At 41.9% G+C, this 144,179-nt stretch overlaps 3 protein-coding genes across 6 annotated transcripts; all 3 read right to left on the bottom strand.

Moving 5' to 3' along the window:
* Positions 1–51,745: 51,745 nt before the first annotated feature.
* On the bottom strand, positions 51,746–62,522 carry LOC147614150 (uncharacterized). Its single transcript, XM_086780482.1, has 3 exons — positions 62,495–62,522; positions 51,972–52,246; positions 51,746–51,880 (listed from the first exon to the last, which is right to left on the bottom strand). Exons 1-3 carry the CDS (start codon positions 62,520–62,522, stop codon positions 51,821–51,823), a joined length of 363 nt encoding a protein of 120 aa, XP_086636608.1. The 3' UTR covers positions 51,746–51,820.
* A 2,953-nt stretch (positions 62,523–65,475) lies between these two features.
* Positions 65,476–138,271, bottom strand: LOC147614148 (peptide chain release factor 1, mitochondrial-like). Of its 4 annotated transcripts, none has more exons than XM_086780685.1 (11): positions 138,047–138,267; positions 137,858–137,961; positions 82,863–82,961; positions 82,586–82,769; positions 82,278–82,326; positions 82,081–82,162; positions 80,386–80,460; positions 80,124–80,201; positions 66,270–66,428; positions 66,074–66,169; positions 65,476–65,966 (listed from the first exon to the last, which is right to left on the bottom strand). In XM_086780685.1, exons 1-11 carry the CDS (start codon positions 138,165–138,167, stop codon positions 65,772–65,774), a joined length of 1,242 nt encoding a protein of 413 aa, XP_086636811.1. In that variant the 5' UTR covers positions 138,168–138,267; the 3' UTR covers positions 65,476–65,771. The 4 variants fall into 4 exon arrangements, with proteins under 4 accessions (XP_086636811.1, XP_086636812.1, XP_086636813.1 ...); XM_086780686.1 differs by having other exon boundaries at positions 82,081–82,159; positions 138,047–138,264; XM_086780687.1 differs by lacking the exons at positions 80,124–80,201; positions 80,386–80,460 and having other exon boundaries at positions 138,047–138,271.
* Positions 120,482–122,109, bottom strand: LOC147614149 (uncharacterized). Its single transcript, XM_086780410.1, has one exon. The coding sequence runs from the start codon at positions 122,058–122,060 to the stop codon at positions 121,137–121,139; it is 924 nt and encodes a 307-aa protein (XP_086636536.1). The 5' UTR covers positions 122,061–122,109; the 3' UTR covers positions 120,482–121,136.
* Positions 138,272–144,179: the final 5,908 nt, after the last annotated feature.

Here is a 144,179-nt window from a genome sequence, read left to right as displayed (position 1 = left end):
CATGCATACTAAAAATGTGGAAAAGCAACGCGTTTCTAAAGATGGCACGTTTCTAAAGATGGCACGTTTACAGCTATATACAGACGTTTTTGCTTATTCTACCCGCGCTGGCTTGTAGACTAGATGGCTTCCAATTCTTTTGACTGATTATACGACCATATTCTGATTCTTATCAGAGAGTTATGGTGGTTGGCCAAAATAATTTACTGATTTTGTCAGGGTCTCTACACAGCGAAAACTGTAAGAAGGCAGCAAGTAGCATCAAGGTAATCCAGAGCTTGAGATGTATATATCCATTCATTCTTATCTAATCTCTTAGAAGAGAAGGTTAAATTTCTATGGTCTGTAGGAGGAAGAGACCAAAACTCCATAGCTTTTCTTTTAAAGAAAGAATAGTATGCCTTAGCCCTACAAGAGCAGGCTATTTTGCCATAGACCTTCGAAAGAGAGAAAATTCACAGTACGAGTAAGAGGAGATAAATCTTCGGGAGGATGATCGGATGATTTAAGATATTAGAAGACTCTTTTCTCATATGTCAAGTTATAAAGCTCTTGTTAATGAGCAAAGGCAACGATAAACGACAAATTTCTATAAGGCATATACATATTTTGTTTTTCAATTATATATCATTCTTAGGGGTTGAGGTATGACCCCGGCTTCTCTATTAATTGTTAATAGTGATCTATTTGATTGATTTACTAGTTAAAGTTTGTACTCTTTTAAACAACAGCATATGCCTTAATAAAGAATGTCTTATCACAATCTCAAGTTGAAATGCTAAAATCTTTTTGAAAAGGATTGTTTTCTCTTAAGAAGATAACATGGATTCTAGTCCTATGGTTTAGTTGAGTAAATGGATTGTTATCTTGGTTAAATTAAGGTACATGTACAACTCTCCTTGCCTTGACTCTTCTCCGTTCTTGTGCTTGTATAGCTGGACGGTGGAGATGTTAGTAAGGCCAGGAGTTGGCCCATTGTATCCCTCATACCATTGGGAGAATGAGGTTCGCCGATTGAGGTGAGTGATTATGATCCTACCTAGTTTTGAGAGCCCAGGCTAGTGCGGTGAATTAGCCCACCCTAGTTCATAGACATCCCTCTGAGGGGCAGGAGGATCGAGCGACGGAGCCTGAGAGCGCGAATACTTTAGACATTGAGGTCAAATATGATAAGATACTTCTCTCTCCACCAGAAGTTAAAGAATAATATGCAAGATTTTACCACCATAAGTGCTTTAGTATGGGAGGGATGCCAATAGCTCCTACCCAAGGGGGAAACATGAATGTCAGTTCATCTCACCCTAGAGATGTTGTTGCTATTCTAAAAGCCCTGAAACCTCTAACTTTTAGTGGGGAAGAGAAGGAACGCAATAAGGATGTAGTCAACACTTTTTTACAAAAGTGGAAAGATTTGCATCAATTGCACCAAACTTTAGAGAAGATACGCGCGCTTGAAGCGAGCTTAACTCTAGGAGGTAAAGCATATGTGGTGGATGAGCTTGGAGCCCACAACTCAGCCTACTACATGGGATGAATTTGAAAGTGCGTTCATGAAAATATTTCTTCCTAAGAATGAGATGGATTAAATTGGGAAGCGTGGGACAATTATGAGATGAGAAATCTCACGTTGACTTAGTACATCTCCAATTATAAAGAAAACAATCTTAAGCTCAAAGGAATGGACGACTTTCAAAAGATTCATGGATTTATTCAAGGACTAGACTCCTGTTAATCCCATTTTGGATTAAACATTGTGCTCCTCCATTTGAGGACTTTAATAAGTGTCATGCAAAGGCACTATAAAAGTTGTAACATTATGAGATTTTGGCCACCCAAGGCCTTACTTAGTAAGTTTTGGCCACCCAAGTGTGAATAAGCGCGAGTTGTATATGTCATTTTCTCATAATATATGGACACAATCCCCCTTATGCTATGAGAGCTCTTGCCTTGTCTTATATGTGGGTGAGAGAGAGTGTGTGAGAGTCTACTCTAGTGCATGTTCCTTTTCTATGCATGTATGTGTAGAAGAGTGAGAGAGAGATTGCCTTGTGTGGTGGTGCGAGCGACTCTTTGGTGACAACGTAAAGGTGGAGCTTGGAGGATTGGAGATTTTGAAAGCGAGCTTGGAGACCTTAAGGGACATTAGTTTGGAGCATTGGTAAGTCCGACGACGGTTATTATCTATTGCTTCATCTAATGGTGAATGTTAGAGTTCTTTGGTTGGAGATGTGATAGCTCATAACATTTTTGGCGCCGCTACCGAGGAAACACCCTTGTTTCTTCCGTCCTCCTTGAGTTTCAGCTCCCTAGAGGAAAGAATAAATGGATAAGGTTTGAGTGGAAGTGAAGATTTGTAAGAAATTATTTGTTTTTGGTGTGTGGGTGAGTACTTGGGTGACCCTAGAAGAAAGCTACACCGTTTTTTCTTTTAATTTTGATATCTATATCACCAAACTTGCTAGCATGAACTAGCAGGTGTGATACTCTATTTTTTGTTTTCTCTAAAAATCCACAAAAATCACAAAAATAAGGAGCCATTAGTTGTGCTTTGAAATTACACTACACTCCTTACTAATTAGCACAACAATTTTAGAGGATCTGGATAGGTGATTTACACCCAATCTTCACTCTGTCAATGCAGGATCTTAACATGTGAAAGTGCAAGAAAACAATTAATGGCATGAACCATTCCCTGCTATCTCATGGCGTGCATGAACCTCTTCCGCAATCAAGGCTGCTAATTGCGGGATCACCTTGCTAAAAATAGGGTACCTTACCTTGACACCTCTAACACAATGGATCCTACGGAATCTTATCCTGTGATTTAGTAGACAATAGTTGACAATGTGAACTGTCTACCTTTTCACGACGTGAACCATTTACTACTTCATGATGTGAGATATCCATCGTTTCACGACATGAACCATTGCGTACTACTTTATGACAAAAACTGACTTCTATGGTTTCAGAGCGTGAACTGTCAATGACAGATCTAATTCAAAAACCAAGGATTGTCATATTAAAGTTAGGAAAGTGCCTCTATTACGTGTTAGGCGATGGAGATGGCGACCTTCTCTCGAATAGACATGATGAGATGAAAGAACGTGAGAGACTTTCTATTAATGAAAGAATTACATATATAGGCATGAAAGCCTTGCTTTTCCTAAAATTAGAAAACCCTAACTTGAGTCCCACACTACAACTAAACTAGGGCTCATTCACATGCATGTATAGATTGCACAATACCCAACAATCCCCCCCCAAGCTAAACATGCACAACTTTTGATAGTGAACATGACAAGACCACCTGATACAATGAGTAAGAGTCCCCCCTGACAACAACATAGGGTAGTGTACTCTTCTCTACAAACAATCAGGATGGATAGACAAGTGGGTATAGACAACAAGGTTGGGCCACAATTTTTAGACAAGGCCCACCAAACAACTAGTCTTTCCCACAATAAAAGCTTAACCACGAAACTTGACAAACATATTTATGGGAGCATTGGATTGTGTTGTTGAAGAACATTGCTCAGAAAGTCCAAAGGCGATGCCTGCAAATCAGCTGCCTCTCCGTTGTTCTCTGGGAGTAAAACCTTACCTGGTGTTGCTAAGAAACCTGTTTTCTCCTTCTTCCTTCTCTTCTTGGAAGAAGCCACGTCTTCTTCCACTTTGGCAGATGAAGGAGCAACAAAAACCGTGGCCTCAGAATCCATGTGAGCATCCATGTCCTCTATGATTAACTTCTCCTTCTTCCTCTTCTTGTCATGGCGCTTCTGATCATCACAAGAGGGGCCAGCCACCACTGGTTCCTGAACTACCATGTCGGATCCATCGTCGAGTAAAGAATGCTTCCTCTTCTTCCTGTGCTTTTTGGAAATCTTCTCCGCCTCCATCACTGTCGATCCAATTTCCATAGCCATGTTTTGCCCCCCATTGTCTGCAGGCTCTGGTTTTCGTCACACTGTGGTCGTTGTGCTACACAAAGCCAGGAGAAGCCTGTTGAGAAGCAGAAAAATGTTTACGCTGTCTTTCTTTTCCCCTTACATCGAAGCTTTCTGCTTTCCTGGACATTTACTTCTCTAAGGCTTGGGCTACATTGGCCACATAGCCTTTGGCGAACGAGTCGGAGCAGGCATCCTTGGACAGAAAGTGCTGCAGCAGCGCCGACGCTTCAGACAAGGTGCAGGACGACAAAGACGTGACGGCTCTCACCCGCACAGGTAGCATGGCTAATGACAACCCTCTGCTCTGATACCACTGTTAGGCGATGGAGATGGCCACCTTCTCTCGAATAGACATGATGAGATGAAAGAACGTGAGAGACTTTCTATTAATAAAAGAATTACATATATAGGCATGAAAGCCTTGCTTTTCCTAAAATTAGGAAACCCTAACTTGAGGCCCACACTACTAGGGCTCATTTACATGCATGTATAGATTGCACAATACCCAACAACCAACCAACTCTGATCAGGACAACACGGACTTAAAATTTGAAGTTACTTTTAAACACGTGAAACTGAAGAAAATAGTTCACAATGTGAACCATTTATGGATTCACGACATGAACCATTCCATGCTATCTCACGGCGTGAATTTCTATTTGCAGTCTCATGGCCTAAAAGTTTAGATCGACCCTATGAAAATTCATTTGGAGTAGTGATTTAGCATATCAAATCATATTCTCATGCACTTGAGGTCTAGTAAACTTATTGGAGATGACCTTACTCCTGACGATAGTGCATCAAACCACCTAGGATCTTCCTATCAAAAGAGTGTTGGTTCATGCCACTTTGCGAGCACTCAATAAAGTGTTTCGACTTAGAGAAATCTAACCACCATTGATACAAGTAGTGAAGAGTCGATGGAAGAAGGGCTACAATTCTCTTGGATTAGAGAGAAAGAAGAACCATCTTCCCCTACAAGATCCAATGATATATTTGACATAGCCAAGGGATTTTTGGTCTCCAAATTAGCAACGATGATGAAGCGTAATCTGTGGGTGTACGGGCCCATGAACCAGTGCCGGGACAAGCTCCAAGATTGGAAGTACCAACCCAACCTTCGATTTCTAGGCTATATCTAACACTGTGAGGATCAGTGGAACTTCCAGGGTGAGAAGACAAAAGGAAAGTGCGGCCAGGACCGGTCAAGTCTTCTTCCCAACCTCAGAAGAAGTAGAATTAGACTTGAAGAGGGCTGAAGTAGAGCAACAATTGCGAATGTTGAGCTTAAGGAAACAAGAGCTCAACACTCCAAGAATAAGGGCTGAACAAAAGGAAATGGAAAACATAAATCCATTTCAATCACGTGGTAAGGAACCAGAAATGTTTAGGAATGCCAGTGATGGTATGGAAATGGGTATGGTTGAGGGAGTAATCCCAAATCTAGAACCTATTAATGAAGAGCCAAGAGAAGAGGAAGGATATGATACCCAAAGTGAAGGGGATAATTTACCCAGGGAAACTATTGAAGTTGAGAACCGCCTGTACACAAAGGAAGACATAGAGCAAATGATCAATCATTCCACGTTCTTATAGAACATGGAGATGTTAATTCAACAAAGACGGGCGAAGGCTGCTAATAATGAGCCAAGCCATGATGAGTTGGTGAGACCTACCTATAGACTCGAAATGCCTAGAAGAGGCAATGTAGGAAGAGGACAAGGTCTAGGTAGGGGGAGTAGCTCCTCGAAGACTAATGGCGGATCTGAATGCAGATCTTAATGTAGCCATAAGGGTAGATTTACTTAATATGGCTATGGAAATGGAGCGAGAAATGGTTAAGGAAATAGGCACTGCTCTAGAATCCAAACCATCCCAAATGAAGCCACACATCATTTCCAAGACTATACAAAAAGTTATCAGGGGAGATGGGGACCTGATCCAACATGTTGAGATCTTTGAATCCACATGCAAAACATATGGGCTAGTGAGTGACATGACCATGATTCATGTTCTTTCACTGACCTCACACTAATGCTACAATTCCAATTCATCATGACAGGTACCAAGAATTGGCTATCCTGGATGGAGCAAAGGGAGTCAACATCATTACCAAACGATGTTGGGAGAATCGAGAAAAACCAAATTTGGAAAGAGCAGATCTAATTGTCAAAATGGTAAACGAAACATCTTCAAGACCCATGGGGCAATTGAAGAATGTACGACTTAAACTCTTTACAATTATCTACCATCATACATTCGTTGTAATGGACTTTCTATGCCAATCGGACTCATACGACATCATCTTGGGAAGACCCTTCATGAGGGAATCCAAATTGGTGCATAATTAGGCATTAGACCATGTGTATGTTTGAAGGGACTCGCAAATCCTAAAACTAGATCTGCGAATGTGAAAAGTGCATCCAATGGAAGGGCAATTATTTGGCAATGATTCGGTCACCACTGAGTGGACCTCGTCCTTACAAGTCTGCCAACCAATGGTAGAAAGTACAAGAACAATTATCATTTTTGAGAAAAAATGTACAAAGTCTAGCATTATTTTGTAAAAACGTAATTTTTTTGAAAGATTAACTTATAGGTTTCAAATTACAAGTTGTATTAGGAACCGCCACATGATGTACTAGTGATATTGAAAAACCTTAGGTGATGCATTCACGGTTATGGTAAGAGCATTCATGGTGGTGATGCACTAGTGATATTGGAAAAACTTAGGTGATGAATTCACGGTTATGGTAAGGGCATTCATGGTGATGGTAAGTGAAGAAGAAAGGGAATGATTGCAATGTGAACTATAGCAATTGTAGATGTAGCAAAAGTTAGTAGTAGAAGACTCAGCTAATGATGAGTAGTGAACTAGACTGGGAATGGTTGCAATGTGCACTGACATCTCCCTTTTTTATGCAATTTACAAACGTCTCAAAATGACTTTGATGCAAAACATCGAGTTGTGTGGAAAATTTGATGTTTTGCATCAACTTTGATGCAAAACATCGAGTTGTGTGGAAAAGTTGATGTTTTGCATCAACTCGATATTGCATAACATCGAGTTGTGTAAAAAAATTGATGTTTTGCATCAACTCGATGCAAAATATCAAGTTTTAGCCTAAAAGTTGATGTTTTGCATCAAGTTGATGCAAAACATCAACTTTTCCACACAACTTGATGTTTTGCATTGAGTTGATGATGCAAAACATTAAGTTTTATAAAAAAGTTGATATTTTACATCCATTTTATGCAAAACATCAACTTTTCCATAAAACTTGATGTTTTGCATAGAATTAAAGAAAAAATATACCTTGGATAAGGTGATATAGGTAAAACATAGGTTTACGACTAAGGACATGAAAAACACATATGGTCGTAACCTTTGACTACAAATTTGAGAGGAGGTCATTAAAAAAAATGCTTGTCTATGTAATCATGTAACCTTTGTATCATAAATGATATCACTTCATAGTAGATGCTAAAAAATCCTGATAACAGAAGAGCTAGATGAGATAATCCATGATGACATGTAATCCATTGGTTTTAATCCAAATGTACAAGGCTCCATAGATTTGGAATACCACTAGTCAATTGATTCGCCAATCCTGATTTTTGTTCTACAATTCAATTTTAAAGTTGAAGAACTATAAGCAAATACACGTGGTGCGGCCATCTATGTCAAGGAGGGGGGTGCATATGAGCCTAGACTCTGCCGCCTATGTGCAGTAGTATGCTCTCTAGCATAGGGGACCTTGAATCTACCGTCATTTGTGAAAGCTCTAAGCTCTTCTCTACCACCATTCTAGAAGCCCTAAGCTCCTCCTTTTTCTCTTTGTATACAAACACAATGTCGCGAGTGAAGATTGCATCTCTCAGCATCCTTTACATGTCCTCTAAATAATTATAACCAGAGTTCATTCTACACTATCCTTAGACATACCATCTTTCAACATCCTTCACATGCACTATAAATAATTATAACTAGAGCTCATTCCTACACTACTCTTAGATATACCATCACCTATGTTCATGATAATGGCTATCTAGATCAAACATCAACATATGCATACTATAAATCTTTGCCACCACCACATATGTACATGATATAGGCTACAATTTCTTCCCGCCACCCTTATCCATATTGCATAACAAAAATTTCCTTCATGAAAACAAATGCGTATGTGGGTCCAAATTTACACCCATAGGCTATATGATGTCTGCCTCTAAGATTGTCCTATTGAAAAAATATCTCTTTTAACATGCTTAGGTTTACTCTCAGAGCCTCCATAGTTACCATCTTCTATATATATATATAAATACAATTCTACCTTTTCACACCTATAAGTTGACCTCTTTAAACTCTTAGCATTGGTTGTATATCATGCCCACTATCTGCTTATAAATAATAGAGCAAATAATTATATCATACAAACTATCAAGGTAAGTATATACTAAGGCTTTACTATTTGGGTCTAGAAATAGACTAAGTATGTTTGTAGATTTTTTCATAAATTATGGAGCTTATATTGTTATGTATTCTAATATCTTTTGAGTGCTTATCATAAAATCACTACTACATGATAGCCTAATACCGGCGCTTATACCGACATCATTAAACGGGGTCTAAAAAAGCTTCGTCATCCGTATAAACGCCGGTATCTGTGCCCGAACGATGACGTCGGTATAAGCGTCGGGGATTAATACCGGCGCCTATACCGGTGTCTATACCGACATTACATCGGCGCCTATACCGGCGAGCATACCAGCGTCTATACCGGCACATATACCGGCAACTATACCAGCGCCTGTACCGGTACATATATACCTTCGCTCTCATCTGTTGATAGCACACCCATAGGTTCACCTTCCACTCCCTGGGGTGCACATGACCATGACAACAACAAGATATACACAATTAGGGATGGGACACCAATAATGAATAGTGCAGGGAAGGCAATGAAGACACGAATTCGATAACTGTGCACTATACAGTTTCACAACTCTGTCATGACTAAATGGGATCAGTAAGATAAGAAGAAGAAAAATTACATAAATACAAAGATAAAGCAAGAGTTTCAGCCATCTGACCCTATGAATGTCGTCTCTAATGAGTGGATACAGTATACAGCTTGCATTTTGATGGGGTATCGTAGGTCAGAGGCGAGGGATGCATTTAGAGAGGGGAAAGAGAAACCTGTTTGGCTAGATGACAGGGAGTGGGAAGCCATTGCTCAGGAGCTCATAGAGACACCAGAGAGGTTTCAACAACAAAGAGAGGCGGCAAGGGCAAGACTCCAAACAATAGGGGCTTCTTATCTTGGGAGTGGTGGTTACGAAACCATGCGCCATGAATTCGTAAGTATCTGTAGCAATTTTGTTTATCTAAATGTATGTATGTGGGCTAAATGTTGATTTCTAAAAGTTGTAATTGTTAATCGTTTGTGTAGGAGTTGGCCATGAATCGCTCACCAAGTAGGCGAGAAGAGAAGTACGCTCACAAACATGGCCTTGTGGCCTTATTTGAGATGCCTGAAGAAGAAGGAGAGACCGTCAATTGGGAGGCATTACCATAATGTAAGACGACCTTCAAACTATTGGTATATGATCAAAAGATTCTTGAGTATTAATGTTTAATTTAATTTCTTGTTTATCTGAAAAATAAAAAAATGAGCACGGTTGTCTTTTGTGCTCTATTTTAGACAGAATGGTGCTGTCTGTTTACTGCTGTTGAGTCCTGTTCATTGCAGGCAGCCAGGCAACAGCCAGGTAACACCATTTTGTCTAAAAACATTTTCTGCTGTAATGTCGGTATGGTGTCACAGCATCTGTGGCACTACCACCACAACAACCTCCCCCTGAAGACCTACTATGTGAGCGACATCTATGTGAAGAGGTGGTAGATCGAGCTGTAAGAGGAGTGGAAGGCTGTGTGGTATGAGGTGTGGGAGCTGCTGTCGTACCTATACAGGTGTGGGAACTGGCATCGTGAAGCCAGATGGTGAGGCAGATTTCCCTGCTCTAGAACCCCAATAACTCTGAGCCATGGCTCTCTGCTATGGAGTAATGGACGAGAGAAAACCATATAACTGCTGGGGACTCATGCCCTGCGGTGTAGGGTTAAATGAGAAATCAGGACTGTAGTCGAGCGGCGGTGAGTCATCACCCATGGCCTGTTGGACAAAAAACCATATGACAAACTTGTGCGAAATGAAAATTACATGGTAAACAATGAAAGAACTATATGACAAACATTAACAATGATAAACAACAATGGTAAAACCATATCAATTTGCACCTGTACTAGTGATTATGATGGTAAACATTAACAATGATAAACAATGAAAGGACCATATGACAAACATTAACTTTCCTAAACAACAATGGTAAACCATATCACTTTGCACCTTCAATGTCATAAAATCATTACAAATATGTCATAACTATTTGCATAATCATTAAGATACATCATTTTAAAAATCATTATCTATTCTATCATCCTCATTAAGATTAGTAGCTCCAAAGAGATCTATGTCTATGTACATTTCAGCATCCTCATCATTAAAAGTCCCTTGATGAAGGATGTCCTGATCATCTATGTCTTCTTCCTCAACATGTTTTCTAGCTTCATTGGTTTGCACCTCTTCATTTGGATCTTGCTCTAGTTGCTCCTCTTCATTTGCTTGCTCCTCTTCATTGTTGATATCGGCTTGTTCTTGCTGCTCCCCACCACCCTGTGAATCCACATCACCCTGTTGTAGCTCAAATTCTTCAAAAATTTGCTTACTGCGGGGGGCGACTTGAACCACAAATAGCCAGCGTGGATCTTTTGGATCCGCTTTAAAGACAACCTGCTCACAATGCTTTGGGCGCACAAAAGTATCTTGCTGATCGGTCCATACCTTTGTGGAGTCCACTTGGATGAGGCCACTCTTGTCTCTACGTACAGTTGCATGTGGCCCATTTGTGATTATCTTGAACCACTTCATATCAAAGATAAACAACTCAAAACTTCTGAAGCCAACCTTTAACATGTCTTGAATGGTTCCAAAGTAATCAAGCATTCCAGTAATTGTGTTATCATCACTTGCACTTGCATGACTTTCTTGAACAAACTGTGCTGTGACACAATAATCAAAGGTTGCTCTTCTTTGGTCTATTTGTTCTACTCGAAAATGACGTCCATGTGACCAAAACGCCCCATATTTGTGATACTACAAATAGCACATAAAGATTGTTGATGGACAAACAAAAACTGAGACATGTAGAGAAAAAAAGAGAGACATGTAGAACTTAAACACTTACATGCTAATCGCATCCTTTTGTAAGCTCCTCCTCCTCCTCCTCTGTCATAGTTAAACCAACACGTTTGGCTTCTAAAATTGTAGCTTCTAGCCATCTACCTATGGGAAAGTCCGGAAGAGCTTGCATACCTTTTGGATATGGGAGATTTCTTGTAGTGCGATTCCTTTTGAAACTTAAACATTCTTGTACTCGCTGTCGCTTGAGAGCTTCATATGTCTCAATCCACTTCTCCATTACATGAGAGTTCAAGATGCAAAATTTGTTGATTTTTTCCCTCAAATTGTTATCCATCTTTCTGTTAATGCCTTGGCCTTGAGGTTCCTCACTAATGACTCACCTGTTAGACTCTTGAGACCATAGTCAAGGTATCTCTAGATCTGAAGAACTTAAATATTCAGTGATGTAAACAAGGGACTCTTGTATCAGCCACCCTTCTGACATACTACCCTCCGAGCGAGCCATTTGGCGAACAAATCCCTTTAATGTCTTCATAAACCTCTCCAAAAAGAACATCCATCTTGAATGGACTGTTCCAGCAACTGCAACATCATCTACGACATGAACTAGCAGATGCATCTGGATTGTTAATAAACTTGTAGGAAAAAACTTCTCTACCATGCAGACTGCCTCTATGGAGTTTAAACGCACTGTGTCCAAAGTGTCTCTCTTTATCTCTTTTGAAGAAATCCAACGCACCAATGTGCTAATCTTATAGATAGTAGCTCTAATGTCTTCAATGAGGCAATCTTTTATTGCTATGGGTAGCACAAATTGTAGAAACTTGTGCCAATCATGACTCTTGAGGCCACTAAGATCATCATCCTTTGTAAATGCACTTTTCAAGCAATGCATACAACCTGTAGGAGTCCGAAACTCTGAAATTGTCCTCTTCACTTGTTGTTCCTCCATCGTACTAAAAACCCATGGGGCTCTTGGAAGTAGCACCTTTCCATTGGGTCTAGTGCGAGCCCACAACTCTTGCATGCAACCTATCTCTTCCAAGTCGTCCCTTTGGCCTTTAGTCTCTTTTTTTCCTGTCATGGTCTTCCACAGAATGTCAGCTACATTCTTGAAAATATGCATCGGGTCAAGCAAATGGTTTATAAGGAGATCACCCCAATAGGGGAGTTGGTGAAAGATAGAGAGCCTCTTCATCCCAGGACATGCCAAGTTGCTACATTCCTCCCATTTGATCTTCCAATCGCTTGCCTTCAGTGCACTTGGAGGAGGTCTTCCTAGATTACCATCCCGCAATTCATGATTTTCTGGAAGATACCTAACATGTCCTTGGTACATTCTTTCGTAATGCTTTTGAGTATCTTGAATCAAGTGGAGGACCACATACAGGACATGCATTGTAACCCGATATAGACAAACTTGAGCATTCTCCATAGCCAAGCCAATCATGCATTGTAACCCGATATAGACAAACTTGAGCATTCTCCATAGCCAAGCCAATCATGCATTGTCCACATGAGAATACCTTGCACAGTTGCAAGTCTTTGGCCACTCTGCTGCTTTGACATGTCCTTCACTTCAATTCCGTTCCACAAGGTGCGTAACTCATCAATAAGTGGTGCCAAATATACATCCATGTTCTTTACCTTGTACTTTCCTGGAACTATTAATGAGAGCAACAAATGACCTTTCTTTATTGCTAACCATGGCGAAAGATTATAATTCACAAGGCAAACAAGCCATGTGCTCCATGAAGAGCTCCAGCTTAAACCAAAAGGGTTTACACCATCCATTGCTAGGCAAAGACGGAGGTTACGAGGATCTTCCCTAAAAGCCCGCCATTTCTCTTCAATGTGTCTCCATGCGGGTGAATCAGCAGGCACACGCATCACTTCATCTGTGGATCGAGTTGTGGCATGCCATGTCATCAAGCTTGCTATAGATTTGCACCTGAACATGCTTTTTATTCTTGGGATGATTGGAAAGTGCCTAAAAACCTTTACTGGGATAGCTTCCCCCTAAACATCTTCTCTGTATCTGTTAGAGCCACAATGGGGACATTCTTGCAAATGCTCATATTCATGGCGGAAGAGGCAACAATCATTGCGACAAGCATGAATATTATTGTAATCCATGCCTATGGATTTCAATAACTTCTTGGCATCTGCACGAGATGGAGGCATCTCGTTGCCGGGGGGCAATATCTGGTCTTTCAAAAGCTTGTAAGTATGGCAATATGTGATCGTTACTATTAAGATTTAGTCAAATACAAGCTGAAAATTTATCATTTCAACATTAGGTGTAATCTCCAAAAAATCCTTACTTGAAGAGTTCAGTGACACTTGTATTAGACCATCCAAAAATTGACTGTAAATTTAGCATCGTAAGAGATGCACGCAATACAGATATCTTGGCACCATTGTATAGTGGAAGGCGTGCAAGTTTACGCATGGCCTCTTCCTCTAGTTCATAATTTGACCGTTGAGAATGTCGTGGTTGATGATCTTCATGTTCATGCTCCTCGAAGAGAGCTTCTTGTTGCTCGATGAAGGCATCCAACATTTCCTCCATTGAACCTTCTTCCATTTCCTGACTTTCTTCCATTCCCTCGGGTGCTGTTAATTGAGCTCCATCTGTCACTCCTGTTGGCTATATATATAGAGACATTCTATATATATGTTGGCTATATATAGAATGTCTCTATATATATAGCCAACAACTCCCTCCTTCGATATTCTCATCCTTTGTTGAGGACGAGAATTCATAGGCGCAATGTTATCAAGATGCGGCTGCACACTTGCTTGGTTGTATGATTGAAACCGTAAATTTTACAAGCGCTCCATTGGAAATATGCCAGCGTCATGAATATGCTGGTTGCAAATCCTTCGTTTTCGAAAGATTTGGTACTTACATTGTATGCATGGACACGCTATTCTCTCTTCAAGATTGAGAGGCTCCATCTAGCAGGATAACATGTATATGTAGCTCACTAAATGCAAATCATTATGCATTACACAAAGCATTATGTAAACCATAAAACACGGCTTCTTTTTTCCAGCCGTGAGAGAGATTTTAAAAATAACATTTAAAGCGTCAAACGGGCTTCTTTTCCCCAACCGTTGAGGGAGATTTTAAAAATATTAAAAAAAGCGTCAAACGGACTTCTTTTCCCCAGCCGTTGAGGGAGATTTTAAAAATAACTTATACATTAGCTTATGGATATGTGCTTTAGGCAATTACATTAGAGTATATACATATAGACATAGCGTTCACATGCATGTCTTAGACATTAGATTTCAAGTCGAAAAAGAGACCGAAACGCCTTGGGTAAGCACCAGGAAGAAAATCTCTCTCTCTCTCTCTCTCCCTCTCTCTCTCTCTTTCAAAGTGTGTATGTGTGTATAAAGACAAATAAGCACATACATTAATTTCGTATGCACTCACATCTATGCTAATATTAGCATAGATGTGCATAAAACAACAAGCTTGCATACTCAATTTCAATTAAAAATTACAAATTGAGAACAAATTAAAAACAACATGCTTGCATACTCAATTTCTATTAAAAATTACAAATTGAGAACAAAAAGAGAAGTAATATTAATAAAATAACATAATTGGTAATATGCTTACCTCTCAAATGTGGATTGGATAGTGCGTGTTCAAAGCAGATCTGCAAGGTAGGACACACGTGGAAGAAACAAACCTACACACACATTGCATACATTAGTAATAGATTCACATACACAAGCTCTCTCACTCTCTACATCTCTCACAACACACATACAAATCTTCTCTCCATACAAAATTAAGAAGGTAATTAGAAGAAGGATGGAGAGAGGGGAATGAGATATACACACACATCACACATTTAACCTAATCTTCGTTTACCTTAATCTCTCCACACACACACACACACACACATAAGAAGATGAGGAAAGAAAGAGAGGCAAAACGCCATAAGAAGATGAGGAGATGGGGAGAGGCAAACCGTCCAAGGAGAGAGAGAGAAAGGGAGATCTACACACACCTTTCACTAAGTCTCTCCACACACACACACACACACACACACACACCAACAACAAGAGTGGGTTGAATGTAAAAAGACGAAAGCTTGAAGAAGATGGACGGATGCATATCTTCTCTGGATGCAGTTCGACGCCGCGCAAAATTGAGAACAATAGGTTCTCGGCTGTAAAAAACTTACGAACGTCGGTATATTCGTCGGTATACGTGTCAATATATGAACTTTTGAAAATTACCCGTCCAACTTTTTGCCTCCAAGTTTACAACGGGCATACCAACGTTCGACATTTGCGTTGGTATTCTAACGTCGGTATGCCCTAAACCTCTAGTAGAGTGAATGTGCATATTTATGTATAGTGGTAGAATTTGTCCCAAAAAGTCCATTAAAAAAAAGTATCTTATATTCATGAAATTTATAAAATAAATTTTTATTTAAAAAGATTGATATTTCTTTAAGTTATGTAGACTCCTATGTAATTTTGTAAGTCAATTTTATTTTTATGTCACAAACAGCAGTCTTGAAAAAAATAGCAAAATTCATGTATTTTTTAAATTTATACATGGAATTCTAGATGTGTTTTCAAAAAACTATGTTTACACATTTTGGAAGGGAATCTTTTCAGGTAACCCTTGTCAATTACCTATTTTGCTCGCAATAGTGTTTAATGATGAGTTAGTGAACGAGACTTGGAATGGTTGCAATGTGAATTAGAATGGTTGCAATGTGAATTAGAGAAATTATAGATGGTTGCAATGTTAATTAGAGCAAAAATAGTAGATGTAGCAAATGTTAGCAATATGAATTAGAGAAATTATAGATGGTTGCAATGTTAATTAGAGCAAAAATAGTAGATGTAGAAAATGTTAGCAATAGGATAAGAATGAAATAATGAGCTAATGGTAAGTCGTTGGATTTGTCAACTTATAGGTCCAATGGTGAGTAAACAGCTTACAAACTCATAGGTCCACTGGTGATTAAAAACCTTGTAAATTTTGTAGATGAATGGTGAATTAAATACTTGCAAATGTGAGTCACAGATGTTTAGCTCATGTTTTTGTTACGTGAGATAGGTACCCGAGCTATCATTGATTATAGTGGCTAGAATAACATCTATATGTTATTTATAGATGTAGTATTTCACTATATTTTTAATTTTCATATATTTGAATTTAATGATGCTTACATTTATATACTCATAGGTCCACTGGTGATTAAAAACCTTGTAAATTTTGTAGATGAATGGTGAATTAAATACTTGCAAATGTGAGTCACAGATGTTTAGCTCATGTTTTTGTTACGTGAGATAGGTACCCGAGCTATCATTGATTATAGTGGCTAGAATAACATCTATATGTTATTTATAGATGTAGTATTTCACTATATTTTTAATTTTCATATATTTGAATTTAATGATGCTTACATTTATATACTCATAGGTCCACTGGTGATTAAAAACCTTGTAAATTTTGTAGATGAATGGTGAATTAAATACTTGCAAATGTGAGTCACAGATGTTTAGCTCATGTTTTTGTTACGTGAGATAGGTACCCGAGCTATCATTGATTATAGTGGCTAGAATAACATCTATATGTTATTTATAGATGTAGTATTTCACTATATTTTTAATTTTCATATATTTGAATTTAATGATGCTTATATTTATATACTTTTTTGAATTCACAATAATGAGTAATACATCTAGATTACATGTGCCAAATTATGATAAGAATCATAACATCTAGATCTTGAGTCCCTTAGGCTGCACTCTTACCAATATTTTGATTGGCAACCTTATCAAATAAATAATAAAGATAGTAATGACTTTAGAAAAGCCCTCAAACATTAAACTTAAAAACTTGTAATTATATGAAAACACAGGGAGTAAAGAAGGTGGTTTTATTGCCAGCTCACTAGACATGAGAGTCTCTCTAGGGGGATGTTATCACCTTGAATCATCGCGAGCAGCGCTGGCCATCTCCATCGCAACCCTACCGCCACAGCAGAGCAGGTCATCGAGGAGCTCTGCCCCACAAAACACAACCTAAGCACCACATGATAACGTACCTTCGTTGGTGTGGTGATCGCAGTGCTGCAGAAGGCGGGAGGCCATCAGCATCGTCGCCTGCTGCAACTGTCTGCCATATGGCTCTCGGCCCTCAACATTGTCCTGTGTCTCATCAGTGGCTACCTCTTCATCTCCGCTATACTGTGATGTATTGGCTTGAGGACTGTTGTGTTGGCGCACGCGCCCGAGAATGAATGAGAGACAGAGAGGAAGACTATTATGTGTGTGTGGGAGGCCATCAGCATCGTCGCCTGTTGCAACTGTCTGCTATATGGCTCTCGGCCCTCAACATTGTCCTGCGTCTCAGTGGCTACCTCTTCATCTCCGTTATACCGTGATGTATTGGCTTGAGGACTGTTGTGCCTCTGCTGTACCGTGATGTATTGGCTTGAGGATTGTTGTGTTGGCGCACGCGCCCGAGAATGAATGAGAGACAGAGAGGGAGAGTATTATGTGTGTGTAAGAGAGAGAGAGAGAGATTATGTGTGTGTGTACGCTAGCAAGGATAGAGAGATGAGCTAAACTTAGAGATATCTAAGGAGGGGGATATAGAGAGATTATGTGTACAAGCATGCACATGTGTGCATATGTTTTTTATGTATGTATGCATATGTGTGTGCCTTTGGGGTAGGATAAGGTTTTTTGGGTGTACACTGTAGCTCTAAACATCGATGGTGGTGGCCTTGAGGATCCTAACATGTTTTGGTGGCCTTGAGGATCCTAACATGTTTTGACTTTCATACGAAGGTAAGGACTAGGTGGCCTTGAGGTTCGTAACACGTTCGATTTTCATACAAGGTTATTCATAGTATCATTTCTTTAAGGTAGCTAAAGGAGGTTCAAGTGCCTCTTCATAAAATATGTCCATATATTAAAAATTATCATTTTAATTTAAGAAAACATGTACAAAGTCTAGCACTATTACATTTTTACAAAAAATAAGTTTTTTTTAGTATCAAAAAGAGATACATCAAAGGTTATATTTTAAGCTAAGCTTGGGCAGCTTCTGCATAAAGTGCTACTGCATTTCTACACCTCCAAAGTTTAGAGATGGAGTGAGATACATCAAAGGTTATATTTTAAGCTAAGCTTGGGCAGCTTAGAGTGCCAGACTTTATATATTGCTGGGTTCATCCAACCTTTGAGCCAATTAGGGATTGTCCCCAATTTAATGTGGTCAGACACACCACATGCCCTGAGAAGGTTGGTGACTTTCTACGAAGTGGGTTGCACTGCACTGCGTTCCCACAATGCTTTATTCTACTAAGTGGTCTACTAAGTGGTGGGTTGCACTGCCCTGCATTCCCACAATGCATGGTAGGCAAAGTATTAGCAAGCCTCACCCAGACCCCTGCTAGGTAATCAAGATAGCTCCTAATAAAACAGGATTTAACTTATAGGCTTTAAACCATAAGTGATATGAGGTCTAGTGATATTAGAGTTTTTGATGTGATAAAGTGAAGAATGGTTCCAATAGCAATAATAGAAGATAGGTCAAGTGATGCACTAGTGAGAATCGCTAGGATATTGGGAAAATTTTAGGTGATGCATTAATGGTGATGGTAAGTGCTTTCTAATTTAACGGTGATGGTAAGTGAGACTAATGATGAGAGTAGTGTGAAGGAGACTAGGAATAGTTGCAATGTGAACTAGAGAAAATTATAGATGGTTGCAATGTGAATTGATGGGAAGTAATACATCTATAGATTACATGATTAATTAATTAAGATAGTAATTTCTTTTACTAGACAACCTTATCGAATAATTATAATTAAGATAGTAATTACTTTACATGCATTACATGATTTTAGAAAACATTTTACATGATTTTAGAAAACATTTAACAAGATTTTTATCAAGTACTTGCTGTACATGCATTACATGTTTTTAGAAAACATTTAACATGATAACATGACTTTAGAAACATCTTTCACTCATGATTTTAGAAAACATTACACTCCTCCTCTAATTATATATAAACACCAAACTAACTTTAAAAACTTGTAATTATATATGAACACGGCCTTTCCTCGTGAAAGAGAGTAAAGAAGGTTTTATTGCGAGCTCACTAGACGTCGATCATACAAAAGTCTCGTCTCTGTAGGGCAACATCTCCCTTCAATCAACCATCGCTCCATCGCGATGCCCCCAACCTACCACAACAGCAGGTCATCGAGGAGCTCTGCGCCACCAAACAGAACATAAGCACATTCAAAGGGTCTCAATTATGGGGACTTCTTTTCAAAAGACCAGACATGCAACTTACCACCTTCGTTGGTGCGGCCGCCGCAATCACGAGGGCGGAGATCGCACTGCTGCAGAAGGCGGGAGGCCATCTGGCTCGTCGGCTCCTGCCGTCTGCCATATCGCTCTCGGCCCTCAACATCGTCCTGCGTCTCAGTGGCTACGTCCTCTTCATCTGCGCTGTATCGCGGCCTCCCGTAAGCCTCCCTGAGTGCACAGCAGCGCTCGTCCCGCGGAATGCGCTGCAGGCTCTGGCAACAGCGATGGCTGGGCCTCGTCCCCCACTGGCCGCGCTCCTGTTGCATGAAGTAGTCGCAATCCCTCAGCTGCTCACGCCAATCCCCTCGCCCACCACACTCCTCTCCACCGCAGCCCCTTCCACCACAGCCCCTTGAGCTGGCGTTGGCGCAGGTGGCCACCAGCAGAACAACAGCCCCACATTCATGATAGCGAGCTTGCAAGCCATAATTGTGTCCGGTCCGACGATCGAAATCTATACGATAGCTAGGTCAATCAGATACCGCTCTCACCACAGCCCTGAATAATCCTGGAGGTCTCCCCTAGCTTATATAGCAAAGGCGTGAGCTGCCTCGCCGCAGCCGCAGGACAACCCCTTGTTGTAGTATACACCTTCTATATATGCACGCACGCGCATGGACAACCCCTTGTTGTAGTATACACCTTCTATATATGACCGTAAGTTTTGGTGGCATACATGTGTCTTATGCATGCCAGCCTTCAGTCCTTAGTTCACACGCAAACAAGAAGAAGAAGAAGAAAAATCCATATGATTTATGAGAGCCATCACTCGTCATGAGGCAACAACGCCGCATCTGTCTGAACGCCTCCTCGAGCCCTACACCTCAAAACTCAAAACAAATGTGCATAGATGTGCACCATGGTGCCCTTTCTTGTTGCAGACTTGTGCACCATCATACATACACAAGAGACTAAGAGAATTTCCCCCTCTCCACATGTGTGTTTTTCTCCAAAAATCCATCAGCTTATACCCATCCCATGCACAAGTCCATGGCGTGCCTAGCTAAGCCTACCAGTTGATCTCTCGAGCATCCCTTGACACATCAACTAAACACATAGATTGGTTGCTTGCAGTTCACTCCTAACCATAGCTAATTCTACGGAGCACCCTTGAGTCATGAGGCTAGTCCAAAACCATGACCATGGTCCTACACCAAAGCAACTATGATGTCTCATACACACTGTGATAAATCCCATGGAATTACTTTTTCATTTCTTTCTAGGAATCTTGACCGATGGATAAAAAAATATCTCTGAAGCTACTAAGTTCCCCATGACACGTGAAAGGTGGGTACTCTTCACTTGGTTAGTGTCTTGCTAGAGAGTGTTATGTATTTGGGCTTTCCAAGACCATAGTAGATAGATTTAGCAAACAAGCATATTTTGTTCCATGTAAGAAAACATTGACTGCTCCACTTGTTTTTTAAAATTGCTTTCACTCATCATGGTTTTCCTAGACTCTTTGTTTATGATACAGACTCCTCCTTTTGTAATATTTTTTAGATAGCTTTATTCTACAATAGTAGAATAAATACTCCCTTTTTTGTGATCGTTTTTAGATAGCTTTATTTAACTATGGTATCAAAGAAAGATCAAGTTTTGAGTGCTTTTGTTCGTGCACATGAACTTTTCAATAGTAGATCTCTTTGTGTGATAGCCCTATAGTAGTATCCGGTGGGCCAATAGCATTTTGATAGTAGTATCCGATGGGCCAATAGCATCCGGTGGGCCAATAGCATTTTGATTAAGTGTCATGAGATCTCTTTGTGATAGTAGTATCCGGTGGGCCAATAGCATTTTGATTAAGTGTCATGTGGTTTTAACTCCTTTTCAAAGCCAATGGTGTGGTCGAATTGCCATTTAGCAATGGTTCATAGTTTTCTCTTCAAGCCTTGATGATTCAAAAAACACAGGGATTAATATGTAAATAGATAAACACGTTTTTATTTTAAGCAACAACTCTTGACTTCAATTTGAGAATTTCAGAGAGTTCAATACTGAAAAATTTTGTGAGAAGCTTGTTTTGCAAGGCTTCTATGTGTTCTTGTTGCCGATTGTGCATTGTGGCAGTATGGCTCAAGATTAGGATAAATATATTTTTAGGTATTGTTTGAAGAGGACAAAATTGATATGGCACAAACTACGCCCTCTGGAGTTTTATGGTGAAACGGAATGGGCTCCCACTTGAGACCCAATCCCAATGCAGTTTCCTAAGTGATGGCATTCACTCCGAATCCTCCATCTAGAACTACATCATTGATGAGTACATTGTTCAGTTGAATTGTGACTTTGGCCACTTTATCATCTCTTGATGCTGGAGTTTCTTCGACGTGCATATTGCTACATTCCAAGGTTTCTTTCTCTATTGAGTGCTTCAGTTCCTTACTCGATCCTTTAATGCCTGCCATTAGGATTTGGACTTGAATCTTGGACATAAGTCGAGCACTTGTCTCAACCGGAGCTGTCTATCCAGCAGCATTGACATTACATTAGTTTGTATAACCAATCAGCATTCTTTTGGATTTCTTCCACGCATTCCTTATTGAGGTGCTCTTCATGCTTGCTTCCACTTGTTTCCAGCAGATCTACAATGATTTTGCGTGATCCATCCTCCTTTTGTTCACCTTGCCTTCTCTCTATTTCAGTAGTTTGAATCCTCACCTTTTCTTGTTGTTCCCAGTCCATAGCTGCCTTCTTATGGGCTTGAGGTAAGTCTTGATTATGTAGCAAAGTTATTACTACACCAGATTTATTAGCTTTAGCCCTTGTGACTCCCAAGATGTCATGCACCTCCCTCTGTATGTCATCTACCTTTATCGTGTTGGCGCTTGACAGGTTTTCATTGAGCTGCGAACCAGCACGATAGGGGTGAAGCAAGGATGCCCGCTATCGCCCACCCTCTTTGGACTGTACATTGATGCGGTCTCTAATTATGTAGACAGATTTGGGGCCCAGGGGCATGCCTAGCAGGGGTGTTGATACCCATCTTGTTATATGCTGATGATATTGTTCTAATCTCAGACTCTCCAGGAGGACTACAGAGACACCTGGATGCATTACAGGCTTTCTGTGCGGATAGAGATCTGACAGTGAACCATGGGAAAACCAAGGTTATGGTGTTTAACACCACACAGGCATGGGTGATGAGATCAGAGCCTCAGTTCACTTTCCGAGGGGAGTCGGTAGAGTACTTCAGGTCATATGTCTACTTGGGAGTTACTTTCACAGGACTGCGTTTCTCCTTGAAGGAGGTAGCAGCAGCAGCTAGATTAGCTCGAGGGCATGCAACCTTGGAGGCACTTGAGAGGCAGTGTGCACACATACAGTTTCAGGAGCCATGCACCGAATTGTGGCTATTTGATACGCTTGTCACACTGACCCTCCTGTATGGAGCTCCAATTTGGGGGCGCAGTATACATCACAAATCTCAGAGAGGGACAGATGAGGGATGGAGGCAAATGGAGAGACCAGTGATTATGATGATTGCCTGCATGATTTGGAGCAAATCATCAGTACCAAATGAGACTGTTCGGGTGTGCCCCACCAGTAGTAACCGAGGCCCTATTCCAGGCGGTTACCTTTTTACAGCGGCTATGGGAGCTCCCTCAGCAGGCAGAGGTACTCCCGTTTGGCATTAACCTCATCCATACAGTTGGCAAAGGATGGAGATACTCATTGTTGGTACGCTCAGATGAGATCATGGTTTGACCTACATGGTTTGCGGATAGAGGCACTACCACCCTTTTAGTACAGTCTGGATTGTCCATTTTTAGATCTCACCCGCTCAGAGCAAAACTGCATGATCAGGATGATGGATATCATCAGAGTGGACACAGAGAGGACATGGACTAGCCCCCTTGAGCCCTTGGGCACAAAAATGACTCATTACAACAGCCATTTTCTACACTTCTCACCAGATTATTTTATCACCCGCTCGGCGTACATGGATGTACACCTATCACATGGGATACGTTGTGCCATTGGACAGATCCGAACCTCATCACACCAGCTACGGATTGAGACAGGGCGATATGTGCATCAGATCGTGGATGACCGCATTTGTCAGCTATGTTACCAGGAGGTAGAGATAGAGGAACACTACATTTGCCGATGTACAGTCTATTATGAGATCCGAGGGAGATATCACTGCCTCTTCCGAGAGGGTTTTGGGCCGTTACGCAGGGTCATGGAGTTTGAGGATCAGAGATGCCTTGGATTGTTTCTACTTGAGCTCAGGAGAGACATAGAGAGACCCTCTTGGCAGACAGGAGGCTGAGCCATGATGTACCTAGACAGAGGACCCTGACAGATTTCTTCGACACCAGCACTAGCAACCCGTGATACCTCCTCCATTGGGCCATCAGAGCACCGACCACGCTCCCAGGGAGTCACCACCACTGATAGAGCAATTATCTTATGTCGTGCTTGTCGGCCACGCCCACCACGATCCCGACCACGGCATCCTCACCATCGCCAGATCATCAGAGCCATTATTGCTGGGCATCGAAGGCGCCTACCTCGCTTCTACGACCTCTCCATTCTAGACAGCCCCATGGCAGAGATACTTGATCTAAGGAGAGGGCAATACTTCAACTCATCAGCATACATGGATCTACCTGATATACATTTTCCAGTATTTTCTACTCAGTATCATCTCGGAGTCTTTCAGTTCTGTTCTTATAACTGTAGGACAATCAGTTTATTGTACTTTTTAGACTCTTTAGTCTTGTTCTCTTTGATGAGACACCAACTTCAAATGTACTCTCAGTTTTGGTCTCATAGGCCATTATGGCCTCTTAGAGACGTTAATATATCATTTCATTTCTTGATTCTTCTTGATGTTATTTTTGCATGTTTATAACATGGCATTCTTCTTCCTTTTCATGTGGATTCACATTCTCCTATTTAATGAGAAGATAATGAAGTTGCACTTTTTGTCCATACGAGCCTTAATCGGTGTTGACTTATTTCCCATTCCTCTAAACACTTTCCTCCAAAAATTATCCATGAATTTGACATCCCAATTATGCACAATATATATTTGTGTAGGAATCCCATGAAGCTTGAACACCATAGATGCCAAATAAGTGACCCTGTTGGGACAAAGAGGGATACTTTTGTGAGCTTATCAACAACCACACATAGATGGTACTTCATCCCTTCCTTGTGAGAGAAAGGCCATTAATGAAATCCATTGTAATGTGCATCCATTTGCCATTAAAAATGGGTAATTGGGCTAAAGAAAACCATTGGGTTTATGCATGGAATCCTTATTCAATTAACATTCAAAACATTTTTTGACATAGTCACTCACATATCTCCACATACATTTCCAATGAAAGCTCCTTGAAATAGCATGAAAGGTATTGAACAAGCCCAAATGACCCGCCATGGGTGTAGAATGCAATTCTTCCATCACTTTTTGCCTATAGAGGTAGGTACCAAATATACTTTTTCTTTGAAGAATATGAGACAATTGTGCAACCAAAATTATGGGTAATTGTCATGAATCCCTTGAAGTTTCCTCATTCAACAAGTACTCCTCTTGAATATTGTCAATCCATGTAGCCAGAATTATGGGTAATTGTCGTGAGACCATTGTGCAACCAAGATTATGGGTAATTGTCATGAATCCCTTGAAGTTTCCTCATTCAACAAAGTAGTCCTCTTGAATATTATCAATCCATGTAGCCATATATGGTAGTGACATGTGCATTTAGGACCAGTAGAAGTACCTTTTCCCTCTTTAGGAGGGCTTTTACCCTATTCTAGCATACACCCATCTTGGAGTATACTTTTCTACAACATACATTTATCATCAATCTATCATCTTATTATGTCTTCCATTGAACTTTTAGTTCCACATTGTTTGTGTATTCCTATAACACTATTTTCAACATTTGTTATCAAAGAAAGCTTTCCTTACCCCTATGCTTCTTGTCTACCTTCCACCTCGAGTCACTTGTCTTTGTGAATCGGACCAAGAAGCCCCTTTGGGAGAAGAGAGCATGTCTTCTTGAATCGGATCAAGAAGCCCTTTTGGGAGAAGAAAGAGCACCCTAAAGTGCTTAGTGCTTTTTGTACTCCACTTTTTGGGTCAGATTTCTACGGGCATGTTTTAGGGGCCATTCATGCAGTTTTCAATTTTGGCAGACATCTCCAAGGACCAAATTTATAGTGTTCTTCATTAGATTCTAGAGTAGATTCATTAAATCTTCTGTGGACATGTGTGCGGACAAATTTAGAAGCATCATCAATCTTTAATAGTACTAGATCTTATCTACAAGCTACACCTATCAACAACATCAAACTCTATATCTTATGAGTAACATTCTTACTCACTTTACTCTGCATTTATTTCATACACATTGCACATCTCTAAGGGAATAAGCCAAAGAAGAAGGGAAAATGCAATTATTGCAAGAAACTTGGTCATTACATTAATGAGTGCAAGAAACGGATAGAGAAGGAGAAGAAGAAAGAATTAGTTATGGCAATTGTTTGTCGATGTATCAACATCTAATATAGAAAACAACGAATCTATAAACTATGTGCATAATTATTGGGATTTCATTATGTAATGCAGTTTGATCCTTTGCATGAGGATGTTTGCATGACAGTTATAGATGTACATGTCTAGTATTTTGATACTGGTGCTAGTAAGCACATTACTTATCATCATAATTTGTCCTCACACCACTTGAGTCTTCTCCATAGGAAAACATTGTTACATGTGTAAAAAAATCCTCATATCATGTAGGAGGAGTTGGTAAAATTGTTCTCGCTGCTGTAAATGGTGGAAGAATTACGCTCTTAGATGTATTATATGTACTAGGGATCAAGAAAAGCATGTCATCTATCTCTACCATTACTAAGGTTGGCTTACTGATTTGTTTTATGGATAGATATATATTTCATGATCAAAATGATGGTGCTACAATTATTTCTTCTGGTACTGTGTTACTATATTTATAGGCTACATGCATATGAGAGACAAAAACATGATGTATGTACAATTTCTGCCACAAAGGTAATGGGTGATACAACGTTGTGGCATGCACGCTTTAATCAGTGAACTTTGGCAGTTTGCTATGTTTGCATAAGCATGCTATGGTGTATGAGATGCCACATCTTAACGACCCTATCAATCATGTTTGTAAAGACTATATTTATACAAAGAATGCAATGAGTGTATCCTTTCTCAAAGATGGTTTAGTTAGAGCTATGCAAAAATTATAGCTTATACATAGTGATGTATGCGGTCTTATGAGGACACCATCTATTGGGGGCTACCTTTATTTTGTCACCTTTATTGATGATTATTCCAGATAGACTTGGGTATATCCATTGAAGTAAAAATAAGAGGTTTTCATGTGCTTTAAGCACTTTGTTGCTATCATGGAAAAAATTGTATCATGTAAGATTGGTACCCTATATATATTGATCGAGGGGGGGGGCATATACGTCTAAGGAGTTTCATGTATATATGGCTGAATGTGGAATAAAACACCAATGTGCAGTGCCCTATACATAGCAAAATGGTGTGACTGAATGCAAAAATAGGTCTCTCATGGAGATGGCACATTGTATGGTTAAAAGTCGAGAATTACCTTATGGTTTTTGGCTAGAAGCAATCATGTGCACAACATATGTATTAAACAGGTGTGCTAGAAAGGCATTGCAAACAATTACACCTTTTGAAGTTTGGAATGGTAGGAAGCCCTCCGTGGCTCACCTACAAATATTTGGCACATATATGTGCAAATAATAAAATGTATATTTGCAAGACATATTCGACACTCTCCTTCCCCATTGTTTAATGGAGGAAAAATTGATGTAGAGCATTTGGGTGCTCAAAGTAATGCTAAAAATAAGCCCACATAAATTAAAAATCAATATGTATATCTTAGCCCACACAAATTAGTCTATTGAGGAGAAAAATGTGGATAATGCAATTGATCAGGAAAGAAGGAAAATTGAGGAGTCAAAACGTATGCCAAAAAGCTGGTGAAAACACGACATGATAGCAAATTGGCCACTCCTTTACCTAGAAGAACATGTGTATGATCTCATCATACATCCTATTTTGACACAGGTCATGCTCTTTTTTCCATTTTATGTAATGAAGAAGAACCTATCACCTTTGATCGACTAAATGAATCACAACAATGGGGATGAGTGCTATGCAATCTGAGTATGTTGAGATACTAAAACAGATGATACTTGGGATTTGACAAACTTGCCTCATGGTAAGCTCATTGGCACAAAATGGGTTTATAAGCTCAAATGTAGAGATGGCGATAGTAGCGAGAGCTATAAAGGAAGCCTGTTTTAAGGGTTATGCACAAGAGAAAGGCATTGACTATGGTGAGATCTATACGCCCACACGTCATATGACTACCATGTAGAGTATCATTGCATTAGCAATAGAACATAAAGGTTGGAATGCATGTCAATTGCATATCGAAACTACCTTTTTGAATGGAGATTTGCATGAGTAGTCTATGTATCTTAGTCTTCTAGTTTTGTTCAAAAAGGTCATGAATCAAAGGTATGCAAATTGAAGAAAGCTTTGTATGGTCTTAACAAGCTCATAGGGCATGGTACGAGAAGATACATGCATACTTGGTTGTACAAGGTTCTTGCAATAGTCCCAGTAATAACACCCTCTATATTAAGAGCACTAAAGATAAAATGTTAGTCATCATGCTACACGGTGATGACATGCTAGTCACAGGCCCTGATGACATTCATATTATAGCTTTTATAGCTCATTTATAGAAGTATTTTGAAATGTTAGATCTTGGACCATTGCATTATTATTTGGGCATTAAATTTCAGCAGCATAATGATGGCATTGTTATGTTGCAGATAAAATACATATGCATAAAGGCATTGTTAAATAGGTTCAATCTTGATGGACTCTAAACCTATTGTTGTTGTACCTATGGAGCCTAGTTTATGACTTAATCTTGAAGATGCAGGTTTTTTGATGTTGGCTTTATCACTCAAGAAGCCATTGGATGCCTTATCTTCTTCTGTAACTCTAAACTTGACATCATTTAGTAAGTGGTCTCGATATTATGCAAATGCTTTATTTATGATTTGGGTACCATCTTGACTAAGATTCAGAGTGCAATGGTAGTTACAAGGAACCCACTTTTTCATGCTTGCATACAAAGCACTATGTCAAGGAGAGATACTCTGGAGGGGAAATCAACTTGGCTTACATAGGATAACATGGAGGATTTGTTCACAAAGGCTCTACCCCACAAGAGAAGTTTGAAGTTTTTTGTAAAGCTTTAAACTTACTTCTCTTTGGGGACTAGTCTGGGTTAGCACATCTCTGTATGTCTATTTCCACCTCACCCATCGTTTACATTGTCACTCCCAGAGGGATTTGTAGCCATATATGGTAGTGATGTGTGAACATACTTAGGACTAGATGGGGTACTTTTTTCCTCTTTAGAAGGGTTTTTTCCCCGGTGCTAGTATACACCCATCTTGTAATATACCTATCATCTTTGTACAGCACTTGTTGTGCCTAGCGGCTCAGTGGTGGCAGAAGGCGAAGGCAACCCACTCCACACATCGTGAGCACCACCTCATTATCACACGTGTGGAGGTGGCAAACTGTAACCACCAGAGAGTCATTTGCCAAAAACAAGAAGTCTCAGCGTGTAAAAGGGCGATTGATCACTACAGAGAGACACAATGGACATACGGTGATAGACACTTAGATAGAATGAATGTATGAAGGGTACAATTATTGTTCGCTCTCAATTGTCAACTGATAGTTGACAGTCTGTGTTATGAAGCTTGTTATAGAGTTAGTACTCAGGAAATGGTAGTGTGTGTTGGGAAATTGCTCTGTATTAGTCTACAATACTTCTGGAATGTAACCAAGAGAAATCTTGCCATTTCAACATGTTTCTGTGTTACTCTCTGCACTATGTGGATTAAGCCTGCAGTGTCTCTGTTTTACTGAATATGTTGTGTTTATGTGGGAGAGTGAGTGAGATATTTAGTGGAGAGATGCGAAGTGAGAAAATGAGAGAGTGAGAGTGAAGGTTTGCTTAGTAGAGTGGTCTTCTGTGTGTCCCCATGCTAAAATTTGACTCCTTACAGTTGCTTGGTATATCTGTCTGTTGAAAAACCCAGTTAAGTGTTTCATGGTCCTCTGGATTCACCTGCCATTACAGTAGAATGATATATGGTAGAAGTTTATTAAAAAATATACATGTATATTCAACAAATACTAACACCAAAATAAGAAAATCCATACCTCAAATGATCCCAACCACCATACATGTTTTTCTGATTGAACGCTAAAGTACTTTGAACTAGTTTTTGTGATTGATGGATCAAGTGCCCGATTCATCAAGGTAATAGTCACTCTTTCTATCTTCTTTCCCTTTACAATTTCACATTCATCAAGCTTAACAACAAACTTTAAAACTCCTTTACATTCCTCAAGTGCGATGTTATAAATCTCCACCATTCTTCTCTGTAATTGTTGCAGCTCCACAAAAATATTATTCAAAGGATCATATACAGTCCTTCCTTTGGCCCCTTCATATACATTTTTGATATGTAAATATTGTCCAATGAAGTCATCTATTTCCTGATTTAGAAGACCTCTTTGGTGCCCCACTGCTGCTGCTGGGGTGGGTAACAATACACGTTTTATCCGATGAACTTTGAGAGTAGAAGAAACGATGTTAAAGATTGAAGCATATCCTTTTCTACTCACCCCACTCATATCTAGGGCTTCTTGAATTTTTTTGACATCAACTCTACTTTCTGATATAAACTTTTCAACAGCATCACGTTTCACCCTTTTGAACTTTTTTTCATCTATCAAGCTCTGCACGACAACTTTAGAGACTAAACCTTTCATTTGCTTCACTGGAACAAGATTGGAATTTTCATTTACTTCACCAAGCCTTAAAATTTCCCTACAACAAGAAAGAAACACATCTACAATTATACAATGAGACAATTATAACTCACCTTTAAAAGCTCATTGATTTACATTGAAATTTTTTGGAGCTTCTTCATTCGTTTCAACAATTTGGATGCTCATTAATGGAAGTTAACAATGAGATATCGTCATTGTTAACAATGAGATATCGTCAACAAACTTGTGACTTCTTATTTCTTGCAAGACCATCTGCTTCATGGTCTTTTACTACATTGTGTACTAGCTTCCACAATTGATACTTTACTTTGGAAACATACCGTGACTGTCTTATAAGTCTTCTTTTACGCTGAGGTTTTGATAGAAGCCTTCTGGATTTGACCCCACCGATAGATGGCTTGACAGGAACTTCTTTGCCATTTGTTGATTTCCTAAAATCCTTTGTTATATGAACATCTCCTCCATGAATACCAATGTCAGACAAGACTCTCTCTAATGCTTGAATAATCTGCTTCTTTTGTTTCTCACAGAATGAAGCTTCCAAGAAAATCCAATATATAGAAACACCATTTTTTGATAATCCGACATAAGGCATGCAATGTGCATATGTGAACATTCCACAAAGGGATATCCAACACAACTTTGAACTTAAAATCCTGCTTGTCTCTATTAGGTGCTCTCTTCCACCACTTCAGGTCTAAGACATATGCTGGTTCGTTTTGCAGGAGACAAGCATGGAGTCTTTGAGTTCCCCCCTTTGCTTATGTTGTACATGCATTTGAGGGTTTTAAGGTCACTTGTCATATGCCACTCGACTTGAAAATCAACTTTTGTGCCTTTTGTCTTGTGTCTTTTATCTTCTTGATCCATGCCTCCTACTCCATGCTCATGTGTACATGTGTACTCCATGCCTATGTGTGTAGAAGCATGTGATTTCCCCGATGTTAGCAAGGCTATGCTAACACTTGGCCATCATGACGGGACAAGAAGCTTCGATCTTCTCCTTGTTCACATTCCCTTGATTAGAAGTCCATGGGGAAAAGAGAGATTAATGATTTCTTTTCCATCTCTTGATTTTTATTCAACCTCCATGAGTCCTATAGGGAAGAGGATTGTGTGATGCTCATTTTGTGTCTGTATCGTAATTTCGACAAGATGCAATTAATGCATAGATTCTTTGGGGAAAGGTTTTAGCTATCAGTAGGGTTTTCACCTTCTCTGAGTTTTACATATAAACTCAAGCTCCTATGATTTTCCTTTCTTCTTGACCTTGTAAAGCTTGCTTTTGATTTATTATATCGTTTTTTTTTCCCTACGCCACTTGAATCATCTCTCCTTTGCCATAGCTCCGTCAGTCTCCAGTTAGCATTTTCGATTCAGTTTTAGCATGGTGGGGAATGATAGCTCTGTTTGCAGGGAATGATGGCTGTATTGTAGAGACCAAACGGTTTGCGCCATCAATGGCGTGCAAGGAAGGTGCTGCCTTTCATGGAGGCCAACTAGGGGACGACATTTTCCTTATGGACAAATGGGATGGACTAATTCATCATTGACACGGAATGTGTGTGCTTCTTATATGAGGTATTTCACTTGCCATGATACAACATTTTGGCAAACGCAGACCTCGATGGATAGGGTCCAGGCTAGTGCGACCTAGCCTCGACCGCGCACTGTGGAGGCTGCTGCTATTGCCATTGACCTCCACCACCACCCAAAGCCAACCTGAAGGCAGCTGCTGGCTGAGCCAAATCTGTCGCTCCATCAACTCGATAGTCGCTAACTGCTTGCAATCTTCACATAATATAGAGCTTTACTTGATTTTTTTAGAAAATTATAAACTATTTGTATATTTTCTTTGAATATTTTAAGGTCTTTAAAACATTATAATATATGCCACTTTTGCACCCACAATAACTACCACTTAAAATACTCAATCTTATAGATCAAAAGAGTGATAGATAGAGAGACATTAGTAGAATGTGGTGGTTAGTCAAAATTGAATAGCCAATGGTTGGATTTTTACTCATCTCTTTTTCAAAATTCTTCCGGGCTAGCAGAAGGCTTGTTAATATTAATAATCTAATTAGTGAAATTACATTTTTGATGTAAATAATCTAAAACGTATAGGGACTAGTGTACTTGTAAGGGTGCATCTATGAAAAAAAAATGAATCACTCTAAGTATGAAAAGATCATTTTTGAATCATTTCATCATATGTTTTATTAATTTTGATTAATTAGACTAATTTATATTAATTTAAGTTATATTGGGTTAACCTGAGCGCATGCATATTTTCTATTAGTTGCTTGATCTCATTTGAAGTACCTTGCCCCCCCAATTTTTTTCTCCAAGCATTGTCCCAGTCCAACATAAACTGGACAAAACTAGACACCCTGATCTTGAAATAACCCCAAAGTTGAAACAAAGTTGTTTATTTAGGTGTCACCTAAATAAATAATTTAGGTGACATATCCATGAGTCAAAGTTGACACAATGAAATTTGTTCTTTTATAAGTCTTCTCTTTAAGGAATCATGTGTTAGGCACACTCTTATTTTGTAATTGGTTTATACAATTTGTTTCAAATCCAAGTCTCATTTACACATTTATTTCAAATCCAAGTCTCATTTACACAATTTCTTAGATCCTAACTTCTTTATATCCATTCTTTTGAATTATCATATGTAAATTTTTTGAGTTTGACTTATGTAGTTATCATAGTGATTTGATCATGACTATATTTTCTCTTCATGGATGCAAAAGGGTACCCTCGCACAGGTTGGTGCATATGCATGTACATCCCTTTCCACTTCACCACCACTTTTCCTTCCTAAGCGACATGCATGCATGCATGCGTGCACGCACACACACACACATTTATTGGCACATACGCGATTAGTATCAATGCATGTTGCTTGTACATAAAGACATTAGTACATCTTTATGGATGTGCAAAATGTACGAGATTAATAATTATTTGTAAGATGAAAGGTAGGAGTTTATTTCCTTGTTATATAGTAGAGGGGTGGAATGGGATGGATGACCTTAACTACCACATGGCACTCGATGAGGGGGATTGAATTGCTAATCTTAAGGAGATTGAAATGAATGTATAGACACACTCCTTTTTCAAGAAGAGTACTAACAAAAAAAAGGATTGTAGCATTGGTTTGTCCATTGAAACTTAAGTGCTCAAAAATATTATTTAAAAATCTTAAAGTGAAAGGAAAGGAAAAAAAATATTCCAACCAATCATCCAAAGGAGACACTTGGTATGCTTCCACATAGGTTATAACTAAAGAGTACGAAATTGTGATTTCTTATGTGGTCATTTAATGGTGGGAACTTTTTGGTAGGCTGTCAAATGTTGCATGTGGCTATATTGGAAGTGCAAGAACATGCATTATCCCATCCCCTTACCCAAGGGTTTGAAAATCTTCAGTCCCTTTATTATTGATCTGTGCGTGTGTGGAGAGAGAGAGAGAGAGAGAGTGAGAGAGAGAGAGTGAGTGAGAGTCAGTGAGTGAGTGATTGGGTAAAGGAGGACACTAGCATTGTTTTACAAGCTAAATGAGACCAATTGGAGCCATGTAGATGTAATTGAAAGTGTTCTTTGCAAACAAGCTACCAAAGATAAAGAGCTCTTAATTTCCTTGATGTAAATTGTTGTGGTCCAAAGTGTAGGTGAAATTGAGCCTCTTTGCAAACAAGCTACCAAGAGCACATAAAGAGCTCTTAGTTTCCTTGTTTCCTTGATGTGAATTGTTGTGGGACCCCAATTGATCCCCTTTTCTCCTTTTTGCCAAGCTGCCTAGAGTGGTGCTTGCATTGACTTGGCCACTAAAGGTGTCCTTGTGACCATACTCTCTCTCTCTCTCTCTCTCTCTCTCTCTCTCTCTCTCTTCCCCTTCAATCACACTACGCATGCCCATGGACCTTAGCATTAGAGTAACACAAGATCCTCCTTATTTCTTTGACATGGATTGTAGCTTGTGTGGGAACCCTTCTTTTTCTCAGTAATCCAGCTTTCATCTTCATGTGGACGTAGGTGAAACCTTGTAATAGTTCTTTACTCTTTGGTCGAGCCTCTCACTTTCCTTTTGTCTCGTGGAGGCACGAGGGTGCTGTCCATGTGAATGACCACTGCGAGCCTGTTACCTGTGTGATGCTAGGAATGTGAATTCAATGTGGAATCTGAAGCTCCGATTAATCTAACCATGCGCAATTAAGCAACGGCCCTTTCTTTATTTGCATTGGGCTCTTTAAAGGCTTGTGAGAATGGATTGGACTACTTAAAGGCCTAGTTAAGAGAAAGGATTTGGAGTAATTAAGGGTAGAGTTGCCAAATTTGCACTGGGCTCTCTTGAAGGCTAACAAAGAGACATTTGCTAATTAGAGCTGAGTGCTAGATGGTTATGCTCCAGTGTTCCCAAAAAACCATATTTGATTTGCACCAAAAAAGACCTCTAACTTTACACTTGAAAAAAAAACGATTTTCAAGATTTTAAAATTACAAATTTTAATATTCTCAAGAAAAAACCTTTAACTTCTAAGATACAACAACACAAAACCTCCACATCGAAAATTAAACTTAAAAAGACTTTATATTAAGAAATTAAAAATTACACAATGATGTAAGAAAAAATCATAGTATCCATCTTGATAGTTGATAAAGCATTAAAACATTACATAGTCAATTTCATACAATCATAGAAGTGATTATAGACAACCATAGAAGTGATTTAGCAATCACTTCAATAAAAACAAATACATAACATTTTTGAAGTACTTTGAATCAATAAAATATCCCAAGACACATGTGAATAAACATATCTTGAGGTCTTTGCTCTAGCTCTCCATAAACCAATAGCATCTCTGTTCCTCAACTTACTTTTGATAATGTTCTGCACACTAAAATCTCTTTCGCACACTACAATATTACTACATTGCAACATTACAATTTGAGCTAGAGATAACAATGTAGGATACTTTTGACGCCACACATCATTTCTCCCAGTCAAGCACCAAGTGTCCTTGAGTGACTTTCCTTTCCAATCTGATGCACCTTGAATTTTGAACACATGAAACTCTTTTCTTAAGCATCTCTCATCTAACATTGCATTAATATGTGTGCCATCTTCCAACGTGACAGCATTAATATGTGTACCATCTTCCAACGTGACAGCATATCCATAATGTAGAACCAAGGCATCCAACTCAACAGCACCATAGTTTTTCAACTCTTTGGATGATGGAAATCCAAGAGCAGTAAGAATACTGAAATTTTTCATTATCAGTAAGCAACCCATTTATGCTGGTGTGAAGAGGCATGCACTCTAATAGCACTTAACTATATATTCACTCATCCACATGTGCCAAATTCACTTCTACATTTTCTCATTTTTTGGCATATAGTGCAAAATATACAACCACATGCAGCATCAAAATGCGCCCAATCAAAAGGTATATTCCATGCATCATTCCACATACTACAAGCATTTTGAATTCTCTCTACTTCATACTCTTGGGTGTTACTAGAGACACCTTTAGAATCGTGCAAACTCGAATCTCTCTGCCTACTTCATACTCTTGTATGTTACTAGAGACACCTTTAGAATCGTGCAAACTCGAATCTCTTTGCCTACTTCATACTCTTGGGTGTTACTAGAGACACCTTTAGAATCGTGCAAACTCGAATCTCTCTGCTTTCTAGCCTGCTTTTTGGATACATCAACAGAACGTGTGAAGCCAAGCAACGCTAATAAAGTTGATTGCTTATATAAAAAAACATTTCAATTTATAAAATGATTTATTAACTGACTATTTGTTGACATTTATAAAAAATTTCTTTAATATGTCAAAATCACTCTTTTTACACTTAAAAGTAACTAACTTTTTTAATATTTTAACTTTATTAAGATAAATCCCAAAAAAATAAACTTTTTAAATATTTTCACTTTATTTAAGATAAATCATAAAAACTAATTTTTGGATCAATGTTAATATTTGATCAAAAAAGGTATGATCAATAATACTATAATATAAAATGAGCAAATAGCTTAAAATCTAGAAAAATAATTTACATAATATATAGTTTAAACAAATAACTTACAAAGAAAAGAAAAAAAAGAACTTATGAAAAAACACACCAAAGAAACTAAGCATGGTTAGATTAATATACTAGCAATTAATATTGTTTGCATGAAGCTTGTACATTATTAAAAACTAACGAAAACTGATTCACAAACACAATAACAAAACTAAACAACTAGAATTTCAAGGTTAAGAAACTAATTCATGAACATAAAAACCCAAATAAATCAGCATAGCTATATGGCACATAATAAAATTCTTTATTTAAAATTAATTTGGAGATATTTACGGACTAACCTACCAGAAAAAGACTTCTGGATTTATGGCCTTGCAAAGAATTGGGAATTACATCCTTGCAAATTGGTGGCTGTCTACTAATTATGATCTTGCACATTTATCACCTTGCAAAGAATTGGAAATTACGGCCTTACAAATTGGTGTCTATCTACTAGTTATGATCTTGCACATTTATCACCTTGCAAATTGGTGTCTATCTACTAGTTATGATCTTGCACATTTATCACCTTGCACATTGGAGGCTCAAATCTATAAAATAAACAACACTGAGACATCAAGTTATATTTTCTCTCTTTTTCTCTCAGAATGCATGCATGCAAGCTTCAAATGAAGGGCTACTCATGGCCATGGAAGCCTTTTGTCATCCGACTTTAGAGCCTCCCTTGCAAGGGAAAAAAACACTCAGAAAGCCAGCAACTCACTATCACCATGCATGTAGCTTCGAAGCACTTCCCGACAAGCACCAGAAAAGGAACCCTAACAAAAATCGAGCATACGTGAGTGCATGGCATCAATATAAGTGCTTGTCAGCAAAAGGATTGATAAAACCTAACAAAAATATTAATACCCTTATACCAGTGTATAACCAATCATATTCTCTCCGATTAAAACACTTAAATTGCTTACAGAAACCCCATATTTGACAAGCACCAGAAAAGGAACCCTAACAAAAATCGAGCATACGTGAGTGCATGGCATCAATATAAGTGCATGGCAGCAAAAGAATTGATAAAACCTAACAAAAATATTAATACCCTTATACCAGTGTATAACCAATCATATTCTCTCCGATTAAAACACTTAAATTGCTTACAAAAACCCCATATTTATCATAACAGAATTCAAAATGTTTTGAGATATCCTCTCTCTCTCTCGGGCATGCCTGCATGTAGAGGTGGCCATGTAGGGCTGCTTACACATGCATGCACCTTCAAAGCACTTCTCTATAGGCACCAGAAAAGAAACCCTAACAAAAACCGAGCATACATGAGTGCATGGCATCACGTATAAGTGCATGGAAGAAAAAGGACAGATAGCTAGCAACTCTCTCACGCACGCACCTTCAAAGCACTTCTCTATAGGCACCAGAAAAGGAACCCTAACAAAAACCGAGCATACGTGAGTGCATGGCATCACGTATAAGTGCATGGAAGAAAAAGGATTGATAACACCTAAAAGACGTTAATACCCTTTAGCATCGTATAACTAGCCATATTCTCTCTGATTAAAACACTTAAAATTGCTTACAGAAAACAATAGCAAACGATTGAATGCAACAATGGCAAACGATTGAGAGTAACAATAGCTAAGCAGGGGATTGCATTGATATTGGGCTCCCTCATGAGAGGAAGGAGTCGATTCAGCCTTGGCCCTTCAACAACGTTCACATAGCCTAGAAACCCTATTCACGGAAACCCAAAGCCCAGAAACCCTAGAACGTTCACAACAGGACCTCAAGGGAATAAAGTTATAAACGTACAAGTCTGGACTCTTGGAGTGAGACTCGCATGGCCGCACACTTGGAGGGATAATCCAAGTGTGATTTTTTATAGTAAAATCACCAAATCTTCACCTATCTACTCTACCCACTTGTCCATATCCGATTGGACAACTTCTACCACCTTTAAGGACCTCATTTTCACCTTAGAAAACCTTCCAATTAAAATATGATACCATTTAAAACCTTCTAATTTTTTTTATTAATAACTACAACCTTAAAGTTATCTAGTATTAAGTAGATTCACTTCAGGTCAACTTATGCAATTTTTTAAAAATTGCAAATTTTACAATTACAAGTGAACCCCAAATGTTTGCAGTTTCATTGTCACTGTTTGTGGGTTTTCCATGAACAGTGTTATGCTCCCCTCCGAATTTGCAAAATTCGGAGGGAGCATATCCCCAAAAAGCAAATTATAAATTAATGCTAACTTAATTTGAGAGTGCCCTAGACATTAGCCCCAAGAAATTTGTTGTTTGCAAAACCACACAAAGAATAGAAAAATAGAAAAAATCATTGACAAACAGTAACCTTATGAAGGACTCACAAAATGGAGAAAACAATTCATAGGCCCAATACCTTGAAATGGACTAGATCCTCCAATGGAAGTGGACAAGGGTATAACAGTGCGTAACCCAAGAGTAGAACCACCCATGGGAGTACCCCCCATAGGTGTAGGGTTAATTGTGGAAGGAATCGAGGGTGGAGCAAAAATGTTCCACACATTCTCTCTCCCATACCAATGCGATAGACTAGGCCAACTATGAGAGTCACTCCATATCCCCTCCGCCAGATCATCAACGATGGACACACTGAACGATGGGCCATTGGGTTTATTGAGTCTGTATCGTCCCCCCACGTCTACATTATAAAAATGAGGATATCATGCTTATAGAATAAGGAGGACTTAAAAAGCAAATCTATTATGTGTATACCTTATGCATGCATAGAGCTCTATGTATAAGCTCTATGCATAAGGCTCTAGTCATAAGACATGCATAGAGATTATGGCTTATAGCTTATGCATAGAGCTTATGACATGCACAAGGCATATGCATAGATCTTATGACATGCATAAGCCTTATGCAGCATAGAGCTTATGACATGCATAAGGCTTATGCCTAAATCTCTATGCATAGAGCTTATGACATGCGTAAGGTTTATGCCTAAATCTCTATGCATAAGGCGCTATGCATAAGGAATAAGCTCTATGCATAAGCCTTATGCATAGAGATTATGGATTACGGCTTATGCATAGAGCTTATATCATGCATAAGGCTTATGCCTAAAGCCCTATGCATAAGGCTTATGCATAAGTTCTATGCATAAGCCATAAGCTCTATGCACAAGCCATAAGCTTGTAATCCAAATAAAGCATAAGAGTTTGTAAAAATTGAAACCTCGGCACCCAAGGGTGCAAACTAAATAAATGAGAAGAATAAGAACATTGAATTTTATCTTAAGAGATGAAATGAGCTTAGGATACTCGAGTCTCTCTATGTAGATAGGATGTAGACCTTTTTCATCGCTCTAACACAAGAATGCTTAAATCTTAAATAGCACAAGAACGCTCTAAGCCTAAATAACACAAATATGCGTAAAGCTCTATGCAACATAAGCTCATTTTTCTTGTAGTCCGATAATTTCTAAAACTCTTATACTTCTCATGTGATATTAGAACTTTATTAAGTCCTTCTAGAATACTGCTTAGACAAACAGGGTGAATACTTTCCCTTTTGGATGGTAGCTTCTAAGGACTTTCCACATGCTCCCCACTATGAAAGCCAAAGACAACTTCTCTTTTACAAGAGAAGGATAGTGAAAAGATCAAGGGCTTCCCCTCCATTATAGCCACCTACTCACCGGATAACCACTCCTAACCTGACTTAACCAACATTCTAAATGTTCTACAATAATTCTCCATAATAAATGGCCTACAATAACTCCCCATATCTATTATCACTTCACCCAAACTATAAAATTTATTTTTGCACTGAGAATGATCTCATGCTACTTAAACATAATGTATAGTATATCTTTTACATAAATGTTAAGCATAAGAACTAAACCTAACTTTATGTTAAAACTTTTTATAAATTTTTTTTCATTTATCAGATATTGATTTTCTAAAATACTCTAAAACCCAAAAAAAAATATGAATTATTTTTTTGAAATTCATTAACGATTACATTAAAAGAAGAGCTTACCTTGACCTACAAAACATCACATGAAAAAAAGTGATTAGCAACACATTTATAAGAAAAAAATCGCATGCTTTATTCACATGCTTTAAGCTTTATGCACATGCTTAAAGCTTAATGCAAGAAGCATGCCTAGCGCTTAATGCAAGAAGCATTCATAGAGCTTAATTCAAGAAGCATGCATGCATTAATCTCTATGCATAGAGCTTAATGTATTAAGATCTATGCATGCATTAAGCTTAATGCATAGAGCTTAATGCATTAAGCTAGATGCATAGAGCTTAATGCAAGAAGCATGCATGCATTAAGCTCTATTAATAAGCTAAGCCATATGCACTATGCTAAACCCTAACCTTGACGGCCAAGGGTGTAATAAACATGAGCTTGCATTAACAATTATACGAATAAAAGAGCTTACCTCGACAATTTCAAGATGGAGGAGGAAACAACAATGTAAGACCTACAAAACATATTATGAAAAAAAGTGATCAGTAACACATTTATGAGAAAAAACACACATTCTTTAAGCTTTATGCATGTGCTTAAAGCATTATGCACATGCTTAAAGCTTAATTCAAGAAGCATGCATTAAGCTCTATGCATAGAGCTTAATGCATGTATTAAGATTAGTGCATAGAGCTTAATGCAAGAAGCATGCACAAATCTTAATGCAAGAAGCATACATGCATTAAGCTCTATGCATAGAGCTTAATTCAAGAAGCATGCATAAAGCTTAATGCACATGCTTAAAGCTTAATGCAAGAAGCATGCACGCATTAAGCTCTATGCATAGAGCTTAATTCAAGAAGCATACATAAAGCTTAATGCACATGCTTAAAGCTTAATGTAAGAAGCATGCATAAAGCTTAATGTGCATGCATAAAGCTTAATGCATAAGCTGTGTGTTTAGAGCTTAATGCACTAAGCTAAACCTAAACCTAGAATCCAAGGGTACAATAATGAAAGAGCTTGATATAAGAAATAGAGAGCTTACCTCTATATTGTCAAGCTAAAGAAGACTATTAGTGCAAGACTTACACAATAAAATGGCAAAATAGTGATTAGTTACACATTTAATTAACTCTATCTACCAAAAATAAGAGACATACAAAAGACCAATACTACACATGAAGTATGCTCACAAAAAGGAGAAGGAGAAGAAGCTAAAGGAAGGTTAGTACTCTAAACTTTAACCCTAATCTCATTATTTTTTTCTTTTAATCATTAAGTTAAGCATAATAGAAGAAAACCTTGATTAGGTCACACCAACACTTGTAGAGTGATGAATAGGAAGAGGAAGAGGAAGAGGAAGAGGAATAATCAGAGGAAGAAGAAGGAAGAACAAATGCATTAGGGTTAAGTAGTAGAAGAGAAGAATGCCTTCAATAGCTCACACCATAGCCATGTAGTATCAATGAATAAGGAGAAAGAGTAAGAGTAAGATGAAGAGGAAGGGGAAGGGGAAGGGGAAGAAGAATATAAAGAGTACAAATGAATGTGATAGAGCTGGATTGATGGAGAGGATGGAGTCAGTGCAGTCCCTTAAACAAAGGAGTGGAGGGAATTTTTTAGGGGAGAAAGATAGGCGTCGATGTCACATTTGGATTAAGGTCTACATCATGGTCCACATGGCCCATTGCTATTGTGAATTACAATATTCCTCCATGGATGTCCATCAAGAAGTGTCATGTGATGCTTACACTACTTGTGCCCAGGAAGCACAAGGTAAAGAATATGGATATATACCTTGATCCCTTGATTGATGAGATCAAGCAATTAAGGAGAGGCATAAGGATGCATGATGTTTCTCGTCCAATTTCATGTCGTCGTAATGCAATGGTTAAGGGTATCTTAATATGGAATCTGTATAATTTTTTGAGCTATACATAGTGCTCAGGTACGTCGTACTCATAAATTGATTCTTATCTTAGTATGAACAAATGATTCATTTATAACTCTAGTGTCTTTTAATGTCCCTATTAACTTTCAATTCTTACATGCCATTTTGGTAGGTCTCACAACTGTAGGATATAATGCATGTCCAATTTGTGGTCCATCACTTGTATCCAGACAAGCACATGCACTAAAGAAAGTGGTGTATGATGAACATCATAGATATCTTCCTCCAAACCACCCTAATTATGCTCTATCAGAGGTTTCTCTAATAGTGATGAGAGGTGCATAGTGGGAAGCCATGTGGCATTTGCCTCCTCTAATGCTACTAGTGGAGCAAAGGTGGAGAGATGGAGAGTGGGACGAGAGATGGAGGGTGACTCCCATCACAACACCCGTGGGCATGAAAAGGTACTCAATCTTTTGTCATCTACCATATTGGACAGAGTTAAGAATAAATCATCTTTTGGATCCAATGCACATTTTTAAGAATGTGGCATCAATTATTTGGGACCATCTAATTGGTAAAAAAGACACCCATGCAATAAGGGATGACCTAACGGATGCATGGAAAATGCATGGCCGAGGGTAGTCAATGACAAGGTGGTTTTTACTAAAGGCACCATGAAGGTTGATAAGGCAAGAGGAAAATAATCTCAAGAATCAAATTTCATCTTTTTGTACACAAACCGGTATACTACACTCATTAAAGGGTGAATTTACAATAACAAAGAAGAAGAGTGAGCATCAATTGTATGGTCTCAAATCACATGATTGGCACAAGATGATGCAGGTACATACATAACTATATCTATTTTTTGGGCACTCTTTGGTTTATGTTGTGTGGACTCTATATTGATCTTTTATTATTTTCAAAATTTGATTTCACTAGTTCATACTTCCAATATCAATTGGTGGATCTAGAGAAGGAATGCCATCTATAAATTAGGTGGACTAGCAAGGTGAGTTCCAATTAAAACTATAGATTTATGCTTTCGGTATAACATATATGCTTTCGGTATAACATATAGCTTTAAAATTATCTATTTTTCTTTAATTTATCATTTCTTCCTTTGTTGAATAGGTGGATAGTGTCAAAGGAGATTCATCTAGATTCCATTGAGAAGGCTCAAGTTGAGTCAATTGAGGTGGTGTGTATGATTGAAGAAAGCTTTCCAAGGTTGTGTGTATGATTGAAGAAAGCTTTCCAAGAAGCATACTCACAACTCAATTGCACCTTCTAGTACATTTGGTGGATGAGGTGGCTATATGTGGCATTGTTCATAGTTAGTGTGGGATGATCTTTCTTGAACTCTTCATGAAAACCTTGAAGGGATTTGTGAGGCAAAGGGCAAGGCCAGAAGTAACCATGGCAGAGGGATGGTTGGTGCAAGAATCCCTCATATACATCTCAGAATATTTGAAACAAATTGATTCATCTATGCCTAGATTCATGCATAACGATGAGGATAAACAAATGGTGTCACATGTGCCACATGGAAACAGACACATTCAAAAGATAGATGAGTCCATGCACAAAAAGTTCATTACATTTTGTCTTCTTAACACTTCTGTGATGGAAAAGTGGATTGAGAAATATAGAGATACAATAAAGAAAAGGATAGAGGAGAGGAGCATTTAAGATATCAACACAAAGGCACATGGCATACCCACCAACCTAAAGGCTCTTCCAAAGGATTGCAATATTTAATGGCTTGGAGATACCCTAGAGCAAGCTGAAAGGATAGGAGAGGAGATTACAAGAGAACAATGGGAGTATGCAAGGGGATGGGACTACCATGTAAGTAAAGATGTTTTAATATTTAACTAACATATATTGTATTTAACTAATATATATAATTTTGAATAATAAATTTCTTACATATAACCTATATTTAAGATTTTTTATTGGGTTTCAGTATAAAACGCATAATGCAATGTGGTCAGAAGGTTGACATTTTTGCACTCAACGTGTGGACTCCAAGAGAATCACATGTGATTGTGGTGTAATGGCAAGTTTTGACCAAGATGGTCGAGCTAGTAGAAGAGATAGTAACATTATAGTAGAGAAACTTGAATATATGTGGAACAATTCAAGACATCTTGGAGATTGGATCTAGAGCTTTCAAAGTGTTTATCTTTGATGTTAAGTGGTTCAAAGTGGTATATAGAGGTACTCAAGCAATCGTTCAAGAAGCATCCAAGCGGATTTTTTGCAATTGACTCAACTAATTATGGCAAGATTCAAGAGACACATACGTTGTGCTATAACATTGTGAACAATTTTGATTAATCTATAGATAAAAGGAAGGCATTGTATATATTTTCTTGTAAATATTTTTTTATTCTTTTTTTTAGGTTGTGTTTTATCTGGACCAAAGAGATTCTAATTGGTGGTATGTAATACAAGTCACTCCTCGATCTAAACGTATATTTCAAGATCAAGATGTTGAAGAAGAAATGTATGGTGGATAATCAATGGAAGATGCAACTAACAATCAATATGACCACCATGAGGACCATGATGATAATACCTTTACATCTTCTTCAAGGACTTTGTATTGATATAGGAGCCATCGAAATCATGGATTTAGAAATAGACGAATTTGCATGCATTGATTATTGCAAGATGGATTTGATGATGGTACTAATTAAATATATATCATCATAACATAGGGGCATACTGATTGGTTTATCGATTTGGTGATTTATGTTGTTCTATTTCAAAAATATTTGGATGTTTGTCAAGCTTTTTGGATTTTAACATTTCAATATTTCAACATTTTGTTTTTTTTTCAAGCGTCGTTGAGCGGTGTTTATATCGGCGCTTATAGAGACATTTTTACAACATCGCTTAGTGACACTTATAGCTAGTGCCACTTAGCAATGCTAATAATGGCGCTCATAGTGGAATTTATCTAGCACCAGTCATCATCGGTGTAATAACGGCGCTTATAGTGGCATAACGTAAAATGCCACTAATGATCTCTTCTCTTGTAGTGTTGCTTCTCATATTTTCTAATCTTCCCTTTCACGTTTTGGTTTGTGACAGTGTGTGTGTGTGTGTGTGTGTGTGTGTGTGTGTGTGTGTGTGTGTGAACTAAGAGGGTCAAAATCCATGGGATCACACATGTACATACATATATACATACCCATGCATGATCACACAAATCCAAACAAACATACACATACATATGCATAGACATCCATACACACACAAACATATACATATACATGTATATGGTTTAACTTTGAATTTCTTAGTAATTCTATATGAGTAATTTTTTGTATGTATCTATAAGATTATATGTATGTGTGTATATATGTTTTTACATACATATATACATTTATGTATGTATATATGTATCTATAAGAGTGTATGTGTGTACATACATACATACATACATACATGTGCGTACATACATACATACATGTGTGTCCGTGCATGCAAGACAAGAAGAAACACATGTTTACCAGACATACGTACAGATATATATGTATATATCTAAATATGCATACATACCAATATGTTTACTAGACATACACACACATATATATATGTAAATATGTAAATATGCATACATACCAATGAGACTTGGATGTAATTGTGTGTGTGTGTGTGTGTGTGTGTGTGTGACAAAGAGAGGTAAGAGAGATAAAAAATGGTTACAACATTCATTCATATACTTATATCTATGTGGTGTGCCAATGTGTGTATCTTTGTGTGTGTGTGCAAATAAGTGTGTGTGTGTGTATAGGTATAGGTATGCTATGTTTGCACTTATGTATATCTAGAGATAGATCTAGTGATAGATAGATGTTGTATGTAGATAATTCTATATGAGTATTTTTTTGTATGTATCTATAAGATTATATGTATGTGTGTATGTATGTTTTTACATACATACGTACATTTATGTATGTATGTATGTATCTATAAGAGTGTATGTATGTATGTATGTGGTACATACATACATAATGCATGTGCTTTGGAGAGAAATTGTGATACGTACTTATTAGAGATATGGAACTTTCATTCTTGATGGATGTTTTGGAGTAAATGTGGTTAATAACGTTGCACATCACGTGATTGAACAATACATATAGCAAGGCACAAGGTCAATACCCAGCAAAGTTGGTAGTTTCGAATATCATTCTCTCTTCAACTTGAGGTTAGTTTTATTGTTGCCCTTTCTCTCTCTATCAATATGGCTCGTTAAGAGTATATATTGTTTCCTCTTTGCAACTATGAGGTATCTACATGTATATAGTATTGGTATATAGTTGGGTTATTAGGGTTATGTTATATGTTGACTAAGATTTAAAGAGATTTCTGGAGAGTCTTAAGATGTTCATTTTTAATTTCGAAAAATGCAGATCTAGAATGATTTCAATGGAGCTTCCAATTCTGATGTAGCTTTGTCTACCTCGCCTGAGCTGATTAATGTTCGAGCTGTGAAACACCTTGCTCGATCAAGGTCTCCATCTGGACAGCCAAGCTCTAAACATCTACAAACTATTGTGGACATGTGATCTCGAGCGCACTGAGAAAAATGAGGTTGCTCTTGCAAGGAGTACTTAAATGCCCTTTTGGGATGAGATCTGTGGAAGTGGCACCCAAAGGGAAGATATTCTAAGAGATGAGTTGACACATCATCTTCATGGTGTTCTTGATAGTAGTGGTCGCATAGAGACCAACCAACTGTTAAATTTGCAGCAATGTGATGAGCTATGGTGGATCAAATGCTAGAATCATCATCATTAAACAAAGAGATTATATGATAATTAAAATGTGATTAGTGAGTAGTTAACTGATAGCTTAATGTTGGCATGGATAATCAAAAACCAGCAAATTCTCATTAGGCCAATGCCTCAATTTATAGAGTTTACATCTAATCCCGCTGATTTCTCCTTGATTCACTCCACCTCTTTTGCTTGATTCTCTCCACCTCTTCCCAGAATATCTCGACACCTCCTAAATCTCCTCATGCTACCCTTTATTCTCTCCCAGTAGATACATCTCACCTTTTCACAGGTTCTCTCACATTTACAGATTCTCTTTTACAGCCTCTTGCTAAGGGCTTGTTCCCGCACACACCCTATTCACTTGTATATTTCAACACCTCCCCTCAAGTGAATACTCTTAGCACACGTGGACCCTATACTAAGTTTCAACACCTCCCCTCAAGTGAATACTCTTAGCACACCTGAACCCTATACCAAGTTTCCCTCTTACTTGATAGTCCACAACTAGTGCCTCAAGTCCCTAAACTCATAGTCCTTTTGACACACTCTCTCTCTCTATGTGTCCAAGGCTAGTACAAGTGCATGTGACCTTGACTAAACTGCTCACACATACATCTACCACATGGCCTACATCATCGGTGGCTCAGAGGTGGTTTTACTCTATTGGGGCAGGTTACATTGGGTTGTGGGGTTTCTCTCTCTCTCTCTCTCTCTCTCTCTCTCTCTCTCTCTCTCTCTCTCTCTCTCTCTGAAAAGATGATCTCACTCCACTTCCTTAGGAGCCTCCATGAAGTTTGCTAATGTCGTTCCTTCTCCACTGGGTTTGCTATAGCAATCTCTTGCCATGTGTCCTAGTTTTCCACAGTTGTGGAAAGGCAAGTGAAGGTACTTCCTCCTACTCTACCTCTTCCTCATCCTCGTCCTCGAGAGAATCCTCCTCGGGTGAAGAATGCTTTTTCTTCTCCTGTTGTTGAGTCCAGCCATTTCTTCTCTTTTCCTCTGGTCTCTTGCTCTAGTAGAGCTCCTTCTATCTCGTGTAGCTTCAATTCAGGTACATTCTTTAATGTTGCTACAATGTTTTCATATTCACCTTTGTCCACACTCTTCTCAGAAGCACAGCTAGTGCCTCATCAGCTTCTACCTTTTTGCCAATAGCTGCCAGTTGTTGCTTAATACTTTTATATCTGATCAAGTATGTGATTAAAGGTTCACTTTCCTTCATATCCAATTTGTAGAATTGCATTAACAGATTTATCTTTGAATTTTTAGCTTGTGTGCCAATAATTTATTGAGTTCATCCCATGCATCTTTTGCCCACTGTATCCCTGTGATGTGATGAATGATTTCATCATTTAAACTGAGTGTGATAAGTCCCAATGCTTTTTCATTCCTGCTCTTCCACTCATTTTTCCCTCTCACCTCTGGGCATTCATCTCTTCCCTCAACTAGCCCCCACAGATTTTTCCTCATGAGCAGATACATGGTTTTTGTCTACCATGTGTAAAACTGCTCCCCCCCATTAAATTTGGCTCTCTTGTGCCGTACTCATGATGATGATGTGAAGGGGGTCTTACCTCTCGATCCAATTTCAAGATTCAAGGGCAGTGTCTATCCTTTTACAACTCAATCTAGTGTTTAGGTGATGATTACAACAGATTTATCAGCATAAAATCACCAGAAATTACACTAAACCAAGGGTAACAAATCTGTACGGAATGGTTGGAGTGTCAAAACATCTCCGAATTGTAATTTGAAGTTATAGGGATCTGTATCAGATACTAATGGTTAATTTGAACCCTCAATTGCACCAAAAAATAATGATTACTACTTATTAATCACTGATTAGCAAATTAATCTTCTCTTTTGTGTGCAAAAAACAGAGTATGCGGGGAGTCCAGATCTGAGGCCTTAGAGTTAAAATGAGCTTATATCCTTTCAAGGCCATCAATAGCAATTAGTCTAATAAAGGATTAAGCCAAGAAACACAAGATTTGACCAAACATTGAATGCTTAATCTCTGTTTTACCAAGTCACCTATAGATTTGATGAAGAGCTTGGATCTCACTGTAGACTTGATCAAATCAAAATTTGTCTTCACCACCTTATAGAGCACCCTTGAAAACCCCTAGGGGGCCAAGAGGAATTAGAGCTATTGCATCTGTGGAAGACAAGATCTCCAATTTCTTCAAAAAAAGAGGCACTGGAGAAATCGCTAATTTTTGCAGCTTCCCTTGGCTTTTTCGTGATTTGTCTTGACTGGCTTATGTGTGGGGAGTGTAGCTATGTTTGGCTAAAAGTGTTTGCCCTAATGTTTCTCTTGGAGGGAGATCAATCCCCTCCACTGGCTAGGGGTGCAGAGACTACTTGAAAAAGAGGTTTAAAAAATCTAATTATCTACTAATCCTAACTAGCCAAGTGATTAGTAAGATAATGGGCTCATAAACTTGATGGATTCTAGGCTAGGTTCTGATACCATGTTAAATTTTCAGTAATGTGATGAGCTATGCTAGATCAAACGCTAGAATCAACATCATTAACAAAGAGATTAGATGATAATTAAGACATGATAGTGAGCAATTAATTGATAGCTTAATGTAGACATGGATAATCAAAAACCAGCAAATTCTCATTAGGCCAATGCCTCAATTTATAGAGTTTATATCCAAGCATCTAATCCCACTGATTTCTCCTTGACTCACTCCATCTCTTTTACTTAATTCTCTCCAACTCTTCCTCTCCCAGAATATCTCCACACCTCATAAATCTCCTCATGCTAATTATTCTTTCCCAGTAGATACTTCTCACCTTTTCATAGGTTCTCTCACATTTACAAATTCTCTTTTATAGCCTCTTGCTAAGGGCTTAATCCCGCACACACCCTATTCACTTGTATATTTCAACACCATGCCAACTAGACATGATTTCCTTTATGAAAAATTTGCATGTTGAAATTGTGGAATGTCTAAGCAGATGTACTAGGGACTATAAAGAATAAGCCGATTCTTTAAAAGAGTATGTACGTACATTCCGTTAATCGACCCAATTCTATTATGAAAAAGATGAGCTGTATGTTGGAGGCCAGGGTAGTTGCTAATAGATTTTGTGAGAGTAATGATGTTTTTGTTCAAGTAAAAAATTGTATTGCAACTAATTTCTAGCTTTAGCTTCTCCGTGTGGTGATATTTATGAATTCTCTATTTCGCCAAAGTCTTTATACCTCTTTTTCTATTTTATTCTCTCGCTCTTTAGATTTTCTGTCTCTCACCATGTTTCTCTCTCTCTCTCTCTCTCTCTCTCTCTCTCTCTCTCTCTCTCTCTCTCTCTTTGGAGAAATGCCTTTATTAGCAAAGAAAGGTGAGAGACAAAGAGAGGTTATCACTTATTAGTGTCATGCATAGAATTAGTGATGCAAATGGATTGTATTTGTTAGACACACTTTCACTACAAGGGATCGGGCTCATACCCGCGCTCCTAGCCGCTAAAAATGACTTGTGAAAAAAAGTAGCGGGCCCGTGTACCAGCGCGTGTATCATCGCGGCCACAGACATGCGTGTAAAAGCGCGTGTATAGGACCTCCCAGACGCACTTATACACGGGTGTATAGCCGCGTTCTGTTCACAGACGCATTGATACATGCGGCTATACACGCATTTCTTTAATTTAGACACGCTTATACACGGATGTATAGCCGCGTTCTGTTCAGTTCAGATGTACTCAGACACATTGATACATGCGTCTATACACGCATTTCTTTAATTTAGATGCGCTTATACACACATAATTGTCAGTTTTGACGCGTTAATACACAGGTATTTTACAGATTATAGGTGCTCAAAGTGGAGGGTGTAGTCCTACCTGAGTTGAGACTCAAAATTGGATAGTGTGTATGTTACGGGATTTTTAGCAGTTCTGACGCGTTTATACACGCGAACAGAAAGCAAAAAAAAAAAATCCAGAGAGTGCTATTTGGTGCCTGAATATTGTTCCAGCATTCCAGCACCCAATAACACTCTCTGGATTTTTTTTGTGCATTAGACCATCCACGAAGAACATATGCACGAGGGAGATTAAGACAAGAACGACATGAATGCATACATTGTCAATACACGATTCAAGACAGACATGAATGTAATACTATCGATTCACGATTCAATATTACTATCAAAATTGCATACATGTATACAAGGGAGTCCATATCTCGAAGTAGCCCATGGCTTCAGTTTACAAAAAAATATATAGAACCACATCCTCAATATGGAATGTGATATTATAAGTCTGAGTAATACTCAGACCCAGATGATGACTCGGTGCTCCCTCCATGCTCAGATGAGCTCACATCGGTCGGAATGTCCGATGAGTAGTGCTGACGTCCACCCTCTGCAGTGGCGGCGGGTGGATCATCAGCAGCTTGTGCCTGTTCAAGTAATATATAGTATATAAGTATATATATATGTAATTCAATAAACCAAAATCATTCGTTTAGAATTTTCAAGTACCTGTCGACCGTATGGTCTCATGGCCATCTCAAACTGCGCGTCCGTAATACGTCCCTCGGCTCTGAAGATGGCCCACGTGTCACGTCTGCTATGCCGGCGAGCATACGCAGTATCGTGGGTTGTGGGCTTCCTCCCCATAACCCGTTCGCTGTATCATAATCAACACAATTTGTAAGATTAAAACAATCATAGAATCAATGAATTAAGTAAACAATCAAATAAAAAGGCAAGATACTTACGAACTCTGCCTCCCATGACTCGACGCCGCCAGATCCGAAATGCGAAGATCCAATGGTCTCCATCTGGATCCGTCGTGCCTCCACATGCTGCCTGCTCTTCACGCCACCCTCTGCTCGTTTCTTTGCCTCCTTCCACTCGCGTTTGTGCGCAGTGGCAGGTTTCTCGGCAGGATAGCCACCCGCAGCTACATTTAGCCGGTCATCGTACGCGAGTTTTTTAAGGTGAGATCTTTTATTACTTAAGATCTCCCTTATTCGCGTCCTTCCCCATACATCTGAGAATGTAGCATGTGGGGGATTGGGGTACCGACTATGTACAGCCTCTATCACCTCCCCAACTAATCGGCTATTTTGATCTTTAAATTTAATAAAACAATTTCTATATGAGTTTGATACTACCCCACGCATGTACTCCATTACCTCCCTCCCCCTCGCATCCATCACTATCCCGCCCCTATCCGTCACATCATAGCAGACCACTCTCTCCACCTCTCTCATCTCCTCCTCTTCTGAACTGTCTCCTCTAACTCTTCTCCCTCTATCTCCTCTCTCACCGCGTGCCCTACTACCCCCCCCACCTCCCCCACCAAAGCACCCACCGCATCCTCCACTCCCACTCTTCCTACTGCTGCGGGTGGAGTCACGACTGGGGGATTGTCTACGTGACGGTGGCTGTGAGCCCTGACGTGACGGTGGCTCTGAGAGAGCACGTGATGGTGGCTGTGAGGGTGTGCGTGAGTGTGTCTGGGACGAGGTATGTCTCCTCGGTGGACGTGGAAGAGGAGAAGCTGCATGCCGTCTCATCGGACTCGGAGGAATAGACGGCACTGGAGTGCCCTGGATACTCGCGGTAGGGGTATAGACACCAGGCAGGGAAGGAGGGGGATGGGCATACATATACTCTATAAGCTCAACTGGACCAGGATGGCGCCCAAAATGATTCAGCATCTCCATCAGCCAATTGCTATACGCAAATGGATCGGATGAAGAACCTGGAATATCCATAAAGAACCTGCAACAAAAATCTTCATGTACATCATGGGCTGTCTCTTGACTCACACAAATATCATCATTCAAGTCAGTTGTGTTGCCTACAAATCATGAATTCTAAAACGCAGTCTCATGTATACACTCGTGCAGAAATGCGTGTATACACCCGTCCGAAAACGCGTGTATACACCCATCCAGAAACACGTGTATATCCGCGTGAATAGACTCTGCAGACAAGTACACGCGCTTTTACACGCGTTTCTACACGCGACCTGCGAAAAAAAAATTTCAAAAGGACCGACCTCCGACAAAGACACAGTGTCCTTATAAAAGGACCATTGTCGCCCCTGTCAGAATCATTCACCCAATCGTGTGCACAGAAGCAAAAGGACGGAGACAAACCCAAAAAGCAAAGAGCAAATAGCATAAACAAATCTGAGGAAAGAGACAAGGCACAGGACAAACTGACTCACCTCTGAAAAAGTGAGTCTTCTTTCTTGCTCGGTTTCCTCCCGTGTGTGCTCCTTCTCTGCTCCCTCCTTGCACTTAGGTTTCGTTTCTGTTGGAAGAGGCGAAAACGAAAGCAGTGTTGATATGTTAGTTCAAAATCTATATTTGGGGAAGGCGGGCTATTTTTAGTTTAAATAGACCGTCACGTTTATAAACGCGTGTATATTCGCGTGTATGATATTTTAGCGACGTTTATACACGCGTTTTGCAGGAATTTCCCGCGTTAATACATGCGATTTTTAGGAAATAGCCGCGTTAATACACGCAATTTTTAGGAAATAGCCGCGTCAATACACGCGATTTTTATACTTTCATTAAAAACATATTATGATTTTGTGTTTTCTGGTTTGTACATAGGATGTCATCAACCTCTTCAAGCAGTTCTGGGGAAGATGAGACAATGCGTCATCGTAATCGCGATGTGTGGTTGGGACAACGGATCAAATGTATGTGTAATCGATGTCAAGGATACATTGTACGAGCACGTCGAATTACCTTGAATCACATCTCCATGTATGGAGAATGGAATCAAACAGGTTTAGAGATGAGTAGATGTAAATTGATGGTATTCAAATGACTCATGGTATCCAAATTAAATTAATAGAGTTGTAATATATAAACTCTAATTGAAGCAGGATGTAGTACCACACCCTAACATGGTACCCTACGCGCGACGAGAGCACGCAAAGCGTCAACGAGATGATGCTGGAGCTTCGGGATCTATTGTCAGAGATGAGTGGGAAAGGGATGACAATAGCCCTGCACCCCACGAAGTTGTGGAAGAGGAGGTGCTTGATGATATGGTGCGGAATCTTTTTAAGGATGATCCCAAAGGTATGGACGACGATGATATGGAACAAGAGCATCTTTACAAGGCTTCATCGACACCGGTGTTTGAAGGGTGCACATTCTCTGTTTTACGTGCTTCACTTGAACTACTCAATATACAAACAGTTTATGGATGGAGCAATGCAAGTCTTGACGCATTATTGAAGTAAGCATTCTAACTTACAAATTTGAATTAGTGGTTTAAGGTTTAGGATTTAAGACTAATTATAATTGATGATATTGGATGCAGGCTATTATCAAACATGCTTCCAAAGGAAAATAGACTACCCACCTCAAGAGACATAGCGAGGCGCTATGTGACATCTCTTGGAGGACTGGATTATGATCGCATACATGCATGCGTCAATGATTGCATTCTCTTTCGTGGGACGCATAAGGAGGCTCTACATTGTCCCACTTGTGGTGAAGCAAGGTATAGAACAGATATGAAGAGTTTTGATGTACCTCTTAAAGTCTTACGACACTTTCCTATAATTCCTCGCATCAAACACATGTTCAAGTGCAAATCATAGCAGAGCTCATGTCATGGCATTCCTCACATCGATCGGATGATGGCATGTGGAGAATTCCCACAGACACTCCTGCTTGGAAGCATATTAAAGATGAGTGGCCCAGCTTTAAAACAGAGCCCAGAAACTTGAGACTTGTCCTAGGTATGGATGGAGTGAATCCATTTGGTTTCAAAAGCACCGCATACAGCGTGTGGCCAGTTGTGTTGGTGAATTACAACCTTCCACCATCAATGGCGATCAAGAAGGGACATCTTATGTTATCCCTTCTAATTCCAAGGAAACATAAAGTCAAGCATATGGATGTTTATCTTGAACCATTGATTGATGAGTTGGAGGAACTATGGAGAGGTGTTGCAGTGGTGGACATTAGTAGGCCTCCGTCCTCTCGACACTTCGACTTAAAAGCAGTGTTGATGTGGACAATGCATGACTTTCCAGGATACAGCGATTGTTCTGGTAAGAATTCTAATTACCTCCCTACTCTATTACTATTGGCTATATATATTAATTATACATATTGACTTTATTATTCTAACTTTTATTTATATTTTAACAGGTTGAAAACATCGGGTAAACATGCATGTCCTGTTTGTGGCCCTTCGTTAGTACATAAGTATGCTGACGGTTTGTGTAAGACTATATTCGATAATCATCATCGATTTCTCCCCTCAGATCATCCTAAATATGTTGCTAGTAAGAGTAACATTCCTCCACAAACACTTCGTGCAAAAGATTGGAAGCGTATTTGGGAGTCTACAACTATTCTTCCTCCAGATGGCATGAACAGGTATAGTAATGTTTTTTCAATCTTGTTTTGTGTAGTCTCTAATTGGATTAAAGGTCACATAGAGCAATCCCTTGTGTAGGTACTCCATTTTTTTTTGGCTGCCATATTGGACCCATCTTAAGATCAACCATCTTCAAGAATGTGAGATCTGGTATTTGGGAACATATTATTGGTAAACGAGACAATGTTAGCGTACGTGAGGACTTGCGAGTCGCAGGACGTATGCGTCAAGCTTGGCCACGAGAGGTGGGTGGGCACGTTCGTCTTCCGCCTGCACCATGGATTATATCAAAGAAAGAGGAGAAGCAGGTAAAGCAGGCCATCACCACTTTGCGTACTCCCACTGGATGCATGAGATCATTGAAGGGAGCCTTTACAACCACTAAGAAAAGAGGCGTTGAGCAACTATATGGGTTGAAGTCCCACGATTGGCACAAGATGCTTCAAGTAAGTGTTTTCCAAGTCTTGTACGTATGTTGAAGTTAAATTTTGTAATACCATAAACCATACATACATGTGCTCTTATGTGCGTAGTTCATACTACCTACTAGCATCGACCATTGTGCAAATAAGAGTTTGAAAAAATGTATTTATAAGATGGGCGAGCTTGTGAGGTATGTAAAACCCATGTCAGATCACCCTTCATTATACCTTGCAAAATGAACGTGCATGAGGTATAACGTACTATTTATTTATTTTTCAGATATGTTAGTTCCAAAGCAATTGATCCAGCCACGTTGGATGATGCGCGTGTTATGGCAGTGGAGGTGGTTTGTTTGGTAGAGAAGATTTTTCCGCAAACCATTCTCACAAGTCACCTACATCTCATTGTGCATTTAGTGGACGAAATCGCTTTATGTGGTACTGTGCATGCACGTTGGATGTTCTTCCTAGAGCGCTTCATGAAGACCTTAAAAGACTTTGTGAGGCAAAGTGCAAGGCCTGAAGGAAGCATGGCCGAGGGTTGGTTGATACAAGAGTCTCTTGTATATATTTCAAAATTTCTTGGTCAGGTGGACAGCTCTTTGCCACAACTATGGAGCAATGAAGAGGACTTGAGGATGACCTCTATTGTGCCTCAAGGAAAAGGACAGAGTAAAGTAATTGATAGAACATTGATTGATGATCTCAATTTCACTTGTATCCTTAATAGTGATGTGATGAGCAGATGGGTTACAAGATATGAGGATGCAAAGACAAAAAGGCAAGCAGAAAGAGCTCTCTGTCGGAGGCAACATGGCTCTCAGAAGGCGTACCCTAAGCATCTAGCAACACTTCCGAATGATATCCATGTTGATTGGTTGCATGAGGAAATGGAGAGAGCAGAGAGCGACGAGGGGCTGCATATCACGGCGGAAGAATGGGAGTATGCACGAGGATGCATGTCAAAGGTACATAGAACTAATGTTTTGCATTAGTTGTAAGTGATTTGCTTTTAATATTTATTCACATTGCTTACACAAATATTGCTTCTATTTTGGTCCAGTGCACTATGTTCAATGCTATATGGTGTGAAGGCAAGCATTTTCGAACACAAAGAATTGATGAAAAGAGAAATACACAAGATTGCGGTGTCATTAGTAGCTTTGAGGGAGCTAATGGAAAAATGGATGATTATTGTTGCATAATCCAAGACATATTTAGGCTTGACTTTCGTCACTTCTTTGTGTATGTTTTGGATGTCAAATGGCAAATGAACGTGGTGAAAAAAGGGCCTGATGCAACGATAAAACGCCATGCAAGTGGATATGTAACTATTGACTCTACAAAGTTCTGGCAAACAAAGAAAGATAGGCTCGTATTGCCACAACAATGTGAGCAGGTATGCATTTTTTTACTAATGTGTTTCATGTACATATATATCTAAGCTCGCGTACCCCTTGACTTTTGATATGCTAATTAATTACTATACTATGTGTATTTGAGTAGGTTATCTATCTACCAATGGTGCATGACATTAAATGGTGGTACGTCATCCCTATTGCACCACGTTCCAAAGTGATGTATAATACATTCACTGATATGGAGCATATGGAGGATGTAACAAGCCGCAATGAAGATGATGTCGAACATGCCATTGAAGATGTTGTGATCGATAATCAAGAAATAAGAGATGATCATGATAATGAGGATGAGCATGCCATTTCTCATGATCATGAGAATGACCCTACCATTGAGGATGATGGTGATGTTGATGAGGATGATCAGGACATCGATACCATTATCAATGAAGTACAGAATATCGATAGTGGAATAAATTTAATCGTAGCCTTACAAATTGATCAAATGGATATTGATGTTGATCGTTTGGCAAGGATGGATCTTATTGAAGATGAGATCGAACCCTAACCAATCCGTCATTGTACGTTCTAAATTGATGACATTTCTATCATCTCATATGCATGATTTATTTTTGAATATATTTCATTGTTGTAAATGCATGTAGTGGGATTGTGTAATGATGTATACTGTAATGTACTATGAGATGGTTTAAAGAAAATAGTTTTTAATTTTGTAAAGGAATTCAGTTTTTCTTCAGTTTTTCTCTGCCATGCGTGTATTAATCCGTGTATAGTGGCGTGTATTAATCCGTGTATAATAGCGTGTATTAATCCATGAATATTACCGTATATAGATGCGTGTATTACTGCGTGTATATAAACGCGTTTATACACGCGTTGATAAATGCAAATATACACGCGAACTTAAATGCTAAAATACACGCGCCCGATTCTATTCAAATACAAGCGCGACCATACACGCGCTCGTAATTTATCGCGTGTATGAAACGCGTGTATGGCAGCATTGTCTTGTAGTGTTTTCTATTGTAAATTTCTCTAATAGCTATATCATGTTTGCTACTGTGCAGAGTCTATCCTTAAGAGTAGGGTCACATGTTTGATATACACGTCCAAGATCATATGTGAGGATAATGGCACTTGAAGTAGAACAAATGTAATAAGATAAAATTTTGTTATTCGTTTGAAGTTAAGAATATTTGTAAAAAGCAAATTAGTATTTACTTTTTTCTTTTTCGAGGGAGGTTGAAGATGGCCAGGAGAAATATATACCTAAGTTTAAACCAAGTTTGTCGACTTTGAATTTTGGATGCAACATACGAATCTCATCGTAATTGTTTGCGAACAAGGGCTTCCATTTGAAAATAAATTGATGCTACATTAAAGGAGTACTTTAATGTAAATGACATTTGGAAGAGTTGAAGATGAGGAGGAGCGTAGAGAATTCTGTGGATTCGGGTAAAAGAGCAACTCCTACTGCTACGGTCCTTCAAGAACCTATCAATGAACATCTGAATAGGCACATAGAGATATGGCAAGAGGCCCTATTTCTTCTAATTTAAATGAGATACCTATAGATGAGATTAGTCATATTAATAATTTCATCCTATTTCTTATGCTATTATTGATGTGAAAGGTATCAAATCCGAATGTCATTCTATAAGGTGTGTGCTTTCATTTTCTCAGAATGTTAAGCACCCAGCAACCATGGTGTTATGTTTTGGAGATTGTACTCTTCACTCGAGGAAACCTTTCTTATAAGTGCCATTTTTGTGACATGCACTAATTTGGAAATGTGAGGCATCAAGAAAGATTTGACAATATGTGGGCAAACACTGTTATGCAAGTGGGAACATCTCTTTGCTGCCTTTGGAAAAACCTCCTCCTACATTGGTTGATCTATTACTTGAAAATGATAATGCAAGTAAGGAATAGAAAGAATATATGGTCTTATAACAATTTCTTAGCATTCATTTCAGTGGATTCTCACTTGGATAATCAGTTCACTAGGGGGGAGATGCATTTAATTTTTGAATCCTTGGTACTCTCTATTATCGTATTGGTTATGTAATACCTTATGAAACATGAGATGAAGCTCCTCAATTTGCCCAATTATATGTGTATGATACGGAGCATGAATTGGAGAATAGACTTTATGGGATGTCTTCTTTAAATCATAACGTGCTTGAAAGGTTACAAAAAATGATGTATGAAGACAATCCGTATGCTTGTGCATTTCGTAAAATAAGAGAAATGTTATAGTCTAGTCCACATGCAAATTTGGGAATGGTCTACACACTAAAGCTCAATCAACCATAAGGAAATAGTTAGTTCCTACGGGTAGTGAGGTAGCTGCTATCATGCAGGGTCAAGGGGATGATTTTCATGTAGGTCATAGAAATATTCAAATAATGTCTCACAAAGGTACTATAAAAAGAATATCTAACTTGCATCGTTTTCATATATGCCTCTACTATATGTTCTTTTGTTTCCTCAAGGAAATGATGGTTGGCATGTTGGAATTCTACTCCATGGTAGAAATAGATAAGGTTCAAACGAGGAGACAATGATTGTAATGCGATGGCAATACTATGCATATAGATAACAAATAAGGGAAGATACAAATGTCTGCCTTCTACACGATGGTCGACTTTTGCAACAATATGTTGTGGATGCATATAGCAACATGGAAGATTAGTATGGATACGTAATAACCAGAAACCATTGTGTGCTAAAGTATACCAAGGCTTACAGATATTGTTAATATAGGCGATGGGGTCAATAGAGTCTCTGGGGCATTACTGGGGACGTTGGATAGTTCTACCATCTACATATACTGGTGGGGGGCCCGATATATGCATCAATTGTATTAGGATTTAATGGCAATTGTTAGGAAGATGGATAAACTTGACCTCTTTATTACCTTTACTTGCAATCTTTGGTTGGTATAAAATAAGTAATGCTTTATTTCCAAGTCAAGCAACCCAAGATCAACCTAACTTGATGGCATGGGTCTTCTATGAGAAGTGTAAGAATATAATGCACTTATTGGTATTAAAAAAAAGTATTATTTGGAAGGGTAGTGGCATTTGTTTTTGTTATTGAATTTCAAAAAAGACGCTTGCCACATGAACATATATTATTGATATCGGAAAGTGGATGTAAGTCTATTGAGATTACTCACTATGATAAGTTGGTACTTTTCAACTAGGTCCTTGGCATCTTCTAACTTCCTTATTTCTTCATCATTAGCATTAGGATATTCACCAACCCCCTTTGGGGTTTCTGGTTGTTCTCCTTGTTTTCCCAGGTCTAACCCTTCCAGATTGATCCCTTGACCCCCCTCTTCCTTTGATTTTGTGGATCTTGTATCAATTGTATCTTCTTTGGATGTGTCTTGGATTGTAACCCGCATAATTTCTTCACTCTTCTCCTACGACCAAATTTGGAAATAGTAGCATCCGCCCAGTTCCTTCCTTTGTCACCTAACTGAGTTCTTCTCTTCTCTCTCTTTCGCACTTTCTCTTCTCACTTGTTTTGTGCCAACCCTAAGCCTACGCGTTCCTCTTTGCCCTCTAGTATGGTGCTAGATTGTGATAGGAGGAGTGCTCTCTCTCTCTCTCTCTCTCTCTCTCTCTCTCTCTCTCTCTCTCTCTCTCTCTCTCTCTCTCTCTCTCTCTCTCTCTCTCTCTCTGCTTGTAAGAAGGGCGCGAAAAACCAGTTGGCCTGGGTAGACATATGGCACAAGAGATCAAGGTGACGTGGGCGATCAAATAGTTCTGTGAGCGTGGGGAAGGAGGTGGCTTGGGAGGCGTAGTGCCGTGAGCATGGGCAGCATCGTAGGAGGGCAAAGGGAGACATGACGTGATGATCCTGTGTTCAGGCGCGAGGCCATTCGACGTGGGCGAAGAAGGTGGCAAGCGTCGATTACTTGGACGACTTTAAAAGAAAAAGAACATATTTAGAAGAAGGGAAAAAGGAGATAGCCTAGCTGTAACATGTTGAAGTCCCATACATGAGGTGCTAGGTTCAAAACCTACTGGCTGTTGATGGCTGTATGAAAAAACACACATGCACATAAGCACAAAGATTTTTTTTTTTAAGAAGAAGGAAAAAAGGGGGTTAGGAAAACAAAAAAGGAGAGTGGGGTTAGATGAAAAAAGGGAGATACAAAAGATGGAAAAAAGGGAAGAAAAAAGGAGAAGGGGAGGGTTGTGTGTCCATGGTGTATCTCGTGATTGTGCATATACAAGTTTGTGCATGTGAAGGCAAGCGTGTTGTGATTGTGCACGTTGTGCAGGCATACACACGTGCTTGAAAGTGTGTTTAAGTGATTGTGCACATGTATATGGGTGGATGTGCTTTGTGTGGGTGTGTGGGTGTGTGCACATGCTTGCAAATGTGTGTGTAGAGAGTCTATGCATAGGCATGCAAATGTGTGGATCCCTTGTCTACCTTCTCAGGGAAAGACACATTAACTAGTGATGGTGTAGCAATGATTATGAGGAGCTATGATAACTATGCCATAAGCTATATGTTTAGAAAATAGCTTCTTTTTATAGTTGTATCATTTTTTTAATGGACTGAAGATGGAAATAATAAACATTGTCTTGGGCTTTTGGTTACACCATTGCCTCTCAAAAGAGAAGTAATAGTTAGAATCAACCCTTGCTGTGAGACCCCTACCCCTCTATCTATGGCAACAAAGTCACACTAAGGATAGAGTGACTCGACCCTTATTGTGATACCCCTACCCATCTATCTATGGCAGCAAAGTCACACTAAGGATAGAGTGACTCACTCAGGACCTCATGTCCTAATGCTTGACTATTCCATCAGCTCCTCTCAGTTTGACCAAACAATCCTTATGCAAGAAAGGTAAATGATTTCACCAGTGTATTCCCTTTATAATTCTCACATGTAGGTCACCTCAACAAGCGGCTCCTCCAAGTTCAAAAAGATGTCTTAACTCCTCAATTATGAAGGCAATATGCGTCTATGATTTGCCAACTATAATATTTGTCCCTCGGTTTTTCTTATTTCAATAACAGAATTTTGTTTTGATTTGGGAAGTACCCACTTCTTGAGTCCACTCAATTGCCATTGCCCACTTTCCTGTACTTAATTCTTTTTCCACTTTGACAAAATCCTTACGCTCAACCTAGCCCCGTCTAATCCCATGGGTCTAGTCCTTAGACATATTGAGTCGGTATAAACTCATGCACCGATATAATTAAAAATTGACTCTTTACTCACACACCCCACTTAAAAACAAGCGCTCATACACACTCTTTTATCAAAACAATCCTTTTAAAAGAAAACATAATCACATTGTTCTTTTCAAATTATGTATATATCATATGCCCATGTCACACATCACATAACAAATATCCAAGTAACACATCAGTGTCACCTCATTATCATAAAACTCCCAAACATGAATGTAATCCTTAGACTAGGATGGAGATGTAAACACACCCTTATTTATAGGCTCTTTGCACACGAAAAATACAAACTCCCTCTTAATTTTGAGGTTTTTTTCACACCCAAGCATTGAAACACACTAAGGTTTGAACCACACAAAAAAAGACAAAACCCCAAAAAAAATATCATAGGTTTTGTGAAGTAAGAGGTCACTTGTAGGCAACTGATTTGCTCTGAGATATTGTTGTTATGGAGGCAAGGGTGGTGTCACATGCTATTGTTATGGGCTATTTGATGTGGTGTATGTGCGTGTTTTGCACCATTTCAAAGTGAGTTGGAATGTAACTTTTGAGGTAATCTCAACACCCAATATTCAAAGTTGCACAAAAGCTTTGCTAATTTTATTTTTACACATTCTACATTATGTTACATTCTTTTATCACAACAATTAAGTCCATTAAACTGTGGTGCAAGGATGTAAAGGCATGCTACCTTTAAAGCCTACATCATATTAAAACTTCAGAGGAAGATTGATCAAACCATATATAAAAATATTGAAAGCACACTCCACCTCATGATATTGATAGGTAAGGTACACATCAATAATCGTGTGTTCGCCTGGTAACTACCCACTCATACACTCTTTGCATGTTTCTTAGGACTCCCTTCATTAGGATTCCACAAGCCCAAAACAAAGGTGATATTACTATTTGACAAATTAACATTATGGCTTGCACTTCCCATAAAGCTTTTTAGTAAAAATCATGGCTTATCATAAAGCTTTTGACCAATCAAATAGTTAGGACTATAATCACTTTTATCAGTTTATGACAACATCTAGTCCAATATAGCTTGAAATGAGAGGCATAAAGCTTAAAAATCATGGCTTAGCATAAAGCTTTTGACCAAATCAAATAGTTAGGACTATAATCACTTTTATCAGTTTATGACAGCATCTAGTCCAACATAGCTTGAAATGAGAGGCATAAAGCTTAAAAATCATGGCTTAGCATAACGCTTTTGACCAAATCAAATAGTTAGGACTATAATCACTTTTATCAGTTTATAACAGCATCTGGTCCAATATAGCTTGAAATGAGAGGCATAAAGAGTTAAGGTGTTCATGCCACTTCAAATGGTTGTCTAAGGACATTGTGTACTAGACCATAAGAATAATGAAATCATGCACAAGAATTTCCCAATAAAAACTGAATTTGGCATCCCTAAAAGCCAACCTCACATGCCATCACCTTCGATATTACAAAATGCCAATTATTACAAGCTACTCCCACAATAATGTAATTTGTCAACTTGGTGGCATACATTAAACAACTTCCAGATTTAGAACCGCCAAGCCCATTCTATTGTGTTTGGCTAGCATCAAAGCTTACTGCTAATGAGATGAACCCCATTTTGGATGTCCATTTATCAATAGTCAAACTAGAGTACCCACTCTCTACATTACAGAAAGATGGTGTCCATTTGCACCAACATTGAGCTTACCATCTATGAACAACTTTATAATTTAGGTTCACAGAAGAAGAATCAACTGGACAATTGTGCAAGTTTAGATTATTGTGTAACTTCTCTACTGTGTGTTTGCACTATCAAGCACAATAGTTTGTATTTAGAACATCAAGGCGTATTTGACCTATCAAGCACAACCAAATAGTATTTAGATCATCAAGACATAATTTTAATCTAGAAGTCCAGAGTTGTCAAAATGAATCATACATATCTTGAAATAAACCTAGCAATAGTTTGCATAATGACCTTATATGTGGATTTTACTCATCATTCTTGTTAATTTTTAAAATCCAATCCTTCAGAGGAATCATTTTAATGAAAACAATCAACACAAAGTTGTATCTTCATTCAAAGGCAAGCCTCTTAAAGTGACAAAACCCATTTTTAGCTTTATTTGTATTTCAAGGACTGTATATTTAGTAATTAGTTGATATTCTACAAAAAAATAGCCATGGTAAATACATGATATTTGGATGCCTTGCAAGTGATGACCACCCACACAAAGCACATAAATCTGAATGCGTTCTCTTTTTTTAATTGCAATTCTTTGCCTAAGCTAAGGTGCCAGAGTTTAAAACTTGGACCTACCAATAAGTAGGCCGAGATGCAACCATTCAAGCTTGAGCCTGGCTTGCATTCTAACAATAGTTATGATTATATATGTTGTTTACCATTTCTTGTGTACCCCATAAGACTATTCAACATATGTAGGCTGAAAATTCCGTTGTGGTGACCTATCCTACCATCTACGACCATTACCACGGCCACGTGATGCAAAGACATGTCTGAGTAAGAAGACTAAGTGAGGTGGAGACTCTATGACATTGCGTCATAACCAAAACAGTATTTCCCTCTACTTACGGACACAAGGGACACTGTAACCAACATGCCACTTCTGATGGAAAGAGACTCAACAGTTGCTATGTAAACCCCAGGCCACACTTTACTTCCATTAGCACATGCATAGAGAATTGCAAAAGCTGCCAAAATAAAAAAAAGTTGCCTTTTAACACCTTTAGAAAGTCTCTCAAGTTCCATGCATACTCCTTATTGCACCTTTATCAACTGATAAGAGATAGGTGGACATGTGACCAATAGCTCAGCCATGCCATGTAAACATGAGATCTTACTTAAAAAATATGAGTCTATAGTGTGTAAGCATTCTCAAAGCCCAAAATACAATAGCGAGCAAAAAATGCTTCTCAGTAATGGGGGCCTGGATGAAAATGGTGGGTGAAAATCTACTTGAAAAGCAACCTCAAGGAACTCAAAAAACCAGGGGACCACCTCCTGAGGTTGAGCTTCCTCCATCCACTACCAATATCACCAACAAAACAAGCTGGGTTGTACATATTATACAGCACCACCTCTTTTGGTTGGTATCTCTAATTTTTGTGGCAAATCAACTTTCCATGGACAATGATGCAAGTGCATTCACCTCCTCCTTTGTTAACAAAGCATCTATGAAAATATCAAGTCCTTCTCCTTCCATGAACCGCTCAATTGAATGGGTTGTGATGCCGGCACGATGGTCCGTCACTCGACCTTGAGGAAAATTATAGGTCCGAATCCGCTCTGACCTGTCTCCACTGCCAATCTAGGCCATTGGCATACAACAAAACAAAAATAAGGGGGAGGAAGAACTCCACAAGACCATGGGAAGCTGAGGGACATACATGGGCTCACAACCAAGCAATATGTTACCTGAAGCTGTCGCAATTCAGAGCGACTTGCACTTAATCTTTTCCTCTCTGATTCATAAAGCCGGGCACGTAAGACACTCATAGCCCTTGCCTTATTCTGAAACCACCTTGATCTCCTTAGCCAGCCACCGCAAAGCATAGAAGCATACAACAATTCAAAGGGGAAGAAAAGACTGCAACAAACCCTTCATTATTACCTGATGTTGAGAGCGCTCATCTTGAATCGTGACAACTATTCCACTAGGAATGTGAGTTATTCGCACCGCGCTGCTGGTAGTATTTACATGCTGCCCTCCTGCTCCTCCTGCCCTATAAGTATCGATACGCAGGTCTTCATTGCGTATTTGCACATCTACCTGCAGCCCCTTGCTTGAAGTTGTTACTACTTTGAAACGAAGCAAAAAATACACTTTTCAGCTCAAAGGTCACAATTTCAAATCTCCGCTCTGAGTTTTCTTTCCTTATTTTTCCAAGTTGCGATCCTGCCAATCAGGTGAAATCGCTACTACTCTTCAATCTCAACCCCTAGTTAGGGGGGGAAGCAGAAAGTCCTACGCCCAGCTGTAGGCAGCATAAAACCCTCACGTGAGGAGGTGTCCATTGGCTGCTGCAAGCTAGGATTGAATCCAAGACCTCTTTGTTAGGATTCAGGGCTCAATGTGTGTGAACTCCCTCTTGTGAGAGGATCGGCGGATAAGTGTCCATGTGTCATCAGTAGTGTGTGTGTGTGTGTGTGTGTGAGATTTCTATGGGTCAAAAGATAAGGCTACTAGCCTACAAAAGATAAGGCTATGGGTCAAAAGATAAGGCTACTAGCCTACAAAAGCATGTACTGCGAAGAGTTTCAACATCCATCAATCAACCATCATTGAGTCGTGCAATACTCTCTCTCTTGAGCTTCGTCGTCTCTCTCTCTCTCTCTCTCTCTCTCTCTCTCTCTCTCTCTCTCTACGTGCACACCATGGAAACCTTCAATCCACCATAGCTTCAGCCTACCCTCTGTACCTCAAATGCCGTTATGGTATCAGAGCTATAGCTCCCTGGATGCTTTCGCCTCCCTCTGCTCCAACCTGTAGATATGACTGCGCCACTGCCCCTGCACCACTGAGCGTGCAGCCACCCCAGCAGCTCTGAGCGTGCCGCGCTCCTGTAGCCCTAGCTGTGCTGCCACCGCCTGTCCCGGCCTGTTGCGCTCCACCCAGCTTGTGGCACTAGTGCACGGGTCACCCATCTCCACCTACCTACAGCACATGTCTCCTCCCTGCCTGTGACGACTCTGGCCCCTGTACAGCTGCAGCTCACTTGGGTTCGCTGCATCGCTACTTCTCCAACAACTGTAACTGCTCGTCGCTGGCCAAAACGTGCCAACTGTACCTTCACCAGCCCACAGTAATGCAGTTCAACACATCATGGAGACCAACAGAGTAAGCTTGGCCATTGAAAAGTTCAATGAAAGCAGCTTCCCAACATGGCAAATAAAGATGCGTCTCCTAATGATGAGAGATGGCATCTGGAATGTGGTCAACAGCACAGACCTCAAACCAAGCAATGGAGTGGAGAAGATTCGCACATGGAATGACCGTAATGACAAGGCCATGGAAGTCATCGGGCTCGGGTTGTCTAACAATCTCATTCATCACTTGGATTTCACCACGAGCTCAAAGGAGGTATGGGGCAAGTTGGAAAACTTGTTTGGTAATTAAGTTATTAACTCCAAAGTCTGCCTTGAGCCAAAAAACAAAACAAAAACAAAAAACAAAAAAACAAAAAAACAAAAAAAAAAACAAAAAAACAAAAAAATCTGATTAAAAGTTAGTGATGTGCTTCTATCGAGTATAGAAGAGGTTTTGAAATTCTCTGAAACCTTGATTGGTATTGAGGGTGGCTTGGGAAATGACTTATTATGAGATGATTGCGGTCCTCATAGACGAAAAACGCCGTAGAGAGCAACCTGCGATTTCCTTCAAGTCAGATAGTCATGTTCACAAAGGGGACAGGCAAACAAACTATCAGATGCAACTTCTACAAGAAGCTAGGACACGCAAAGGACCGACGCTTGAAGAAGATAACAAAAGAACAAGAGAAGGTGCATGCAAACCTGGTGGCAAAAGCGAATGAGGTGGTAGCTCAAGTGGTAGGTGGTGAGATGTTTGTCTTGGGACCAGGAGGTCCTGGGTTCAAACCCCCATTAGGTGTTCCCTCAGCGCCATCACCTATGAGCGGAAAAAAGTGCCTACATGCGGTGAAATGCACCTATACAGGTGGTGAAAAACGGTAACTATGGGAGGATCTTGGACAAGGCCAGTTGGGGGGGGAGGTGGGTGGGAAATGGTAGAAGATCCATGAAGCAAAAGCATCCTCAGCAGTAGAACATGCAGTCACTATCATGGATTATCTGTCTCTAAAAGAGAAAGATCATGATTGGGCTTTCTAAAATATGTGGGTCATGGATTATTTGCCCGGGTGGCCCCCCATAATTGATTGTAATGAATGTTGTGTGAAGCCCATTCAGATCCTCTTAAGTCTAAAGAGGAGAAGACTGAGAAGAAGAAGAGATGCAACTATTGTCGGAAACCTGATCATGTAATTGAGGTACATAGGAAGTATAAAGAGAGTGAGAAAAAGAAGAAGCAACAAGGTCTCACTGCAACTACAGGTGACAATGCCGAGGAAGCAAATTTTGCACATCATGGCTATGCCTTAAGAGTCACATGCAGTGATTTGCCAGGCATTGGCAATGTGGAGTGGGGTATAGTAGTCCATGTACTAGCACAACAGAGACAAACTTGAAGCAAAAGCATTGAAATGTATTTTTGTGGGATATAGCAGTGAGAGCAAGGGATACAGGCTGTATGTACCTTCCACCAAGAAGATTATTGTGTCCAGAGATGTCATCTTTGATGTTTATGCATCTCAACATGTAGGCTACAGCCATCAATTAATACCCCAGATGTCCTACAGGTACTGAACCTGTTGAGCTTGCTTTGGCTCCAAACCAGCCTCCTGTTGCTTGTTGCTACTGAAAATCCGCAAAATCAGCAACCCAATATTCCCCATATTGCTCCAGATCTGCCACACTTTGATCAGGATGCCATGGGTGATGCATTGGTTGAAGAGCATGCAGCCATTCGTGACTCACAGAGAGTTCCCCGCTGGCTCATTAACACCTTGCGTGGCAGCAAGATGCCTACACTTATGCCAAGTCGTACACGCACTACCTCTCGACATGCATCTCATTTTGTTGACACGGCTCTTGTCGCTACCGCATGTAATGAGGAACCACTTTCTAATTTTGATGCATTGGAGAATGAGAATCGGGTCACAACCATGCGTTCGGAGTTGGCCTCCATTGAAAAGAATGCTACATGGGAGTTATGTAACTTGCCTGAAGGCAAGCGTGCTATCAACATAAAGTGGGTGTATAAATTGAAGCGCAAGCCTAATGGCTTGATTGATCGCTATAAGGCTCGTTTAGTCGCCAAAGGGTATGCCCAATTGTTGGGTTTTATGCTGTGTATGCACCCAGAGGAGTGCTAGTGATCATCAGTAGATTACTGGGGCACTTTTTACTTCAGTTAGTGGAGGTTTTTTCCCCCAGTTTAGCTCAGTTTCACTTATATGCAGTTTATAGGTGTTTTGGTCCACCCGGCACATTTTATGGCCAGACATGTGAACACATCTCTTTAGGTCACTATTATGTGGCTATTGTACTTCACTTTTCATCAAGCATAATACTGAAGTCGTGTTCTCTCTCTCTCTTGGTTTCCACGCCTGCTTGAAGCTTCTCTAAACCCTAACCCTAACACTTCTGTTGCCTTCATTGCCTTCATTTGGTATCAGAGCCATCTATACAGGCCATAGCCACCAAACACCCACGCTGTCAGCTGTCCATACGAATTCACTGACAGCTACTGTCATTCGCCGTACAACTCTGCCTGCCCGTACTGTTCCAGCTCTGCGCAGCAAGACAGGTGCTTCCGTACAGTCAGCGCCGCCTTCAGGTACTGTACCTGCCCGTACACAAACTGCGCCGCCTTCAGGTACTGTACCTGCCCCGTACAACTGTCAGCGCCGCCTTCAGCATCTGGTCGCCTTGCTCTGTACAGTCCTCCGTACAAACCTGCGCAGAAAGCCGTCCAGCATTCAGTGCTGCGTACCTGCTTCTGTACCAGTCGACTGTACCTTCTGTACATTCGACTGAAGCTTCAATACTGTACTGCTTCAACTGTACCTGCTGTGCATACGACTGCAACTTCCAAACCTACAGAGTACCTGTTCGCACTGTTCAGTACAGTGCTCCGTCAAAGTACATCCACTGTACTTCACCTGTACCTGCAGTCTGCTCCGTACAGTAAACTGTACCTGCACAGTACAACAGTCAAGTCATTCGCATTGCAGTCAACTTGTACCTGCTAACATCACACTGTGTTTGGGTGCAGTAAATTTGAGCATTTTTGGGGCATTTTGGCATTGTGTACGCCGTTTGCTGCTCTACTCAGTCATTGGTGCATTGAGCTGCACATTCAGAGGATTGAGAGTGCAGGCATACTTGGGTGAACTGTATTCAGTGGAGTACAGTTGTTTTCAGGGTTTTTGCTATTGGGTTTTTTGATAAACAGGTACAACATTGTGCGTAAGCATAATGGCAAATGAACAGCAAAGTGATGTATTCACGTATTTGTCTAAGGAAGACAAATTGGATGGCACGAACTACTCCTTGTGGAGTTTTATGCTGAAAAATGTGCTTGTGGCAAAAGGTCTTTGGGATTTTGTTAGTGGTGATGAACCACGTCCAGGTCCATTGGCTCCAGAGACTCCTCCCCAAGGGGGTGCTCGTGGACGAGGACAACAGGTACAGGCTCCAGGGCAGCCATTGCCTGTTCAAAGAACAAATGCTCAAGAGACATGGGATGTCAGGGATGCACAAGCTTTGTCACTCATTGCATTGTCAGTACAGAGGTCCATTATACCTCATATTCGTTCAGCTGGCTCTTCACAGAATGCATGGGTGACTTTGGAGCAGATGTATGCTGCTCGTAATGAGGCTAGGATCTCATTTTTGAAAAGAGAGCTAGAAAATCAGAAAATGAATGAAGGAGATGATATGTCTAGCCACTTAAACAAGCTGCAGGATTTGAGAGAGCAACTCATCAATGTGGATGAGATTATTCCTGAGACACAGCTTGTGTCCACCATCTTGCACTCTTTGCCAAGATCTTACTTGGCTTTTCATACCTCTTTGAACCTCAGCATGAGGAATGCTGTTGAACCCCTCAAGTATCAGGAACTTGTTGCTCTCTTACTACAAGAGGAGCAAATGAGGAAGAATATGAATATGAACACAAATGCTGAACAAGCATTTACTACAGGTCAAAAGGGGAAAGGAAAAACTCAGCCAAAGAGTTCAAATCAAAATTCAGGTGATGGTGGTTCTTCACAGGATACCAAGAAAGGTGATGGACAGCCCAAGAAGAAGGGCAAATGTCATTACTGTAAGAAGCCAGGTCACTACATCACTGAATGTAGGAAGAGGATTGCCAAAGAGAAGGCAAAGGAAGCTGGGATGTCTGTTAATGATGCTTCTAAAGCTCCTCCAGAGACTGCTTCTTTTGTTGAGGACAGGGATTACTGTTTTTATACATGCAGCTATGATGCCTCTTGGTCTTCACAGGCACTCAGTATGACAGAGCATGCATGTACTTGGTATTTTGATAGTGGTGCCTCAAAGCATATCACATCACGCAGGGATTTGTTTAGTCATGTTGGCCCTGCCCCCGTTGGCAAAACTGTTCAGTGTGCCAACAATGCTTCATATCCAGTTCATGGCATTGGGGAGATTCAGCTCACAGCCATTGATGGCTCCATTCTCCGCCTTACAGATGCCTTATATGTACCAGGGATAAAGAAGAATTTGTTGTCCATTTCTTCTTTAGCACATTGTGGTATGCAAGTCCATTTTGATGATGATAAATGCATGGTCAGAGACAAAGCTAATGCCTTGACCTTGATGCTTACTGGTACATTATGTCATGGACTTTATCAATTGGATGCATTTCAGCCAGTGGATCAGTCTGCTTATAATGCATTCACTCTTACTCCAGCTATGGTTGATGCGGCCATGAAGTACTCCATCTCATGCCTATGCTGGTTGTACAGGATATAGCAACAGTACAGGTGTCAGAAGATCTCTTATCTCTCTTACATCTGGTTGATCTTGGAGCCGAGATTTGGGACTGTTTTGGAGAAATCTGGGACAGTTCTTGAGGCTCAGTTGGAGCTGTTTTTGGCACGGAGTTTGGGGCAACTCTTGGCTCTGTGCCGGACTGATTTATAGATGGTTTATGAGCTAATTTGGGGACTATTTCGTGACAGATTTTGGACAGCTTCTAGAGGTGTTTGCACCTTTGTATGGCTTGTGAGGCTTGACATGACAGGACATGTGTGGCTTATGAGGCTTGACATGGTAACATGTATGGCTTCTGAGGCTTGAGATGACAGACCATGTGTGGCTTGTAAAACTTGACATAACAGAATATGTATGGTTTCTGAGGCTTGACATTATGGGACATGTGTGGCTTATGAGGCTTGACATGGTAACATGTATGGTTTGTGAGGCTTGACATGATAGAACATGTGTGGCTTGTGGAGCTTCACATGACAGTACATGCATGGCAGATACAACTTGACATGATGTGCTGTGATCTTTCTCAGGACTAGCAACCCAAGTGCTCACTTCGTACTTATGTTTTGGGAAGGATTCAACATCCTTGAACATTCAAAACAGTGGCTTATGGATTTATGGATATTTCGGACACAGTTGGCTCTTGTGTGTGTGTCTGGTTATTATCAGAGTTATTGACTCAGGATATGAATACAGTTTCTTGATACGGTGCCCGTATCTGGCTTCGGGTTGTGGAATCTAGATTTATAGCTTTAATGCATGGATTATGAAATATTATGGATTGGCAATGGACCTACTATTTTTGAAGGATATCTCAGTGGTATCAGGTTTATACAGTTGCGGACAACTGCTTTATAAGACGGAGGGCATATCACCATTTTCTCCCTCACCCATCTCGACCACAAGGTGTGAACGGGGATCTTTCCACAAAAGTAAGCGGGAGAATTAACTAGCAAGGTTTTGGCCTGGAAGATGACATCTGGCAAAGATTGCATGGGATTTTCATCATTAAAGTGATGAGTTAGTGTTCTCATAACTATTAGCAAAGGGGTGGACATATTAGTATTTAGGCATGGCTCAAAAAGTCAATAAAAGCCAGGCACCTACCTTTTATGAGGTATTTTTATAATCTGGACTCTAAAGATGGCAAATTTGGTCATTAATACAGTGATTGGCTATATAAAGCACAAATTTGGATATTTTTATGAGTGAAGGCCACTTTTACCTAGGGAAAAAGCAAGCACATGCTGAAAATAGAGGAGATCGACTCTATGAAAAGGGGGAGAAGGGATGCGCCTCTTGGATCAGCAGTCAGGCTGATATACTCTCTCTCTCTCTCTCTCTCTCTCGGCAGCGGATTCAGGGAGCACACAGGCAACAGTTTTCTCTGTTTCCCCTCCAGCGGCCGTACTGATGCAAGCAATCGGGCAGCCTCTTCTTTCTTTTGTGCTGGTCGTACAGTGTACGACAACCGTACAGCTATGCCCCCTCTCTTGTGTGCAGGCCGTAAAGATGTACTGAAGCCTCTTCCCCTCTTTTCCTTGCGCAGGCTGTGTAGTAGGTACATCAGCCGTGAAGTACTCCATCTCTTGCCTATGCTGGTTGTACAGGATATAGCAACAGTACAGGTATCAAAAGATCTCTTATCTCTCTTACATCTAGTCGATCTTGGAGCCGAGATTTGGGACTGTTTTGGAGAAATCCGGGACAGCTCTCGAGGCTCAGTTTTGGAGCTGTTTTTGGCACGGAGTTCGGGGCAACTCTTGGCTCCGTACCGGACTGATTTATAGATGGTTTATAAGCTAATTTGGGGACTATTTTGTGACAGTTTTTGGACAGCTTCTAGAAGTGTTTGCACCTTGGCACCAGATAGTTTACCTGGATAAGATTTGTGTTGATACTTTGTGGAAAGATCTGGTGTTCTTCACACCTGCACCTTGGTGTCTTGTAAAAGCTTCTCAATCAATAAAGAAGTTCCTACGGGGGGCCGGCCGTTCCGGCTCAGTGTTGTGTTCCTTTTAGCATTGTTTATGGTCATTTCCGCTGTGTTTTCACATCTTTGTTTGGCATTTGAAGTGTTTGCCCATTGATCTGGATTCCCGTCCGGTTTCAGGTGCCCAAGACATGCACGAATGGTTGGGACATATTTTGGGCATAATATTAACATGTTTAGTGACATTTTTTACAACGTTTATGACCTGAAAAGGGCTGGCCGACCAGCATACGACTTGCCATCAAAATCCCTATAAAAAGAAGATCTAGGGTCATTCTTCATTCATCAAGCATGGAAAAGTAAAGCCCAAACATGGATCAATAGTAAGCCACCCCAACACAGCAAGTTTCAGCCCTAAAAGCCTTCAAGTAACAAGTAGACGCAAGTTAGTTACTGTTATGCATTGTAGCATTAACGCACAACATTCAAGAGTCCAGATCTACTTCGAATATGAACAATCATTGAATATATTCATTTTGGTAATAAATAGTAGCAGTAGATTAGGTAAAGAGTCTCTTATACTTCTCTATGTCATCATTGTGCATGTGAATCACGATAGTGTTAATCTTTGTTGTAGCATGCGGAAGACTTCGAGATGAATTGTAAACTTGTCTAGAGCACCAATTCAGCACAAACTTAACGATTTTCAATGCACAAATGGAAGAGAGGGAAATGGGAGAAAGTATGTCCCAAATAAAGGCCCCCACCATGAAGGTGTACTTGCTTGTATTGTTGATTGAGTAGTGGGCTGACTGTTGGCTGCAAATCAGCACCAAAACCTGACTTTGGACCTCTGCAAAGCACTCAAGAAGGGACAAAACACACCGCTTTCTGCTGTACGGTCTGGACAGATCCTGATGCTTGTGTTAATCCTCCATATGACCTCTACAGGCTGTGTTTTCCTTTCACAGCAGGCCGCCTCTGTTTTCAGCACCTTTCCCTTGCGTTTTGCCTTATCTTGCGCTGCCCAGGACATGTGCACAAGCAAGCACTTATGGAAAAGTTCTCTGATGAGAAAACAAGGCCCAGGAGCACTCTTAAATAGTGAATATGGAGCTGTTTCTACTGGCAAACTTCTCTTTCTGTTGGATGACTTGCAAAAGAGGACAAATAGATATACATATGATGCATTTTTCTCATATTCGTCCACTATATGTGGGCACCCTCCATGGCCTTCTTCCCATCCAATGGACAGCTCATTGCCCCAAATAGCCTCCACAAACCTGAGGTATATTGCTAGTGACCATGCTACTGATGGGTTCACACATATACAGGCTCCTCTACCTAAACCTAAGACTTTGACACATGCCCGTACACCCAGCTACAAGCCTAATAAGTGCCTCGAACATCAATCCATCATTCAAGAGGGTAACATGGATGTGGGACGTGCACATACGACCCTGACATTCTTGTGGTGGCACACTGGCTGACATGTCCCCAGACAAGGGCTCACAAGGGACCAGGTGACCAGCCACAAGGCTTGGACTTTCCTATACAGTACGTGCAAGATACACGTGACATCCCCTCATGCTTGACTTGACGACAGGGTTGGCAAGGTCGTCAACCATGCAGAACCGTTACGATAAATTCATGTGTCCTTTGCACCAAGTGTCAATGCAGTCACACGGTGCCAATGTCAGGAGGTACCGGGTTTTGGTTCTTTGGTATCCACCAGAATGTGGTCTTTGTCCACTCAGGTGGGTGACGAAACTGGCTGAGGTCATCAAATGTGCTGACATTCTCAAGGCACTTCCGTCTCTTGGTCTTTTTCTTTTCTTTTGGCTGTGTGTCTATTACGTGGTACTGCATGTGCACGATCCTGAGAAATCTCAATCACATAAACCCAACAATGTCATCAACAATAGTGAAAACCTCAATGTCTGGAGTAACAACTTGTATACTAGAGACAACAGACTTCAAAGCACTATTTGGTTCACCTCGGATGACTACGCCTTTGGAAGTGTCTTTGTGATCCACAAGTAATCATCTTCCATTCAATTTTGGTTTTGTGCTGTCTAAACAACCATGCATCATCACATCAACACCACCAAGGGTGTGACTATGAAATCGCATGTAAACTAGCAACATTCTTGACTTGTAGACTCATTCCGTCACTGAATCTGGTTACTATCATGTCTACTAGTGTCAAATCCAAGTGAGCTTGGTGGGCAAGCTGCTCGTAAATGAAGTCCTCGGTACTACCACAGTCAAACAAGACCACCATTGGGAGGCTCCTAAAAGTGCCATCGCACTTCATGAATTGTCCATCCATACCTAGAGTCCCCTCCGTCCAATCGTCATGTTTCTTGGAGGTTCCCTCCTGCGGAGGTTCTAGCACTTGAGGGCTTCCCTCCTGCTAAGCTTCTAACTCCTAGCGGGCTCCCTCCTGTGGGTCTGACCTAATCCTCCCCACCATAATGGTACTAACTACGAGCTCGGGTGGGGGAGGCTCTATTGGTTCAAGTTCCGCAACCATTGCTTGGGTCGTGGCCAAGAGTCTAGCGGGGCAAATCGGTGACCCAACTGTGCAGCATTTCAGCCTATTGCACAGTTAATGACCCTACACTCAGCCTGCAGCCCCCCAACTCTCCTATACACAGCCACCCACTCTCTCCTAAGCATGCTCTTTTTTTCTTCTTCAAATTTCTTCCCCTTCTTGTCACATGTATCATTCTCAACAATTGATGCACATGTCGTGCTAGGCTACAAATTAGGATTAGGGTTAGGGTTAGGTCACAACTTAGGGTTGGGACTTAGAAAAAGAATCAGCCCATATTTTGAGCCCTAGTCCATAAAGGGACTAAAAAGAAGGTGTGTGAATGCAATTAATGCAATTAGTAGATTAACACAACTATTGAAAATTAAGGCAAAGTCAACCAACTCGTTTGCCTACTTTTTCTATAAATAGGACCCCTCTCTCCCCATTCTACCCATCTTCCACAGTCTTTGGAGCAACCAAGCAAGGGAGAGAAGATCAACTCAAGACAAGTAGTAGATTTAGCACGAACAACAGCCATCAAAGCAAATCGGTCCAGATTTCAGCAACTAGGATAGAATTTATGGAGAGTTTCTTGCTCCATTAACAGCAAGTTTATTATTCAGTTTAGTATTTAGCATATCTATTGTGAATATTTCAGCTTTCTTCAGTTTAGCAATAGACAATAGATTAGGTTGACATAATCTAATCTTCCACTCCCATTATTTTTCCTCTCTTCCTCACTGACACCGCCACCACCATTACCGACACATGCATGGTATTATTTAGAGGTAGGTAGTGGTTTCATGCACATGGCATACGAATGGACCGTCTCCTACCATTTCTTTACATCCTAGATTCCCCTACCTCGACCTCTCACGACATGAAATCAACCAGATCATCCAGTTCGATTTACTCGTCACATACATCGGACATTGATGTAGCCGTCAGAGATTGATAAGAAGTGTGAATTCTACAGAGATCACTTCTTGAAACTCTCCGAGGATGGATTCATTGAGAACCCAGGATACGTACAAATACATTTGATGCATATCGCGGTTGGTCTACTCAAGGTATCCTCCCACCGCCTCATAGTAGAGACTGGCAAAGCCAAGGATACAAGACAAGACATGCAGATTATGCATCATGAGAGTGGTAGAGGATGAGGCCCATTATATGTTTGGCTGTCGGGCTTACTACGAGATAAGGGGAAGATTCCACTGCCTTTTCCGAGAGTGATTTGGGCCACTCACAAGGTGATACAATATGAGGATAAGAGATGCATGGGCATGTACTTGATGGAGCTCAAATGACACACAAGGATGTAGTGATGAGGCAGCACGCTGAGAGACAAGCTCCCGATAGGACACACATCCACTTCAACGTCCACCACCCATACCAGTGCCTCTCCTCTGACATTAGAGCCCACCACCCATACGTGTGCTCCGGCTCTACACCCAAAGGAGTTCTTAGTGTGAGAGCTCAATCCATTCTATGAGACAAACACCCCCGACCCAGAGCATCAAGACCCTTCACCACATAGGAGTTCTTAGTGAGACGGCTCGATCCAAATTATGAGCCAAACCCCCCCAACCTAGAGCATCAAGACCCTTCACCACACAGAGACAGATCCAAGAGGTTCTCTCTACGAGCATGACATACTCCCATTACAGAGGCTTGACCCTCTTTCTATCGTGAGTGGTTGAGGAGAGATCATAGGGTAATCATTTGCTACCTTGATATATACACACATTGGTGTTTTTTCCAAAAAATTTCAGTTCTTCGATGGCTCAGCCTATCCATGGTTCCATTGTATTACTTATGGTCTAATAGACCCTTGGGGTCTTCCATACGTGTTAATATAACTATCTTTCTTTCTTTTCTTTCCATATATTTTCAGTTGTGTTTCAAAGTGATAGAAAGAATCACGCTTTCATCACGCAAATCTGACATTAGTTTCAGGAGCAAGGCTTAGGCAGTGGTTTCAAGCTTATAATTTTTTTCCCGTGGGAAGACTTTTTCAAGTCTTGAGTGCAGACATTTGATGGCCAACTTAAGTTTGGAGAAGACAATTGATATGGAGAGATCATCAAATGATCAACAATTTAAAGACACATTTGCCAAGAGAGAAGCAACACAAAAAGAGACAAAAGAAAGATCTTGGCAAAAAGATGAAGTTAGATGATAACGCAAACATAAAAGAAGCTTATAGAATTTCGCAAGAAGCTGAAGATAAGCATCAATGCATATGGTAGAGCCAAGACCAAGGACAAGAGAGCCAAGAATAAGGGCTTGCAATCACAACATTTGGATCAGCCAAGTACACCTCCAAGACTATTTTCCATTAACGCACAGAGGAGGACAGTAAGCATTAGTTCATCCATAGCATTCAGGGCTCAAATCTGATTTGGATCTTTGCCAATCATTGTAATTACCCATTCATTTAGTAATATACATTAGGAGCAGGTTAGGTCTCTCTCTTCTCCTTCTCTCTACTTCTGTGTGTCATCATTGCACAACATTAGCATTTATCTTTCAAGCTTAGCGTTAATCTTCATCAATTAGCTTCCGCATAGCTTTAGCATGTTACATCTAATGTTGAGTGGCCGCTTTTTTCTACTAATAAAGGGAGCTTTTTTGAGACCCCCAAAAAAAAACTCTCATCTCATGTGTCTGGTGCAATTTCATGTATGAATTTTGAAGAGTTTATGCATAGCAATCTATTGAATTCATAGTTGCTATGATTGCTCATCCAAACGTTTGCAGCTGTTTGAAAAACATGTGTATAATACTCGTGTATGTTCATTGTTATGTGCTCTTCTATTTGGCTGTTGAAGCATCTGAAAAAAATAGGGTTTACCACACACTGAAGAATTATGAAGTATGTACTCTCTTTGCCTTTAATGTTCATGCAGACCATCACATCAACAAGTCAAATCGGCATGCCTATTAGTTAGTCTTGGCTTTTGTCCATCACATGTCTTGCTGCAGCATGCCACAAGTAAATTATCAATCTTCCACTCCCCAAAAAGCAAGCATTTTACCCTGGATGGAGATTTGTGAGTGTCTAAAACATGTTTAGGGTCTATTTTTTGTAAGAAAATGGATTCATAGGCATGTAGGATAACACAAGTATAATTGGTGGGATACAACATTTCAAACGTTTTCATGAATCATACTTATCATCTTTTCAAAACATCAGCCATCTCCTAGTGAATTTCAATGACCATCAGCCATCTCCTATTGCCACATCTCTCCCCATAACCAGCAGCCACCACCCATTGATAAGTTCTTAGAATACAAGCCATTTTCAGCTGCAAAAACACCTGAAGGCAAATAATCTTGGGTGTCCTAATTCATGAATAGAACAAAAAACAATTTGATCAAAAGACAAGCTGTACCTCATCAGCTTGGGGTAGAATGACCACAGATGCTGCACTTGTATGAACCCGCCCACTCTTTTCAGTTATAGGAACGCGCTATAGACATGCAAAGGACCCAAGGCAAAAACCTATCAGTGTGACTAAGTTGGTGTCCAAGAAAACACACATGGAAACATCTCGCCACTCTTGAGTCCAACTTTTGAAGTGGGCTCTTTTAAGGATTAGAGATGCCTTTTAACAGCATATATTGCAATTGGTTTGGCAAGAGTGAAGCTCATACCTGAACCCTATGTACTCCACTCTCGAATTTTAGCTTACCAAACGCACCACTTCCAGTTATAGAGGCGCTTGCTTCCTTTCATTTTAAAAAGGAATAAAAATATTTAGGCACTTTGATCTGTTCCTTGGGTCACAGAAACAAGATTATATGATTAATAAGCCTCTAGTGTTTGAAAAATATGGAAGCATTCTTACCAAAAACCACCAGCCGGGCTCGCACCAAAGTCCGGCCAAGGATGTGAAAGGACCTTTACCAAGAAACTCCTACATAGTTCTTATTTGTGAAGAAATAAGGTGACCCAGGTTAAGAACTCTCAGGAGAATCAATCAGTATTCATAATCTTGGGCTGTGTTCCTCTCCTTACACTCTGTAGGGGCTTAAATCATGTTGCTCTAAAGAGGACTCAAGAGCAAACAGAAGCCCATTAACAGCATAAGCAAGCAGGCCCACCGAAAATGTTTCTATTAAAATTAGATAAAGGTGGGATTGAAAAGCAAGGGGATACAAGATGCATAACATGAAGACTCAGGAAGACAAAAAGGAAGACTCGTGAAGACTCAGGAAGACAAAAAGGAGTCCGTAATTTCATAGATACAGACCACCTTCAGCAGTAAAACTATGACACACAACTAGTCACATATACTAGTATTCTTTACTCAAGCTACTTGAGGCAACAACCCCAAGCCAGCTGTCGAGGTTAAATAGCAGTCTTCTTCTCAAACCAGTTACCAAATACAACCAGAAACCTCTCATATGTCCTCTAATTTGTAGGTCTATAAAGAAATCTTCTGGCAGTAGATGTGATTAGTAACAAAGACATGAAGATTCATTCTATAGGCATGTTACTGTCATCCTCAACAGCAGCCTCAACTGCGCAGGATGACAGCAGCAACCAGCTTGTTGCTACTGTTGGCATGTATTGCTGCGGTCTAGCAAGTTGTCGCACCAAAGATTTGGGCACTTAAGCAAGACGATTTTGAGTCAATTCAGCTGCTCTCTGTGAGGATTGCAACACAGACGAGCAACAACAAGTCACCTTCCTGTCAAACATCTAATTTAAAGCAGAAGCTCTTTAACTGCTGCCCAATCACCCTTAGATTGAGAAAAAGAAGACGCAAGCTCTAATAGAAGCTTGCCATTTTTCTACTAACATAGAAAACATGGGCTAAGGGGGCTCAAACATTGTCAGATTTGAAGATTGGATCAGAACCAATAAATACTACTTTCCGTCTCTCTTCTCCATATCAATGGGAGACCATCTATATCAAATGACTGGTAGGATTCTCTCATGTGTTGGAGAAGTTCAGGACAGACCACGGAGGTAACTTCACCACCAAGGAGTTGGTGGTGATTACTGCAAGCAACACATGCCTGCCAACAACACATACTTCATCACCGAATGTGAATGGAGTTGTACAATCTCTGCACAATCGCTAGGAGCATGTTCAATGGTGAAGGGCTTCAGCCTTCCACCTTCCTTATAGAGAAAGACAATACACAGGTTTGCATCCCCAACATGAGCAGCACACCCAAATCAATGATCAAACAATTCATATGGTACACCTGCTACACATGGACCAAATGCCCATACAAGACGAATTTTGAGCCAAAGTGCCTATGTTTGTGGTGATAGTGAACAGCCTAAAAATAATTGGCTTCAAAATGACTATTAAGATCGATGGTAGCAAATCCCACCTTGTACCCTCGGAGGCTTGTTTCTGTGATGTCGATTACCTCGAACTCCCAAGAGTTATTTTGAGCATATCCCTCATACCTGCTGGCATTCGAAACATAGTGGTGAAGATGTCTTCTAAACCATAAGGACTTACAATGTATTGAGATCTACCAAGCTAACGGTTACAATAATCTATGGGAAGGGAGAGGCAGCTCACATTTTAAAAAGATCCAATGCAAACAAAGAGGCCTCGTCCCCACCTGTACCTGTTTCAACACCCCAAAGTTCAAAACAAACAGTGAACACGAATCAGCTATTTGTTAGCCCCTACTACCAAACAGCTGAGAGCTCCCCTTCCCAGATGGCCAAGAAATGCCCCAAAGCAGCCCAAAACTTCAGATAAACATCAACAACTGAAATTGATCAAAGATTCCCTCATGACAGAACCTGTTGAAGGCTGGGTGGTGGTGATTAAACCATTGAAACCTAGCAAATGAAAGTGTAAATCCAGAACACTAACATCACCTGCTCTGACCTCAAGAATGCAGCTTCTGCTATCAGCCTCATCCTTTGGAAGCATCTTCAACAGCAATTCCTGCTGCATTAGTTTTTCTTCTCCAGTTGCAGATTGAAGCTCTTCACTCGCCATCTTACAAATGTCCACCTCATCCACAGACTCCTTTAGAAGCTCTTTCAGATTTTTTATTTCCTGATTCGACCAAAATCCCCAAAAGATGATTATAGCAAGGCCTTACAAGTTGGTAGGAAAATCTTGCATAAACAAAGGAAAAAAAAGCAGTACCTTTTGCTTCTCCCTCATTGCTGAGATGCAATAAATAAGCTCTTCCAATTTGCTTAACTCTTTGTTCAATCTTACGATCTCATCCAGTGATGCATCTGGCTGCCTTCAAACAATCATCATAAATCAGCCAAAAAAGATTGAAGAAAACAGTGAAGGCAGTATAGCATGCAAGATTTTGAAAAAAATCAAGTAGTGTTTAAACAATCATGTGTATGCTGAACTCCTGATTTTGGCCTGATTGCAAGGAACATTAAATGCTATGCCCAATTCAGTTTATCTGGCCTTGTGATCACACCAAGGCCAACATATAAAAATCAGATGCTTCTGTCATGCCTAATATTGATGGAAGCCCTACAATAAACAAGAGTTGGGATCAAGAAAAGCATGAACAGTACACAAGCATGTATTCCCCCTTTTTTTAAACAATTGCAAGACTAGTGCTGTGAGAGTGCAAACAAAGAGAGGTATGCAGTAGATGTACTGAATTGGTATAGTATGTATATCTGCCCAAAAGGTGCCTACTAATGACATCCTAAAACTAGGGATTAAGCATGTCCACATGTTGTGCATGCGATAAGAAATAATCTCAAATTTGGGCAAAATGGTGTTTCAGTTGCCAATTGAAGCTCTTCACTCGCCATCTTACAAATGTCCAATAATCTCAAATTTGGGCGAAATGGCATTTCAGTTGGAAGTGTTTCGTTTCGTTTCATCGGTTTCGTGTTTCATACAGACAAAAAAGGTTTTCATGTGACTATGCTCTTGCTTGACTAACGAAGGAATCACACGTGCCAGACAAAGTTGGATCTTTCTTGTAAAACTTTGCGTCAACTCTCGGACGTCTTTTGCACCAGGATCCAAAATGTTGCCTTCTTGGACTAGAACTTGGCTTCCCTTGTATGCAAAGATCTCCTTGTCTATGGTATCCATCGGTGAACAACATAGTTGTCAAGTACGAAACGAAGGTTAAAAAAACGATCCCGGTACAGAACTTTTAAACTTTGAAAATTAAGTTCGATTGAGGTACGATCCACTTTAAAAAACACTTGAAAAAAAGATATCCGTACACATGAACAATGAACACTGATGTCACGTGCACGCCCGTGCCATGGCTAATCCCTAGCATGAACATCAATAATCCCTGATTGAGTATCAGTATCTTAGTCAGAAGCATCAGTAGTATCACATCAGCATGGTCATCATCATCATCATCACGAGCAGCAGCAGCAGTAGAACACCATAACCAGCAGCAACCACCTGGGAAGGTCACAAGGACCTGTCAGCTGGCAGCAAGTTCCTGTCGGCTAACAGCCATCCTTGTGCATACAGGTGGCCGGGGCTTCAGATGTTGGAAGCAGACGTGGGCAGCACAGGAAGTTAAGCACAGCAGTAATGGCATGACATTAGCATTTTGCTCAGCCAGGGCTTCATATCTTGGCAGCAGAAGTGGGCAGCACAGGGAGTTAAGCACAGCAGTAATGGCATGACATTAGCATTTTGCTTGTCCACAAACAGGCCGACAGAGCCTTTAGCTGGCTGACTGCATCCTCTCCCATATATATAAGCAATTCAGCATATTCAGCATAAGCAAGTGATTATTCAGTCTAGCAGTCAGTAGAGTATCATGTAGAAGGGCCCAGGTCACCCCTACGGGGCTGACCATAGGGCTAGATCATGTACAAACAGTAAGACACCTTTTTGTACCATAGTAATACAAGAAAACCTGAACACTAATCTCTCTCTTCTTCTCTCTCCTCTCTGTCTTATCTCATGTTAAGTAGCATCAATGTTCTTAAGTATGCTTCAGGATGTGGATCAGTACAGCAAGGCTTTCCACGCATGCAACATTGGTATCAAAGCACTCAAGCTCAGCCCACTAAGCTATGGCCCAAGGAAGGTGCACAGTTCCAGTAGTTAGGATGCAGCAGGGTAGCAGATGGAGTGGTCTGCGACAATCGAAGCTAGAGGATGCAGTCCCTGAGAGTAGGTACACAGACCCGTACCTCAGTGGTAGGTACACAAACCTCGTACCTCAGTCAGCTCTCAGATCAGTTCCAAAGGCCCAGCAACACAGGCATGATCAGTTCCGACAGCAGACCCACCGCTGTGTCAAGGTTAAGGGAAAGCAAGCATGAGTACAACAATGAACAGATCCTCGGTTCTTCATCAAAGACTTGAAAGTGGAGATCAAGAGTGAAGGTGTTCAGACCAAAAATATTAGTCAGTTAAAGTCAAGGTCAGATAAAGCCAAGGTAAGTAGAAGTAAAAGTCAGTACGCAGTAGAAGTCAAAATCAAAAAGCAGTAGCAGTTTAAAGTTTAGTAGAAGTCCAGGGAGGACGGATGACAGGGTCTCCACCCCGTCATCAAGTTTAGCATAAGGGAATGTTACGTGCACGCCTGTGCCATGGCTAAGCTTAGCGGGCTGAGCCTGAGTGCTCTGATACCAATGTTGCATGCGTTGAAAGCTCTCTTGCACTTCTCAGATCAACACACTTTAGTGCTCATCTTGCTTCCGCTCTGTGCACTCTTTCATGGTATCATCACTCTAGATTCAGAGTTCTCTCGGCTGCCCCAGATTTTGCCCTATCTACAGCCCCTTCACCTCTGCGTTTTTTTCAGATTTGCAGCCCTCTGGTTGCTGCGTTTTCTGGACAATTGCTGCTGGTCGCTCTACCTTCACTTGGGCTTCATAACCTGAAGGTACCTTCTCATCAGCGTTTTTTCTCTACAAGAGTGTGGAACTAGTCGACCTTTATTTTCAAGTCTACAACCCCTTGTTTGGCTGCGTTTTCTTCTCCAGTGGACATTACCTATTGCAGAGGGGGTCTTGCGGTGATTCTGGCTTTGGTGGCAACCTTGGTACCTGTGGAGGTCACTTCTTCTTTTGAGATTGTGCGTTTTTTCCATAGTGGTTGAGTACTTTAGGTACGGTGCGGTATGGTACGTGTACGGTACGAGTACGTAAAGTACGCATCAAGATAAGTACTTTAAGTACGCTCACGTTTTATATATGTATATGTATATATATATATAGTAAAATAAGGAATATCTAGCATCCATACAAAAATAGTAGCATGGAAGAAAATGGTAATGCTAAAATGAAAACTAATCTATTAACTATTGAACAATGACCACTGACTAAAATAATTAAAAAAACGGGCCAAATAAGTGTTGTACATTGAATCTCATATTTGGTACACAGACCTTATCCGTACGAGGTACGGTACGTATGGAGTGGTACGGAAAGTACTGAAGGTATGCATCAAATGAGTACAGGTGCGGAATGCAACTATGGTTTTTTCTTGAGGAGAGCCCGAGTTACAGTCCTAGTTGATGCCTTTCCCTCTTGCACCTTCTTACAGCATATTCCCAGGCCTTGTGTGGCTGCCTTTTCTCTCTATATCAAATCTCCATTTTTTGCTTCCCTCGTCTGGTGGCCTCAAGGTTGCAAGTACAGTTGACAGAAGCTTCTGCATTTTTTGCTACAGGAGGTTTTTCGGGTGCTGTCCAGCCTCTTAGGGCTGCGTTTTTGGTGGAAGGGATCTACATTAGAGTTTTCTGATTTGGACAGTTTTGAGCTTATAAGGTTTGGTCCTACTGGTTGGATCAACGATGACAGTTTCTGATTTGGCTCCCGTACCACTTTCTTGTTATTTCCTTGCCGAGAATGGATCATCCAGAGAGTAGGAAGATGCATCAGGTGGAGAAGAATCAATGCCAAACAAGCTCTCATCAAACCAAGCATCACGGAAAATGATGATGTCATCAACCTCTCCGAACCCCAAAAGCGGTACCCTTTGGATCTTAGACTGTAACCTGTGATGATCATCCTCTTTGACTTCGGAGCGAGTGTGGTCCTTTTCTTATCTGGGACATGCACATAAGCAACACAGCCGAAAACACGAAGATGAGATACAAAAGGCTTGTGTCCTGTAAAGACCTCCTCCGGAGTCATCCCCTCAACCACTTTTGTGAGAGAGGGGTTAATGAGAGAAACTGAGGTAGCCATAGTCTCACCCCAGAAAGCAGGAGGGAGACTTGCGTGATGCAACAAAGCACGAGCCATCTCTTTGACGGTTTGGTTCTTTCCTTCCACAACTCCATTCTGCTCAGGAGTGTAAGGAACTGTAGTCTGTCGGTAAATGCCCTTCGAAGCAAGGAAGTCATCAAATGGTACAAACTCGCCACCATTATCAGTGCAGAGGAATGCAGCTCTACCCCCAAACTGATTTTCCACCATTGCGATCCAAGTCCTAAAACTGGCAAAAGCACCTAACTTGCGAGCCAGAAAACATACCCTGAAAGAAAGTGAAGGAAATAGAAAACACAGATTTAGGCCCAGGTACAAGACCTGTAAATGTTGGAAATTGATGTTTATTGCTGAAAACTAAGCACTAGGGAAGCCCGTAGGTGTTGTACAATGGTCAGAAGCAGAAGCAGCTGCTAATGACCTCAACTGGATGCAAAAGAATGAGATGTGAACTGAGGGAAAGGGAGTCAACCCTTATATATTCCCCCAGAGTGCTGGTCGACTAGCTATAGCAGGCGGACAGTAAGACAATGGCATAAAATGCTACAAAAATGCCTAAAAATACCAAAAAATGGTAGGAAAATGCTGAATAATCTTTGCTAAGATATGCAAATGCAGGGCCTCATAAATGGCCAATACAAGCATGAAAAAAGGTGATGTAGACCCTCTAGAGATGTTATAATCCAACACCTCCTCTTCAGCGCCAGAGGGGCGGTTCAATACCAGCACGCTGAAGTAACACCTCCATAGTAGCTCTCGCAAGTGGTTTGGTGAAGAGATCAGCCATATTGTCCTTGGTAGAACAGTAGGCCAGTCGAAGAAATCCCAACTCGATCCAGTCGCGTACGAAATGATAATGCACTTCAATATGCTTGGATCGTCCCCGTATCGCAGGTTTCTGTGCTAGAGCAATAGCACTCTAAGAATCCGAGAAGATAGTAACCGGGGAAGTGTCGGCACAACAAATGCTCCAGAATCTGGTGAATCCAAAGTGCCTCAGTGGAAGAGAGAAGGTAGGATTTATACTCAACCTTGATGGAAGAAGCAGAAACAGTCCTCTGCTTTTGAGACTTCCAAGAAACCAATCTAGGACCAAGCATGAAGCAATATCCAGATGTAGACCTCCGATATCAATGCAGCCTGCCCAATCAAAATCTGTGAAGCCAACCAAATCAGCACCACTGGAGTAGGTGATGCCATAATCTGGAGTACCTCGAAGATAACAAAGAACTCTCAAAGCTGCCTGACAATGAGACCTTCGAGCGGCTGATGAGAACTACCTAAGGACACTCATAGCATAGGAGATGCCTGGACGGGTGTTGGCAAGGTAAAGCAATGAGCCAACATTCTGTCGAGACTCTGTGGAATCCACCAAGGGTGTATCATCCTCCTTGGATAACTTGGCATTGGGATCCATGGGACAAGAGAGAGGTGTACAATCTGACAACCCATAAAGTGAGAGCAGCTTCTTCACATACTTCTGTTGAGAAATGAAGATACAGTCATATTTCTGCCAAACCTCCAGCCCAAGAAAATAATGTAGAAGGCCAAGATCAATCATCTCAAATGTCTCTGAAAGCTTGGACTGAACCTGAGTGACCAACCCTGTATCTGAGCCACAGAGAATGAGGTCATCAACATACAAAACAGTGACACAAATATCTCCATTAGAAGGAAGCACATAGAGATTGCTATCAGCATATGTCCTCTCAAAGCCAAGAGATAACAAGAAGACATCAATCTTCTGATACCAGGCACGGGGTGCTTGTTTGAGACCATAAAGAGCCTTCTATAGAAGATACACATGGGTGTCCTGTCCCTGAATCACAAAACCAAGAGGCTGCTCAACATAAACTTCCTCCTCTAAATCTCCATTTAGAAAAGCAGATTTGACATCCATCTGGAACACAGGCCATCTGAAGTGTGCAACCAGAGCCAAAACAATCCTGATGGTGGTATACCTGGCTGTAGGAGCAAATGTCTCATCAAAGTCTTCACCTGCCTTCTGAGCATATCCTCATGCCACAAGGCGGGCTTTGTACTTGTCCAAAGTACCATCTACATGAAACTTGACTTTGAAAATCCATTTCACACCAATAACATGACGATGTAAAGGCCGTGGTACCAAAGACCAAGTGTTATTCCTCTCAATAGAGGCCATATATATACCTAGATGAATCCAGGAACATGCCCAAATTCACCTTTTAGGAACGTGCATGTTATATACTCATGGTAGTCAACCCACAAGACTATATAACTATCAACTCCATTATGCATAGTATGGACTAGATACTACGATATCCCCACTAACGTCATCAGTGCCCAATAGTGGGTGTAGAACTCTGTATCAAGATATGCTCTCACACACGCACTCCACACACATAAGAGCATATATTCGCACAAAGCCCTTCGTACTGAGTTTCTATCAAACCTCCGAAGATGCAGGGCAGACTCAGCCATAATGAAGCCTAGCACTAAGAGAAGTAGCAGATAGAAAGAATTAGTACAGCAAATAAGTAGTTGATAGAGCAAATGCACCGCTAAGGATAGAAAGAATAAGCACAATATCAACTGGCCGCAACTCGGACCAAAACTTCACAATGTGAAATCTGCATGTCCGCTAATACGGCCAAATTATATACGTAGATGAATCCAAGAACATGCCCAAATTCACCTTTTAGGAACGTGCATGTTATATACTCATGGTAGTCAACCCACAAGACTATATAACTATCAACTCCGTTATGCATAGTATGGACTAGATACAACATCCCCACTAACGTCATCAATGCCCAATAGTGGGTGTAGAACTCTGTATCAAGATATGCTCACACACGCACTCCACACACACACACATAAGAGCATATATTTACACAAAGCCCTTCGTACTGAGTTTCTGTCAAAGCTCCGGAGATGCAGGGCAGACTCAACCATAATGAAGCCTAGCACTAAGGAAAGTACCAAATGGAAAGAATTAGTACAGCAAATTAGTTGATAGGGTAAATGCACCGCTAAAGATAGAAAGAATAAGCACAATATCAACTGGCCGCAACTCTACTTCCATGGCTTGCTGCCCACAGCAGCTGTGAAAGAGCCTCCTCTGGACTCTCAGGCTCATCAATCTCTTGGAGAGAACTCATGAGAGCACAATTCACTGTGTGATGAGATGTGGAAGCCCGAGATGAACGGCGAGGTCCAAGGGTGGTGGTAGAGATCTGGTTATGGAGTTGTGCATCAGTGAGACCAGAATCTCTAAAGAGTTGCTGAACCCACCGAGATAGGCCAGCCTTCCTCTCAAAGCGTGAAGAAGAAGATCCAGCTGCAGTAGAGTACTCATCCGATGGTGCTGGAAGTGGTGATGAGGTAAGCACTGGTGAGGGTAATCCCAGAGTCAAAGCAGGACTTGTAGAGGGACTCGGAGTTGCAGAAGCTGATGCAACGGGAACGGGTGATTGTAAAGGAGCAGTTGGCACCGGGGTTGCAACAGGGGGAGGAGGTGGAGCTGGACATGGAAGAGGTAAAAGATCATTAGCATCTGCCGAGAATGGATCGTCCAGAAAGTCGGAAGATGCATCAGGTGGAGAGGAATCAATGCCAAACAAGCTCTCATCAAACCTAGCATCACGGGAAATAATGATGTCATCAACCTCCGGATCCCAAAAGCGGTACCCTTTGGATCTCAGACTGTAGCCTATGAAGATCATCCTCTTTGACTTTGGAGCGAGTGTGGTTCTTTTCTTATCTGGGACATGTACATAAGCAACACAGCCGAAAACACGAAGATGAGATACAGAAGGCTTGTGTCCTGTAAAGGCCTCCTCCGGAGTCATCCCCTCAACCGCTTTTTGTGAGAGAGCAGTTAATGAGATAAACTGAGGTAGCCACAGCTTCACCCCAAAAAGCAGGAGGGAGGGAGATCTGCATGATGCAACAAAGCATGAGCCATCTCTTTGACAGTCCGGTTCTTTCGTTCCACAACTCCATTCTGCTCAGGAGTGTAAGGAACTGTAGTCCGTCGGTGAAGGCCCTTCGAAGAAAGGAAGTCATCAAATGGTACAAACTCGCCACCATTATCAGTGCAGAGGAATTCAACTCTACTCCCAAACTGATTTTCCATGATCGTGATCCAAGTCTTGAAATTGGCAAAAGCATCTAACTTGCGAGCCAGAAAACATACCCTGAAAGAAAGTGAAGCAAATAGAAAACACAGATGTAGACCCAGGAACAAGATGTCACGTGCATCCCACACTTGGATGCCACGTAGACATATCTGTACAAGAATGTGCGGGACCTGGGGTGGAAAACGTGTCCCACGTAAGCCCAATCCGGGACAAGTCAGCCAAGTCATCCAAGGTCAGGTGTGCATTGTCCTGCACATGAAACAGTGCCAGTCCGCGCTATGAGTCTCCCTCTTGAATGATGCCAGTGGTTCTGTGTATCTGGTATGACACTGGATGCCAAACCTCTGTGTAGGCAGGTAGGATTTGCATGTAGGGATGGAGCCAGCCCATAGGGCTGCCCCAAGAACCATTATGTGGGCATGGGGGAGGTGGAGAACCGCCCCCAAAGGGCCAGGAGGGCCTTGCCTGTACCCACCAGCCATGGGATGGGCTGGAAGGGCTGTTGGCTAGCCCTAGGGCCTCTGGACAGGCAGCCGACAGGGCATCAGGCCCTTTAAAGCCTGTCAGCCAGGTGTGGGGCAGCCCACACAGGCTGCCCAGCAGCCCATAACAGATGCGCATGCTGGCCAGACAGCCAGGTGTGAATGCGCATGACTTTTCAGCATTTAATGCTATTAAACAAGTCGTGGAGGGAAAAATAACCAGCCGACCAGCATCAGTAAGGGGTATAAATACCCACGGCATATTTCAGTTCATTCATCTCATAATTCACAAAGTGCTGGAGCTAACTCAAGGGCCAGGACAGCCAAGGAGAAGGTAACGCAAAGGGTGAAGAATTGAGGGTCAAGGGCAAAGGATCCTCCTCAGCCAAGAAGGTTCAGGTTCAGTCTTTTATTTTCAGATTTGCATCATTCTAATAAAAGCAAATACACCATCCGTGGTGGGCGCCCTACACAGGGTATTCGGGACCCAATACTGTGTCCTCTTCTCCCTCTCTCTCTCTCTCTATTTTTCTGCACATCTACATTCAGTTTTGTGTGTTATTTTCGTCGCATAGCATAGTACCCATTCTTTCATGGGTACTATTGAGGGTCAAGGGCAGAGGATCCTCCTCAGCCAAGAAGGTTTAGGTTCAGTCTTTTATTTTCAGATTTGCATCATTCTAATAAAAGCAAATACACCATCCATGGTGGGCTTCCTACAGAGGGTATTCAGGACCCAATACTGTGTCCTCTTCTCCCCCTCTCTCTCTCTCTCTATTTTTCTGCACATCTACATTCAGTTTTGTGCGTTATTTTCGTCGCACAGCATAGTACCCATTCTTTCATGGTATCAGAGCGGGTAACATCTACAAGGACCTGCGCTTTCTGCTGCTGTTGACTGTTTACAGCATAAAGGAGCTGTTCACTTGCTGCATTTTCTTCATCAGTAACCTGCATTTTCCTATTGCGTTTTCACTTGGAAACTCCTCACAATTATACAGGCCTTGAAACATTGGAAACATTTTCTTTATGGCCATGACTTTGCGGTTCGCACTGACCATCAGGTATTACGCTGGATTCAGACGATGCCGAGTGCACAGTGGAGTGACCGTCAGCACCGCTGGAGCCAGATATTCTAGCAATTTGGTGGTATGATTGAGTACCTTCCACGAAAGGCCAATCCAGTGGCTGATGCTTTGAGCAAGACGTGACAAGTGACTTTGATTCAGACCACTAGGCTCGACTTTGTTGGTATGGGACTAGACGACATGAAGCACACATCCGCGGATTCTGAGAAATTCGGTACACAGTGGGAACAGGCATTGGATGCCACAGGACCATGCCACTTTTTGATACGCAATGGTTGACCGACTATGTGTCATGAAGTCGTTCACGGCAGCTCTTCTCCATGACGCCCATGACGCCATTACTGGTGGTCATAGGGGTATGAATTCGACTTTGGAGAAGTTAGAACAGCAATACCATTGGCCAAAGATGAGGCGAGATGTGTTTTCATATGTACAACACTGTGATATTTGTCAAAAGGTGAAAGCTCCTCGTGGGAAGAAGATAGGGTTGTTACAACCCTTTCCAATTCATGAGAGACCTTTCCAAGATATTTCGATGGATTTTGTCACTAATCTACCTCCCAGTCTGGGTAAGCATTATACTCAGTGCTTAACTATAGTTGCTAGATTTAGCAAATTTGTTATGCTTATTCCATGCAGGGCCAATGTGACCGCTGAAGATGTTGCCCATTTGTTCATTTGGCATTGGTACCCAACCATAGTGTCAGACCAAGATGCCAAGTTTACCAGTCATTTTTGGAGGGCATTGTTTGATAACTTTGGTACTAAATTGAATTTTTCCAATGCATTTCACCCACAGACGGACGGCCAGACAGAAATCTACAACCAGTTGGCCTTTGATGTGCTGAAGTGTTGCCCACGATCAGCAAGGTAAGTGGGAATCATATTTGCCTTTAGCTCAAGCTGTTTTGAATGATTCTTTTTCTTCAACTATTGGCAGGACTCCATATGAGGCAACGTTTGGAAGACCATTCCAGTCGCTATTGACCAGGACCTCATCTTCAGTACCTGAAGCGAATAGATTGACGGAGTCTTACCAGGAGATTTTGGAGTTAGTTAAAGACAGGTTGGCTAAAGTGCAGGAGGCCTACACTCGACAAGCCAATAAAGATCAAAGGGATATGAAGTTTTCGGAAGGTGATTGGGTGTATCTTCGGATTATGAAGCAAAGGTTGAAACAGGTGGGCAAGCAACGCCCAAAGTTATCATTCAAGAGCTTCAAACCTTTTTCCATCCAGAGATTAATGAGGTTTCAATGAAGTTGAAGCTACCTCCGAGTTAGACTATGCACGATGTGTTCCATGTCAGTTGATTAAAACCATATGCAGGTCCTTTCCCTTCAAAAGTAAAAGACGAGGCGAAACCAAATATCATTGATGAAGCTAAAGTTATGGTTCCAAAAAAGATCCTTTTGCACCGCTTCAAGTATGGCTCAGGCCGAACGAAGACAAAGACAATTCCTCACAAAGTTTCAAGACCGAGGGACCCATGAAGCGGTATGGCTTGACAAAGAGTTTTTCGACGACTATCCGGCGTTATTGACGGATTATTTGGAGGCTATGCAAATTCCATCAAGTTAAGCAGAAGGGGATGTCACGTGCATCCCGCACTTGGATGCCACGTAGACATATCTGTACAAGAAGGTGCAGGACCTGGGATGGAAAACTGTTAGCAGTCATCTCCTGTCTGTATATTTACACCAGGGCCTCTGTTGTGGGTGTGCCCGCCCAATTTAGGTGTTTTCTCATTTTTTCCCACTCTCCATATTTTTTCCTATTTTTCCTTGGTGTGGGAGGCTGTCCTGTGCTTGTTGGCTGGTCCAGATGCTAGCCGACTGACCCTACTTTCCCCTGTGTACTGGCCGACTTGATCTCCTGCTGTGGCTGACTGGGAGCTGCTGGCCGACTGGAAGAGGAGCAGGTCATGGGCTGTACAGATGGCTGTCAGCTGCTTTTCAGCAGGCCGCCTGGCTGTTGGGGGCCATATAAAATGGCCCCTTGCCTCCCACACATTTCATCTTGTTCCTGGGATTTTCTCTTGTGTATATAGCAGAGTTATACGCTTCTCTCTCTCTCTCTCTCTCTCTCTCTCTCTCTCTCTCTCTCTCTCTCTCTCTCTCTGTTTTTCTATAGTCACTTGCTCTAGTATTTTCAGATCTTGTCTCCATCTCCGCTGCATATTCTGACATGGTATCAAAGCTCTAGGCTCTTGGAAGATCTTGGGAACTATGTGAGCAAGAGGGGGGCTGTTTGTGTTGCTGATTGGAGGACTGTTTTGGGCCATACGGGAAGAGGAGAAGGAAGTGGAAGGCGGGCTGATTTGCTAGACAGCCACTTGCAGGTTTAGTTCTTCATTTTTTCCCACCCACCCTCCCTTTTTAGTTACACCCCCGCAATGGCAGATTTACTTGAGATGGCTGAGAAGCACATGAAGATCCCGACACTCCCCACGTTCCCAGTGGGCCGTCAGTTGGACGGGAACAACTACGGCATATGGAAGGTAATGATGGAATCTGTTTTGGAGTGTTACGACCTTGCTGATTTCATTGTTGGGGTTCCACGGCCGGAGTTAGAGGAAGGGGAGTTACCCTCTATTCGGAAGGAACATGAGGCACAGGCACAGTTATGGGATCGTGTCAATGCTAGAGTCCGTTCTTTTATTTTCCTCAATTGCACACCACAGGTAATCAACCATATCAAGCATATGACGCTGGCCAAAGGTATTTGGCAACATTTGGCTTCTCTCTATTATAGGGTATCGCCCATGAAGAGGATCTCCTTGGAAGTTCAGATGCGGGTGATGAATCCTGCAAAGTCATCAACGATGTGGGAGCACATCAACAAGCTGTAGGCTCTTCAGCAGGAAGTTCTCCGGGTTGGAAAGAGATCATCGGAGGATATGGCCATAACGTTGCATCACATTTGCCCTCTCAGTACTCAACATTTTACTCTTCGTTGATTACCAGTGGCAGGCTCAGCACCATCACATGGGAGGAGCTTGTGCCCATGGTCTAGGACCAAGAGGAAAGATTCACGAACTCTCCACAGGGCGGAGGTTCTGAGGCCTTAACTGGCCAACGGTCGAAAGGCCGGAATAACAACAACAAGGGCAAAGGGAAGGCTTCATCAAAGAAGTCTTCTGAGAAGAAGCCCGACTCAGACCGCAAGAAACTGAAGGCTGTAATGATTGTGGTGAGAAAGGCCACTATTGGAGGCAGTGTCCTAAGTGGAGCACTGAGAAGGGTGCAAATACTCAACAGCAACCGTGAAGACTCCAGCTTTTGTGCACCTGAAGGGTATGGACACCGGTCTTTCATCTTCTTCGTGCAAGGAGCAGGTTAGAGGACTCTTCGCTATGGATACTCGGGAGTGGATTCTAGACAGTGGTGCTTCCAGGCACATGACTCCTTCCCATACGACTTTACAAGATCTTTGCGGGTATTCTAGTCACATCCTTACTGGGGATACATCCAGTTCATAGTGAGGGCAGGTTGGAGATAGTTCCCAATGGCAGAGGGGGGAAGCATTTCTCCCAAGTGTTGTATGTTCCATCACTTGGTTTTCATTTGTTGTCAGTGCATCAGGTTTGCAAAACTGGCATACAGGTGGAGTTTGATGAGCATTTTGTTGCTCTTCGAGACAAAGCAACATGCCAGGTAATTTGGGAAGGCGAAGTGGAGAACGGAGTTTACAAACTTTCAGCACTCTCTCAGGTCCTCAGTTTTGTGAAGAGTGGCAGTCTCGTAATGGCCACTTAAGTGTGGATACGCTCCAAGTGCAGGCTTTCTCGGACCAGATGGTGGATGGCTTGCCAGATGATGGCAGCAGTTGGCAGGAACTTTCCAGTTCATATGTTGGTAGTTCTTGTGTTCGTCAGTCAGAGGAAACTTTACAGGTAACCTATGCTCTGATGTCTCGTAGCATTCGGGACAAATAAATTCCTCTAGTTGAGGAAGCTCTTTCCATGGGGACCTATTGGAAGGCCAGGCAGGTGGCAGTTGATTACTTGCAGGAGGAGGTGGATGTTGCACATTCTCCAAGCTTTATGGTTCCGGATTCAGAGGGGGTGGTTTACAGGCTTTCGAAGGCCTTGAGTGGTCTTCAACCGGTTTCCAGGACTTGGCATCCCACCGTAACAGTTGTTGATCCTTGTGAGCAGTATGATGCCTCCTTGACTCGGAAGCAAAATGGTTCATTGATCTCGTTGCTGAATACCAGTTTGGACGGGAGCTTCCTGATGAGGCTGTTGAGCTCATGTTTGCAGAGGACTCTTTGGGAGGCAAGATTGCGTATCTTGTGGTTTTTGCAGCATGCGAAGGATCTTGGACTCTTTTACACAAGAGGGGGATTGATGGATGGAGTCAGACTCCAAGGATGGAGTGACTCAGATTGGGGAGGAGAGCCAGACACGAGGACCTTGACATCAGGCTACAGTTTTTCCCTGGATGGAGTGACTCAGATTGGGGAGGAGAGCCAAACAAGAGGACCTTGACATCAGGTGTAACATGCAGAAACTTCGGAGAAGATCGGTAACTTCAATGCTCAGAAATCAGCACACTTTTCACGACAGAATTATCGCACAAAACTGAATGAAGATGTGCAAAAAATAGAGAGAGAGAGAGAGAGAGAGAGAGAGAGAGAGAGAGAGAGAGAGGACACAGTATTGGGTCCCAAATACCCTCTATAGGGCCCCCACCACGGATGGTGTATTTGCTTTATTAGAATGATGTGAATCTGAAAAGAAAATACATAAATCTTGACCTTTCTTCGCTGAGAAATCTCTGCCCTTGACCTGCAGTCCTTCACCCCTTTGCTTTAGCAACTCCATGGCTTGTCTAGCCCTTGTTTCCCTTGGCTCTTGGTGAAATATGAGATAAAACAATGGGATTGTGGCTCATCTATTCATACTACTCCAGGATGGGCAATCGGCCAGCATTAATCCAGGCGGCCAGTTCTAATTCTGTCCCACGACTGAATATTAGCATTAAATGCTAGAAAAATTCAATAAAAGCTGCGCTTTTCTTCCCTTGTTGGCTAGGCTTTATGCACATGATTCCTTAGGGGCTGGGGCATAGTCTTTACGCTGTTTGGGGACTGGGCAGCCTGTATGGGCTGCCCCATACTTGCCCTTACAGCCATAACCAGGCTGTACAGCCTGTATGCTTCCCCTAGTCTGCCCCTAGGGCTGTCCTACAGCCCTCCATGGCTGGTGGGTTCAGCCAGGGCCTTCCTGGCCCTCATGGGGGTGGTTTCACACCATCCCCATGCCCACACTAAGACTTGGGGTAGCCCTATGGCTAGCCCCTTGTTCTAAAAGCAAACCCTAACTAACTACACAGTGATCTGGCATCCGGTACCATACCAGATACACAGAATCATTGACATCATTCCAGAGGGAGACTCACAGCACGGACTGGCACTGTTTCATGTGCAGGATAGTGCACACTTGACCTTGGACTCCTGTGCAGGACAATGCACACCTGACCTCGGACGACTGAGATGGATCCCTGGCTGACTTGTCCCGGACTAGACTCACATGGGACCAGTTTTCCATCCCAGGTCCTACACCTTCTGTACAGATATGTCTACGTGGCATCCAAGTGCGGGATGCACGTGACATCCCCTTCTGCTTAACTTGACGGAAGCTGCATAGCCTCCAAATAATCCATCAATAACGCCGGAGAGTCTTCGAAAAAACTCTTTGTCGAGCCATACTGCTTCGTGGGTCCCTCGGTCTTGAAACTTTGTGAGGAACTGTCTTAGTCTTTGGCCTGAGCCATGCTTGAAACGGTGCAGAAGGATCTGTTCTGGAACCATAACTTCTGCTTCATCAACAATATCTGGTTCCGCTTCGTCTTTGACTTCTGAAGGGATAGGACCTGCATATGGCTTTAACCAACTGACGTGAAACACATCGTGCATAGTCCAACTCGGAGATAGCTTTAACTGCATAGACACCTCATTAATCTTTTTCCTAAAGGGAAAAGGTCCGAAGCTCCTGAAAGACAACTTTGGGCATTGCTTGCCCACCTGTTTCAACCTTTGCTTCATAATCCGAAGATAAACCCAATCCCCTGCCGAAAACTTCATATCCCTTCGGTCTTTATTGGCTTGTCGAGTGTAGGCCTCTTGCGCTTTAGCCAACCTGTCTTTAACTGACTCTAAAATCTCCTGGTAAGACTCCGTCACTCTGTTCGCTTCAGGTACTAAAGACGAGGTCCTGGTCAACAATGACTGGAAAGGTCTTCCAAATGCTGCCTCATATGGAGTCCTACCAATAGCTGAAGAAAAAGAATCATTCAAAACAGCTTGAACTAAAGGCAAATAAGATTCCCACTTACCTTGCTGATCGTGGACATAACACTTCAACACATCAAAGGCCAACTGGTTGTATATCTCTGTTTGGCCGTCCGTCTGTGGATGGAATGCACTGGAAAAATTCAATTTAGTACCAAAGTTATCAAACAATGCCCTCCAAAAATTAGGTAAACCTGGCATCTCGGTCTGACACTATGGTCCTAAGAATCCCGCCAATCGGGCATCAATGCGAATGAACAACTGGGCAACATCCTCGACGGTCACATTGGCCTTGCAAGGAATAAGCATAACAAATTTGCTAAATCTATCAACAATAGTAAAGCACTGCATATTACGCTTACTCGGACTGGGAGGCAGATTCGTGAGGAAGTCCATCGAAATATCTTGGAAAGGGCCCTCAAGAACTAGCAAGGGCTGTAACAACCCTATCTTCTTTCCACGAGAAGCTTTCACCTTTTGACAAATATCACAGCATTGTACATATGTAAGCACATCTCGCCTCATCTTTGGCCAATAATATTGCCGTTCCAATTTCTCCAAAGTCAAATTCATGTCCCTATTGACCACCTGTAATGGCGTCATGGGCATCATGAAGAAGAGCTGTCCTGAACGACTTCATGACACACAGTCGGCCTTTGTAGAAAAGCCAACCATCGCGTATCAGATGGTCCTGTGGCATCCAATGCCTGTTTCCACTGTGTACCAAATTTCTCGGAATCCGCATACGTGTGCTTCATGTCATCTAGTCCTGTACCAGCAACAAGATCGAGTCTAGTGGTTTGAATCATAGTCACTTGTCTCTTCCTGCTCAAAGTATCGGCCCCACTGGATTGGTTTTTCCTGGAAGGTACTTAATCATACCACCGAATTGCTGGAATATCTGACTCCAACGGTGTTGTCGATCACTCCACTGTGCACTTGGCATTGTCTGAATCCAGCGTAATGCCTGATGGTCAGTGCAAACCTCAAAGTCACGGCCATACAGAAAATGTTTCCAATGTTTCAAGGCCTATATAACTGCTAGGAGTTCACCATCATAGACTGAGTAGTTCTTCTCTACGGGCAGTAACTTACGAGACTGTAAGCTACTGGATGACCATTCTGTTGCAATACACCTCCAATTGCAATGTTACTCGCATCGGTGATCACCTGAAATGGCTCGTCCCACGAGGCAAGTGCTAAACAAGGCGCTTCTGATAAAGCCACCTTGAGGTTCTTGAATGCCTCCAACGCTCGTGGAGTCATTCGAATCTTTTGCCTTCTTGTCTTCACACTCTTTAGCAAATCGGTGAGATCCGCCGAGAGATCAGAAAACTTGTCTATGTGGGTGGAGTATGCTTGGCGTATACCCACCAACAACTTAAGGACTTTCTCCACATCCATGTCATGTTGCTCAACCGTAGCTGAAAATACCTGTATGTCGTTCAGAAATATGAACACACACTTTCCAATCAAATCTCGAAAAACACACGTTATCATGCGATTAAATGTAGCTGGGGCGTTCGTCAAGCCAAATGGCATGACCACAAATTCATAGTGGGCCCGTTCCGTGCGGAAGGCTCTCTTGGGGATGTCCCCCTCCACAATCTGCACCTGGTGGTACCCACTCTTTAAATCAAGTTTCGAGAACACCTTTGCTCCATTCAGCCTCTCGAGAATATAATCAGTTCGAGGCATCGAGAATTTACTCTTGATAGTCAGCTTATTGAGTGCACGACAATCGACACACAAACGGGAAGACTCATCTTTCTTCTTGACAAATAAGATCGGGGCTGCAAATGGCGACACGTTGGGGCGGATGAAGCCAGATTGCAACAATTCTTGGAGTTAGCGGTACAACTCCGATTCTATTGCCTTGGAAAGGCGATACGGAAACTTGCTTGAGGGTTCCAAGCCTGGGAGAAGGTCAATCTTGTGGTCCTCCGGTCTAGACGGGGGAGGCTAGGGAGGGAGGCCGTCCCAAAGAAAAATCTTCTGGAACTTTTCATGGAGAGCTAAGTACTTCTCGGAAGCACTGGCCATCGTCTGGGCTGTCTGGATGTATATCATCGCACACTGTGCGTCTTTTGTGCGCCTTTCCTGACTGCTCGCTTAGCCTGCAAGGCTTATGAGTGAAAAGTTTGGAATTCCTCGCTCACACTTCATAGTCACTGGAGCGTTTGACACATTCCGATTGATCTGGAACGTGTGCTTGTCCCACTTGACATCAAGAAGAAACTTGTGAAACCACTGAATGCCCAAAATTATGTCTACTCCTACAAGAGGAGCAACCATAAAATCACGCACAAATTCTATGCCTTGAATAACTAACTTAGGACCTAGAGCTTCATACTTGACGCTCGTTGTCATGCTTGTGCTAAAGCCCTCAACCTGTTTGTCCACCGAAGTCAGGTCGAAACAGTCACGCCTAGCGGCATGTTCCGTGACCACATTCTCCGTGCTGCCGCTATCAAGCAGGACGACGACTCTCTGGCCACCTATGTAGCCAAAGGACTTGAGCAATTCGTTGCGCTCATACTCCTGGTCAGGGGCGCCCTTCTGATTATCTTCGAGCTCCCGGCTAATAATTGCTCCAACTGAAGCACCGCGGTTTGAAGAACTAGGGACAGCCAGTGGGGTCTATGTGGGAGCTGAGCTCACCACGAAAGCTGTGGAGACTGCGGCGGCGGGCTTTGGAGGCTTCTTAGGACAATCCCAAGAAGTATGTCCTTTTGTATGACCAAAGAAACATCTACCCTCCTTGTATTGAGAAAGCTCCTCAACACTCAACTTCCCACCTGTCTTGCCTGCCTCCGCTTTCTGGTCTGGAGTAAGCTTAAACGCATTGTTCGAGTTCTTGGAGCCAGAGGCTCTTGGGCTCTGTCCTGGGGAAGACCCCGTCTGGTTCTAGCCTTTGCCCCCCGAGGCGGTAGCCTTGGGAGAAGTCGACTGGGAAGTCTTGGGCTTGCCACCATTATGCTTCATTTCTGCACTCTGCGCAAGCGAGAGTGCGTCTTCAAAGGTGGATGGCCTAAACATACGCACCTCCCATTGGATTTGCCTGTCAAGGCCATACAAAAACTACCCTTTCTTGTCCGAATCAGATAAGCCTAATTGCAAACATAAGATCGAAATTCTATTGGCAAACTCAAGGACTGGTTGCGCATTCTGACGCGCTCCCCTGAACTCGTCTTCGAGTCGCTCAAGGTAGTGGGGCGCCGCTTAAGGTTGCGGACAAACTCGTCCCACACATAAGCTGCCATACCTAATCTAGTGTGGGCATGAGCCCACTAAGTCCACCAAGGAATGGCCTCACCTTCCAAGTACCAACTGGCTAAGATCACTCTGTCAGTATCTGTCTTTCTAACTGCGGCAAAGTAAGCTTCAAACTGATGTAACCATGAATAAAGAGTTGAGGGATCGAGTTTACCATTATACTTACTGAAATTCATTTTCTCGGGAAAATGATTCGAGGGCGCCGCCGGTGTCAATCTGGCGTCCAAAGCTGCTAGGTAACGCTCGTGTTCCACGCGTCGCATGGCTTCGTCTTCACGTTGTCGGATCTCCAATGCACGCATCTGCAACTCAAGCAAAGAGCTCGAATACGATCGTGACCCAGCGAGAGGGTCCCTGTGTCGAGGATCTGGAATCTGGGATACGGAAGGAGAGGGAGGAGGAGATGGAAAACGCGACGCTGGAGAACGGGTACGCTCTTCCAGAGCCAAGATCTGCGCCTTCTGCTCGTCCAACTTGGTTGTCTGGTCTGCGATTGCTCGCATCAGCAACATCTGTTAGAACATATCTGTAACACTCAAGCCTGGTGCCCTAGCTGGGCTGCTTAGTGCACTCTCGTCCCATGGTTCTTGGTCTCTCTCGTCATCGAAGCTCGCCATAGCAGGAAAACGCACTTCCTTTCCGGAGCGCAATCTAACCATCCACTATCTGTGTGGGAGACGTCCAGAGGCTTCCAGAGGCTGAAAACCAACCGTCCTTTGAGGGACAGGAGTCACTCCAAAAGGGGTAGTCCACCGGCGTCTGAAAACCAACCACACGAGCGAGAAAAATTTCTCATTTCTTTGCTGAATCTTTGCACTTGAAGTAGGCTCTGATACCATTGTAACATGCGGAAGCTTCACAGAAGATCGGTAACTTCAATGCTCATAAATCAGCACACTTTTCACGACGGAAATGACGCCCAAAACTGAATGAAGATGTGCAAGAGAGAGAGAGAGAGAGAGAGAGAGAGAGAGGACACAGTATTGGGTCCCAAATACCCTCTGTAGGGCCCCCACCACACAGATGGTGTATTTGCTTTATTAGAATGATGTGAATCTGAAAAGAAAATACAGAAATCTTGACCTTTCTTGGCTGAGAAATCTCTGCCCTTGACTTGCAGTCCTTTACCCCTTTGCTTTAGCAACTCCTTGGCTTGTCTAGCCCTTGTTTGCCTTGGCTCTTGGTGAAATATGAGATAAAACAATGGGATTGTGGCTCATCTATTTCTACTACTCTGTATGGGCTGCCCCATACTTGCCCTTACAACCATAACCAGGCTGTACAGCCTGTATGCTTCCCCTAGTCTGCCCCTAGGGCTGTCCTACAGCCCTCCATGGCTGGTGGGTTCCAGCCAGGGCCTTCCTGGCCCTCATGGGGGTGGTTTCACACCATCCCCATGCCCACACTAAGACTTGGGGTAGCCCTATGGGCTGGCCCCTTGTTCTAAAAGCAAACCCTAACTAACTACACAGTGATCTGGCATCCGGTACCATACCTGATACACAGAATCACTGACATCATTCCAGAGAGGGAGACTTACATCGCGGACTGGCACTATTTCATGTGCAGGACAGTGCACACCTGACCTTGGACTCCTGTGCAGGACAATGCACACCTAACCTCAGACGACTCAGATGAATCCCTGGCTGACTCGTCCCGGACTGGGCTGACATGGGACCAGTTTTCCATCCCAGGTCTTGCACCTTCTATACAGATATGTCTACGTGGCATCCAAGTGCGGGATACACGTGACATCAGGCTATAGTTTTTCCCTTGGCTCAGGAGTGGTTTCATGGAGCAGTAAGAGGCAGCCACCTATTGCCTTGTCATCGACAGAGGCAGAGCACCGGGCTGCTTGTGGTGCCACTTACGAGGTGGTGAGGTTGCAAAGGTTACTTGGCAGGATTGGGTTTCCACTGGTGGAACCCGCAGTCATCAAGAGGCATTTTGTTCGTGAAAAGATTGTTGCTGATGACATCTTGCTAGAGTTCTGTTCGACAGAGGACAGTGCGGTGGACCTCTTCATGAAGTCTCTATCTCAGGCTATGCTCCGGCGGCACTCCAGCTCCCTAGGGTTGGTTCCACATCCAGGAGCTAAGAAGGGGTGTTAGCAGTCATCTCCTATCTGTATATTTACGCCAGGGCCTCTGTTGTGGGTGTGCCCGCCCGATTTAGGTGTTTTCACATTTTTTCCCACTCTCCATATTTTTTCCTATTTTTCCTTGGTGTGGGAGGCTGTCCTGTGCCTGTTCGCTGGTCCAGATGTTGGCCGACTGACCCTGCTTTCCCCTGTGTACTGGCCGACTGGGAGTTGCTGGCCGACTGGAGGAGGAGGAGCAGGTCGTAGGCTGTACAAATGGCTGTTGGCTGCTTTTCCACAGGCCGACTGGCTGTTGGGGGCCATATAAAATGGCCCCTTGCTCCCCACACATTTCATCTTGTTCCTGGGATTTTCTCTTGTGTATATAGCAGAGTTATACGCTTCTCTCTCTCTCTCTCTCTCTCTCTCTCTCTCTCTCTCTCTTTCTGTGTTTTTCTGCAGTGCACTTGCTCTAGTATTTTCAAATCTTGTCTCCATCTCTGCTGCATATTCTGACAAAAAATGGTCCCACGTGAGCCTAGTCCGGGACAAGTCAGCCAGGGTTCCACTCCAGTCGTCCGAGGTCAAGTGTGCATTGTCCTACACATGCGTCCAAGGTCAGGTGTGCATTGTCCTACACATGAAACACTGCTAGTCCGTGCTGTGAGTCTCCCTTTGGAATGATGTCGGTGGTTCTGTGTATCTGATATGACACTGGATGCCAAACCTCTATGTACACAGGTAGGATTTGCATGTAGGGATGGGGCTGCCACAAGAACAATTATGTGGGCATGCGGGAGGTGTAGAACCACCCCCAAAGGGCCAGGAGGGCCTTGGTTGTGCCCACCAGCCATGGGATGGGCTGGAAGGGCTGTCGGCCAGCCCTAGGGCCTCTGGACAGGCAGCCAACAGGGCATCAGGCCCTTTAAAGCTTGTCGGCCAGGTGTGGGGCAGCCCACACAAGCTGCCCAGCAGCCCATAATAGATGCGCATGCTGGCCAGACAGCCAGGTGTGAATGCGCATGACTTTTCAGCATTTAATGCTATTAAACAAGTCGTCGGGGTAAAAATAACCAGCCGGCCAGCATTAGTAAGGGGTATAAATACCCACGGCATATTTCAGTTCATTCATCTCATAATTCACAAAGTGCTGGAGCTAACTCAAGGGCCAGGACAGCCAAGGAGAAGCTAACACAAAGAGTGAAGAATTGAAGGTCAAGGGCAGAGGATCCTCCTCAGCCAAGAAGGTTCAGGTTCAGTCTTTTATTTTCAGATTTGCATCATTCTAATAAAAGCAAATACACCATCCGTGGTGGGGGCCCTACAGAGGGTATTCGAGACCCCATAGTGTGTCCTCTTCTCCCTCTCTCTCTCACTATTTTTCTGCACATCTACATTCAGTTTTGTGCGTTATTTTCATCCCACCATGTTGGTGTTGGACTCACACACTCACACACACACAAACCTACACATTAGGGTTAGGTGTAGGATGGAGAAGCTCACACAGAAAATGAGAGAGAGAGAGAGAGAGAGAGAGCCAAGAGTGTGGTAGCCACAAATGCAAGTCAACCCTTGCATGTGTGTCACATCCATATAATATAGAAGTACAAAATATTATATGTAGAGTGTCCTTTCACACTTGATATCCAAGGGGAAAAACCACATGGGAAAAAGAAGCTTTGCGGAAAACTTCAAACTTTTCTCGAGGTAAAGCCTTTGTGAATAGAACTGCAACATTATCTTGTGTAGGGCAGTAAGATAAATTGATCTCCCCTACATGTAACCTCTCTCTGACATAGTGATAATGAATCTCTATGTGCTTGGTACGTGCATGAAATACTGGATTTCGTGCCACGGCCATAGCACTCTGGCTATCAGTGAGAATGGTGGTGGGTGTCTACTAACACTCACGAAGATCAGCCAATCATCTCCTCAACCATACACAATCTACTGCAACTGTGAAGACTGCCATGTACTCAGCCTCACAAGTAGATGTGGCAACAGTGGGTTGCTTTTTGCTCAACCAAGATATGCATGAACTGCCAAGAAAAAAACAATTCCCACTGGTGGATTGCCTGGTATCATAATCACCAGCCCAATCTGAATCACTGTATGCATAAGGCTGCAAGCTGCTCCCCCTGGGATAGAACAAACCAAGATCCAGGGTACCCTGAAGATAACGAAAAATGCGTTTGACTGCTTGCCAATGCTTTGTGCCTAGGCTATGCATGAATTTGCTCAACAAAGACACCCCAAAAGAGATGTCTGGCCTCGTGTTACACAAGTAAATGAGACATCCCACTGCCTGGCTGTAAATGCCGACCTCAAAAGGCTCTCCAATATCATGCATAGTAAGCCGTACACCAGGTTCTACTGGAGTAGAAATGGGCTTACATTCATCCATGTGAAACCTTTTTAGCAAACTTTTTATGTACTTGGTTTGCTGCATAACAATGCCATCATTTGTATGCATAAACTGTATGCCGAGATAGTAGTGTGAAGGCTCCAAATCTGACATATCAAATTCAACTTTCAAATCTACAATTTGTGCTTTGCTAGTACCTATAATGAGCATGTCATCTACATACAAGATGACTATGAGAATATCGGCACTGGTTTTCTTCACATACAATGTGCTTTCAGCTGGACTATTCACATAACCTTGGCTGGTTAGATGAGCATGTATTTTATCATACCAAGCTCTTGGAGCTTGCTTTAACCCATACAATGTTTTGTGTAACCTGCATATTTTATGTTCCTCACCAGGAACTACAAAATCAATGGGCTGATTTACATATACTTCCTCCTGTAAATTCCCATTTAAGAATGCAGTTTTGATGTCCAATTGATGCACTTTCCATCCTTTATGTGCAGCCAATGCAATCACTGATCTTATTGTGGTCATTCTCGAAGTAGGAGCAAAAGTCTCCTCATAATCTATTCCCTTTTTCTAGGAGTAGCCTTTAGCCACCAGTCTTGCTTTGTACCTGTCAATAGTACCATCAGACTTCCTTTTGACTTTGTACACCCACTTTGTTCCAATGACATGATTGTCTTTAGGTAATTCCACAAGATCCCAAGTATTGCTCTTCATGATAGAAGAGATTTCAGCTTGCATAGCTTGTACCCAATGCTCATTCTCATGTGCTTCTTCATAAGAAGAAGGCTCTTCTGAATCAAAGAGACCACCCATGGCTAATGCAGACTCCCCACGATGCATATTCAATGCATGGCTGGAACTAGCCCGTGTTCTACCTGTGAGTGGGTCACAAATACAGTTTCTATACTGAATTCTCGTCTTTCCAATTTGTTCCACATCAATCCATATTACTTAACCCAATTCCAATCATATGCGTATCCATTTTCCACTAGATACATCATTTTCCATCCCATCACTTCAGATTCATTCACTTCAACTAACATCCATTCCTATCTTTCTTAATTTACATTACATCTCATCACATACATTTCTCATTACATCTCATTTATTCATCTTATATCATTCATTCACATTCTGATTCACCTATCATCACATCTCATCCATTCACTCATCTCGACATCCTATCCATTCACATACATATTCGCATGCATTAGTCCTCGTACACATCCACATTCATACATCCACATCGATATCCACATCCATACATCCACATCCACATCCACATCCACATCCGTATCCCTATCCCTACATCCACATCCATACATCCATATCCACATCTACATTCATACATTCACATCCACATCCTCATTCGCACATCCACATCCACATTTGAATGGGAGAATTAGGGTTTCATGTGAGAGACAAACACACAGAGAAGAAGGGTGAGAGAGAGAGAGAGAGTTGTGGGGATAAGTCAACTCAATAGAATGAGTGTGTGACTCCCCTATCACACATGTATATTTGCACTAGTACACATAGTGCACTTAGTACATTAAAAGTACTAAGTGTACTATGTACTATAACTTATGGGCTTGTACACACTACAAGGGTGGGCATAATGTCTTTACCCCAACAACCTCCCACTTAAAGGCAAAGTGCCCTTAAATGAAGGAAAAGAAAAAAATCAGCATGTACATGATAATATACAAGGCCATATCAAGGCTGAAACTGGCCTCATCCAATGCCCATCAAGTGTCTGCAATGAGCAAACCGCTCCGGAGGCAAACTCTTTGTCAACAGATCAACCGGGTTGTCATCCGTATGAATCTTAACAAGCTGAATTTGCTTGTTCTCTATCACCTCTCTGATGAAGTGATACTTCACATCCACATGCTTCGTCTTTGCATGAAAGACAGGGTTCTTTGCCAACTGGATGGCACTCTGACTGTCACAATGCAACAATGGAATATCCCCTGTATAACCCAAATCAACCACTAACCGAGATAGCCATAATGCCTCCTTGCAAGCCTCTGTGGCTGCAATATACTCGGCCTCTGTAGTAGATAAGGCAGTGCACTTCTGCATCCTGGATATCCATGACACAGCACCTCCTGTGAATGTAAACACATAACCAATAGTAGACTTCCGGTTATCTGGATGACCGGCATAATCCGAATCCGTGTAACCATGCACTAATGCATCCTGTTTGCCAAAGCATATGCACATATCCTATGTGCCCTTCAGGTATCTCATGACACCTTTCACTGCTTCCCAATGCTTCTTGCCAGGTTTGGCCATGTATCTAGAAACTACTCCCACTGCAAATGCAATGTCCGGCCTAGTAGCAACCATGGCATACATGAGACTGCCACAAGCTGAAGCATACGGAATCTTGGCCATATCAGCCCTGTCACTATCCGACTGTGGGCTGTCCATAGCACTGAGTTTCACATATGGAGGCAAAGGAGTACTAGTTTTCTTCCCCCCGTCCATATTGAACCTCTGCAAAACTTTGCCAATGTATTCCTTCTGAGACAAATACAACACATGCTGATTTCTGTCCCGAAGTATCCGCATACCCAAAATGTAATTTGCATCACCCAAATCCTTCATATCAAAGGTCTGATGCAGCCTCTTCTTCAAGGCATCCATCTCTTTACGAGATTTCCCGGCAATCAACATATCATCAACATACAAGATGAGGATCAATAGACTGCCATCCAAAGCTTTCTTGGTGTATAAGCAATTATCTATGTCACTTCTCCTGAAGTCCTGGGATTTCATGAATGTATCAAATTTATGATACCATTCCCTTGGTGCCTATTTGAGCCCATAAAGACTCTTTTTCAGCTTGCATACAAGCTTCTTCTTTCCATTCACTGCATAACCCTCTGGCTGTTGCATATATATCTCCTCATGGAGATCACCGTGAAGAAAAGCAGTCTTCACATCCATCTAAATCAAATCCAGATCCAAAGCTGATACAGCTCTAAGTGTGGTCATTTTGACCACTGGAGAGAAGATCTCATCAAAGTCCACACCATATTCTTGCTTGAAGCCCTTAGCCACTAACCTGGCTTTGTATCTTGGCTTTGCATCAGGTGCAACTTTGAGTCTGTAAACCCACTTGCATGGCAAAACCTTCTTGCCTGTAGGCAAATGCACCAACTTCCATGTTCCATTTTTGTGCAGAGAATCCATCTCTGACTTCATGGCACGCTCCCAAAGAGCCTTGTCTGCCCTCTGTAAAGCCTCCTTATAACATGAGGGCTCCCCACAGTCAGTAAGCATCAAGTAGTCAACCCCTGGAACAAACCTGTCAGGGGCTCTGGAGGGTCTTGTGGACCTCCGTACCCAATGACCATCATTTGCAGGTTGCTGTCCAGCCTGCATATCACCTATTGGTGGCTCCTGTTCCATGCCATAAGGTTGAAAAATCATGCCCGGTATCTCCTCTAACTGTGGGAAATCCATAGGGATATCTTGTGCCATCTCTGGCTGTCCATTTGGACCATTTTCAGCACCATTTAAGGGCTGGTTTTGCTGCTGTAATGGCTGATTTACAGCCCTTGGTTGTTGTCCATGATGTCCATCATCATCAAAGATGACTCTGCCAGGCTCCTGTTGCCTTGCAGGCTCCTTATACATCCATGTTTCATCAAAAATGACATCATTACTGCGTATAATCTTTCTATTCACGGGATCCCAAAGTCTATATCCCATTTCACCTCTGTCACCATATCCTAGGAATATGCATTTGTGAGACTTAGGATCAAGTTTGGTGCGCATTTCCCTGCGTATGTGCACGTACGCAACGCAACCAAACACTCTCAAGTGCTTGTAGGACGGAGGCTTCCCTGTCCATACTTCCTCTGGCACTTTCCCACCAAGCCTCGTGTTAGGTGACCTGTTTATAAGATGAACGGCTATCATAACAGCTTCAGCCCAAAAACCATGAGGTAACGCAGCATGTGACAACATAGAACGGACCTTCTCCTAAATGGTCCTGTTCATCCTCTCTCCTGTCCCGTTTTGTGGAGGATCATAAGGAGTAGAGAGCTCCCTCTTGATGCCTTTAGCATCACAAAAGTCCTGAAACTGTTTGGACATATATTCTCCACCATTGTTGGAACGCAAAGCCTTCAGTGTTTTGCCAGTTTGATTCTCAACATGAGCAACAAACTTCTCAAACACTGAGAATGTATCACTCTTCAAACGAAGAGGATAAACCCACACCTTGCGTGTGGCATCATCAATAAAAGACACAAAATATTTTGCCCCTCCCAAAGAAAGCTGAGGCATCTCACATACATCTGTATGCACAAGCTCTAACTGAGCATCTTTCTGTCCAAGAGCTTTCTTGTGGGGGCACTGGAGTTGCCTGCCATATATACAATGCTCGCAAAACTGAAAACTTGAGAACTTTAGAGAAGGCAAGTAACCAAAACGAGACAATTGCTCCATTCCTTTGACACTCATGTGTCCCAACCGGCTATGCCACATAGAGATTTCCGGCAGCTCGGTTGCATTTACATTAACATGGTGACAAACACCAGCATGCATGAAGTAAAGAGTGTCCACCTTAGAGCCTCTGGCAACAACCAGTGAGCCCTTACTAATCTTCCACTTTCCACGACCAAATGTGGTAACATAATCAGCATCATCAAGCTGTCCGGTAGAAAGCAGGTTCTTCTTGATCTCAGGCACATGCCTGACATCATGGAGCATAAGCTGTGAGCCATCTGAAAACACAAGCCTCACATCACCTCTGCCAAGAATCTTGCATGCATGGTTGTCACCCAAATAAACTACTCCTTCATTGCCAGCAGTATACCTGACAAACAAGTCTCTGCAATCTGTGACATGAAAAGAGGCACCTGAATCAATGATCCATGAGTGCATACCATGACCACCTCCTGCAAGAAGTGAATGGGCATCAAGTGAAGACGTGAATAGGACTTCATCCTCACTGTCACCTGCATGTGACACATTGACTTCTTCAATCTTGACTCCACTTTTGCCCTTTGGCTTTGCATCTTTGGCTTCATCTTTGTCTTTGTCTTTTTCTTTGCCCTTTTCCTTTTGATCATTCTTCCATTTGTAGCATTGCTTTTTGATATGTCCCTTCTTGCCACAATAATGGCATTCCAAGTCCTTTTTGGAGCAAGACTTGCTCCTTCCCCGTTCTTGGCTTTTACCCCTTTGCTGGGATCTCCCACGTGCATTCATTGCATTGGACTTTCCAACAGAGTTGTTCTTCCTGTTCATCTCCTCTTGAAGGAGAGCACCCTCAACATCTGCATATGACAGCATAGCATTCGAATTGCTAGTGGCTGTCCTGAATGTGTCCCAACTCTCTGGCAAAGTGCATAAGAGAAAGGTGGCTTTGAACTCATCGTCCATTGCCAACTTTTGATTGATTACCTGGCTGACAACACCATTAAACTCATTTAGATGGGCTGTCATAGACGCCCCTTCCTTCATTTGAAGACCTATGAGTTTCTTCAACCAATACACTTTGCTTGAGGCACTTTGCTGGGCATACAAGTCCTGCAATCTTTGCCACATTCCCCAAGCTGTCTTCTCTTCACGAATGCTGAAAAGTAAAGAGTCTGACACAGACAACATGATAGTAGATCTTGCCAGCTCATCCATATCTTCCCATTCTTCAGTAGTAAGAGAAGCGGACATTACACCCCTTTCTTTGATGGGCTTGTGCTGCTTCTTCTGGAGCAACACATTATAGCACTGGGTTTGCCAAATGTCATAATTATATGAGCCTTCAAGCTTCTTGATGTGACGCAATGAAGAGCTCTCACCTGTGGTTGCCATAGCAATATGCAACCTGTCACAGTCAATGCCTGACTCCCTGCAAGATGTGCAAACACTGCACCAAAGCACACAGAGTGCTCACAGTTGTTCTCCCAAAGTTTATCTCCCACTGTGGAAGCACGAATGCAACTCTACTCCCACTGTATGTGATAAAATCACCAAAATCTGGTTGCTGCAGATTTAGGACAGCACCTTAAATGTGCTCTGTTCCCCTTCCAAAGTACTGTACAACAGTACTAAGTGCTCACCAATGATGTACCAAATCTGTACCGGCAAGTACAGCAGCTGAAAATGAACCTTTTCCTCACTCAAATCAATGTACAGCCATGCCAAAGTTTGCACAAAGTTGTACCAAATCTGTACCAGCAAGTACAACAGCAATAAATGCTCTCCTAGCTGTCCAAATGAGTGAAAATCAGACTTTCACAGTCCCCACCACTGCATACAACAGTCCCGAACAGAAATTGGGCAAAAGCCCCTTGACTGCAAGTGGATTTCTGAGGATTCAAGGCATAAAAGTCTTGCCTGCAGCTTTGCCAAGCTCAACAAGCATAAAATCTTGAAAAGCCCCTTTGATTCAAGATCAATTTCTGATCATACATGGTACATTAACACACATGAAGGCATCCAAAGTCTTCACAATGCTTCCCCCTGGCCACATATACATCCAATACATAAGAGCCCCTTGATTTACAGGCACATTGAGTGCTTGACAGGCATCAACACATTGCCCAAAGCATCAAATGCCAGTGCCTGCATGCAAATCAACTTAATCGGCACAAAAGCCCTTTGATTTGCACTCCAATTTCCTGCAATTTTGCCCCAAATGTGAGATTGCTCACATCATACAGCATGTATGAATGCCCAATGGCGCAATTACATCAAAAGCCCCAAATTTTGACATCCAATTTCTTGCAAATTGACTCTGATTGTGACCAATGTCACCCAATTTTGCCAATTTTGCTCAAAATTTGAGCAATTTGGCACCTGTACCTGCTCAATTGATGATTGGACATGCAAATTCCAAAAAATTGAAGCAAATATCTCAGGCAATTTCTGATTTATGTTGCAGAAAGGGGGTGTCGATGTATTTGATGACTTGTATGAAATGCTGCTTCTGTTGTGCAGGTACGGATGCTTTTACAGTAGGGCACAGGTGGGTTGCTGCAAGAGCCATAGGAGGAATCGACTGTCACAGCTGGCGATGGGTGTTCTCAATGGGCAGCTACCGTGTATATACCCGCCCGACGCCTGCGAGCACTTTTGCTTTAAGCTGCAAGGAGGCGTGAAAGCACCGGGGACGCCGACGACCTGCTATTGCCGCCGCCTTCGCCTAGTGGTGGCGGATTGTGCTCGCCCAGCCTGGCTTCGACGGGTCGCTTATAGGCGACTGGAGCTCATCAACGGAAGCGAGCTCCATGGGGATACGTAAGCGTGCCCTTTGTTACGCCTTGGCCAGCGCTACACGTGACGGGAACTTTTTGTTGGCGCCGCCTCGGCCTAATGGTTTTACGCTTTGTAGCCAGGCGTCTAAAGCCCAACGCTTTGCTGCAGCTCTTCTACAGTCGACGTGCTGACACCACACGCAGTTCTTCTCCGCCTCCGTCTAGTGGCTCTTCAATGCTGCGCACTGCCCTCGAGCTGGTTTGCAGCGCACGTGCTCCTTTTGCTGAGCACCAGAAAGCTCCTCTGCTCGTGCCAAGCTCAAGGCTCCATAGCCGAGCTTCTTCTTCGCGATGAAGATGACTCCGTACACCCGCACACACACGGACACAACCGTGGCTCTGATACCAGTTGAATGGGAGAATTAGGGTTTCATGTGAGAGACAAACACACAGAGAAGAAGGGTGAGAGAGAGAGAGAGAGAGTTGTGGGGATAAGTCAACTCAATAGAATGAGTGTGTGACTCCCCTATCACACATGTATATTTGCACTAGTACACATAGTGCACTTAGTACATTAAAAGTACTAAGTGTACTATGTACTATAACTTATGGGCTTGTACACACTACAAGGGTGGGCATAATGCCTTTACCCCAACAACATTCATATCCACATCCACATCCTCATTCGCACATGCAATTCCATATTCACATTCACATCTACATCTACATCCATATCCTCATTCGCACATCCACATCCACATTCACATTCATATATCCACATCCACATCCACATCTACATCTATATCTACATCTACATCTACATCTACATTCATACATCTACATCCACATCCACATCCATATTCACATGCATACATACACATCTATATTGATACATCCATATCCACATCCACATCCATACATCCACATCCACATCTACATTTATACATCCACATCCACATCCATATCTACATTCATACATCCACATACACATCCATATCTACATTCATACATTCACATCCACATTCATGCATCCATTTCCACATCCACATCTGCATTCATACATCCACATCTATACATACACATCCATATTCATACATCCATATCCACATCCACATCTATACATCCATATCCACATTCATATTCATACAACCACATCCACATCTACATCTACATTCATACATCCACATCCATACATCAACATCCACATCTGCATTCATACATCCACATCCATATCCACATCCATACACACATCCATATTCATACATCCACATCCACATCCACATTCTTACATCTATTTTCACATCCACATCCATATCTGCATTCATACATCCACATCCATATTCATACATCCATATCCGCATCCACATCCACATCCATACATCCATATCTACGTTCATATTCATACATCCACATCCACATCTGCATCCATACATCCACATCCATATCTACATCCATACATACACATTCATATTCATACATCCATATCCACATCCCCATTCATATATCCACATATGCCTTTACATCTATTCTTTTACAACACATCCATTCTCGCCCTATCACAACCCATATTATAGAAAAGATCAAAATTTACCATTTACCTTACAAATTGCTTGATTCCTTGTTCACGGTAGAGGCCCCCAACCAATCAATTGGTTTGGTGTGTTGATGGAGTCACCAATGGAGATTGAAGAAAGAGGGAAGCTCCAATTTCTTCAATTTGGAGAGAATTTTAGAGAATAGTAAAAATTAACATTATTTCAGCTTTTGGCATAGTATAACAAAGACTCAAGTTCTATTTATAGGAGAGGGAGGCTCTAACCAAGACCAACTGATTTCTAAAATTTTTAAATTCAGTTTGGTTGAATTTGGATCAGATTTGAACCTAGTTTGGTTTCTTTTTTATTCGGTTTGATCCAAGAGAGAGAAGAGATAAAAATATCACATTATTTTTTAGTTTAAAACTCATTCAAGCATGTGAAGTAGGTACCTCCTTGAAGGGATCCCCTTTCCTTACACATGTGTCAAAATGGAATCATTATACCCAAAATATCTCATTTTTTTAATAATACTCATAGTTTTTTACTAATAAACCTTGTACATAGTCAACTCTTCATCTTATGTGAGCATTTACTCATTTTTGGGGGCTTTTCTTTTATAACTTGGATTTATCTTCTCCCCACACATGGATTGATCTAATTGGCTCATAGGAACCTTAATTGGACCATAATCCAAAAATTTCTGAAAAACTAGACCCTTAGAAGGTCCTTTATACCCATTTTCAATTAATTCCAACTGCACATTGGAAAGTTCTTTTTGAATTTCTGTTTCAAGGGAATTCATTTTAGACACTAGGAGGATTTTTATATCCAAAAATATCTCAATTTTGGACTACCTCTCTCTAGATATTTTCTCTCTCTAGTCAAAACAGGGTAAAACAAAATCTTTCTTTTATTTCAGAGAGGGGAATAATTATAAGGTCAAAAGGGAAGATTCCTACACCTGCACACCTCAAAAAGCTGGAGGGAGGAATCTTACACTCACACTCACACACACACAAACCTACACATTAGGGTTAGGTGCAAGATGGAGAAGCTCACACAGAAAATGAGAGAGAGAGAAAGAAACCAAGAGTGTGGTAGCCACAAAATACAAGTCAACCTTGCATGTGTGTCACATCCATATAATATAGAAGTACAAAATATTATATGTAGAGTGTCCTTTCACACTTGATATCCAAGGAAAAAAACCACATGGAAAAAAGTGCCCTTGGTTAAGCCCTGTTCACACATAGCACTACCATAAGTGAGCATATGCCTACACGACAAGTGTGCTGATTTCTGAGCATTGAAGTTACCGATCTCCCCCAAAGCTTTCGCATATTACACAAGACCTGTAAATTTAGAAACTGATGTTTATTGCTAAAAACTGAGCATGAGGGAAGCCCGTAGGTGCTGTACAATGGTAAGAAGCAGAAGCAGCTGCTAAATGACCTCAACTAGATGCAAAAGAATGAGATGAACTGGAGGAAAGGGAGTCAGCCCTTATATCTGAGAATTACTATTATTACTTAGTATTTCATCCACTATCTGTGTATTTAAGACTGAAACTGAAAGTAGACTTGAACACAGATGTTTGATTGATTGATTGAAATTGTGATACAACAGGCTCCTTATATAGGAGTTCAAGAGACACGAATGAAAAGACACATCCCATGACCAATAGTCATGACTCTAGGCGAAGAGACACATCCTTTGGACGAATAGCTGCAACCATTGGGTGAAGAGTTGCAACCCTAGAGCGAAGGGGTGTGACCAGTCGTCGAAGGAGTGTGGCTCTTGATGAAGAGGCATGTCTCTAGAGTGAATAGTCGTGACCATCCGAGTGTAGGGGTCCTCTGTAATCATGTCACTTCAGTATCTGTAATCATGAGGAGACTGTATAATGAACTAAGTCACAATCGTGACATTCCCTCCCATTTAAAATAAAACCCATGTGATTAAATGAGAGTCGGTCGTCTGCCAAAGAATTCTTGGAGGAGTTGAGGATATTGTTGCATTTCTTCATCTGTCTGCCAAGTAGAATCTGACTCTTCCAAGTCCATCCACTTAACAAGAAATTCTGTAGTAATCTTCTTTCTTGTTTCTTTCTGACGAACGTCAAGAATCTTCTCAGGAACAAGAATAATATGATCATCTTCAATCTCAGGAACATAAGAAGATAACTCCGGGATAGATGAATCTCCTTGTATGTATTCCTTGAGCCAAGAGATGTGAAATGTCGGATGAATTTTTCCCCAAGATGGTGGAAGATCCAACTTATAACTGACAACTGAAATCTTCTTTATAACTTTAAATGGACCATAGAAACGCGGTCGCAACTTCGGAAAGACTGACTTTACTGTCTTATATCGATGCGGTGCAACGTAAAGCAAAACCAAGTCACCTTCTTGAAACTCAGTATGCCTTCTGTGCTTATTCGCATACTTCTGATACTTCTGCTGAACATGAATCAGTCTGTCTCAAACTTGCACAAGAATATCTTGCATTTCTTGAATCAACTGATCTGCTAATGCCACCTTATGTTGAAAAACAAAGTTTGTGGGCACAAGCGGAGTGTGACCATATGCTGCTTGAAAAGGAGTCATTCCAGTGACTGAATGCGGAGAATTATTATAAGCAAACTCCACAAAAGGCAGATATTCTTCCCAAGAAGCTAATCTTGTCTGAATATAATGTCTAAGCATTTCTTCCAAAATTTGATTTACTCTTTCTGTCTGTCCATCTGTCTGAGGATGATAAGCAGAACTGAACAAGAGATTTGTACCAAGAGATTTGAATAGGGAAGTCCAAAAATGTCCAGTAAACTTCGGATCTCTGTCAGAAACAATAGATCTTCGCAATCCATGGATTCTGAAAATATGCTGTACGAACAACGCTGCAAGATTTGGAGCAGAAACTGTCTTCTTGCAAGGAATAAAATGTGCCATTTTGGAAAACCGATCAACCACTACTAAAATTTGAGCATTGCCTTTCTGCGAACGCGGCAAAGTAGTGATGAAATCCATGCTTATGCTTTCCCATCTTTCCTGAGGAACTGGCAAAGGCTGAAGCAATCCTTGAGGAAGTTGTCGTGAAGCTTTCATAATTTGACAAGAGTGACAAGCTTTAACAAACTTAATAACATCCTGTTGCATCTGAGGCCAAAAGTATGTTGCTGATAACAGACGATATGTCTTGTTAATTCCAGGATGAGCTGCAAAGGGTACTTCATGATGCTCTTGAATAAGGAGTTTCCGCAAAGATGCATTGTGAGGAACACAAATGCGATCCAAGTAATAAAGTAAATCATCTGTAATTGTATATGCGGCAAACATATTCATTTCTGCAACAGTAGGATGAAGAGATTTGAGAGCTCGAAAGACATCTCCAAAGTCTCTATCTGTCAAATACTCATGCTTAAAACATGCAGGAATCTCCATCTGCACATTTGAGATAGCAAAGTTCGTAGCTCGAGGCATGCGGCTCAAAGCATCTGCTACCACATTCTGTAATCCAGTAACATAGAGTATCGCCATGTGAAAATTTGCCAAAAATTCAACCCATCGTCCTTGACGAGGATTCATCACTGGCTGAGTAAAGATGTAAGTCAAAGACTGATGATCTGTCTTAACCACTGAATCTGCACCAAGAAGATAATGCTTCCACGTTCTATAAGCATGAACAATTGCCAAAAATTCCTTGTCATAAACGGGATATCGCATTTGAATAGCCGAAAATTTATGACTATCAAAAGCAATAACACGATCATTCTGCATAAGAACGCCTCCAGATGCTCTATCCGAAGCATCGGTCATGACGTCAAACGGCTGAGTTGGATCCGCAATAGCCAAAACAGGCGTAGTTGTCAACGCATGCTTAAGATCATTAAAGGACTTTTCAGCTTCAAGTGACCATTGCAATTTATCTAACTTTGTAAGGGCCGTCAAAGAAGCAGCAATATCTGAGAACTTGTGAACCTTGGTGTGGTAAAAATTTGCTAATCCCAAGAAAGATCGCACATCTGAAATTGTAAGTGGCAAAGGCCAATCAACAATGACCTTTATCTTCTTAGGATCAACTGCAATACCATGTCCAGAGATGATATGTCCAAGATATTCCACATGATCTTTGAAAAACTGACTCTTCTTCTTGTTGATGTACAAGACATTTGTACAGAGTACGTCGAAGACAATCTGCAAATGCTGCTTGTGATCTGCTAAAGTCTTACTGAAGACCAAAATGTCATCCAGATAAACGATGACAAACTTATCCAAGTAAGGACCAAAGATGTCATTCATCAAAGTCATGAAAGTAGCTGGGGCATTGGTTAACCCAAAAGGAATAACCAAAAATTCATAATGTCTATACTTTGTTCTGAAAGCTGTCTTATACTCATCTCCAATTCCAATCCTGATTTGATGATAGCCTGACTTCAGATCAATCTTCGAAAATACCTTCGCACCAAGCAACTGATCAAAGAGCTCATCGATGCGAGGCAAGGGAAACTTATTCTTGATTGTCTGCTTATTAAGGGCACGATAATCAATGCAAAGTCGCATAGATCCATCCTTCTTCTTGACCAATAAAACTGGAGCACCAAAAGGACTTTTGCTTGGACGTATATGACCTTTATCCAACAACTCTGCCAATTGTCTCTGAATTTCTTGAGATTCTGAATAAGAAACTCGATAAGGAGCTCGAACTGGCGGTGGTTGTCCAGGAATTAGATCAATCGTATGATCTACAGAACGTCGAGGAGGCAATGTCGTTGGCAGCTCGTCAGGAAATAAATCCTTATAAGGTTGAAAGAAGGGCTATTGTAAATAAGAAATATCTGATGGCGAGGATTCCGATTGGTCAACTGTATTGTCTTCTGCTTCTCGCAACATAACTAAGGCAGAAGTGCTGTCGCGTTTACGCACTAAGCGTTTGACTTGCATAGCAGAAACCACAGTAATCGGCTTAGAATTAAACAGACCTCGTAATTCCATTTCTCGATGATTATGATAAAGTCGAATGGAATGATCTCGAAAGCTGATCAAAGGATCATACTCGTATAACCAAGACTATCCAAGGATCATGTCATAGTGTGACAAAGGCATAATAGAGAAATTCAGCTGATCCTGATAATCCTGAATCTGAAAATGCAACTGCTGAATTCGTTTACTGCAATGCAAGAAAGAACCATCTCCAAGTTCCACTTGGAAAACTTCCGCACTCTGCTGAGTAGGTAATCGCAACTTGCTGACGAGAGTAGTTCCCACAAAATTAGTCGAGCATCCACTATCAACAAGAACATTGATAGGATGCTGGCCAATAAATCCCAATAAGCTCAAAACTTGATTGGAAAGGTTAACAGGCACTGAAGTATGGTTGTGGGCATTTAGCATTAAAGCACTGACAACTTTAGAAACTCGCACTGCATGAACCACCTGCTTGCCTTTTTCTGGCGTAGAAGGATGATGATGTCCATGTTCACCTTCTGGAAAACATTCCATGTTGGAATTCTGGCGAGAATTACGCTTTGGGCACTCATACCACCTGTGTGGTCCATTGCAAATTGTGCAAAGACCTGAAGGGTTGGCTTGAGAGGTTGAAGGTGCCAATGTAGAGGCTTGCTGACCTGCTGAGGTATCGCGGCGAAAAGTGCGGCGATTGTTGGGTCGGCGATCTTGCCAGTTGCGTCCTCGATTCCGATTGTTGTTGTTGGAAGAGGATCCTGTTTGTGAGGCTGCTGCCTGACCTGAAAATCTAGGCCGAAAGGGCTATTGCCAAGTAGATTGCTGACCAGAGGATTGGGAATATTGAGACGCAGGTTGAGATAAATTTCCTCTGCGATTGGGCTGGGAGAAACGAGCACTGTTTGAGGACCGATTGCCAAAGAAGGATGTCCTGGGTTGTCGTCGTAAATCTCCAAGGCGCTCTACGTAGGCAATAGCAGCATCTATGGTGAGAGGGTTAAACTTCTGCACATCTTCCTGTAAGTTGGGTTCAAGCCCATCGATGAAGTTGTGTAGCTTGTCAGCGGGGCTGAGGCTCTCAATTTCCAGAGTTAAACGTTGGAACTCTGTGATATATGCGGCTGAGGATCCTGTTTGCCTCAGGCAGCGGAGAGCAGACCGCGCATGGTAGTCCGCACTGGCAGGTTCAAAGGCCTTGCGGAGGGCGCGCCGGAATTTATCCCAAGTAGGAGTGTGTTTACCATCTGCAACACGTCGTTGCCACCATAGAAGTGCTGTATCCTTGAGTAGGGAACTGGCTAAAGCAACCTTCTTGCTTTCGACCAAATCGGTATTGGTCAAATATACCTCCATTTTGAATATCCATTGGTCAAGCACGCGCTTGTCGCGGCGACCATTATAAGGGGCAGGCAGTTTGACATCGAGTTTCTTTTTTTGTGCAGCAGTTAATATTTTATAAAGAAGTTGGAGTTCTGCATTGTTTACCTCGGCAGTTGGATCTGGTTCATCTTCACTGTCTGCTACCGAAGTCTCTGAAGAAGATGGTTGTGGATCACTGGCTGGTGTGCGCGCTGGATGGGGCCGCTGCAACTGGTCGAGCCGTCTGCTGATGGTAGAGAGACTTGTCGAAAAAGTCTGCTGAAGTGTCTCCATCTGCTCGCGTAATAATGTAATGGCCTGCATTTGCTCGTCTTGTTGCTGGCCCTCTTCCTCTGAGATAGATGGCATGTTGGATCTGCTAGAGGGAGTAGCGCGGAGAAGCTGGTGAAATATGTGGTACTGCTGGAGGAGAGAGTGACAATGAATCGTCTCCTAATTCTGCTAAGAAATCGGAGCCTAACTCCGAAGGCTCGAAGTCTTCCACCTCGTCGAGAGGAGGTGTCTCTGCAGGGGTTAAGGGAGTGTAATCTGGCACTATGAGCTCGCTGTATACTCGAACCAAGGGCTGGAGCGAGATGATCCGGTTCACTGCATCCACACGGCACTTGTCCAGGAAATATGCAAGATGTGGGTACCGTCCCAAAATAAACTCGTAATGAGCAAGATGGTGTGCTGGACACGTCAAGTAGATATGCCAGATCACCCACGCCTGGAACTGAGTGGCGTGGCGGTGACTGACGTATAATAAAAAGTCCAAGGGACCTGGTACATGAACTGGAGCCGGAACAGGTTCTGCAACAGGTTCGGGTAATGGGGCGGGCTCCGGTGTGGGTGTCTCGCGAGGATTTTCGGGCAATACGGCCTCCGGGACCTCGTCTATGTACGAGATGTAAGGCGCGGGCTGATTGCTGTAGGGTTCCATTGGACACCTGGTTGAGAATGGGAATGCGTGCCAGAGTGGATAGAAGTCCCTAGCGTGGCAGAGTGGGAGAGGAGCGCACCTTCTCTCGAACGGCGTGCGAGTGAAACGAATAGGCTGGCCGGCGGATGAAGTCGTTGCGCTGGCCCCATAGTCGTCGTTTTTTTTTTTTTAATGTAACAAAAGGGTACGTGGGTTAAAAAAAAAGGGCCGCCCAAATTTATTAATGGGCTGGCCGGCTGGTCGTTTTATGAAACCGGCTGGTCGGCTGGTCGTTTTATGAAACCCACGAAGGGCTGCGTCGTTTATTAAACCCACGAAGGGGCTGCGCCGTTGATTAAACCCACGAAGGGCTGAATTATTGAATCGTAGCGCTTATGCGCTGGCGGCCAAGAGGTGCGCAGCCGTGAGGATCAGCGAAGAGGTGCCATGCGAGGAGGTGCCTTCTCGTGGTGCCATCGTGCGTGTGAAGGGGTGCGAACCCATACATGAAAGGGCACAACCCGATGAAGAGGCACACGAAGAGCTACCAGCCGGAAATCTCTGCGCACTCACCGGGTACGCCACACACACTTCTGTGCATCTGTCTTCTATATGTGAATTGAGAAAGAAGGTTTAGGTTACCTCATACTCGTAGATGCAGGTTCCATCTTTCTTCTGCTTCCATACAACGCCGGGTAGGGGAGTAGAGCGGAGAGGATGAGAGGCTCACAACCGTAGGCCCGGGAAAAAAAATTTGCTCTGATACCACTGTGAGGATTACTATTATTACTTAGTATTTCATCCACTATCTGTGTATTTAAGACTGAAACTGAAAGTAGACTTGAACACAGATGTTTGATTGATTGATTGAAATTGTGATACAACAGGCTCCTTATATAGGAGTTCAAGAGACACGAATGAAAAGACACATCCCATGACCAATAGTCATGACTCTAGGCGAAGAGACACATCCTTTGGACGAATAGCTGCAACCATTGGGTGAAGAGTTGCAACCCTAGAGCGAAGGGGTGTGACCAGTCGTCGAAGGAGTGTGGCTCTTGATGAAGAGGCATGTCTCTAGAGTGAATAGTCGTGACCATCCGAGTGTAGGGGTCCTCTGTAATCATGTCACTTCAGTATCTGTAATCATGAGGAGACTGTATAATGAACTAAGTCACAATCGTGACATTATATATTCCCCCAGAGTGCTGGTTAGCCAACTGTAGCAGGCCAACAGCAAGACAGAAGCATAAAATGCTACAAAAATGCCTAAAAATATCCAAAAAATGGTAGAAAAATGTTGAATAATCTCTGCTAAGATATGCCAAGGCAGGGCCTCATAAATGGCCAATACAAGTAGAAAAAAGGTGATGTAGACCCTCTGGAGATGATATAATCCTCTGTGTCATTCGGGAAAAGCGAGCAACTCTTCTCCATGATGCCCATGACTCCTTAGTTGGAGGCCATAGAGGTAGAAATTGGAACGGCAAAAATGAGGTGTGATGTTTAAGCCTATAAGATTTGTCAAAAAGTAAAGGTTCCACATTTGTAAAAGGATGGTTTACTTCAACCTTTACCTATCCCCGACAGACCTTTCATCGACATTTCTATGGACTTTGCAGGGCCTCTACCAACATCCACCGGATCTCGCAACACTCAGTGTACACCACAAGTGACAAGTCCAAAAGTCACTTCATGCTTGGCACTGACATGTGATAAGTGACAGGTCTGAGCCTCAAGAGTCAACACTCCAGACTCGGGACTCACGTTGTATACATGTATGCAAATTCTTAAGTGCAAATCAGGGAGTTTTTGAGTGTATCAAAGTGTTGTAAATGCTCTTGAAGATATTTTTGGCCCTTGTAAATCTCCCCTTGTATGAAATGTTCATGAAACTTTTAGGAAAAGTATGAAACGTTTATGAAACTTGGGTTACTATGGTTACACAATCATATCAGCATTGTCCTAGGGTGCTACGCTGACGTTAAGACAAAGGATACCTTTTCTTATAAGCCAAGAGCATGTTGTGAGCCCTAGTTCAAGAGACAAGTCGCCAAGCGTCATTTATGTCAAGACTCAATAGGGTAAGTCTTCTTGTACCCATGGCACAAAACTATGTAACCCTCTATGCAAGATGTAATGTTGTACAGGCTAGACCGGACACTTATTAGACCCATGGTTGGGGGTCTGGGAAGGCTGGGTTAGGGGCCAAGTCCTTGTCCAAGTCCCAAGCAAATGTGTATTGCCATGTGCAAAAGCCACATCATCATGTGGTCACTAGCAATGGCTAAGTTGGGGCTTGGTATCCACGGACACCCTAGTTTGCATACCCAAAAAGAGGCCATGGATGTGGCTCGTCAAGGGTTGTCCAGCACTCTTCAAAAGATATCCGAAAGGACCAAAAAGTGCATGAATGTGTGTGCCCCAGGCACACCCTTTCATGACCATAAAAAGGGACCAACCCTAGCCAACCCTAGCCCAAGCATGTGGCTATATATAGGGCAGATCTGGGACAAGAAAGACATCTTGTCATAGCCAACACTTGAGGAGCTCATCTCTCAGCCAAGGCAAGCAAGGGAGAATCTCTCAGCAAGGGGAGCAACGCACCATATCAAGGAAGCGCAACCAGGTCAGCCATCATCTGAAGCCGTCACTTGCACTATGCATTGTAGTGCATGGTGACAAGATGGCTCATCATCAATGCAACAATGTACAGCAGTAGAACCCTTTAGGATTTAATATTTGTCAAATGTCGTGACCCCATTGTAATCCTCAGTCCAGGATATGTCAAGCACGAGCTACGTAGGTCATTCCTCAACCTTAGAGAGTCAGTCAGTCAAAGTCCCTTAACCCACTTGGAGAGAATCATTCATGCATATAGAAGTCAGTAGAAGCCTTAGGGTTTGCATCAGAACATGTTTGCATTTTGCATATCATTCATCCCATATGCATATAGACCATCTAGATCATTGTAGAAGACTCATAATATCATCCATTATTTTTCCCATATTTTATAGCATTTATCTCGCATTTTTACCATATTATTATCAACATTATCCATTTTATGCAAGACATGATGCAATCATGTCTTGCATCTTAGGGTTTGCATCAGAACATGTTTGCATTTTGCATATCATTCATCCCATATGCATATAGACCATCTAGATCATTGTAGAAGACTCAAAATATCATCCATTATTTTTTCCATATTGTATAGCATTTATCTAGCATTTTTACCATATTATTATCAACATTATCCATTTTATGCAAGACATGATGCAATCGGCCAGCTTTCAGCCAGCCGACCTGCTCATGAGAGGCATATAAATAGCCTAAGCATTGCATTCATTCATTCATCTCATAATCATTGGAGTCAAGTGTTTCCCTTCAACACAAGGAACATCTACGCATGAAGCATTCAGCCCTACATCAACACAACGCAGCATCCACAGCATTCAGCCAGTAGAAGCATATCACTACCTTGCATTTTCAGCATACATACAGTTTTCAGCATTCACTCACATCATCATTTTGCTACAGCCCTACCGGTGAAGGTAAAACGCATTCATTCATTCATTTTCAGCATATATTCACAGCCTAGAACAGTCCCAATCAGCCTCTTCTCTCAGCCTCAAATTTGCAGCCTTCCTAGATTCCATAAGAAGAGTGCGTAGGCTTGAGATCGGTCATCATTGGTGCTTCAACAACCATGTATAGTTCAACCCGACTCTTGGTCTTTCAAAGGTCTTGCGTTTGGCTTGTCTATAGTCCAAAGTCAATCCTCATTCATTCTCTTCAGAGATAATAAAGCAAATACTCCTAGCAATGGGAGGGGACCCTTTAGTGGGTAATTTGGGACCCAATAAAGTGTTCAGATCTCTCTCTCTCTCTCTCTCTCTCTCTCTCTCTCATCTCTTAAAGCTTGAAGTGATAAAAGTGGATTGCTAAAGACTTGCGAAACTCAAGATAAAGAAGGCAGTGTGAGACTTGTGTGACAAGATCCTTCATTACGCATAATTCCGTTGCATGTTACATTGGTATCAGTTCAGCTACATCCTAGCGTGAGAGTATCCTTGGATGGTCATACTTCGCTCCGGCACGACCACCGACTTCAGTAACATGTCTACATAGGAGAGTACACATCAGCAGGAAGACATCTCCCCCGAAGGAGACCTTGCCCTTCTGCTTACTATAGGAACCATAGCTCTACTCCGAGCACAAAACCAGCTTCTTATGGAGCGTCTCCAACTCTTGGAAGCAACAGTAGCAAAACCCAGTCCTCCAGTTACGCCCGACTTCGTCACCCTCTTCTTTCGGATGGAACAACAAAGACGAGAGGATCAAGCAAGACGGCCGGAAGAAAAAGGAAACAGACGAGACTATGAGGAAGCCCAACGCAGGATTGACGAAGACCGACATCAGGCTAAACTCGCCGCTCAGGAGCACCAAGAAGAGCTCAATCGAGAGCGCATGTTACTCGAACACCAACGGGAAAAGTATCAGCAACCTCTCTTCAATTTCCCCACCCATAGGTGCCACCAGCTAGAATCCCGTGACATCAACCACAATCATCCGAACTCAATCGAATTTTAGTAAGCATGATGGTAATTGTGATCGTTTAGCTGTAAATCAATTTATTCATCAGTTTAAAGCTTATTTTCCATTGGCAAAGCTAAGAAACCCTCAAGACAAAGTCCACGTAGCGGCTCCCCACCTCACGGGTGAGGCAATCACTTGGCAGCATTGGTCTAGTCTCCATACAGACCACATCACAAGTGTCAGAGCTTTTCGCTAGGATACCTTTGTCCATGACCTTAAGACCAGATTTCTCCCTCCCCAGTATTTGACCAACCTGGCATATGAGTTCTATGGACTCAAACAGAACGGGTCCCCCGTGCTTCAGTTTTCCGGTAAGGTTATAACTTTAGCACAACAGTTAGGGTTATCTGAGCAGGCCAAGATGGATCAATTCATTCGTGGATTAGATCCTAACATCCGGTTCACAGTTCGTAGCACATAAGACCAGGCTTTGACTCTCGCTCAAAATGAAGAAATGAAAATGAACGGAAGCAAGCCTTAACAACCGCAGTCTAGCACCAAACCCCAACCGGGGAAGGGTACTCCGTCTTCTAAAGACGCTAAGACAGACAACAGTCCTAGCTCTAGTTCGGAAGTAAGGAACCCAAGCCTAAGAAAACCCTTGAGGAAAAGGCTTAAGCAGGCATCACTAGAGGATATCTTCCTCCAGAGGAGCAAAGAAAGTACCAGTTAAACAACAGATGTTTTTTCTGTCATGCCATTGGGCATGGTAAGAAGGATTGTCAAAAATGGCAAGCGAAGCAAGCCTCCAAAGAGCCTTCTGCCACAAGTGAGCATCTCCCGCTCCTCCAGAACCGCCTACTACCACCAATGCGATTCAGCTCTTACCTTCTATGCATCCCATGCCATCCATGGTGCTTGATACACTAAGTAGGAGGGTGAGGCTACAACTGTTGGTCATGTCCACTCCCGGCTAGTTCAGGTGTGAACCCAACTTACTCACGGACACTTTTTCCCTGTGACTGGACAGGTTTTTTCCCCGTGTGAGCACACTTATGTGTGTTGGGCACTTCGCCCTAGGCTTTTTCGTACTCACTTGTACTTTTATTTCACATCATTATTGAGTACATCTTTTCCAGCACATGTTTCTCTGTGCTTGAGGTTGTGTGTGTGTGTGTGTGCAGGCTAGTTGCCCTCCTACCCAACATTGGTATCAGAGCCTGGTTAGGGTTAGGGTTAGGGTAAGGGTTACACCCTGCTGCCCCCCAACATTAGGGTTAGGGTTTTCCCCCTGCTGCCCTTCAGCCTTGAGCTTCAGCCTTGAGCTTCAGCCTATTGCATACTTTAGACATGCCACACTATCTCTCTAGCTGGATCTGCCCGTACTCTCTCTGCTAAGTACTGCTTTGTTGTACGACGGTGCCTGTACCGCCACCGCCTATCAAATCCGCGTGCGCCGCCGCCGCCGCTCAGATCTGCGTTCGCAGCTGTCGCCTCTTGCAATAGCGCTGCCTGCATCATACGTCGTCCATCGCCACTGCATCGTCGTCGCCTGCCCACCATCGCCTATACGGTGCTGATCAACTTCAAATCTGGCGCCACCCTGTACCTGCGCCTTGTACCGCCGTCTCAGATCTACACGCCCCTGCCTTAGATCTACCTGCCTATTGTACCTGCTGCCCAACTGCAACTCCAAGATTTCAGGTTTGTGGGATTTGCAAATTTTTGACCAGTTGAAATCTCAGATCTGCCTATTGAAATTTGGGGCTTTTTACCACTGAGCCTACAATTGCAACATTGGCACACATTGGCATTGATTTCAACAGATTTGGTGCACAATTGCACTAGAAATTTGGGGATTTTGCAAAAATTGGCACTATTTACAGGCAATTTCGGGTGTTACAGGCACATTTACTTGGCATTGGGACATTTCCCCCAATTTTTTGGGACATTACAGCATTTGGTGCAGGTGACAATTGCTTTAGCAGCTTTATAGGTGCTCATCCGATTTAGATTTGGTCTAATTGGCTACCTAAAAATTAGGGCTTTTCTACACTGAGCCCAATTTTGGAGCATTCGACCAACTTACCTTTGATTTTGCCAGGATTTGTGCACTTGCAGCTTTTACAGGTGTTAGCTGATCATGTTTTTCACGGCACATGTATACATTTGTGGTTTGCTGCAATATATGTATGCCATTGTGGACACTTTGACAGATTTGCATCATCGTGCAGTACACTTGCAGATTTGGGACATGCATATGTATTTCTCATGGTGAAGGAGTTTCCTTTCAGTCCATTGATCATCCTGCTATTTATCTCCCGCATTCTTACGGTTTTGCTGGGCATTGCCTAACGTGGTGACTTGTGACAGATTTGTTGTGTTATCATGGCCAACAGTAATAATGACCTCTTTGGAATGCTCTCTCAAGAGGACAAGCTCAACAGGGATAACTACCCTATGTGGGCTTATATGATGCATCATGTATTGGTTGCCAAGAATATATGGCTATATGTGGATGGCATTGAGGAGCGTCCTCTTGCACCTGCTCCAACGGAAGGTGAAGTGATTCCCACTCACCCTCCTTCAAGTCCACCTCCTCGTCCTCCTACTCAGCAGCAGCGTACTTGGGATGCTAGGGATGCTCAGGCCCATGCGTTGATTGCTCTCTCGTGCCGCAGGCATATAATTCCGCACATTCGTTCCTGCACCACTGCAAAGGGTGCTTGGGATACCTTGGCGGCATTGTATTCAAGTCGCAATGAGACTCGTGTAGCTTACCTTCGGGGCAAGCTTGAGACTGACCGCATGCTTGAAGGTGACTCTATTGATCAATACCTTACGCATGTGAAAGACCTACGAGCGCAACTCATTAACATTGATGAGGTCTTGACAGATGGCTATCTTGTTCAGACAGTTTTGCGTAATTTGCCTGACTCTTATCAGACATTTGGCACCACTTTGCGGTTGTTAGCTGGCAATGCACCTAATGCGGTCACTTTTGACAACCTTGTGGCTCTCTTGCTCAATGAAGAGCAATCTCGTTCCAACATGAACAACATGATGTCTGCTGAGTCAGCAATGGCTTCTCCGTTTTGTGGGAATAGATCTGGGCCTAAACCTAGCCCATCAGATCCTCCCAAGATAGAGGACAACCTGAAAAGAAAAGGCATTGTAATTATTGCAGGAAAACAAGGCACACCATAGAGGAATGCAGGAAGCGTATTGAGAGTGAAAAAAGAAGAAGCTGGCACTTCTTCCACAGGTGCAGATCAGGCCAATTTGACTACACATGTATCAACCTTGACCCTTACATCTTCATCACCTGCAAAGATGTCTTCTAATGCCGTTGCTTTTGATGACTATGCTCTATAGTCTGTACTCCTTGATATGCATTGTCTGGCAGATGCATTTCAAGGGGGCATTTTACTTGCCTACATGCAGTTGGTGATGCCTCATGGTCACTTATGCTTGTTGACCCTTATGCTTGTCTATGCTAGACGCTTTCTCTTATGTGATGTCTACTGGAGATGCCTTTTATGCTGTTTTTCCCTTGCAACGGGATTGTTTCTACAGTGTTGACATTGTCACTTTCTCACATGTGAAGTTTACTAGGAGTGCCTTTTACACACTTGGCCAGTGTTGGCTTGCTCTCATGGTTTTGACATATCACAAGTATACTATTCATTGTGGGATTATGCATCTTTACACTTGCCATACATGCCATTGATCATGGCATCGCTGAGAGTTTACCCATCCTCTCATAACATTGGCTGATGCCCGCCTCGAGCCCCCACTTTTTCTCCCCATTTTCAGCTTTTCCCATTGCTGAATTTTTACTTTTATCAAACCTACCATTGCTGATTTTTCCTCATCGGATCCTCCATTGATGAGTTTCCCTCTTACAGTTTACATTGCATGTCTCACAGGCATGACTTCTAGATCCTGTTGCCTTTACACATGCGTATATCTGCTACCTCTTCTTATGCTTATCGCTCGTGCAGTTACAGAGCATTGATGTGGATTACATGCAGTTCAACTTGGCATTTGGATACTTGACTTCAGGGGGGTATTATGCGATGCTTCTTGATTTGATGCAGTTGATGTCCACATGATCTTTGACATGCATTTCAGGTGATGCGTTTATGTACTACTGTGGTCTAGCATTAGCACTATGACATTGGGGATTCTCCTTTTCCCCGTCATATAGTGCTTGCTTTTCCCATTGGCACTGCAGTTCACTCTTACCGTGGAGCATAGTGCAGGGCAGCATTCACACAACTTTATCACCCTGCTGCTACCCGTTCACACCGTTCACTTGAGGGGGGTTTGTTGGTCATGTCCACTCCCAGCTAGTTCAGGTGTGAACCCAGCTTACTTACGGGAACTTTTTCCCTGTGAATGGTCACAAGTTTTTTCCCCGTGTGAACACACTTATGTGTGTTGGGCACTTAGCCCTATGCTTTTCTGTAACATGCAACGGAAGCATTCGTATTGGAGGATCCTGTCACACAAATGCTCACACCGTCTTCTGTAGTTTCGCGAGTTTAGCAATCCACTTTAAGACTTCAAACTTTTAAGAGATATGAGAGATCTATCCCGTTACCGAGGTAGTATTTGCTTTATTATCTTTAAAGAGACTGACGGTGTGACTGACGATAAGCCAAACGCAAGACCTCTAAAGACCAAGTGTTGGGCTGAACTGTACACTGCTGTAGAAGCACCAAAGATGTCCAATCTCGAGCCTATGCACTCTTCCCAATGGAATGAGAAGGGGATGCAAAGCTGTGGCTGAGAGAGGGGCTGTTTGGGACTGTTCTAGACTGAGTATGAATGCTGTAAATGAATATGAATGCTGCGTTTTACCTTCACCAAGTGGCTGGAGCAAAACGATGAGATGATGAATGCTGAAAACTGTATGGATGTAGAAAACGCTAGATGAACTACTGGCTGAATGCTGAACTGATGCGTTTTGCTGATATAGAAGTGTTGAATTGGCTACAGGAGACTAACGCTGAGGGCTGGTGGCTGAAACTGCAATCGCTTTGCTCCTTGTGCTGAAGATGCCAAGCGCTTGAATGCTCAATGCTGATTGATGATTGAATGAATGGCTGAATATGCTAGGGCTCTATTTATATGGACCACAAGAGCCAATCGGCTAGCTACAGAGCTGGCCGTCTGCTCATGTCCACATTAAATGCATAAAATATATATAAAATGCTGAAAATGATGAAAATTTTACCAAAAAATTCCTGATAAATACTAGATGATATATGGGGTGTTTACCATGGCCTAGATGCAATGGATGAATGATGTGCAATATGCAAAATGCTTTCTGATGCAAACCCTAAGGTTTCTACTAATTGTATATGCATGAATGCGTCTCTTTAAGTGGGTTAAGGGACTTAGACTGACTGACTGACTGACTTGCTATGGTTGAGAATGACCTACGTAGCTCGTGCCTGACTTATCCTGGACTGAGGATTACAATGGAGTCACGACGTACGACAAATATCATCCTGAATGGTACTAATACTGTTACAATGTTGCATTGATGATGATGAGCCAATTTGTCACCATGCACTACAATGCAAAGTGCACGTGACATTTTTAGTACTCACTTGTACTTTTATTTCACATCATTATTGAGTACATCTTTTCCAGCACTCACATTTCTCTGTGCTTGAGGTTGTGTGTGTGTGCAAGCTAGCTGCCCTCCTACCCAACAACAACCACATAGAGAAGCCTCATCCAACCTTGTGGCTCTGCCAAGGGCCACCAGTTCATAGTTCTTTTTGACATGGGCTGTTCTGAGGACACCATCTCTCCCCAGTTGGCTACCAACATGAGCTGTATCTTAGTGCCCTATCATACCTGGTCTCCGCACCCACATATCTCAATGGGCACAACACTTTTCTTTTCAGGTTCAAAAGGCCTCATTCCAACGAGATTTCCTTGTCTCTCCCCTTTTGGGATGTGACATGATCTTGGAATTCCAGTGGTTTCGTCAGTATAAACCTATTCCCAATTGGGGGCCCGGACAACTTTATTATCTCTAAAGTTTTCCTAAGCCTGTCATGATTCATGGAGATAGGAGCATTCTTGGCATTCCTATGATTTCTTATCTCCAGGCCCGACGAGCTATCCGCAAGGGAGCGGAAGGAGCATCGATTTATGCTCAGATGACTTCTATCTCAACGATAACAGCTGTCTCATCTTCTTCTTCAGTCCCTCAATTGGAAGATCTCCTTTGATCTCCCACCCAATTTCCCACCGTCTCATCTTGAGGATCATCATATCGATTTGGTCCCTAGGGCAGAACCTCCTAGCAAGTTTCCCTATCGTCTTTCCAAGACTTTCAAGGGCAAGCTAGAACAGCAGTCAGTACTCAAACATTTGAAACCTGTTCCTTATGGACGCGTTTTCATAGTCAACACAGACCACCAAGCACTTAAGTGGCTCCGGACAATGCCAAGTGCCCAGTGGAGTGATCAGCACACCAAATGGAGTCAGCTCTTCCAATAGTTTGGAGGACTAAACAAGTACATACCTGGCAAGCATTACCCAATGGCCGATGCTCTTAGTAGAAAGACCCGCATCCAGACCATGCAAGAGTCTACCATTCTCGAAATCACTGGGAAAGACTTAGATAGCATGAAAGATCAGTATGTCGATTTCCCTGAGTTTGGTACTCTAATACAGTTTGGCTCTCGCCTATGAGCTAGCCATTACTCAGTGCAGAACGATTGGCTATTCTACAAGAACCACCTCTGTGTCATTCGGAGAAAGCGAGGCTCTTTTCCATGATGCCCATGACTCCATTGTTGGGGGACATTGAGGTATCAAGAGTACCCTCGAGAAATTGAAACAGTCCTTTATTGGCCAAAAATGAGGCGTGATGTTTATTCACATGTTCAAGACTGTAAGATTTATCAAAAAGTTAAGATTCCACATACGCCTTCAATGTTCTCCAGTCATACTGTCATGACCAGCAATCCAAATGGGAATATTATCTTCCATTGGTCCAAGCCTCTTGAACGATACTCATTCATCCAATGTCAAACGGACTCCCTATATGAGGCAGCCTTTGGTCATCGTTTCTCTTCTCTTTTGATGAGAATGGTGTCTCCATCTCTTGAGGCTAACAAAACGACAGAAGCATTTTTCGAAATCATTGAGTCAGTTAAAGACCACTTGACCAAAGCACAGGAAGCTTATGGCAGACAGGCAAATAAGTCAGTGAAGATAAAACGCATTCATTCATTCATTTTTAGCATATATTCACAGCCTAGAACAGTCCCACTCAGCCCCTTCTCTCAGCCTCAAACTTGCAGCCTTCCTACATTCCATTGGAAGAGTGCATAGGCTTGAGATCGGTCATTATTGGTGCTTCTACAGCCGTGTACAGTTTCAGCCTGACTCTTTATCTTTCAAAGGTCTTGAGTTTGGCTTGTCTACAGTCCAAAGTCAGTCCTCATTCATTCTCTTCAAAGATAATAAAGCAAATAATCCTATCAATAGGAGGGGACCCTTCAGTGGGTAGTTTGGGACCCAGTAAGGTGTTCAGATCTATCTCTCTCTCTCTCATCTCTTTAAGTTTGAAGTGATAAAAGTGGATTGCTAAAGACTCGCGAAACTCAGGATAAAGAAGGCGGTGTGAGACTTGTGTGACAGGATCGTTCATTACACATAATTCCGCTGCATGTTACAGACGCTCATCAAGGAGCATAACGCTCAGCTCCGGGGCATCCAGCAGGCCTAAAACGCAGCCAGCAGCAAGACAGTTTTAGCACATGCAAGGTGGCCAGAACTGCATCAAAATGCACCTATTCACGGGCGGCCAGAGCAGCAGGTCAGGGCAGCATTCAGGGGCAGCAAACTCAGCCCAAGGGGCAGCCATATTCAGCCCAGAACAGGTCGCGTACAGTCCCAGTCAAGTTCAGTCCCGTGGGCCAATCTTGTACTCGTTCTCTTGCAAGCAATAAAGCAAACACACCAATAAGGTGGGGGCCCTTGAGAGGGTGGATTGGGACCCAATCTGGTGATTCAGTTTTGCGATTCAGTTTTTAAGCATCATTTTCTTATCATTAAAACGCTTCCGCAAGCAAGTGCACGCAGCAAGGGCATGTCATAGCTTTGGACAGCCACAAGCAGTCAGGCATTTAAACTCCTTATCCTGTCTATGATAAGAAGTTAATGTCTATTCAGGCATTTAAACTCCTTAATGGCAATTGTCAATGCACACACTACCTTCTTGGAGCCGATTCAATCGGAAAGACATACCATCACTCCTTAAAATACATCTCAACTCAGTCTGTCAATGCACGGCACGCCCAATCGGTGGAGTTTTTAGCCAATTTTCACATAGCTAACAAATATGTTCCGAGACTCGAAAATGTGGTATAGCAAATGCTCGCAGTCGTCTCCCTCGTGCTTCCACAATAACTGTATCTATGATTTCTATGGAGATTCAATCGTCTTTTAAGTGACAATTCAAAGATGATGAAAACTTTGCAAAGTGTTATGTAGAATTCACCATCTTCTACCTCAAAAGCAAGGATACACGAAGCATATTCATTACTATACTATCTGGATCGCATATGTGTTCCACGTTATCCTTCTGTTCTCAGATTATTGATCAAAGAACATCACAAACCGCAACTTATTCCAAGCCTTGGATAAAACACGATGTGATTAAAATGTTTATTGCATGTTCACTGCATCTAGCACACCAAATGTGCCATTGCAAATCTCCCATCTCTGGCATGAGCCTGGCCGCCAGTCACCTGTAGGGGGGGACTATGACTGGTACTGCTACAATACGATGGTGAGACCTGAAGGGCTAGTCCTCCCCCATCCTCCTCATAAGCCCTGATCCCTCAAGCCTCCGTGGCCCAAATGAAAGATGGGAAAGTATTAGTATACGTGCACCCACTACGCTTGGGTGGCACATGGAGGTATCTGTATTATAAGTGCAGGTTTTGGGAACCCTAGTCCAACGACCAAATGAGGGTAGACCAGGGTAGGTTAGGCAATCATTCTACCGCCTGGTATGGCTGAACACCTGCTGCTGCACTTGTAAAGAGCCTGCCCTTAGCAGAGGCTGCCCACCTGTCTTCAGGAACACTTCCACAATCTTGCTAATGATGACCATGGACTGGATGTGCGTCACATTCTCCCCAAGCCATGTATTGTAATAGGCATTCAACAAAAGAGTTGACCAACTGAACTCTTAGCCACTTGATGCAATGAGGCCTCCATTGAAGCTATAAGTTCTTTACAGAATCTTAAATTCTGCCCTCGGGACTTGTCAACACGAGAACCTGCAACTGTTATCCTCTGACTAAGCACCTGGTCGAGCACCTCCTGATGAAGCACTTCCAGCTCATGACTCATAACAATAGTTTGCTGCTCCTCACAATCTCTCACTAGAATTTGCATCTACCTGCTCAGACCACCAATATCTACCATCTCCCTGTATGACTAGAAGCTTTGTCCTCCTAGTAAGGGATATGGTTCCATGCACATTTTGAAAGATAATCTTTCCCCTTTCAAGATTCACATATTAGGAGTTTAGTGTTTGACTTGGTGATTTATCTACCTTCATAGGATTTAGTCCCCATCATCTACCCACATTGCACAATGGCGCATGGCTCATCCATAGAGTTCACTTGGACAGGGCATAGATGGCTACTTTCTCAACACAACCAGATGGACTGCTAAGCCAGATTATCCCGATGAATTCCTTTGCTCAAATCATCCAAATTACATGACAAGACCGTACAAGGGTCCTCAATCACAGAGGGCTGACAGCTATGCGATATAGGAAAACAAGCACGAGTAGTCTACCATGTGGTTGACGGTGCAGATTGAATGTATGGTCTTACTTTTTCTCCTTTCAATCACTTCAAGATTGAATATAAGGTCATACTCTTCTACAGAGTGTAATGCATTTGTTTAGTGATAGGCACATCCAACTGCTGAAACCCCTCCATGATCGGCCACTACTTCGTGAGCACGTTTTGAAAGATAATGTTTCCCCTTGCAAGATAGTTTAGTGTTTGACTTGGTGATTTATCAACAGCTACCTTCATAGGATTTAGTCCCCATCATCTACCCACATAGCACGATGGCACGTGGCTCATCCACAGAGTTCACTTGGACAGGGCAATACTAGAGGGCTCCTTTATCAACACAACCAGATAGACTGCTAAGCTGGATTATCCCGATGAATTCCTTTGCTCACATCATCCAAATTACATGACAAGACCGTACAAGGGTCCTCAATCACAGAGTGCTGAAAGCTATGCGAGATAGGAATACAAGCATGAGTAGTCTACAGTGTGGTTGACGGTGCAGATTGAATGTACAGTCCTACTTTTGCTGCTTTTAATCACTTTAAGATTGAATATAAGGTTATACTTTTTCTACAGAGTGTAATGCATTTATCTAGTGATAGGCACATCCGACTGCTGCAACCCTTTCATAATCGGCCGCCACTTCGTGAGCTGTAGACCGCACACTTCAACCATCTTCCCCTCTTTCACTCGAAAGGTTTTACCTCCATGATCGGCTGACACATTGTGAGCTGTAGACAAGCGGGGTTTGGGTTTGAACTCCGGCACCCCCTTAAAATTCAAGCCCCTTACAACTGGGCTACACGAAGACAACATGTTCATGCATGATGACTGAGCTTAGGTTTTACCTGCGAGGCGGCCCTAGTCAATCCAGCATGCCGTGATTCAATGGCAAGCGCTCTGCTGTTGAGAACTCTTAGTGTTTCTTCCGAAAGCCATGGTTTCCGTGATGCTGTGGTGACAGAAGGACAATTAATTAGGGGAAAGAAAAAGCGGACACAAAAGCGCAGGGACCGTAGCTATGACAAAGGTCTTACCAGCACTTGAGAAACGGCGAGCAGTTGCAGATAAGCTCCGAAGGGGCCCTTTGGCGGAGTCTCCTCTGGATGCAGCAAGGCGAGCTCGCTGAACGAGACCAAGCCAGACCCGCCACTTCATCCCCTTCGCTGGTGTAGCGCACGTATGTACATTCTCACGGTTGTTTTGAAGGGACGAAGATGATATGCTAGCTTGCTTAGTGATGACATTAATGTTGTTTTCAAACTTAAGCATATGGTGCCCTACTTACATTCTCAGAGTTGTTTTGAAGGGACAAAGATGATACTTACATTTTGAAGGGACAAAGATGATATGCTAGCTTTCCCAGTGATGACATTAATGTTGGTTCCAATATGCAAAGCACTAAGCTGTAAGGAAAGAAAATCGACTTTTGGTTCCAATATGCAGAGCACAGTTGTTTTGAAGGGACAAAGATGATATGCTAGCTTTCTCAGTTGTGGCATTAATGTTGGTTCCATTATGCAGAGCACTAAGCTATAAGGAAAGAAAATCAACTTTTCAAAAAGACATGGGATTTATGCAAATCATAATGTGCACAACACTATCAAATCAAATATTCATTCCAACAAACAACATAATGAAATAGATTGGACTACAATAAGAGAAACTAAAGTAATAACAAAAATAATAGCAGAAGTGTTCGTGACAAAATTATGGGAGTAATAGGAAGGAGATAAATGCTCCATTAATTGATAGAAAAGAATCATCTCATAAATTCCTTGCACATGAACATATTAACCAACTTTAGTTCTTGTTGAAATCGATATATTTCTCACTACAACTATGTTGATTAAGTACATTGTACATGAGTGGAGAAAAAAAGGTTTTTTTTAAAGAAAAAGACATATACAAAGTGAGTTAGCATAAGTCCATACACAAGTCTTCTCTTGAAACTGTAATCTTAGGGGAATGTGACTCTCCCCCATTTAGTAGAGAACTTTCAGTGAGATGAAAGTGGAGGATGATGACTTATTATAGAGCAATATAGCATGTGAATTGATTGCTTATTTCAAAACTATTGCTAAGTTAAGGAAATAATGATGATTTAAAATTTACAAGTTAGCGAAAGAAAGTAATGTCAATATTTTAAAATCTATAAAAGACAGTGTTTTTTTTTTAAAGAACTTTCAGAGTTGAAAATTTAGAATAGTCAAGTGCAAGAAAGTCGTATAGCATGCGACAATGTACTTACACAACGGGAACTTACTTCAAAATTGATCTCATTTCTTGTTCAATATATGTTGCCAAATTATCTTTTTGGTAATAATAATAATATTCTATAGATTCCATACATAATGAAAAGTACTGATGAGACGATGACAATGAAGAAGAACAACAAAATGGTCCAATAATGTAATGCACATGCGCACGCGTGCACACACACACACACAAACCAAGTTCATGCCTTTTTTTGTAAACACCATGAGCATGGCATTATTCAAGTCAAGAGCTTAGCTTAGCCTTGTCAAAACATATGTCATTGGATCTTACTGGATAGAACCGTAAATATAGCTTCCCTATATGGGTGCACTAGCTCATCCATCTTGTATTCTCACTCTCTACACCAAAATGCTCCTTGATAGGGGTGAAGGGAGAGCTCTCTATGGCTAGATGGAGGCAACAAGACATGGTCCTTCATAATGGTTCTCTCTCACAATAAGCAATGGAAGAAGATGAAGCTAAATCAAGAGGGAAACCTACAAACAAACCTATCTAGCATGCATCCATCAAGCAACCAAGATTCAATAGGATACATGTAAGCAAGAAGAGGGAAGATGAGAGCTCATAAGTATTTTATTGCAAGGAAATTAGTATCCATCAAGCAACCAAGATTCAATAACATACATGTAAGCAAGAAGAGGGAAGATGAGAGCTCACAAGTATTCTATTGTGCAACGAAATGACTATCCTTTGCTTATTATAAAAAATGACTTATATACAAATGTCTAGTTTTCACACTAGAACAACCAAACTAAAAAATCATTCCTCTTGAGGTTCAGGTGTGTGGGCTCTTAGTTTCCCAACCATCTAGTTGGATAAGTCTCTCCAAAGTTGAGAATTTCCTTGTACAAGAGAACTTATCATGACTCAAACCTCCGAGGACAAGAACGTTGTGAGTCTTGCTATTTCTCGATCTCTATTCCTTAGTCTTAAGCAAGTATGTACACTAAGTCCTTAAACTTTCCCTTTTTGTTGACATTAAGTACAAGTTAAGGCCGCTTTATATGTTCTAGTGCTATCTTACAAAGGATAAATGCATGTTCGAGCAAGTCAAATGGCAAAGCGCCTTATGGTACCTTATGGTAGGTTGGGCGGGTTTGCATCCTCGCATCACATCCAAATCGGTGGTCAAGATATTGTTGAGGTGGAAAGGTGTAAATGGTCTAGGATACGCCGTGAAGTTAGCGGTCAAGGTTAAGTAGTATGGTTCAAGATCAATCCCGTAACCCAATGTAGGGCAAAAAGGTGGGAATCTTTGGGTAGCCCTGATGGTATGCAACTTGGTAAGGTGGCATGAAAGGTAATAGGTGATGTAGAGGTTCTTCATACAAGGTCTCTAATGGTTGTGAAAGTGGCATGGACCCTTCAAAATGAAGTAGTTGTGGCCAAGACCACCATGGAATGATTGGCATGGGTAGATGACGGTCCGTGCAACCAAAGAGTAGGTCGAGATATTAATGCATAAATGCTTGGAGATTAGGATTTTTCATGGCAAGGGTGAGGTTGTGGTGGTGCAAAAGTGGAATCAAAATAGAGGTTGCATACAATGAAGCTCTTTGGAGGAGCCTACAAGGTCAAGGTTATGTTAGTGCAGAAGTGGAATCGCAGTAGGTTGCATATACAGTGAAGCTATTTGGAGGAACCTCCAAGGTCAAGGTTGTATTATTTGCAAAAGTGGAATCGAAGCAGAGGTTACATACAATGAAGCTCTTTGAAGGAACCTACAAGGTCAAGGTTGTGTTAATGCAAAAGTGGAATCGAAGCAGTGGCAAGGGCGAGGTTGTGTTGGTGTAGAAAAGGAATCAAAGTAGAGGTTGCATATGATGAATCTCTTTGGAGGAACCTACAAGGTCAAGGTTGTGTTGGTGTAGAAGTGGGATTGAAGTAGAGAGTGCATACTTTAGCTAGGGTGAGGTTGTGTTGGTGCAAAAGTGGAATCGAAGCAAAGGTTACATTCTTTGGAGAGACCTGTAAGGTTGAAGTTATCTAGGTGATGGGTCACACCATGGACCAGGCTTGCACCCCCATGCCATGGTCCTCCCATCCAGAGATGTACTTGAAGGGTTGGTGTTGGTGAGGTTAGTTGTGGTGTATGTGTTTGTGGGTGTCCTGAGATGCGAGACGTGAAAAAAATTATGATGCATGTAGTGAAATATTTAAGTGATGTGCATGGGTAATGGATGAAAGGTGGGCCATTGTGTGTGCACTTCCCCAACATGAAGACTTCTTCAATTTAATTGCTTTCTTTGACTCTCTTTGCTCCTTTCTTCGACATTTACTTGACATACCTTTTCTTGGGGAGTTAATATTATTAGATGTTAATGCATGGCAATTAACTTTGTCTATAGCTACAATAGAGCTAGGTGGCCTCTTGGGCTTGAGAGATTTGGTGTTCTTAAGCACTCACGATAGAGGCACTATGGATTAATGGATGGGGTGTTTAAAGACAAGGATACCAAAGACTTATGCTAATTATAGGAAGGTGTTCTTAAGCATCAAGATAGAGGCACTATGGATTAATGGATGGGGTGTTTAAAGACAAGGATACCAAAGATTTATGCTAATTATAGGAAGGTCCAGGTGTGATGGCTCGTACCATGGGTCAAGCTTATGCCCGCCATGGTCCCCCCCATTTAGAAATGTACCTGGAGGGTTGTCAGTGATGAGGCTTAATGCAAGTTCTGGATATAGTGGTTCTTATGTGTCTATTACATACAGAGCCCGTGTATATATTTTAGGTGTTGTGCATGGGCATTGACCAAAAGATGGGCTCATGTAGGATCTCCTTTCAATGTAAACTCTAACACACTGCTTTCTTCAAATAGTTTTCATTCTGCTTTCTTTGACTCTTTTTTTCATGTATCTTGTATCTTGTATGCACCCTTTTTTTCATGTATCTTCAATAGTTTTCATTCTGCTTTCTTTGACTCTTTTTTTCATGTATCTTGTATGCAGCACCCTTGGACAAGTTTTTTGTAGCAAATGTGGGCCCATAAAAGAGTGGGAATGTAGTAGACAGGGCCGACGTGGGGTGATACTTACCAAACCACATTTGTAATGATATCTCTTCTTGTAAAAAGGCCATTAACTAGATCAACACATGAGCTCAAGAGTCAAAAGGCTTCCAAAGCGCGAGATCTAGCATGTCTTCAAAAGTGCCCAACCTATGGTCATGGAAGTATTGACCATATTGTAAAGATCTATTTGCTCGCAAAAGCTGGGACATTCATTGACATCAAAGACCAGCCACCCTTTGCTTGTCCATTGGTTCTTAGGAACCTCCTCCAAGATGAGGATGAGGAGTTGGAAGAGCCAACATGTGGTGATGATAGTAGGGTCGAGGACCTTGGTGTAGTAGAGGTCATTAAAGTTCTTCATTCGGTCGTGGCCGTGGGTGGTAAGGGGTGTGGGGCCATCGATGAATGGGAAGTTATAGGTGGACTCTTTTCCTTCCATGCGTAAATGCGTCAGGACATACTTCTTTTGATTCCACCAAGACCACCTTCTTTTGATTCCTTCCATGTGTAGGAACTTGCACAAGGACCACCTTCTTTTAATGGGCATGAACTTGGGGTCAATGCAGACTTCTTTGGGTGCAGTCATCCTGCCAGAGCCATGTGTGGTGATCAATAAGGAGATAGGGTGTGCGGCACTCGGGTTGGACTCCTATGTCAACCATGCTAAAGGGTGTACCCAAGTGATTATGGAAGTTACCTCGGAATGTGAGATCTGGCATGGTTGGCAAGTATGTGAGCTGTTGTTTGTGGATAGGCAAGGACACCCTTGGGTCCTTCTCATCATCTTCACTGCCTTATTTTGGTTGTCCCTCATTGAGATATGGCCGGTTGGAGAGGTGGTGTTAGAAAATATGTTTTCACATATTCATGTAATTGATTAGGAGTGTTCAAAGCATAATTTGGGTAATATCAATTGTGTAATGTTGGAAAGATAAGCACATGAGTAGGTGCAATCTTAGAAAGGTGACAACTCATCGATAAGGATGCCACATGGCTTGGCTAGAGACTATCTATATTAGAAGCATGTCATTATATAGTTATAAGCATATTGCAATACATTTGGTTGAGTGTGCTCATTGGTGTCTACATCTCTTAATCATGGATTATCTTGATTGTTTTGAGCCTCCCTAATTTAATCTCTCCCATTATGTGTAACACTCTCCCAAGCCTATTCCTAGCATCTTAGATTCTCAACATGGTATTAAGGTTCTTAGGATTTGGTAGAGAGGCTAGAGTAGATTTGCATATTGGTTCAATTGATTAGGGTTTTTATACATTTTGTTCTTCGATTTTTAGAAAATTAGCACACTCATTATCTTAGGGATAGATTATTTTGTGAGAGTGACTTGCTCAATGGTTCACTGGAAGAATTGGAGGTTTCTTGAAGCTGCCCATGGAGTAAGCAAGCGAAGATTTCATCAACATAAAGATTTTTAGATTCTACATCCTCAAAGAAGCTACCAAGAAGACATTTATATTCTCGAGAAAGGTTTGTTTTCTATTTTTTTCCCTCATGAAGGATTGATTTGAGTATAAATTATTCTCAATGTGAAGAAGGGATGCTATTTGTTGATGGGTTGTGTGATTCCATAGTTCTTTGCATTTGACAAGGAATGTGAAATGGTGTAAGCTTATCTAAGTAAGGGATAAGTGGTTGTGTAGCCCATCTTGAGCACACCAAAAAGAGGGATGTGCTCATTAATCTTGCTCATGAGATAAAGATGAGAAAAATGGTGTGAAAGGCCATTAAAGGCTTCCATGTTGATTATGTGCACCTGATGATTTCTAAAGAGAAACCTTGTGAAGAGAAATGCCCTTAAGAAGATGGTTTCTAAAGAGAAACCTTGTGAAGAGAAATGCCCTTAAGAAGATG

The sequence above is a fragment of the Cibotium barometz genome, chromosome 42 (assembly GCF_041138505.1).
Source record: "Cibotium barometz isolate CiBa-2024 chromosome 42, ASM4113850v1, whole genome shotgun sequence".
NCBI lineage: Eukaryota > Viridiplantae > Streptophyta > Polypodiopsida > Cyatheales > Cibotiaceae > Cibotium > Cibotium barometz.
The sequence above is the reverse complement of the archived record's forward strand: the minus strand, read 5'-3'. Positions and strand labels throughout refer to the sequence as shown.

What these genes read in the sequence shown, in the direction of transcription:
- LOC147614149 (XM_086780410.1), bottom strand. Translation starts at nt 122,060, where the DNA reads ATGCCATCTATCTCAGAGGAAGAGGGCCAGCAACAAGACGAGCAAATG.
- LOC147614150 (XM_086780482.1), bottom strand. Translation starts at nt 62,522, where the DNA reads ATGGCAATTGAGTGGACTCAAGAAGTGG. An exon ending in TGAGTGGACTCAAGAAGTGG is followed by an intron (nt 52,247 to 62,494) that starts GTACTTCCCAAA and finishes CTACATTCTCAG; the next exon opens with ATGTATGGGGAAGGACGCGA. An exon ending in AGTCATGGGAGGCAGAGTTC is followed by an intron (nt 51,881 to 51,971) that starts GTAAGTATCTTG and finishes ATTATGATACAG; the next exon opens with CGAACGGGTTATGGGGAGGA.
- LOC147614148 (XM_086780685.1), bottom strand. Translation starts at nt 138,167, where the DNA reads ATGAAGTGGCGGGTCTGGCTTGGTCTCGTTCAGCGAGCTCGCCTTGCT. An exon ending in CATTCTTGAGGTCAGAGCAG is followed by an intron (nt 82,327 to 82,585) that starts GTGATGTTAGTG and finishes GTGTTGAAACAG; the next exon opens with GTACAGGTGGGGACGAGGCC. An exon ending in GCATTGGATCTTTTTAAAAT is followed by an intron (nt 82,163 to 82,277) that starts GTGAGCTGCCTC and finishes TTCGAATGCCAG; the next exon opens with CAGGTATGAGGGATATGCTC.